General features: G+C 40.7%; 1 protein-coding gene and 1 pseudogene across 1 annotated transcript; one reads left to right on the top strand and one right to left on the bottom strand.

Moving 5' to 3' along the window:
- Nucleotides 1–31685: 31685 nt before the first annotated feature.
- Nucleotides 31686–92483, top strand: LOC149219198 (UDP-glucuronic acid decarboxylase 2 pseudogene; annotated as a pseudogene).
- A 3311-nt stretch (nucleotides 92484–95794) lies between these two features.
- Nucleotides 95795–96412, bottom strand: LOC149219197 (uncharacterized). Its single transcript, XM_089386737.1, has one exon. The coding sequence runs from the start codon at nucleotides 96410–96412 to the stop codon at nucleotides 95795–95797; it is 618 nt and encodes a 205-aa protein (XP_089242863.1).
- Nucleotides 96413–144179: the final 47767 nt, after the last annotated feature.

Here is a 144179-nt window from a genome sequence, read left to right as displayed (position 1 = left end):
TTTTGTGTTTTGTGTTTTGTAGGGAAAAAGAGCTTTCTCAAGGCAAGCACGCAAACCAAGGCCCCCCCCCCCCCCCCCCCCCCCCTCTCTCTCTCTCTCTCTCTCTCTCTCTCTAATTTTTTGTATAGATCAATTGGTTCAAAGCTATTTTAAGAGAGTAGAGGTCTTGGGTTCAAGTCTCCATTTTGTGGGGGCGGATTTTTTTCATTCCCGCACATTCGCGCACTTTGCCGGCAACTTCAACAATTTTTTTTCAAAAAGCCATAACTTCTTCATCCGGAAGCCTTTTTCAGAGCCGTTTTTTTTAAAACCGCCTATTTTTTCGAGATCTATCCATTGGAACACTTACTTTCAGCATCTTCAGCTTCAGTTTTTTTCAAAAATGGAAAGTCCATGCCAAGTCATTCTTGACAGCACTAACTACTTCCAATGGGTAGCCTACATGGAAGATTTACTTAGAAGTAAAGGTCTCTTCAGAATAGCCACAGACCAAGAGAAGAAACCGAAAGATGAAGACAAGGCGGCAAAATGGGAAAATAGACAAGATCAAGCACGTGGTTTGATAGGGATGTCTATTTCTCCTGATCTTAGATTCCACATTGCAGACCTTGAGACTCCTCATGAAGCATTAGAAAAACTTGCTAAAGTTTTTGGAATTAAAAATGAAATTAGAGCCCATCAACTTGAAAATGAGCTGCTTACTTTGGATCCTAATAATTTTTCTTGCATTGAAGATTTCTTGTCCAAATTCAAGACCCTTAGATATCTCTTGGAAGGTGTTAAAGTTAAGAAAGAAGATGGTAACCTTATTTATTCCATCCTTACTAAGTTGGGACCAGCCTACTCTGTATTTGTTTCCACTTTCCATTCTACAAGGGAAGCTTTCATTTGTCAAGGACAAGACTACAAGGCCCCTTCCTTTGACTCCTTTTGTGATTCCTTAATAAGAGAACAAGAAAAACTCTTACACCTTGGTCTTCTTAATCTTGGAAACTCTTCCACGAAAGCGTTAGCCGCCCAGCAGCAACCAAATTCAAAGAATCCTAAGAAGTCATATCCTCAAAAGAATGGTCCTAAACCATCTCAGCCTCAAAATGAAAGATCATTTCAGCAAAATGATAAGACCAATAAAAACAAATGGAAGAAGACTGATAGACATTGTAACTTTTGTAATCGAGATGGCCACTTAGAATCTAAATGCTTTAAGAAGATGGAAGCCTTGGAAGCCGCAATGAAGAAACATAACATCCATGTGGAGCCTACTTCAACTTCAACTTCCGGAATGGCACTTTTTGCATGTCATTGTCAATCATCTCAGTCTGGTTATGCATTAAATGTATCTTCTTCTTCTCATTCTCATGAGTGGCTCATTGATTCTGGAGCCTCTTGTCACATGGCCAAAAACCAAGCCATGTTTTCTTCTTTAAATGATTGTAACACCAAAAATATATATATTGGTGATGATAGATCTCTTAATGTTGTAGGGACTGGAACTGTTCATCTAGACAATGGTCAGTTTAATGATGTATTATGTGTTCCAACCTTATCCTGCAACCTTCTATCTGTCTATCAGATAACTCATTCAGGTGAAGGTAAAATTGTTGAATTTTCACCTCATGATGTTGTAATCAAGGATCTAAAAGATCCTAAACAGATTCTAGCTACTGGTCTTGCTGATGATTCCAAAAGGTTGTATAAGTTTCACAACTTTGGGTCATCAAATCTTCCCTCAGTATTTGTTGCTCATAATGATGAAGTGAGCAAACTTTGGCATGAGCGATTTGGTCACTTAAACTATCGCTCCCTTCAGCATCTATGTAAAGAAAATATGGTGACAGGTCTTCCTATGGTATCTTGCAGAGATGGTGTTTGTTCCGGATGTGTACTCGGAAAACATCATCGGGACAGTTTTGACAAACGTGCCTCTTGGCACGCCTCAGCCCCTTTACAGCTTGTGCACAGTGATTTATGTGGTCCTCTTCCTGTTGCTTCATTCTCTGGCTGCAAGTACTTCTTAACTTTCATTGATGATTTCTCCAGACGCACTTGGGTATACTTCTTAAAACTCAAGAGCGAAGTATTTAACACCTTTTTGGCCTTCAAAGCCTTTGTTGAAAAACAATCTGGACATCAAATTCTTAAGCTAAGAACTGATAATGGTGGAGAATATGTTAAAAACACATTCATCAACTTTTGCACCGAAAATGGAATTCAAATGCAACATACTGTTCCATACACTCCACAACAAAATGGTGTAGCTGAAAGGAAAAATCGCACCTTAAAGGAAATGGCTAATTGTATGCTGCAATCTAAAGGACTCAGTCTTAGTTTTTGGGCCGAAGCAATTAATTGTGCAAATTATATAATCAATCGCACTCCTACTAAGGTTCTAGAGAATATCACTCCAGAAGAAGCTTGGAGTTCCATTAAACCAGATGTAAGTCACTTTCGTGTGTTTGGAAGTGAAGCATGGGCCCATATTCCAGATGAAAAGCATAAAGCTTTAGAACCTAAGAGTGAGAAATGTACTTTTGTTGGATATTCTGAAGATGTAAAAGGTTATAGACTTATTCCATTTAAGTCCAAAAATGTTATCATTAGAAGAGATGTAAATTTGATGAAAATAAATCGGCCTGCGAGCCTAGTCCGGCGGATGTGCCACCTCTTCCTATCTCTTCTATCTTTGAAAACATTTCTTCTTAGATGATGAAAGCGAGGATGATAATCCTCCCCCACCTTCTCAGGATCCTCAACTTCCAAGATGGGTCCGTGCTACTCGGGATGCAGCAGGTGATCTTGCCGGTGATCCTACAGATCAGCGACGTACACGTTCTCAGTTTGAAAGAGCCTCTTCTTTACTGGCTCAAGCTCCAGTAAATCATGATCCTGACACTTTTGCAGAAGCTTCAGGCCATCCACATTGGGAAGCAGCTATGAATGAAGAATATCATTCATTGATGACAAATGATACATGGGATCTTGTTCCTCTACCAAAGGGACGCAAACTTGTTAGATGTAAATGGGTTTACAGAACCAAGTATGGACCAGATGGGAAAGTTGATAAACATAAAGCTCGTCTCGTTGCTAAGGGCTTTTCACAGGTTGAAGGCATTGACTACACTGAAACCTTCTCCCATGTTGCCAAAATGAACTCTATCCGCCTTGTTCTTTCCCTTGCTGCCTCTTTAAAATGGGAAGTCCATCAGATGGATGTTAAATCTGCCTTCTTGCATGGGGACTTGCAGGAAGAAATCTATATGGAACAACCCATTGGCTTCATACAAACAGACTCCAGCCTTGTTTGTCGACTTAAGAAATCCCTTTATGGCCTCAAGCAAGCTCCTCGGGCTTGGTATGCCAAAATGGATAGCTTTCTTTTAGAATCTGGCTTTTCTAGGTGTCATTCTGACAATACTGTCTACACCAAGAAAGTGGGCAACTCTCTTATCATCCTTGTTCTTTATGTTGATGATCTTATTCTTACTGGTAGTGATCCCAACCTTATAAACCATGTGAAGTCAATCCTTAAAAAGAAATTTGAAATGACAGACTTAGGACACTTACACTATTTTCTCGGTCTTCAAGTCTTGCAATCCCAGGAGGGTATTTTCCTTTCCCAGTCCAAGTATGCTTGTGATATTCTTCGTCATTTTCACATGGAAGACTGTAAGCCAGCCCCTTCTCCCTTTCAGTCTGGAGTCAAACTTTCAGTCTCTTGTACTTCTCCTGAAGTTGATGCTACCTTATACCGTCAACTTGTTGGAAAACTCTTGTATTTAACCCATACTCGTCCTGATCTTTCCTTTGCTGTTGGCCTTGTTGCTCGTTTTATGCAAAACCCCCGTGAAAGTCATTGGAAAGCAGCTAAAAGAATACTTCGTTATGTTCGAGGTACAGTACAGTTTGGGATTCATTACAGTGCCAAAGCAGCTCCTCTGTTAGTTGGTTTCACTGATTCTGATTGGGCTGGTGACCCTGATGATCGGAAGTCTACTGCCGGTTATGTCTTCACTCTTGGTTCAGGACCTATTACATGGGCTTGTAAGAAACAGGCTGCCATTTCTCTTTCGTCAGCAGAAGCAGAGTATCGTGGTGCCATGGAAGCTAGTAAGGAAGCCTTGTGGCTTCGTCAGATCCTATCAGAGTTTGGCTTTGAGCAGCAGCATCCAACCACACTTTGGTGTGATAATCAAAGTGCCATTCAGCTATGCAAAGATCCAGTCCAGCATCAGCGCAGCAAACACATTGAACTACACATGCACTTCATCAGAAAGCTCATTCATGACCATGTTCTTGAAGTGCAATATTGTCCAACAGATGATCAGGTTGCAGACATCTTCACAAAGGCTCTCACAGAGGCGAAGTTCACTAAACTTCGATATATGCTTGGAGTTCAGGAAGTTGTCACTAAGGGGGGATAGGCTCTAGTGCCTCCTTCCTTCTCCTATTGTGTCATATTTGTAAATCCTTCAATCCTATCCCAAGTTGTTCTTAAGGGGGGATGTTAGGATATTCCGACACATAGGATATAGTTAAGTTCAACTTGGTCTAGTATAGAGTTAGGTTAGAGTTAGGTAAAGTGTGTTTCTTTACCGTTGTACATTTTGTAACTTACAATCCGACGGTCACGATATGTAGTGATCCGACGGTTCACTCTCACCTCGGTATTACTGACACTTGATCCGTGGCTTGACACCCGATTGGTCCATGAGTTCTATTTAAAGCGCATGGAGGGTCATTGTTCGGGTAATCCGTGCATGAGAGAAGCTTATGTAAATTTTCATTCTTTGATTAATAAATTGCCTGTAGTACCCACGTTGGGACAGGCCGTGGACTGTTTCCCTCCTTGAACTTTGAGGGTTTTAACCACGTCAAAAATACTGGTGTATTGATTTGAGATCTGGTTGTGAGCAGTGTCCTTTTGGTGTTCTTTCTGAGGAACTTACCCTATAAATTCCTACAACACACTGTTCATATACACCCTTTGAGGGAACCTAATGCATTGGTGTGCCACATTGCCTGAAAAATATATTCATTCTCTTGCTCATTTGGTCGCAAAGATAGACCGTGATTTCAATCACTTTAACTATAAAGCACTCAAGAAAGGAATTCTGGAATTATGAAAAGCACCCAATTAATCCGTTGAACAATTTCACACACGCTTTTGTAATATTGCATACTGATTTCCTGAAGATGATATTGATTGGGAATTTCTTGATGGAAGATTTGAGTATCTTCTTCACATATCCAAACCCCACTCGGCACACTTTGGTGATGGATCTGTGCAATCATAGGTAGGCACAGTCCCTGTCACAAGTGTTTGTTTGCCTTTACCTCATCAAACATCTCCACCACTGTGGAGTGATGTGGGAGATCATGTACATGCCTCTGTTGAACTGTCACACTCTCCTACCCCACCCTCTCTTGAGATTTGCATAGATTTGGCTTGCAAGCCTATTGGTTGTCACGTGGACTCATTCCCTCGACCTCCATCCTCACGTTCTGTTGATCCTTTGGATTGTACTGTCTTTTGTTATTCCATTCTGGACTCCTCACTTGTTGTGAACGAGGATCAAGCTGTTGACGGAGTTGGTGTTATGCAACCAAACTGTGCCATCATTCATGATGAGTGTCTACGGGAATCTAAATAAGAGCTTGCGGTGAAGGATGAATCCTTTCCAGTCATGCCTCATTCCCTTCATCCTGACATCCCTTATGATTCTGCCACTACTGATTTTCCCTGTGCAAACCCATTTCTAGATGTTTCTATTTCTGATCATTCACAGGACACATCAGATGTCAGTTTGCCATTACAGTGCGGAGAGGACACATCTTCCTTAGAAAATCCATCCAATCTATCATCTACCTTTCTTGAAAACACAGAGGGTGGACATCTTTTCTTCCCATCTACTAGTCTACCCGATTCATCAAATCATGAAGATCCCGACGAAAATCTCGAATTTTTTGATCTTGGTTGTTGTGATCTATTCACTTCCTCATCTGATCACGATGTTAATTCAATCATTGTTAACCCGTCCAAGACACTAGTCTACGATGATCTATTTGTCAATGAAGTCGAAACCCTCCAGACTGTCGAGGCACTTCAACCCGAGCTGATGGTTATGTCAGGCCCTTGCTGTCCTGAGGTTGGTTTCACTTTCGGTCAGGAAATTGTTGAAACACTGAAGGCTCCTCATCATTCTCTGCTTTGCATAGAAGATCAGCCAAACACCCATATTTCACTTCCTCCACTCAAACTACATGATCCCATCGCTCATGCGTTGCAGGAATATTACACAGCAAGCACACATGCACAACACAAGTGGTCTACCTTTCTCACGTTTTCTTGCATGTCACAGTCAAGAGAATGCATACACTCAACATCTGCACGCAGTGTAACACAACATCATGGCAACACCACATAATGCATGTCATGCACTTTCACTCATCTTTGTTTTGTGGTCACTTGTAAGCTTAGAGTGTGTTTGTCTTCACTGTTACATCTTTCTTGTTTGCTGGTTTGCACAACTGTCTTGTTCGTGAACCATGCCTTCACCAACATGCATCAACCAATGTGCCGGTGGCTGCATTGGATGTATCACTTCACGTGAGATGACCCATGCACTCTTATCTTAGGAGTAGGAGTAGTGTTTGACTTTGAGTTGTTTTCTTGCATGCTTGTTTGCTTACTTGCTTTGTTTGTTTTTTTGTCTGCTTGCTTGTTTTATTACTTGCTTTGCTTTTGCTTTTGCTTCTTCTCTTGCTTTGATTTGTTGTTTTTTAGTTCACTTGTTTCGTTTCGTAGGATAGTTTCGCATGAAACCATGTATGACTCTCGAAGCAAGCTGGGTAAAGTATAAGAGGCCTTGTGCTGCTATCACTACCTGGTTATCTGTTATCCTGCCTCTGTATGAAGAACTTGTTACTTTTAATCCATGACATGTCGAAGGAAAATACGTATTGTTTGAAGTGAACCTTGGTGAAAACACAACGCTTGTGCGCTTACTAGTGTCACCTACTCTAGTCGATTGTCTTTGGGTTAACCCTTGTCATCTCAGTCAAGTAGAGTAAGGTGAGGGGGAAAACCTCAAAAGGCATGTTAGAGGTATAATAAACTACTTATATGCTAGAACAACCTCTTCTGCTCTCAATAAGTTGAGATCCCTCTTCTGCCTCTGAAATAAATAAGTGCTATGCACAATTACAAAAATGGAAAAAATTGAAAAAGTTTGAAAAAACAAAAAATGAATAAGGCGAAAGAAGAGAAAGGCTTCTTGCGCAAAGAGGTGATGCAAGTAACTTCGCTGGGGTACTAACCAGGCTCGCTAGTAGTAGAGCCATGCTTATGTTCCTTTGTGACTCCACTGGGGTACTGTCCAAGCCCACTGGTAGTGGAGAAACACCAGAGATGAAACTAAGACTTTGATGACTATACTAGTTGTGCACCAATATACTCCTCAACCCCAATCGAAACAACTGTGTTGCCTTGGCTTGGAATGTGTGTCAATCGACCAAGAGCTTGGAAGATGTTACATCTTACAATCAAGCTAGTGTGAAATCGGGACAAGATGAGAAATGAACAATACTTCCAGAGGTGTTAGACTTGATTTTCATGAACAAGATCCATTCAAAGAGCTAGAGTTCTACCAGTGTGTCTCCAAGTGTTGTAGTGGCTACAACCACCCTCCAAAATTTTTCCTTAGCTTCGTTTTGGAGCCTCCCTTCCAAATTTTCACATTAGCTTGCCTTGCTTCATCAAGTTCACAACCTTCAGTGTTTTGCTTGCACAAAGGCAACTTATCGATCACAGCTCGATGCATTCCCCTCACAGGCTGATCACCCGGACTTGGTCCAGCTATAAGCTGAGCTGCTCCCCCAAGAAATTGCACAATTCTATAGGGAAACTATTCTTTCCCTCCAAAAATTGCGTAATCCTATCTGGCATCCTACTGGGCTCCAAAATTGCACAATTCTGCTAGTCAACCCTCACAGAGAAGATTACACAATTTCCCTAGCAAGGCTGCTCAGCCCAGAATTTGTACAAATCTGGGCAGCAGTCAGCTGCTTTGCCCAAAAATTATGCAAATCTCCTGGGCAACTAGCCTAGCTTCCAGCCAGAAATGCGCATTTCCTCCCAACAATTGAGTAGCCTCTTGCATGTGTAGTTGAGTTGACCGGTTCCCTCCGAGACTGAGCCAAGCTCACTTGCATGCATGAGCTACTTCTCTCAAGGTAGCATGCAAGGCATCCCTTGACTCAAGCATCTATTTTTAGTAGTTGGAGGTTACATGTAAGGATCATTTCAGAAACCTCCCACCAAGTGTTGCTTTCCCTAGAATTGTGGCATACAAGTCACAACTTCGATGTTATCAAAACTCATCAATCAGACGTTGTAGAGATCATTCCTCACATAAACCTTGTAGCTCTGATATCCCACATCACATCTAGGAGCAGTTGGCACATTCAGCTCAATTGTTTTGGGGTAAGCCCGATTTCCATGCCTTGTGTTTCATTTATGTTGCTTTTTGTGTTTTTGCTTGTGTGAGTATTGTTTGCTTGATTTCTTTGAACGCTTGCTGTCATTTTGATACATACTAGTTTGTACTAGCACAGTTTTAGTTTTTGTTGACATCTCACTTGTTAGAAAATTATATATTATAGAGAAATGGAACACATAATATATATTGCAGAAAGATAAACATAGAAAACGCATAAAACAAGAGAGACACAAATATACGTGGTTCACCCAATTTGGGCTATGTCCACGGAGAAACAACTAATCCTTCCTTTTATATTATCCAACAAAATGAAGAGATACAACTTACAACAGATCCACTGTAATTCCCTCTTCACTCTCACACAATCTCCTCTCTCTTTCTCACTTAGAATACAGATCTACATAGACGCAATACAATTCCCTCATATATAGCGAGGGGTTGCCTTCTACGGAAAAAACCCTAAATTAAACATAAATTCTACCGCCATATCCTCGCCTAATGAATGGACCAGATTGACTACGAAATTACAACATTTTACAAGGCAATTTTACATCTATTTTTAGCTTCGGGAGCGCTGCCCCCGATCCCCTGCCAGGGGGGGGCTCCCAAATATCGCAACCCCCACCCCCCCTGACCCCCCTTGCAACAAAAATATTATGGGCGATGGCATTACGAACTGGGGTCCAATGCGGTGATACCTTTGAATAAAGAAGATAATTAGGCTCCACACCCAACAATCTCCCACTTGGGGACTGATTATAGCAACTCCACTGCTACTTCATTTCTTAAACAATGACTCCACTTTGGACTTGGTTGTTTCTCATCTTCTTCATCATAATTTAAGACCAATTGAAACTGAGCAGAATCTCAGTTTCTCCCTGGTTACAACTTTTGTTAACATATCTGTAGGATTCTAGCTAGTGTGTATCTTTTCTAGCTTTAACTGTCCATCTTCCAACACTGACCGTATGAAATGGTACTTGAGTTGTATATGTTTAGTCTTGGAATGAAATGTAGAGTTCTTTGCAATATATATGGCACTCTAAATGTCACTGTATAACCTGCCCAACTCCTGCTTCTTACCCAATTCATCCAGAAACCTTTGTAACCAAATAATTTCTTTACTAGCCTCTGTAGCAGCAACATACTCTGCTTCTGTTGTTGATAGTGCAACAACACTTTGTAGTTTTCAAACCCAACTGACAGTTGTTCCACCTATAATAAACACATAATCTGTGGTGCTCCTCTTGTTATCTCTATCACCCGCCATGTTTGCATCAACATATCCTTGTAGAGCAATATTTGAACCACCAAAGCATAATGACTGATTTGTGGTACCTCTCAAATACCTAAGAATCCACTTCACCTCCATCCAATGTTCTTTTCCTGGATTGTTCATGTACTTACTTACAACTCCCATTGCATGTGCAATATCAGGCCTTGTGCAGACCATTTCATACATTGAGCTTCCAACTGCTGATGCATATGGAAATTTAGACATATAAGCCATTTCTTCACGAGTCTTGGGACACACCTCCTTACTTAGTTTGAAATGGCTAGCCAAAGGTATACTAACTGGTTTTGCATTTTTCATATTAGATATTTTCAACACATTTTCTATGTACTCACTATGAGACTGTTAATTTTCAATTCTTCATGTCTCTAGTTATTCTCATACCAAGGATTTGTTTTACAACACCCAAATCCTTCATTTCAAATAAGTCTCCCAATTTTCTTTTGAGCACATTTATTTCCTGCATGTTAGAACCTGCAACAAGCATGTCATCTACATACAATAACAATATAATATAGCTGCCATCATTTTTCCTTTTGAGATAAACACAATAATTAGAGTGACATCTAGTATAACCTTGTTCAGACATAAACCTGTCAAATTTTAGATATCACTACCTTGGAGTTTGTTTTATGCCATACAAGCTCTTCTTTAACCTGCACACTTGTTTCTCTTTCCCTTTTACCTCATATCCTTGTGGATGCTGCATATATATCTCTTCCTCCAAATCGCCATGGAGAAAGGTTTGCTTTACATCTAACTTCTCACGACGCAAATCTTCAGCTTCTACTAGACTTAAAATAGTTCTGATTGAAGTCATTTTAACAATAGGATAAAATATCTCATCAAAGTCTGTACCCTTTTTCTGTGCAAACCCCTTCACCACAAGTCTAGATTTATACATTTTTCTACCTCCATCCTCTTCCTTCAACCTATAAACCCATTTATTATGCAATGTTGTTTTACCTGTAGGAAACTTGACTAAGTACCAAGTCTGGTTATGTGCTAAGGAGTCCATCTCTTCTTTCATGGCTTTCTCCCACTTCCTCCTGGTTTCTACCTGCACTGCTTCTTCATAACATTCTGGTTCACCAGAATCAATCAACAATACATAATATAATGAAGGAGAGTATCGTTCAAGGGGTCTACTTATCCTGGTAGATCTTCTAACACCACTTTCAGGTGTTTGAGGTGCTTGTTGTTGTTGTTGTTATGGTTGTTGATCATTATGATTTTCAAGCACCGTCACTTTCTCTGTGATCTCATCAAGCACTATGTATTCTCTGTTTTATTTTTCATGTTTCTTTTCCTGCAACTGATCCTTATAAAAAAACTTTTCATTGAATATGACATATCTGCTTCTAATGATTTTGTTTTTTCATAATCATAAAAGCGATAACCAAAATCGTTAACACCGTATCCAATAAAGGTATATTTCTTTGATTTTTCCTCAAGCTTTGTTCTGTTTTCTTTATTAATGTGGACAAAGGCTTCACAACCAAAAGTCTTTAAAAATGAGTAGTTTACCTTTTTACCTGTCCATGCCTCCTCCAGAATACCACCATCGAAGGAAATTGAAGGCCCTTTGCTTATTAGATAAACAACAGTATCTACAACATCTTCCCAAAATTATAAAGGCAATCTTGCATGCAATCTCATGCACCTTGCATTCTCCATGATTGTCCTGTTCATCCTTTCTGACTCACCATTTTCTTGTGGTGTTCCTGGAACTGTCTTCTCTCTACGAATTCCATTCTCTGAATAGTACCTATCAAACTCTTTGCTACAATATTCACCTTGATTTTCTGATCTGAGACACTTTAACTTTTTTCCTGTCTCATTTTCAACCAAAGCTTTCCATTTCTTGAAAGTATCAAATACATTAGATTTATTTCGAATACAATAAATCCAGGTTTTTTTGGTTGCATCATCAATAAAAGTAATATAATAATGAGAGCCACCGAGAGATGATACCTGAGAAGGTCCCCATATATATGTATGCACAAGCTCTAATTTTTCACTCCGCTTTTCTTTCCCAACTTTGAGGAATCTGACTCTCTTCTATTTTCCATAAACACAATTCTCACAGAATTTTAAATAAAGATTCTCCAAACCTGGAAACAAATTTCTTGAGTGAAGAATCTGCATCCCCTTCTCACTCATGTGCCCAAGCCTATGATGCCACAACACCGTATCTTCTCTTGTAGAGGTTAAACCATTAACAAAATTAGGAATACCATTGCATAAATACAATGTACCAACCTTTTCTCCTTTTGCTATTACCAAGGATCCTTTAGTGACCTTCCAGGTTTTATCTGTAAAAGTAGTCACAAAGCCTTCACCTCCCAACTACCCTATTGAAATTAGATTTTTCCTTAGATCTGGAACATGCCTTACCTCCTTCAATAGCCATTGATTTCCATTCGACCGTTTTACAAAAGCTGTACCCATTCCAATGATTTTACAGGGTTTATCATCACCCAATTGAACCTTTCCAAAATCTCCTTGAACATAATCATGAAAATGTTTCCTATCAGGTATGCAATGGAATGAGGTCCCTAAATCTACCACCTAGGCATCAATAATATTTTCTAATGAAATAATCAAAGCATCTTGCAACACATCACCTGTCACATTCGCTTCATGATTGTTTTCTTGCTGCACGTCTCCTTCTTTTCCCTTCTGAGACTTGCAGTCTTTCTTCAAGTGTCCTTTCTTCCTGCATTTCCAACACACTATCCTTGATCTGGACTTTGATCTGCCTTTCCTTGACTCATTGTGATATCCTGGGCTCTTTCCTCTTTCCATTTTTCTTCCCCTAGTCTCTGCAGTCAAAGAATTACCTGATGTCTCACTAGAGCTTTTCTGTCGCATTTCCTCACTAAGGATTGCACTAACAAAATCATCAAACTTTAAAGTACCAGATCCAGAGACAGAGTTACTAATGGCCATAACTAAACCAATCAAAATTTCTTGCAATGATCATAGAAATAACAGAGCCCTAACTTCATCATCAAAAGTTACCCCTACAGAACTTAACTAATTGGTAACTATATTAAATTCATTTAAATGATCAACAACAGATCCACCTTTTGACATCTTCATATTAAATAAACGCTTCATAAGAAATACCTTATTTGAGGCCGATGGTTTTTCATATAGTTTGGCCAATGACGACATTAAACCCTCTGTTGTCATTTCCTTTGAAATATTAAAGGCTACCGACACTGCTAGGCACAACCGTATTGTTCCAAGTGCCTTTCTTTCGAGAATATCCCATTCGGTGTCTGTCATACTCATCAACTTCTTTGCCTTTCTACTTAATGGTTGGTACAAATCTTTCTGGTACAAATAATCTTCCATTTTCATCTTCCATAGCTGATAGTTTTGGCCGTTAAATTTTTTGACCCTAAACCTACCATCTTCTACCATTACTCCCACTCGAACCAGGAACCCTTTCTCCTACATGTTTATTAGCCAAATAGACCTTTAGCTCTGATACCATTTGTTAGAAAATTATATATTATAGAGAAATGGAACACATAAAATATATTGAAGAAATATAAACACAGAAAACACATAAAACAAGAGAGACATAGATATACATGGTTCACCCAATTTGGGCTACGTCCACGGAGAAACAGCTAGTCCTTCCTTATATATTATCTAGCAAAATGAAGAGATGCAACCTACATCAGATCCGCTGTAATTTCCTCTTCGCTCTCACAAAATCTCCTCTCTCTTTCTCACTTAGAATACAGATCTACATAGACGCAATACAATTCCCTCATATATAGTGAGGGGTTGCCTTCTAGGGAAAAAAACCTAAATTAAACATAACTTCTACCATCAGCTATTTTCCTAATGAGTGGCCTAGTGTGACTATGAAATTACAACATTTTACAAGGCAATTTGACATATATTTTTAGCTTTGGGGGCACTTCCCCCGATCCCTCGCCAAGGTGGGGCTCTCAAAGATCATAGCCACCCCCCTTGGACCCCCCTTGTAGCACAAATATTACAAGCGGCGTTGCCGCCACATTACGAACTGGGGTACAATGCAGTGATACCTCTGAATAAAGAAGATAATCAGGCTCCACACCCAACATCACTGTTGTCGCATGCATGAAACTATTTTTCATGAATGGTCACTTACTCAGTGACTTGTTTCAACCACATGCATGTTGATCTATTTACTAAATCTTTCATTCATGTATGCATGCACTGTCAATCACTTCTACTTTCACTAAGTGTTGTCATGCATCCACTGTCATATTTGCTTTTAGTTTCCCATCAGCGAGTCAGACCAACCTTGGTATGAACTCTGCCTTCACTGAGACAACATTGTGTAATCTAGGGAAGGGAGGCTCTGTATTCCTCTCTAGAAATGCATATTTCTGCCCAGGCACTGTCCTCCAATACTGTTTTTCACATTTCCGAGGGACAATGACTGTTGGCCCAGAAAAGTGCACAATGTAGTCATTGAGCCTGTAGCCATTGCCAGCTGAGATTGTGCATCGCGCAATTCCAGCAGTCAGTAGCCAGATTGAACCATGCATTGCGTAGTTCCAGTAGTCATCCAGTCTCCCAGCAGCCCAAAGTGTGCCTTTCACAGTCTTGGTAGTCACTCTCTCGACCTATCAGCTGAAATTGCACAACCCTCATGATTAGTCACACAGGTATGTTGAAAGTCAGTTCTCAAGTTCATTTTTGTTTTCAACTGACAAATTGCTTGGCATGAGTGTTTCCATGTCTCCAAGTATTGCAGGTGTTCATCTACCTCTCAGCAGTGCAGGTACAATGGTTTCCAAGAGGGCAGAGTCGAAGACACCGTTCAGAGCACACCTAGAGATGCAGTCGATCAAATGTCTATGAGCTTGCCTACTCACGAAGATATCAAGTTGTTCGTAGACAAGAACATCAAAATATCACAACGAGCATCATCATGAACAATAGTTGAAGGAAACATACCGAATGCAACGAATGCATCGAACGCAACGAATGCAACGAACGTAGCAAATGCATCGAACACAGCTAATGTAGCGACCGTAGCAAATGCATCGAACATAGTCAATGCAATGAATACAATGAACACAATGAATGCAAGAGGAAGGTTGTTGACAACACAAAGGCAGAACAAAGTTGCAAGATCAAGCAAATCCACCAATGATGAAAGTAACTTTGGAGACTCATTCTATGAGGTGATGGTGCAACATGAAGATCGCACGAAGATAGAGAATGGAACAAAGAAGAAGTTGCATGTGTTGAAGCAGCAACTCAAGGAAGAACATGAAGTTGCATAGATAGACGAATGAGTTGCAGCAGGAACAGGAACAACAGTGGGCGCAACATGCACTCATGGATGAAACTGCGCTCGTACAAGTTAAAGATCCATCCCAGCAGCTGGCACGGAGTAGACATGGTGAGTAGTGTTGTTGATCGCATGCAAGGGATTCAACAACATGCATGTCATTGTGCGCACGCATGCGATCCAACCCATTCAACACACTCACCAAGGTGAAGACAAGAAGCAAGTCCAACTGGAGCTGAACATGTACTTCGGCAAGTTGATGTGCATGACCACCAACACACACTTGAAGATCAACACAGACACTATGCATCAGTGTGTTGTCGGATCAGCCGCACCCAAGAAGAGCATGCGCGCGTTAGCAGACGAGTTGGATGAAGGAGCCGAACCAATGAACCAGTTACAACAGAGGCAAGAGTTCGCTTCAACAAAATGTCACCATGGGGTGCATGCACACCATCACAGATGACCAAGCTTGGCATCAAATCACCACCTTCGACATCACAAGCATGTCAAAGAGTTGGTCTCATCACAACAGACCGAGTGTCAGTGATGTCTTGCATGGCTTGCTCAAGCCATGTTGTCTCACATGAATACATGTGCATTGTAATGTAACATCATGTCAAGTGTAAGTCAAGTTCCAATAATTGGATGTAACAATCATAGAGTAAGTGAAGAGTCATGAGGGTAGTTGAACTGTTGCAAAGGGGAATGTCAAGGGTCACCCCACCCTTTGCTATAAATAGTCCCTTATAACTCATTGTATAGGGTTTTGGTTAGTTAAGCTTTCGATAAGACTATCTTGGAGAGAGCTGGGATAGTATTGTAACATGCCTTGGCTTCTCCACTGCATGGAGCTAGTACATTTCTTTGGAGGAGCAGGTGGATGCGACTGTAATGTTCCACTGTTGGGGCTAGCGGTTTACATGGATGTATTGTATGATTGGAACTTACAATTCTTTATATAATAAGATATAACATGTTTTCATGCATATGTTGTTATTGTAGTTGTACTATTCCGATTGCTATAGAAATGTATGTTGTTTAACCTACATAGTTGTGTATGAACTATTTTGTATGTGATTATATGAATCTTGTTGCAGATGTGCTGTTGGTTTAACTATCACTTTGGATTGCTGTCTGACCTGCTTTTCAGCTTGTGATGCATCTTCGCTCGTGTGTTCCCTTCCCAGATGAGTATTGTTACAGGTTGCCAAGGGGCATACTCATCTCCACCCCCATGTGTTAGAACCTATCATACACCTTCCTTGACTCATTGCAACGGTCACACCCTTGCTACTGACAGAGTTATCTTACTCGCCTCTCTGCAACATCGCGATCAAGGCATTGCTTTACAACCCACTGCTGGGACTCCTACGCCAAATGATCTGAGGTCTAATTGGGACTTCTTACCGAGGAGATCCCCTTGACATGTTTGCGGGTCCAGCACCATCAAAACAACCTTTGTTTCACTTTATTTTCTTCTTATAGCAGTCCCCTTAGTTCAACATTCTCTGCCTGAATGGTTGGGTTGATTTCTTCGAGTTCTTGGAGCCATGCCACATTTGGTGCCCTTTCATTTTTGGACAACATCTGTTGAAATCTTTGTCTCATCGCCCAAATCAAAACCCAAGTCAATGGGTCCATCTTTTGCAATCCCGAGAGAGGCAATATTAATTTCTTCACCTAAGTCTGATCCTAGGTCAATTGGTCCAATGCCTTCAAATCTTGCAGTTGTGATCCTCTCATCATCCTCTGATTCTGATTCTTTCTCTTGCTTTACAATTGTAAATGTCTTCTGCTTCTCTTTTCTATCATTTCTCTTAGGGCTTAATTCTAGATGCAATTTCCAACAATTCTCCTCATCATGCCCTTCTTTCTCACAATGAGTGAAAGAGGGCCTTGCTTCTCTTCTCTTGGTTGTTGCTACCCTCTGCTCATGCTTCTCCCTGCTTTCAAGATGTACAACCTCCACACTAGCTTCATCAAGAGACTTAGGTTCAAATAATAACAATGAATGACACAAATAACTATGCAAAGATCTAATATTTTTCATTAACGTCTCAGAAGTGTCTAGTGGAACTTTCAATGCTAATGCTTGTTTTCTAAACTCCTCTGTAAAATTTTGAACAGTTTGACCTTTTCTTTGTTTCAAATTTTTTCATTCCATCATGGCCTTATGTCTGTAACCCAATGGGTAAAGTTGTCTTCTTAAATTAGAAATGAACTCAGACCAAGTTGAAAGAAGTTTACAACTATTCTTACCACTTTGTTGCAACTTTCCTTCCGACCAGATGAGAGTGGTGCCAGTCAATCGAAAGGATGCTAGCTAGATCTTGGATATATCCTCTTTGATTTGTTGTATATGGCAATACACTTCAACCTATCTTATCCAATTATCTAGTTTTTCTGCATTAGATTCTCCACTAAATACAAGTAATCAAACTTGAAATCCAACTTGAAAAAGGGATTTTTAGATGCATTCCTCTGATTCCTAATGGAATCACGAGAAGAGGAATAAGAGGAACTCTCAATGGAGGACGGAGAGGGAGGAGGCTCTTCTCCTCCACTTTCATGATTCACCGATGCATGATCATCTGGCTCTTTCTTATCTGGCTTTATGGTATTCTCATATTTTGCAAACAACTTGTCAACTTTATCTGCCATGCTAAAGAAGATCTTGCGATTAATTTTCTCTTCCTCCAATTGAGCTTCCTCATCTGCCATGTTTTGTCTTCGTGGTGCACGCCCCGCTTCAGGATCAAAGGATATAAGTTTTCCTTCACATCTTTGGAGCTTGTTCCTAGTTAGCATTGACTCATGCAACCTGAATCAAGAAGACATGGTTTGATACCAAACTTGATCCAAGATCTTTTTTTTAAGGATGCATTTAGAATTACATATAATAGAGCATGTTAACCTGGTAAATTAAACCACATGAAAATGAAGCGAAAAAACATAAGCAATCATGAGATCAAAGACACAAAGATTGATTACGAAGTTCACCCAATGTGGGTTACATCTTCGGTCCCTCCTCAAGAGTGGGGAGGCCTTATTTTATTAAGTGGTTTCAAAGAAATCAAGTACAATCAACTTTACAAAATGACCCTTAGACCTCCTGTTAGTGTCAGTATATGCATACTTCCATCAGGGACCAAATATACTCTTTGCATTTTCATTGTAGGTGTCTCATACTGAAATTTTTGATCATTTCACTAGGTCATGCCAAAAATGATCCACTGATGGTTGTTTTCTTCTTCTCAAAACATCTAATTTTCCCACATCAGGTATATTTGCTGACCCTTCTTCATGTTTCATTCAGTTATGGTATTAGTTATATTATTTTTAGAGTCAAGGTAGTTATGTCTCCATTAGGTCTTAGGGCTCATTTCCAAAGGTAAAAAGCTTTGCTTTATTGTAAATAAAAGGCATCAAAGGTATGAGGAAGACCAATAAACAAGAATTGTTGGTAGTTAGTCATGGTTACTGTACAAAATCCTTATTTCACTAATGTAATTTTCATCTCAAAAACATTGTTTTTTCTAATGAAAACAAAGTATTTTAGTTTGTTCATATCCTTGATGTAATTCAAGTCGTTTTATGTAATAATTGTTCCCATAAGCTTCCCAAGGCACTTCTCCTTGCTGTAAGAGAGGAATAATTGAGGAATCAACTCAATAAAAGCATCATCCACTTGAAAAGAGACAAAGAAAGAAAAGCATCAGACTGAGATTTGACGACAAAGTAAAAAGTTCCAAACAAACATTATAAAGTGGGTTTTTCTAAGGAAAAATCCAACTCATCCTCTATATAAAATTTCAAAAGCATCTTTCAAACTTCATCAACTCTTTTGCACCCTAAGCTCTCCTTAGAAAAGAGAAAATTGAGTGAAAATTTGAACAGGAAGGTGCTGCGCGTTTCAATTGGATGCGGCGCGCTGGGTAGAGTCACTGCATGCCTGAGCGCAGCACCTGTGCAATGAAGGGTGCATTTTCCTTACCGATCTAGAGAAAATTTCAACGGCGCTACATGATTGTACATTGAAGGGCCCGTTTTTCAAGGACGTTGCGAGTTGGAACTTGGTGCTGCGCATTTGGCCAGTAAATCTTGGCAAGCCCTAGGAGTGCCAAAACACCACTTCTCTTCATTTGCTCAAGCTACAAAGGCTTCTATTACCTGCATACAACGAGTAAGTGGCCCAGTATCTCTTTTTCTCCATCAATTAAGCAAGTTGGCACCCTAAATTTTAAAACCCTAGCAAAGCTTTCTTGTATGTTTCCAAAATCATCTATTTGTTCAGAATTACAACACTTCATAGATTTTGTCACCCTCAAATCATCCTTGTCTGTACTTCATTCAATATCCCTCACTATTTCACTCACCTTGACCCACATATCAGTCCCTCAAGTTTCCACCTTAAGAACATGGTAGAAGAGGGTCACACTAGTTCAGAAGAAGGGGAAAGACACTCAAGGAGGCAAACCAAGAAGGGAGGGAGAATTATCAGATTTGAACCCACTAATACCTTAGAATTTATGGCATCACCACTTTCAGTATCATGTTTCAAGTACATGGGTTGTTTTTAGTTTTTCCAAAGGGTTGAAAGGGTGAATTTTCATCAGCAGTTAACCAAGCAGTTCATCCTCAATTTGAAAAACAACCAGGTCACTTTAGCCAAGGTCACATTCACTATATCTCCTGCCATCATATCATAGGAAACTGGAATTCCAAATGCAGGAGAGAAATGGTTCAAGCAAAGAAATCTGCATCACAATTTTTATGAGCCATATCTTAAAACAAGGTTTAAAAATGATAAGAAAAGAATTTCCCCTTTCTCTTATCTCTTAGACAAGTATGCACCATTAATGAAGATAATCACGAGGTACTTCACATGTTAGGGTAGGTTTTCCAGACTCTACTCATATCATATTAGGCTTCTCATGCACTTTACCAGGGTAAGAATGCTCAGTTTGCCATATTACCTTTTCAGAAGTATTGACAAGATGACATATATTGCTCAGAAAAGGGATCCAACTCATCAGATGCATAGTATTTTCCATCATTCTCTTATCAAAATGATAGTCCTCCATCACTTAGATCAACTAGGCATTGCTTGGGAGACCTTCATAGCTAATGAAATATTCAATGAACCACCTACTCAGCCAGCTCCCCACATTCCTCCATCATCCTCCACTCTTCCATATACTTCTTCTCATCCACCACAGCTTATCACTCATCCTTAACAGATCATTCTTCACCAGCCACCTCCACACCATCTACATCACCATTTCATGTAGCCATTAATTCACCCAATAGAGATGATGATAGTGATGAGGAACATGATGAACATGATGGCAGTGAGGGACATGATGTACATGCTGAGCATGATGGCAGTGAGGGATATGATGTACACGCTGAGCATGATCAAAGTAGTATACCATAGAGGAACAATTTGCAGCCATTTTCTTTCACCTATCAGAGGGGAAAGAGGTATATTTTTACCCCATGGAAAGTGGGAGGGGCCTTGCCTTCATCATCAACATTATAGGTTAAAGGAAAGAGAAAATGGTGGAGGAAGCATAGGTTAAACAACAACATAAAAAACATGACATTGAAAAGGAGTTTCTCCTTGTGAACTCAAGTGATGAGGAGGAAGAAAAAATCACTCAGGCTGCCTCGAAAGAAAAGGATACCAAAATCAAGGAGCTTAAGACTAGTTTACAAAGGGCCAAATATATCATCTCCTTTTATGAGGAAGATAACAAGCAACTAGACGTCAAGCAGGAATTGATGCAAACCAAGTACATCAAGGCAAAGAGGGAGGTTGAGAAGGCCAAGTTTAAGCTTGATGAGGCTTATGGAGATTATGGAGAGCCAAATGATGAACATGGATAGAGAAAAAGACCAAGAACAAGAGGATTAAAGAGAGCCTTAGAGCTTGAAAGGCAAAAGGAGGCAGAATTGGAGGAGCAACTCACTTTAAATGAGCAATTGGTCAAGGACATAGCTGAGAACAGAGAGTCTTGGCTTGAGAAGGTGAACACACACTTGGAGACCCTCTTGGAAAAAGCAAACAAATATGTTGAGATACAAAGGAAGATGACCAAGTATTATGCACGGAGGAACCAAGTGGCAAGGAGCAAGCTCAAAAGAGCTCATGAGAAAATTGACAAATTGACCAAGAAAGAGGAGAGGAGGAGACTTGACATACTTGCTGAGGCATCCCTACATGCCTCTAACCTTTGATCAATTATAAAAATACATTTTTGGGCATGTTGAACCATTTTTGAGCTTGAAGGAAATTGTTGTGTTTTTCAGTCCAGTTTTTGCACAGTCATGGAGGGAAAACGCGCAATGTCCTCTTTTTTGAGACATCCAATCAATAAGAAGTCAACATTTTTGGGTTTCTAGTGATGAGTACATACATCTGTACATTTTCTAAGCATTTGGAGGAAAATGGTTGGTCAAAAGGTCAAAAAACACCCAAAAAATGACCTTTCTGCCCTCTTTTTGGCTTGGGCGCTGCGCGTTGAGCAGTGTTGGGAGATTTAGTTTTTGACTGGGCAAATGACATCCAAATTGAGAAATTCAATTTGTTCTGGAAAGTAGATAGGTAGAGATTTACAACAAGCTATTTTGGGCCCAATTTTGACATCGAGAAAGCCTCCAAAAGTGCACATGAAGTTGAAGGGCGCGCCTGCACTTGGTGCCGCGCGCTGGCACTTGGCGCTGTGCATTTGACACTTTGCCCAAAATTTTGCAGGTTCGACCCAGTTTTCACTTCTACCATGACAAATGATGTTTTTACCCTCATAATTGATAATTTGAATGTAATTATGATGCTTATGGAGCTTACCAGGGTAGATTCATTAGGTAAAACAAATTTACGAGGTGTAATGTATCAGTTTGTTTGGATTAGGGAGGAGTCACTTTGACCACCCTATTTTCTTATTAGCAGTTCAGATTTTGTTAGAAACAACTCCTCCTCTCATGGATTCGACTCCCAAAGCTTAGGATGGGTTGTTTGGGGTCTATATGATGCTTTCCCTCAGTCATTGTAGGGGTTGGACTCAGTGGGATGCTTATGTTTTGATTAGATATCATTTTGTATCAATTACGGCAAGAGATTAATGAAAAATTGTAGCTATTTCTTTGGTATCCATGTGGTATGATGCTTAGTTCAGTTTTTCTTTTGTATTCATGTGTTATAATGTATTGTTGACTCCATTTCATCATTTCATTGCCTTTATGTGAATGTATACAAGTCCGAGACGCTGAATCCATATCCTTTATGCTCTGTTTTGGGTAGACATTTCACATTGTGTGTTTTATTCAGTTTAGGAAGAATCCATGTGGTTTACATGCTCTTTCTAGCTCCTCACCTGTCTTTCACCTCATCCATCAAACCTTAATGTTTTTATCATTGTGCCTACCTTGCCCCATCGAACACCCTGCAATTTTGACCTAATTTCCTTGCCCTAACTGTTTGGCTCTTTTTGATCTAGCAAAACCCTTCAAAAAATCAAATCAAAACCTGTGCTACTATACCTATCCTAATATCAGTTTCTTGATCCAGTCATTTTGGCTGAGATCATTATGGAGAGAGCCCTCTCTTGGCCTACTAGGGCTAGCTACTTGGCTAAGTGTGGTTTGTGGTTACCCCAGAATTGCCTTATTTAGCCTGAGGTTCAATCCAGCTGCTAACACCTCCAATTCGGATGATGGTTTGAAAATGGAGAGATTAGCTGGAGAAATGGACATCACCACTGAATTCTTGGAGCAAAAACATGTAAACTCGACTATAGACTTTCCCAATTCTAATAATGTCACCTCTGGCCCTCTAAGGGAATCTTCAAGGAATCTTGTTGATGCCCTCTGTTGGTGTCTAGGTATGAACAAATTCGTCAATCCTTTTCCTACATTAATTCATCAATCCGAGTGCATACTCTTTTCAAGGTAACACACAAGGTATATGCAGGGGCAATATTACACTCTACACCAGCCAAGGGTTCGTGGTTAAGAAATCAAAACATAGCTGTAACAATAACATAAATAATTGCAGAACTTAAAAAGGAATTCACAACAATCTATGTAATATGCAACAATAATAAAGAAATAAATGCAGCAAGTAAAACAACACGCAACACCTAATCAGAACAACGGGCCCAACTCTCTAATCAGGGCTGCATTTACTCACAACCGAAGATTGAACAACAAAGCGTTATATTTTATTAATCTGAAGAAAACAGTTACAATGCATCCCCTGGTATGGCTAACCCCCCACAAAGGAATGATCCATATTTTATACAATACAGGGGGTGATAACATCTTCCCCCAAAACCCATCAACTACATGCCCAGAAATATACATCGGTTCAAAATAGCATTAGTGCCAAGAGAGCGAGAATAGAAATGATCCAAAATGGATTGGGAATAGCTGCAAGCTGGTTATGTTGTTTTAGCGCTGTTGAACGACTACTGTGAATCGCAGAACTGCCGCTATATGCTGGAAGATCAACATGTGTTCTCTAGAAACTGCGGACATAACACATTTTAGTGGCTCACATAGGTAAAACCCTCATGACTTTACTTCATTAATTAAATATTCCAAGAGATAGAGAAAGGAGGGTCACCTCATAGATTTATCACAATAGATACATGTTAATGGGTGTAAAAAGGATGAGAAGATGAGTGGAAATGCAAGGAAAAGGTAGGCAGATTTAGTGCCCAACATCTCCCCCTAACTAGCCTTTTGCATGCCATCATGCAACTTGCCACCTCCACAGGTCTAGATTGGATAGACTGTGGGCTTTGTGAATCTAGGCGAGATCATATTCCTCTACCATGTTTGTTATTGGAACCTTATACCCTTCTGAAAGAAGAACTTCCTTCCACCAATTGTTTGGTACATTGTATGCTAGGGTATAGTGTTCTGCCGACAACCAAATGACAGGGAACTAGAACTAGATTCCCATCCACCAGACCCCACATGTTTGGATACATGCCACGTATCTTGGCACCCTGCTTAGTGATCGTGCAAAATTTAGTGCTCCAAACGGTTCCCTATTTCGGACAGACGTTGGTGACATCATCCACCTTTTTTGGTAACTATCAAGGGCCTCATCTTGAAACATGACTATTTTTTTGACACAAAGATCAATGCACCACTTTTGTGTCCTCAACATCCATTCTCTGTTTCCCCTAGTTTCTAAAAAGGTGTTGTGCTTATTGTACATAGTCACTGGCTACTTGTGCTCCCCTCTCATCATAAAAGGCTTCATGGTCTGATTTGACTCAAGCATATTAGAATTCTTCTGCCAGCTTATCTAGTTGAGAGTATAAGATGTGAGAGCCCTTAAATGACTGTGCCCCATATATGGTACCGAATTAAACTCTTTGTCTACATGCAGAAGATATCCATGCATATCAAGCTCATGCATCAAATGTTGAGTTGCCAAACCATGAGCTTTTAATATCCGAAGGAATTGTACACCGTCCTCGATCTCGTGACTAATTTCCTTCTTAATTCTCCCCAAACAGAAGAAAAGAAATCACTCATGCAAGAACAAAGCATAGCTAGAAGCAGGAGGGCGACATGCCATTACCTCTTGTGCTAGGCTGAACATCTATTATTTGTCAGCCTTCAATTTTGTCACTTGACCCTCCAGCTGCTCCACCTTGAGCTACTACTTTGCGTGCCTCAATCGCAATATATCTATGTGCTCTGCATATTCGAAGATAGCCTTGGATGCTTGTTCCTAGGTTCTCCTTAATTCATTATGATATCGAGCCGTAGTGGATTTCCAGGTTTGAACTTTGGTTATCAAGGAAAACTCACGAACTTTGAACAAATACTCGATAGGGTTTGCTTGAGAGGAAACAAAGGTTTTCGCCACTTTGTCCACCTGTGTTTCCGCTTCAGCCACCGTGGCTTTGGGCTTCTTAGCCCGCCGCTTATATTTATTCACCTGTTTATTTAGCTGATGCACCTGTCTTCTTAGCCTCCTAACCTCTGTTTTTAGCCGCATTGCATCCCTGAATTGTAGTTGATATTTCTTCTTAATGGGCAACCTCCATTGTTCACATAACTCTATCCATTCCTGCTTGACCACCACCTCATCTAGTATTGCAGCTGGTTCAATAGGTGGTGGATTACTCGAGGGAGTATCCACAGATTCAATTAACAGGGCTGCCCTACTTGGTCCCTCTTCCTCGGAAGCAACAACTTCCTTCTTGACCACTACCTCGCCCCGCTGTGAAGTTGTCTCGGTAGGTGGTGGACTCAATAGATGGGTATCCATTGGTGTTTCAGCCAACATCTCCCCTCCTGGTTCCCTTGCTTCAGAAACACCTGTCTCTTCCTCTCTTTTGGGTTCCTGGGAAAGGTCTCTTTGGAAGTTTGCGGCCAGCAGACCTATGACAGTTGATTCCTTGACCGACCCATCAAACTTCAAAATAGGCGGAACGACAACATCCTCCTCTGCAAGACACTGTCGCCCCTCTTGGAATGGAGAAATAAGAGGGGAATTGAAAGAAGTTTTCTACCTGGTCTATCCCGGCTCCTGTTGTGACCTCAAGCTCTTTTCCTTGATTTGCAATAGCTCCACTCTGGATCGAGACTTCTTCCTGTCCCATGGTTCGTTCAGCCTTTAGCTCCTCTTGTCCTAGTCCATCTTCCTCCATTGGCGCTATGGTCGAGGCTGGTTCTTGTGGGAAAGCCTCGGCCGTAATGTCGACAATTTCTTTTACCTCAGCCTGCTGTGGTACCTCTTCTCCCATTATGATGCTGCCGATTTGCTCTTTTGGCTCCACAGTCGAGGTTGGTTCTTGTGGGACAACCTTAGCCATGATGCTAATGGCTTCTTCTATATCAACCCTTTTTTGTTGCAACCCTTCCTCTTCCATTGGTTCCACAGTTAAGGCTGGTTCATGTGTAATAGCCTCGACTGTCCTTTCCACTTCAAGTTATCTATTTTGTTCTGACTCTTCGGTCTCCATCTCCATTTCCTCCGATTTGTCTTGATCTATGTACTCATCTTCTACTACCGGCCCTTCCTCCATGGCTTCCAGCTCTTCCTCTCTAGTGGTTGTAATAGTTGCTATTTCTTCCTCTGTAGATTCTTGGAATGTTTCCCATGGGATTTGAAACTGGGCAATTGCATGCATGACCAATAGCTGAACCAGCCCATGGTTAGTGATAACTGCTGCAACTTGTCATGAATGTTGAGTAGATTATGCCATCGGTTGGAGGCTTTCTAGCAGGAAGAAAGGCATGTTTAATGAAAAGGCTTCTGATCGCGGAAACCGGAGGTGAGACAACACTCTGAAATGGTATTTGAATACAGTGGTATACCTCCCTTCGCAGGTTATGTACGTCATTACAAAACCCGCTACATCACCCCATGGGTGTGGTAATGAATTCTGGTCATATCCTCTCCTTTTTTGGACGACATTCTCACCAGCTTGCAGAAATGCTTCGGGGAACTTCGGGAGGGAGGTTCTTCATGAAAACCATCTCTGTCCTTGCCGTGGTAGCTCACTGAGCTCTACGATGGTTTCCTCCATGACAGGGATTTCTATTCCTTGAACCCGAGAGATCTCTTCACCTAAATTAAGTGCAAATTCAAGTGTAACTGCTTCGTTGAACCCCTGCAACCTGTCAAGGTAGACGTCCCAAATTGCATTTACAAAAATTTGCCATACTTCCCTGTTGTTTCGGGCCACTATTGTATCCTCTGGCTCATGGCACACAGCCAACCCATCCATCACTATAGGATGGAAACAACATGGTGGATACAGTCGGCAGGTAGGGGAAGAGTGGCTGCAATCTGCACTACAAGGGTGATGATAACAACACATGGCCACGAGATACAAAGGTAGTGAAAATGACGGGTGAATTCTTGGAAAGCACAACAATGATGGCGAGTGATGACAGTGTAATTAAATGATTACCATAATTAAATTCATTGTACTGGAGAAAGAACTGATGAGGCTTTTGACGTACGAATTCAAATCCTAATGCGTCAGATCATAATTTGACTCCTGTTCACATTGGATTTGGTAATGATGTGGTATGAATATAATTAATAATACATCGTCATTTTCTTATGACGGGACCCCCCACAACATGAATGTGGACATCCATGCACGTAATAATCTCTTTAATGGAATATTTTAATCAAATCCATAAGAGTCAACGGGGCGTACCTGGCGACCTACCTGGTGGTGGAGTAATAGCAAAAATGACCAGCGGAGTAACAACAATGGTGGAGTAACAACACGGATGGAGTAACAACAATGGCAGAGTAACAACACTGACGGAGTAACAACACTGATAGAGTAATAACAATGGCAGAGTAACAACGCCGACGGAGTAACAACAACGGAGTAACAACACTGATGGAGTAACAACAATGGTGGAGTAGCAACACCAACGAAGTAACAACAACGATGGAGTAACAACAATGGTGGAGTAACAACACCGACGGAGTAATAGCAACGATGGAGTAACAACAACAGAGTAACAACACCGATGGAGTAACAACAACGGCGGAGTAATAGCACCGATGGAGTAACAACAACAGCGGAGTAACAACATGAAATTCCTTGGAAAATTTTCTTTCAGCTCCTTATCATAATTTGATCATTATCCCTGCAAAAGGAAAACAAGTAAGTAGTAACAACACACACACACACACACACACACACACATACACACACAACACATATATATTTTTAACAGGCAGAGAAAGCATTCTCTGCACCAACAACCATCAAACTAGAGTTATTAGAGAGATGTTTGATTAAGTCATCCTTAGAATATGGATGATGGTATAATTTCAGACGATGTCCATTCACTAGGAAAGACGTGCGAGTTCTATATATTGTAATTAGTCTGATTGTTCCATTGTCAAATGCAGTGTCCACTTCATAGGGTCCCATCCAATGAGTGCGAAGCTCCCCTTTAAAATATTTGAATCGGGAGTCATAGAGCAATGCCCAATCTCCTGTATGAAACACCTTGTTCTTGATGAATTTATCGTGCCACTTCATTCTCTGCTGCTGAATAGTAGTAGTTTTTTGGACAGCTACTGAACGGATCTCATCTAACTCATTGAGCTATTCCAACTAGTGTTTCTGGGCTTTTGATAAGTCTAATCCCACTTCCAAGGCTGTTCTGAGCATGCTGATCTCAAATTCTACTGGGAACAAGGGGGATTTACCATATACTAACTCAAAAGGTGAAAACCCGGTTGTATTCCTCCATGTTGTCCTATATGCCCAAAGAGCTTCTGGAAGTTTCTGAGGCCAATCCTGACTATGACTCGCTACAGTTTTTGTCAAGATATTTGCCTGAGGATGGTAGGGAGTTGTCACTTTGTGTTTAACCCCATATTTCTGCATAAGCCTTCCTATCATGTGGGATGTGAACTGTGCTCCTCCATTTGAAATAATCTCCCTTGGAGTACCATATTGAGCAAAAATCTCTTCAAAAAGAAAATCTACAACCACTTGTTTTGTTGCTTTCGCCATAGCTCCGGCTTCCACCCACTTAGTTACATAATCAGTGCAGACCAGAATGTAAACCTTCTAGTGAGATGGTGGGTTGAAAGGTCCAATGAAGTCAATGGCCCACTTTTCAAAAGGTTCTAGGACTATCTAAGGTTGTAGTGGCATCTCATCTGATTTCCTAGGCTATCCCATCCATTGACAACTGTCACATCTTCGGACATAATCTCGGGCATCACGAAAGATAGAAGGCTAGTATTATCCCATTTGCAACACCTTGTGGTCTGTTCTTTTATCTGCGAAATGTCCTCCATAAGGGCCATCATGGGCAACTTTCAGTATTTCATAGATGTCATCCTCTGATACGCAGCGCCGAATCTGTTGATCAACCCCTGTATGAAAGAGGTACCCTGCCATCCACGAATATTAGGTACTTTGATGAATAATTTTCTGCTGATCCCTATTTGAAAAATGACGAGGTAACTTCCCTATAGTAAGATAGTTAGCAATATCTGCATACCATGGAGTGTTAGTAGAAATTGAAAAAATATGATCATCTAGAAAACTATCTTCGATGGGTGTACCTTTAGCATTATCTTCTAGTCTAGACAGAAAATCAACAACCACATTATCCTTACCTAGTTTATCTACTATGGTAATGTCAAACTTTTGAAGTAACAAAAGCCATCTTGTAATACGATTAGGAGTAATGGTTTTATTCATTAGATACGTGATTGCTGCATGATCAATATGTATAAAGGTGGGGTACCCGATAATATAATGCTAGAACTTGTTGATGGCGTAGATGACAATGAGTAATTCTTTTTCAGTCACTATGTAGTTCAACTCAGCTGGAGCCAAGTTCTTACTAACATAGTATAATGCATATGGTACCTTGTCCACTTGTTGTCCCAAAATTGCCCCAACTATTGTCTGAGAAGCATTTGCACGGATATGGAATGGTAATGTCCAGTCCAGCCCTCGAAGGACTAGAGCGCTATAAACAAGTTCCTTGATCTTCACAAAGGCTACTTCACAGTCATTTGTCCACACAAAATCTGCATCTTTTGTCAGCAATTGAAAAAGTGGATGGGCTACTTTAGCAAAGTTTTCTGTAAAGCACCTGTAGTAACCAACACAACCAATAAAGCTACGTACCTGTGTGGGTGTTTTAGGTATTGGGAAGTGCAATATTACCTTTATCTTAGTTGGATCCATTTGAATTCCAGTAGCTGAAAGTAAATGTCCCAAAACTATTCCTTCCTCCATCATCATGTGGCATTTTATCGTACTCAAAAAGACACGCACCTGTTTACATCTTTCAAGTACTTTTCTTAGATTTTCCAACCCCTCCTTGAATGAATCCCTGTATGGAGTGAAATCATCCATATAAATCTCAACACTGTCATCTACCAAATCAGAGAAAATACCCAAAATTTCCCTTTGGAATGTTGCAGGAGCATTACAGAGACCAAATGGGAGGACCCGGTATGCGAAAGTTCCCCAAGGACATGTAAAAGTGGTTTTATCCTCATCTTCGGGGGCTATCTAGATCTAGTTATACCCGCTAAATTCATCCTGGAAGGAGAAGAACTTATTCCCAGCTAGAGTATCTAAGACTTAGTCAACGAATGGTAACAAAAAATGGTCTTTCTGCATTGCCTTATTTAATTCTATGTAATCCACGCATATCCGCCATTTACCATTTTTCTTAGGAACCATCACCAATGGAGAAACCCATTGACTATTCGAAATGGGGTAGAGAAATCCCACATCCAGTAGCGTTGAAAATAATTAATATTATTTTGTATTAATGGAGAAATGGTTACGCAAGTTGTAACGTATCTCCTTAGTTTAGGATTTGTTCCTAGAGTTTAGGAGTTTGGTTGCAACTTCCTGATATCTAGTAATGTACTTAATGATGTAATTGCTCATTTGATGTAAGTAGAGTGTACGGAGAGAGTTCTCTTTGTTTGAGTGCAGTCTCCAGGTGCAGTACTCACCTGTGAGTTGTAACTTCTTCTTTTTCAATTCAAGTCTGATTTTTATCTTGGTATCAGAGCACGGAGTAGGGATAGCCTTAATCATTTTTTTTAGATGCATCATTGATTACAGAACTGTAGTGGTGGTGGAGTGTACAGAAGCATTCGTAGAATCAGGTGGATTGCAGTAACACCTGAAGACAGGTCTTAGATGACTGATCATCTCTGAGCGGAAAATAGGGTTGGCGCGGTTTCGTCATGAACAATCGCGCCATTTTTGAGTGGAAGAAAGGGTTGGCGCTGTTTATTAAGGAACAGTCGCACCATTTGGCGCTGTTTTGATAGTGATAATCGTGCCAGCGTGCTAGAAAGTCCTACTGGCTTGGAAAATCAAGCCTTAATCACGCTAATTTTGTAAGACACGTCGATTTTGTTTTCAGCGCGGGTATTTCGCTGTCGAGAAGCGCCAGCCTCTTTCTCTTTGGAAGATCTGCAATTTTTTGCAAATCAGCCTTGCCCGGTGGTGGCACTTTGAAATTTCGGATCTGTTCAGTGGCAACAGATCGGAGTTGCCCAGTGGTGGCGCATTGGAGTTCCTGATCTACTCAGTGGCAGCAGATCGGACTTGCCCGGTGGTGGCGCATTGGAGTTCCTGATCTGTTCGGTGGTAGCAGATCAGATTTGCCCGGTGGTGGCGCATTGGAGTTCCTGATCTGTTCGGTGGTAGCAGATCGGATTTGCCCGGTGGTGGCGCATTGGAGTTCCTGATCTGTTTGGTGGCAGCAGATCAGACTTGCCTGGTGGTGCTCATTGAAGACTTATTCATCAAAGGATCAGAAATTTTATCAGTCCAGTATGAATAACAGTGATGAGTACTCTCTTAAGCCAGAAAAGACGTGGTCTATTATCAGGCCAGTAGATTATTTTCTCAGGGAGTAGCAGCTACTGTTTATTTTGATAGGAATCGCCATCGCATCGACTTTCTTTATCCTTCAACCTGGTTTTTTGGCTTCTAATGTTAATGAAAATGGAAGGTTTGTGCTCGACAAACCTCATCAGGTTGTTTATGAGACTCCTGTTTCTCAGTTTGCTCAGTATCATTCGGGTTCGATGGTGAATTCGGGGGCTAAAGAGCCCCTACGTTTGAAGAGAAAGTCCCTGCGAGTTGTCGTGACGGGTGGAGTTGGCTTTGTTGGCAGTCATCTACTTGACAGGCTCATGGCAAGAGGCGACATTGTTATTGTTGTCGACAATTTCTTCACAGGAAGGAAGGAGAATGTTTTGCATCATTTTGGCAATCCGAGGTTTGAACAGATAAGGCATGATGTTGTGGAACCCTTATTGTTGGAGGTTGATCAGATCTACCATTTGGCTTGCCCCGCTTCCCCTGTGCATTACAAACACAATCCTGTGAAGACTATCAAAACTAATGATGTGGGAATCTTGAACATACTCAGACTTGCCAAGCGTGTTGGGGCACGTTTTTTGCTTACAAGTACTAGTGAGGTTTATGGAGATCCTCTTGAACATCCTCAAACTGAAGCTTACTGGGGCAATGTTAATCCCATCGGAGTCCGCAGTTGCTATGATGAGGGTAAGAGAACAGCCGAAACTCTGACTATGGGAGAAAATGTTGAGGTTTGGATTGCTCGAATTTTCAATACATACGGTCCGCGAATGTGCCGTGATGATGGTCGGGTTGTAAGTAATTTTGTTGCTCAGGCTTTGCGCAAGGAACCTTTGACAGTCTATGGAAATGGGGAATAGACAAAGAGCTTCCAGTTCGTTTCTGGTTGAAGGTCTTATGCGACTTATGGAGGGCGAACATGTTGGTCCTTTCAATCTTGGGAATCCTAGGGAATTTACAATGTTAGAACTAGAACAGGTTGAAGAAGGAAAGGATGACTCTAACAGTGATTGGGACATTCCATTGCTAATGGAAGAAAACAGTGAGGAAGATGAAGAGCAGGAGCAGAAACAAGAAGAAGGAGTAACAGGAAATGTAATCAATATTGCAAGCCCAGAAAAGGCTGAAATAGACAGATTTGAGGTAAGTTCCCTACCAAGGAGATCAAGTAGGAATACTCGATTACCTTCTAAATTAAAATACTATGCATTAATGTCAAAGTTCTTAAACATTGTAGAACCTGCAAATTATGAGGAAGCAAGTAAATCTGATGCATGGAGGGCTGCAATGTATGAGGAAATAGAATCAATAAACAAAAACCATACTTGGGATTTGGTTGAATTTCCTGAATGTAAAACCCCCATAGGATGCAAATGGTTGTATAAACCAAAAATAAATGCAGACGGGAGTATAGAGAAACTTAAAGCTAGACTGGTAGCAAAGGGTTACTCACAGAAAGAGGGAATAGATTTCGATGACACCTTTGCTCCTGTAGCCAAATTAAACACCATTAGAATGCTAATTTCCTTAGCAACAAAACACAGATGGCAGCTACACTAGCTAGATGTCAAGTCTGCATTTTTGAATGGTGACTTGAAGGAAGAAATTTATTTAGTACAGCCTGAAGGTTTTGTGAAAAAGGGGCAGGAACATCTTGTGTGTAAATTGAAAAAGGTACTTTATGATTTAAAACAGGCACCTAGGTCATGGTATGAGAAAATTGACTCATTTTTTGTAAAACATGGCTTTCATAGGAGCTTGAATGATCCAAATCTGTATACCAAGTTTAATAAATAGAGGCAAATTATTTTGATTTCTTTGTATGTAGATGATATGATCATAATAGGGAATGCTAACAATCTGATCAAAGAAATCAGATGTCACAAGTGTATGAGATGGAAAGATCTTGGAAACCTTCATTATTGCTTGGGATTGGAGGTATGGAAAGACTCTGGACAAACTTTTCTCACTCAAGGGAAGTATGCCAGAAGCTTGCTGGAAAGGTTTAGAATGGAGCAGTGCAGATCAGCAGCAACACCATTACAGCAGAACTTAAAGTTGAGCAGTGACGATGGTACTAAAGAGGTGGATGCAACCATGTACAGACAGCTAGTTGGAAGTTTGATATATCTAACTACAACTAGACCAGATTTGGCATATTCTGTTAGTGTGTTGAGCCAGTTCATGTCAAAACCACTCGAAAGTCACTGGGTCGCAGCAAAAAGTGTGTTGAGGTATCTTAGTGGTACTAGTAATTATGGCATTTTGTACACTGACACTTCTGATGTTATTCTAGCAGGTTTTTCAAATTCCGATTGGGCAGGTAACTTGGATGATTGAAGATCTATCACAGGTTATGAATTCAGCATTGGATCCGGGGTCATAGCATGGAGTAGCAAAAAGTAGAGCACTATAGCTCTGCTTCATTGAGAGAAACTACTGTCAAAAGAGATATGTGTTGAATATTGTAAAACTTGTGATAACAGGGTTGATATTTTTACTAAGCCTCTTGGGCGTGTAAAGTTTGAATTGTTTAGAGGGATGCTAGGAGTTCAGGATAATCCTTTCTCCATTAAGGGGGGCAAGTTGAAAATAATTAATATTATTTTGTATTAATGGAGAAATGGTTACACAAGTTGTAACGTATCTCCTTAGTTTAGGATTTGTTCCTAGAGTTTAGGAGTTTGGTTGCAACTTCTTGATCTCTAGTAATGTACTTAATGATGTAATTGCTAATTTGATGTAAGTAGAGTGTACGAAGAGAGTTCTCTTTGTTTGAGTGTAGTCTCCAGGTGCAGTACTCACCTGTGAGCTATAACTCCTTCTTTTCCAATTCAAGTCTGATTTTTATCTTTTTGAAGTTCTTCCTTGACAATGTTTTCCAGATCAGGGTTCATCCTTCTCTGAGGCTGTCTCATAGGATGACAGTCCTCTTTGATGTATATATGATGGGTGCATCAATTGGTAGGAGCCCCTTTCATGTCTCTATAGTCCCAGGAAAATGCTTCCTTGTGTTCTTGAAGAACATCCAAGAGCTATTTTGTCTGGGATTCTGATAGATCTGGATTGATATTTAGGGTCTCCCCTGGCTCTGTTTCCACTGAAATGCTATCATGGTGTTATAGACATTTTTGTGCCTTACAGCTCTAAGCATGAAATGTCCATAAACCAATGGATCCTAAGTCCCTAAAAGTGTTGTTCCGGCCCCTAAAGGAACAAGGTCAACAAATTACAACTTCTCCCAGAAGTTCTCCACCAGAAACTGCTCAGAATCAGTCAAATCAGGATCATTTCAGCTGCTCCACTAGCTAGCTGCGTTGCATAGCACCCAAGTACACTAGCTAGGTGCGTTGCAAAGCACCTAAATGCACTACCAGGGTGCGTTGAGCGGGAAATGACAAATGGCAGTGTCATTCCGCGAGGTGGACAGACAATGGAAGCTTCCAGAATTTTCCCCAATGGCACTTGCCTCACTGAGTTCGACCAAGGATGAATAAGAGGCTCTCAGTCTCCAAGTGGAAGCAAGAACTGATAGAGAAAAGCCACAAGTCAAATCATAAGCTGACTCATCCTCTTTGCATACATCTATATATGGATCCCTCATCCTAGAGATCCGGAGGCTGGAATTTTGTACATTGCAGAGAATTGTTGTTGGTTTTGAGATAGAGATCAGAGTATTGGGTGATTTATGCTTTGTTGGAGGTGAAGAGGGGATTCCTTTGCTGGGGGGTTGATGCTGGATCAGGAATCATCGGTTGTAACTCCTCCTGGACCTTCTTGTTATATCAATAAAACTATTTGAGTTTCTCCTACATGCTTGTGTATCAATGATGTTTTGTTATATTTGAATGTTTAGCTTAAATCTGATCCTAAGCTATTTATGAATATAAATCCATGTCTTTGTGTAGTTTTCTTCTTCTGTGATCTTGCAGGAACTTGGTGAAGCTGGGCAAGTAAGGAAGCAGGTAGCTGGAAGCTGTCAAAGAGGAGAGAGATTGGATCAAAGGACTAGCGCAAGACACAGGTTGGTTCATCCTATTCCTCTTCATTTATAGTTCATAAAGAAGAATACGAGAGTAGTTTTCCTTGTTTGTTTCTAAGGTATTGTCACACCTTAGTGGGATAGGGGTGTTCTGAGTAGACAATTTTCCCGTTAACAAAATGGCGACTCCGCTGGGGAGCGTGTCTAGTTAGTTAGTTTGTGTTTCTCTTGTTGTTTGTTTCATAAACACAGAAGTAGCAATCGAACTGCATTTGCCATTATCAAATGCAAAGTAGACACCTGCTACTTCAATCCATTCACTGGATTTGTTTATGATTTGAACAACTGATTCACAAATGATCTGATTACCCTTTGTGATAGCTCTTAGACCTCCTTTAAATCCACCCTCTGATTGTGCATTACTGATTGCTTTCACTCGGCCAAAAACCATAGATTAAACTAAAAACCGTGACCCAGAACCCGGATAGAATTCTCGTTTCTGCCGCAGCGCAGGCTCTGTGAAGAGATTCTGCATTTCAACGCAGTTCTCGAGAGGTCTACCTGCGCTGCAATTCAGTTTCTCTGTGTAACAGGTGCGCTGATCAGCCTAGCCCTATGCAGCTGAGGTTCTTTGCTTCATTCTTTCAGTTTTGTCTCTGATTTTTGCAGCCTGTGATCAATGTGTGTCTGTTTAAAAACCACTTTTCTTTGCCTTAATTCCGCCTCCTTTGTACAAAAAGACTGTAGATGTTCTTTGTGTGTTTGTTACATCATTTACAGTTTTCCATTGAAAAAGTAGAATAGTCATACTGTCGTCCTTTGATTTAGATCTGTCGTAAGTTTCGATTTTGATCTTAGGAGAAAGTTCATTTGTTGTTGACAGTCGATTATGCTTTTACTTTTGCCTTTGGTTTGAAATTGTGACTTTCTAGTGTCGAAACGAGTGTTTATTTCAAAATCATAAAGTGTCGTAATCTTCTCTACCTTTTGATTTCGAAAAGAAGCTTGTTTGTATTTGTCACTTGAAAGCAAATTCAGATTTGTACATCAAATTTCTTTTTAGGCATCAATATTAAGAAAGTGAAAACAAATACATGCATATGTGCATTTGCATATTGATAGTCTGTTTGGCTTGATTTAGGAAAAGTGCATTTACAGTGTGCTCTTTGCTCTTTGAGAAAAGATTGTGTATTTCTTTTCCCCTTGTAGCTAGGATTTTCATTGTTGAAAAGAGATAAAAGTTTGCTTATCATCTTTAGATTGCATTTTAGGAATTACATCTACATCTCGTGGTGATCCTAAAAGGCAAACTTCTAAGAAAGATCAACTTAAAATAAATTGAATGAACCTAACAACGCTTTGGAACTTAACGCACAACATTTATAGGTCTAGGCTAGAGACGTATTCCGGCGTCGTAAAGCCTGGTAACTGTTGTCCTCACTGATGGTTGGGTGATTCCTCCACTTTGAGACGATAAGTGCCAGTACGGACTTGTGCTCCCACATACCGTCGAGTATATATTGGGAGACCCCTATAGGCTTAAAACCTTTTATCCATATGAAGCCGTGTCGGCCGCCCTACTGATCGCAATGCACCGAACACAACATTCGGGAAGATTGACTGCCGTACCGTAAAAAGTATTCTGCAGTTTTGCGATTGGTTTGGTACTCCCTCTACCTAGATCTCCAGAGCAGTCCCTTTCGTTCCTTTTCAGACTCCTTAACGGAAAAGGTCCATCAGAGCACTTGTCACTTCAGGCACATTAAAAATCGAAGGAGACTAGAGTCATCTTTTGTTTTTTCTCGTCTCTTTAAAATTGAAAAAACAAGTTGTGTCAAAGCGCCTAAAAATTTATTTTAAACGGAATATTCATACCCTTTTCCTACGTTGATCTTAGGTTGAGAAAATGGAGTCTACCAACCAAGGAATTCCCCTTGGTGGAAATCCTAGTCCCTTCTCCTCTTGGGGAGATGTTGGTGCACCCCATATGGCCACATTGTCACTTCCAAGACTGACAATTGGCCTGCCAGTATGGCTCTTCTCAACCAATGTCGTTCAGAACACCACTATTCCTGAACAATCGAATCAGCAATTAGACGAGTCTAGAGTTGCCCACCAACCTTCTACTTCCTCTAATTCTTCCTCTCCTCCTTCCTCTTCGCTTGATGGGGCTGGCAAAGCCAAAAGTCAAGTTCCTAAGGAGAAGAAAGAGAAGAAGAAGAAGGAGCCAAAGGCGAATGGGGGAAAACGAGTGTCGTCTAACGAAAATCCACACACTGCACCGACCAAGCCTAAATCGCCATTTGTCATTTGCAAAGGAGACCACTTTCACAGAGATTGTCCTTGCATCCCTCGGATACTAAGGGACTGGTCTCCTCGTTTGCACAATCCGGTGTCATCAACCTCTGATGATCATGTTGAAAGCAAACCGTCAACTAGCGAAAGTGAAGCCCCAGGACAAAAAGGGAAAGCTAGATTTCCCTGTAAACTGTGCGAAGGCAATCATGCCGTCCACCGTTGTCCCTTCTTAGACGAAGCGAAAAGAGTTTTGGATGATCGTCCGGTTTCACCGTTACGACTTCCTCCTGGATATAAAAATCTCTTGCCAAGTCCGTCACTAGTTGAGAATCCAGCTGGCCCGCTCAAGTGGTCAGCTGAAGCGCCTATCATCGAAGATAAACCATCTGAATCCATACCAGACGAAAGTCAAAAGGTCGAGGCGGCAGTTGACCCGGTCTTGCCTTCAGAGGTTTTATCTTCGGATGATACAGTCACTGAAGAGAACAAGGATGACACCGTCCAAATTCTCTTCATCAACACAGACTCCGACAAACACGGGGGCAGTCTACCCATTCCCTTACCGCAGGAGGGAAGTTCGTTAGAGCCATACCCGGCCGTCTACTCGATCCCACCTCCAAGCAACCTAGTTGTTTCCTTCGACTGGAATCAACTAGGCAGACCCCGTTTACCAACAAGTATACCATTCCGAATTATCGTTCAAATATATAGAATGGTTATTGCTGGTACCATCATAGATGAGGGGGCATCTGTGAGTATCCTTTCCTCGACTAGTTGGAAAGCGCTTGGTTTGCCATCGCTTTTGCCTGAGATGAGAAATCTGACAGGCTTTGATAAAGGAACCAGTCGACCTTTAGGGATCCTTCCCGATTGTTGTTGGGAAAAGTATCCAATACGGAATGACCCTATCCCACTCTAAGGGTGATAGTTCCTTAGCAACAATCAAAGCAAAGCTACCTGAGATTACTTCTTTATGAGATGTAAAAGAGGGGAGAAAGAGATCCACTAACCGATGTCTTTCGCTAATGGTTGATCCAATCTTCTCTCCTTGCTGCTTGCCCCCAGCTCCTTGCTCTTTCACTGGCCCAGCTACACCAAGATCCTGCAAAATGGCAAGAGAGGGAAACTACAAGAAGCATACATTCATAATTGATTCAAGGATTAGAATAAATCAAATACACAAGTATAACAATACACCATTGAGACACATGCATATAGAAGAACCTTAAATGCTTTATTAATGGAAGAAGTAAGGTTCAGGAAGTGATACAACCATAAGAGGCCCAATCCAGCATCACCTTCCCAGCAGAAAGAAATCTCCTCTTCACCTCCTTCAAAGCAAATCACCCAATAGTTCTAAACTCAAACCAACAACAATTCTTTACATTCACAAGATTCCAGCCTCTGGATCTCATGGGAGAGAGATCCATATATAGGAGTTTGGAGAGAGGATGAGTCAGCCTGAGATGTGACTAGTGTCCTCTCCCACTCCAGTTCTTCTTCAGTTCTTGAGTCCACTTGGAGGTTCTTGCTTCCACTTGGAGATCTAGAACCTCTTACTCCTCACCAGTCGAATTCTCTGATCCAAGTGTCATTTTAGAAGCTTCCTGGGCATTGACACCTTGAGGAATGACTGTGCCACATGTCCAAACTCGCTCAACACAGGTAGCCTTCTTTGCAGTTGACATTCAACGCAGGTAGACAGTGGAGCAGTTGACATTCAGCGCAGATGCTCAGTGGAGCAGTTGACATGATCCAGAATTGCCTTGTTTTTGAGTGTTTTCAGGTGGAGAACTTTTATTAAGTGCTGTGGTTTGCTGGCCTTGTTCCTCTAGGGGTAGGAACAACATGTTTAGGGACTTTGGATCCCTTAGATTATGGACATTTCATGCTTCATGCTGTAAGGCACAAAAATGTCTATAACAGTTGCCCCCTAAAGTATGAGGTCGTTTATCGGGTGAAATTCTTTATCAGGAGGATCCAAAGTTCATTCAATCGCTGAGAGGTGACCTGTAATAAGATACAATACAATACATTATTTTTCATATTGCTTTCATGATCTAGCTGAGGCGAGCATTCCCATGCTCAGCTTTATAAATACATTTTTCTGTACATAGAACAGACAATCGTCTGATGGTAGACTGATAATTCTCTGTTGAAATTATCATCCTTTGAGTAGGATGATCATCTGCTGCACATGTCAATGTCTTTATTTCCTGAATATATATCGCAGCCCGGATGGATGAAACTAGATCCGGGGTCTTCAAACTCGTCCGATCTTCACTCTAAGTACAAGTCGATCCATGTGAGAATTTCTTGGAGTCGAACATGGAAAGACATCGCTTGATTACCAATCAATGATGTAAACTGTTAACAAGCGCGAGAGGAATCACCGATAATGATGATGACCCTCAAGGTACGACAGTAAAATCCACGTGGTGTGAATAAAGGACTTGGCGTCGAACACCACGCAGAATCTTTCGGTTGAAGGTCATTGATGTATACCTGTCGCCGGAAGTGAGAAACTTGCCATTGAGGCATGCAAGCTTCAAAGTACTGAGGGGGGTGTTCCTAGATCAACTTCTTGGATAATGAGCTGAAGTCGACAAGAAGCGATCCATCAAAGGAGGGCCTTAATGAATCCCACATCAGTGACACGGAACGGAGCTAATGATTGTGATAGAGGTGAAAACGATCTGTGAAATATGATTCAGGGTGGCGGTCATGAAAGGATGAAAGATGATGTATGGCAGTGGATGGGACACGGTTGACTCTTTCTGAACAACATCTCTTGAACATATAACGACACTGATGCGATGGATCGGTAGCATTACCCCAAATGTGGATGGTTTGGCGAGACCATGGTGATGAGACCGGTGAATGAAACAACCCAACCCGATGTGGTACGGAGGAAAAGTGTCATGTTCAAGAGCGACCTGCTACCATTAAAGCTTTGAGGTTCTCCCAATTTTTCCCCAGTCATTTCTGACCAGTACCTCTTTATTTTTGTCAAGCTTGAGGAGGATAACATATGCTTGTTCTATAACCTGCCCTTCGGGCAAGCCCATCGCTATGTTTTAACGAGCCTAGCGATAGGGAAACTCGTTCTCGTCTAAAGACAAGTTTGTCGCTATTTAATCATTTTAACGAGTCTAACGACAAGGAAAACTCGGTCCTTTTCATTTTTAGAGAGTCTGAAAAGGTACATAAAGTCAACTCGAAAATTCCTTTTTTGTCATCTAATCCCTTAAGTTCGAAAAAGTATAAAACAATACAAAAGGGATGAGTTTTCGATATCTTTAACGAGCCGAACAAAACAAGCGCTCGACCTTTTTGTGCAATAATCCCTCCGGTCCAAAAAGATTAAAATCTAGAGGAGGGATAGCTCTTCCGGTCCTTTTAACGAGCTGGAAGGCCAAAACTCGGCAATCTTTTCATATTTTACGAGTCAGTTGAAAAGAGCTTAAAGAAGACTCGTCTTTTGAGGAACGAGTGATAAACAGGGATAGCAACTGATTCCAGGTACAGGTTGGAATTTTCCAATCACGGTAGTGTTACAAGGATGGCTAGGTGAAATCACTCTTCGCAGCTGTTCCTCAAAATGGGTAAACAATCATATGGAGGTGAACGATCGGCCAAATGAAAGTGGAGGTGGCAGGTGCAAACACGACCAAGGCTTTTTATGGCTGATAAATTTACGATCATAGTGGTTATTTACCGGGATAGGTTCATTTTTTATTTAAAAATGAGCTTAAACTCTGGAGGAAACATTGCTCACTGCTTATATTTATTTTTTAACGAGCATGAAGACCGCGTTAAAACTGCTCGGATCTTGCGTTTATTTTTTAACGAGCATGAACTTTATGCTAAAACTGCTCGATTATATGGTCAAATTTTGATTTTTTACCATTACTAGCTTTTCTCTTTTCAAGGATAGTACTGCATTCTCAATTGCTGCAACAAACTTTGTTAGAAATGAATAATATTTGCATGAAAATGAGATTATAACCCTAATATTTCGCTTTGAACTACGTAAAAAGCCATTAAAAGGTGTTTTTACCTCTCATTTTACCATTTCATTTGCATTTGGTTTGTTGGAGCTTTGGAGGTGCCTCTTCCCCCTTGATTTTCACTAGCTGATTCCGGGAGATTCTGCGGACGATTTTCAGCGCTGTCTGGACCAGGTAGGAGCTAAACCCTAGCTCTTTCTTTTCATGGTTTCCTTTTTCAGTTCTATGCCCGTTTTTCAGCTTTTCTGAGCCTCAGGGGTTTTGCCAGGGCGCCCTAACTTCAGCGTAGGTTCCCCATTCGAAACCTGCATTGAATGTCAAGCTGCCTTAAGGCAGCCTGACCTTCAACACAGGTGGGACACTCTTTGCCTGCGTTGGGCTCAGAAAACTGAGTTTTTAGCACATTTTTTGATGAATTTTCGCCAGTTTCTCATCAAACTCAGGAACTTACTCCTTCTCTTGTTTGTTTTGCAGGAACCTTTGGTCAAAATGTCCCTTACATGGCGAGAACGAGAATATGAAGAGGAAGATATGATTTCTCTCCATGACCCTGTCACGGTGAACGCGCTGCGGAACTGTGGCCTGCTGAAGTTTTTCCGTATCTCTAGCATGAGAGCACAGATCACTTTGCTACAGTATATGCTTGATGCTTGGGATCCCATTAACCAAGTATTCCAGATTAGGGGAAAATCCATCCCCTTGACCATAGAGGACATTTGCTTCTTGACTGGATTGTCAAGGCGAGGTGCCCCCATTTCTTTGTCAGGTTCGGCCCGGGGGACTAACTCCGTGAGAGATTATGTCCGCCAGTATTGCAGGGAAGGTTCCCAGCTGAGCAGAGACGACAAGGTTGTTATCCGTGAGATTACTGACAGGTCTCTCAGGTCCATTCTGTATACCATTGGTAGGATGGCCGGTAGCGCAGCTCTACATGTTGCCAACAGATCTTACGTGCAGCACGCCTTGGAGTGTCTCCAACCGAAAGTATTCAACTGGTGTGATGCAGTACTTGTTCAGATGAAAAGTCAGTTGACCAAGGTGAAGGACGGGAAGCTGAAGAACTTTGGATTTGGTTCTATTCTGACTGCCTTCGCCTTGGAGAAAATCCCACTGATGCAGCCTCAATATATTATACTCGACTTGCCTTCTCCGACCGAGCCACGCATGTAGAGGTGGGTCGATCACATGTCTAGGCATGCTGGTCAACCTCAGATTACTTTTACTGATGCCTTCTTCAGGTGGTTCGAGCGCCAGGAGATGGTCTTTTCTGAGTATCCATATGTGGGTATGGATTTCCGAGGTGATCCAGATTTGGTGCTACAGGATGGCGAATAGTGGGGCGCTATTGGTAAACTCTTTGACCATATCACTGTTTACTGTTTTTATTCATAATGTTTCTGTGCTTTATCCTATCAAGACTTTTAATCATACTCTTGGATGCATGCAGATGTTGGTCCTGTCCGTCCAACAGTTCGTCCGAGATCGCTAGTTGCTGCCCCGACAGTGGAGCCTGCTGGGAGAGTTATTCTCCGCGACCTCGACGATGCTGAGACCCTTACAGCTGTGCAGGAGCAGGTTGAGAGCCTTACTCTCGGCATTCCCGATGTGAGGATTGATGAGTTACCTTTACAGCTGCAGCGACACACTACTGGTGTGCCTAGACGATGGACTCGTCTCTTGCACATGATTGCACAGGCCGTGACGTGCTATCATGAGCACCACTAGGCTAGGGTGACCCCTAGCACTTTTGAGTTTTTGGGTCATATGACCGATTTTGTCTTGGTTACAGAACATTATGTATGAACGATAAACAGCTTATATATATTTTGATTTTCGAGTTTTATTCTGGTTGAGTTATATGATCCATATGTACAATCATTGATGATGTGTCTCTTTTATAAATGTCGCAAATGTCTATCTAACACATAATTTTCTAATGAGTTGGTTAATGTGTTTAAGTTTCTGGAAATATGTTGATATTGAATTGAATCAAATTGTCTTTCCAAAATCTTAACCCTTAGGAACATGTGATAAATAGCTGGATTACGAACGGAATATATACCATTGAGTTGTAGTATTACGAGCTGTGCGTCTAGCCTGACAATTAGTCGGCATATGCCATGTGTGATGGCATCAAAGAGTAGTTCTATCAACGTGCTATACTCAGCGATGTTATTCGTTGATCGCCCAATACACACACCTCTGAAACTTACTAACTCGCCGCTTGGATCAAAAATGGCCCAGGCTGCGGAGGATAGGTTCCACGAACTACGACTCGCTCCGTCGGCATATCCAACACATGTCTCCAGAAGGTTCGACATCTGCCACAAATGAAAAAGGTGGATCATTCGACCAGAACAAATACTTTAGCGAAAACAAAATACAACAAAAGCATGCAGGTTACTATTTAAGCATAGTAACGCTTGAGGTACAACCCGTTGCGGGGCTGCGCCAGTGGAATTCCGTCATAATCCATTAACTCGTAGGCTCCTTTTGCTAACACCCTTTTAACAATATAGGGGCCCATCCACAAGGAATTAAATTTACCTGCTCCCAATTTATCGGATTCTTGGTCATAAAGCAAGACCAAATCACCTTCTGAGAAGACACGGGGTTTGACATTTTTGTCGAACTGTGCTTTGACTCGTTTCTTATGGGCTTCATTAGCCAAAGCGGCATCACGACGGGTTTCATCCAACTGGATTAATTCCAAGAAACGAGCCTCTTCCTCTGAAGTTCCGGGGAGGAGATCAATTGCGAGTTTAAGCGACGAAATTTCGCACTGGATTGGCAAGACTGCTTCCAGGCCATACACCAGTTGAAAAGGTGTGAACCCGGTTGCGTTCTTTACCGACGTTCGGTAGGCCCACAAGGCTGAATACAGGATTAGGTGCAACCTTATTTTATGAACCCCGATCATCCTTTGCAACATACGCTTCAGGACCTTGTTGATTGCTTCAACTTGTCCGTTGGCTTGCGGATAATACGGGGTAGAGCTGTCGTGAGATAGCCCTAGCTTGGCAGCTAATTCGACCATCATGTGATTGCGAAAATGCGACCCATGATCTGTAACTATAGCCTGTGGTACGCCGAACCTGGCGACTACATGATTGAAAAAGAAAAGGGCAGCTGTTTCACCAGTGTTATCCAATGTAGGCATCGCCTCGGCCCATTTGGTAAAATAGTCTACAGCGACTATAATATACCCATGCCCCCCGGTCGAGGTGGGGTTACATTGCATGAAATCGATGCCCCATTTGGCGAAAGGCCCAACAGCAACTATTGGCTGTAAAGGTGCGGGTGGTCTTCTGGTTTTGCTATCAAAAATTTGACAAGCATGGCAACTTTTGACTGCGATTATGCAATCTTTGAACATGGTTGGCCAGAAGTATCCTGCTCATAAGATTTTTTGTGCTGTTGCATATCCAGATTGATGCCCCCCACACGCGCCTGAATGACATTCATTCAAGGCTTTTTCGGCCTCTTCATGGGTAAGGCACCTCCTCAGAACTGTATCGATACCACGATGGTAAAGTGTATCACCGACGATCATGTAGTCTTTTGCTTGGTATCATATACGTTTCTGTTCAGAGTGAGAGGTGTTAGGCCTGAATTTTTGGGTTTGGAGATAAACTATGATATCTCCATACCACTCATCGCTTGTAGATATCAGAAACAAACTTTTGTCTACGATTGACTCTTCTGATGTTTCATCGTTGGACGACGATGGGAGATCGCACAATAATTCCGCGAAAACTAGAACTTTCTTTGATTTGGATTTTACAAATTCCAGATCAAACTCTTGAAGGATCGCTATCCATTTTGAATATTTTCCCTGATCCAGGTGGATGTTGGTGGCCACCCACCAACCCATTTGGACCCCCACAACTGTCTCTTTCAGTCTTTTCAGTTTCCTAAATTGTAGCACAGTTTACTATTTTTAGCAGTTTTTTCGGGTCCCGAACTTCCGGAGCCGTTTTGAGGCCCTAAACGACGTTTTTTTGGGATTCTGGGGCAACATGGGTCGTAGACCCATGTTGCCTCCCAAAGTGGTAGTACTCGGATAGATCTTTCTAACGAGCTATCGTACGCGTCAAACGGAGATCGTATGCCAAAGTTACGACCCCGGGAAATTGATGTACCAATTTACCCAAACGGGGCCCACAATTTGGCATTTCATCTTCTAGGGTTAGGTTTCAGGATGTGAAGGGTTTTCCATTGTTTCTCAACAATAAATAGGCCTTCGAGCCTCATTGTAACACAGTTCGGAACAGTTCAGAGGCATGTAGCCGCACATCTCTTCTCAGAGATAAGCTACCATCGCCCTAGCTGGTTTCTTTCCATTTCTGTTTGTAAGCATATTTCAGCATTTTACAGTAATGAAATGAAGTATTATTTACGCTGCATCTCTGTATTTATGGTTATCGCATCTATGTATTTATGGTTATCTCTGTAATCTATTGCGTTCCTGTTAAATCCGGATCAGTGGTATCAGAGCGGTCTGTTTTTTCTCTGTTTTTCTTTGCATGTCCCCAACGAGGTCGGGATATAAGGAGTTAGGGCTTGAACTGGTCGAACCTTTGCAAGACCAGCCTCGTAAATCCCGACAGCCTCCCATGGCGGGTGAGAAGAAAGACGAGGGGGCAGGAGATCCTATCAAAATCTTGCTCGAAGAAGCCCTCGAGCGACAACGGAACGCGATGATGGATAGCTTTGCGCAGATCCTTCAGCGGCTACCCAGAGGCGACGCATCGGCTTCCAACAGCGACTCTGGAAACGCCACACCATTTAAGGTACAAGTTAATTTTGAAATCCCCATCTTTGAGGGTCAAATAGACGCAGATGCCGTAGATAAATGGTTAAATCTGCTAGATGGGTATTTTTCTGTTCACGAATTTTCAAGTCGGGAAAAGATCGTTTTCGCTCTTCTCAAAGCAGCCCCCCACGTCAAGGACTGGTGGGAAACCTACTGCGAGCAGAAGGATGAAAGTACAGGCTCACTATTTTCAGCCGCACCCACTTGGAATGACTTCCGAGATGCCATCAAGGAGCAGTATTACCCTGTCGGAACCTATGAGGACAAATACATCAAATGGACCACACTGCGGCAGGGGCGAGACCAAGATGTGCCGGAGTTCACAAACATTTTTCATACCCTTCGCACACAGTTGGGTATCAAAGATTCTGAGCTACATCTGGTACTCAAATACCGTGGCTGCCTGCACAAATACATCCAGGAAGAGATGGTGTTCTTGAACATCTCCTCACTCGGCACAGCATACCGATACACTGTCAAAATCGAGCAAAAGTTCAAACAGAAGAAGCGAGACTTTGGATCTGCAAATCCGAAGCCCAAAGGACAAAGCCAAGGCGGGGTGACCCAAGACAACCCGTCGAAGCCGCAAGAAAAGAACAACACCACGAAGCCGAAGAAGGACACAGGAAAGTGGTGTGAGTTCCACAAGTGTCCCACTCATAACACAAGTGAGTGTCGGACCAAGCAGTCGCTCGTGGCGGAGTTGAAGGCTTCCGAATCAGATGCATGTTCCGACCCTGAGCCAGAACTCGACAAAGGGAATGGCAAAGGGAAGCAGATCATTGATGCGGATCCCAGCGCCATTGTTGCCACCGCCAAGATCCAGAAATATGAGCCCGAAAATCCAGAGGAAGGCGAGCGTCTTTTCCACTCACAGATGTGGGTGAAGGGTTCACCACTGCGATTCATTGTCGACAGTGATAGCCAAAAGAACCTGGTTTTAGCAGAGGTCGTGAAGCAGTTGGGCCTACCGACTACACCGCACCCGCAGCCGTACAGTATAGGGTGGCTTCACGAAGGACGAGATCTGAAAGTTCGCCAGCAGTGCCGCCTTCCCTACAGCATCAAGCCCTTCACAGACGAGGTATTGTGTGATGTTACACCTCTGGATGTTTGTGATGTATTGTTAGGCCAGCCATACTTGTGGAGGCGACATGCTGTGTATGAGTCAAGGCCTCGTGCTGTCATTATTTCTTTGAATAATTCATTATACAGGATACCGGAGGTAGCCCCACCTACCGCCACATCTTTGATTACTACCAAGAAAGGCAGCAAGCTCATATCACAGACCAGGAAATTCATTTGTCTGGTTCACTCCCAAAGTAAGGGGAAGATCGTTGCTACATCCATGACCCCCGCAAAGGGTTCCTCTACGCAGCAGCAGCAGCAAAGGAATACAGTCATGACAGAACACAGGAACAACTTCTCCTCACCCACAGGAGTACCACACAAGCTTCAAGTGGGCAACAGAGTTTGGTTACATCTGCAGAAAGAATGCATTACAAGAGCCCATCAGAAGCTCCGACCACTCCGACATGGTCCTCACAACAGTACCAAGGCTATGGGCAACAATGCTTTGAAGCACAGCATTCCTCCATTCCTTCGCTTGCACCGAGTATTCAATGTGGACCATCGTCGACCATGCTTTCCACCATCACTGGACACATCACAGATTGCAGGACAAGTTCAGCAGATGGAGGAACTCAACGCAATGGGGACCATTGCTTCCTAAGGGGGGAGGAATGATCCAGGTGGATGTTGGTGGCCACCCACCAACCCATTTGGACCCCCACAACTGTCTCTTTCAGTCTTTTCAGTTTCCTAAATTGTAGCACAGTTTACTATTTTTAGCAGTTTTTTCGGGTCCCGAACTTCCGGAGCCGTTTTGAGGCCCTAAACGACGTTTTTTTGGGATTCTGGGGCAACATGGGCCGTAGACCCATGTTGCCTCCCAAAGTGGTAGTACTCGGATAGATCTTTCTAACGAGCTATCGTACGCGTCAAACGGAGATCGTATGCCAAAGTTACGACCCCGGGAAATTGATGTACCAATTTACCCAAACGGGGCCCACAATTTGGCGTTTCATCTTCTAGGGTTAGGTTTCAGGATGTGAAGGGTTTTCCATTGTTTCTCAACAATAAATAGGCCTTCGAGCCTCATTGTAACACAGTTCGGAACAGTTCAGAGGCATGTAGCCGCACATCTCTTCTCAGAGATAAGCTACCATCGCCCTAGCTGGTTTCTTTCCATTTCTGTTTGTAAGCATATTTCAGCATTTTACAGTAATGAAATGAAGTATTATTTCCGCTGCATCTCTGTATTTATGGTTATCGCATCTATGTATTTATGGTTATCTCTGTAATCTATTGCGTTCCTGTTTAAATCCGGATCATTCCCCCCAGCAACTGTCGCGACAGTATATAAGTCATGGGGTTGCAATCTGACAAGATGGTGGTTTTCCGAAAGAGGACATAATGTCGAAACCTTTGAATCGCTTGAAAAGCTGCAAGCGCTAGTTTTTCAACATAAGAATATTTACTTTCTGTATCATTTAAGTTTTTACTCAAATAATATATAGGATGTTCAATTCCATCGACTTCTTGAACTAAAACCATCGCAATGGTCGTATCCGCTGCAGCCAGATACAGGTTAAAATCTCTTTGATAGTCCGGGGCGTATATTAATGATGCTTTTACTAGACAATCTTTCAGAGCATCAAAGGAAGCTTGCGCCACCTGGTCCCAGACGAAAGGTACATCCTTTTTCAAAAGACGAGTATAACCTTTAGCAAGTTCTGCGTAATTTGGAATGAACCTCCTCAGAAAGTTTTCTTTCCCTTGGAGTTTCTGAATCTGAAGCAAATTTGAAGGTGGAGGCAGATTAATGATTGCCTGAACCTTGCAAGGGTCGAGACGAATCCCATCCTTAGAGACTACAAAGCCAAGTAAACGACCAGAACCGACGCAAAACACACATTTGTGTGGATTGAGTCTTATCTTGTAGTGTCGGCAACGTAGAAATATCGCTCTTAAATGTTGCGGATGATCAGTCCGCTTTCGCGAATGAGCCGGAAGGTCGTCGAGATAAGGTTGAACGATGTTCTTGATGTCATGGAAGGCATAATTCATTGCCCTCTAAAATGTCGCCCCTGCGTTCTTCAAACCAAAGGGTAATTTTCGATAAGCGAATGTGCCCCACGGACAAATAAATGCAGTCTTTGACTGGTCCTGTGGGCGGATATTTATTTGATTATACCCAGAAAATCCATCCATAAATGAAAAGATTTCACATCCGGCACATTCATCAATTATCTGGTCGATGAAGGGTGTAGGGTAGTTGTCCTTCGGACAAGCTTGGTTTACATCCCTATAATCGACACACACTCTAATCGTCCCTTGTTTCTTCATAACAGGGACAATATTCGATACCCAATCGATTAGAGGAACCGGGTAGATGAATCCAGCATGGAGAAGTTTTTCAACTTCTGCCTTAATGGTAGCGGCTTTCTTGGGGTGCACCTGCCAAAGCCGTTGTCTTACTGGTTTGACATCAGGATACATTTTAATTTCATGTTCAACGATACTCGAGTCAATGCCTGGCATTTCATCATATGACCAAGCAAAGACATCTCTAAATTCGCGAAAAAGAGCGTTATATATTTCCAGTTCTGAAGGGGAACAACCTTTGCCGACATAAATATTCTCTACAACATCTGTTTTAGTCGAGATATTTATGGCTATAGTCTCTTCAATATTGGATAAGTTTCGCTCGAAATCCACCGTATTTACAGTATTTGTTAGGAATTCAAAAACTGAAGGGTGATAAAGGTCACTTTGAGTATCTTCTTCATATTCCGGAAGAAGGGAACGATGGTGGTGATCATTCCATGGTGCCCCTTCAATCAACATTGATTGTAAGATTCCTTCGTCAGTCCCATGTATTTTCGACCAAGGATCTAATGAGGTACCATATTCTCTAGACCTATCTACCCAAGTGCTTGACGAGCGTTGATTTGGGTTCGCCTCCCATGCTTGAAACATTGATTGCTACAATATTTCTAAAGTGCTTGGGGGCAAAACAATTTCATGATCCATGTCGACCTTGTCTTTTGCGACCTTCGTGGAAGATATCATGTTGCAGGTTGCTACAAACGGTATATTTCCTATGTAAATAGGAGGCGGTAGCGCGAAAGTTCCCATCATTGTGGGGTCTTTCAATAATCCCACTCCGATATCTTGAAGTGAATGGTTGCTTTCATGGATCATGGGAATGCTTCCTGTAACTTGTGAACCATTAGGGAGGAAGTTCTGTTGGTCGACGACCGTAATCCCTCCTTCAAACGGGAATGCGATCTTCCTAAAATAAGTCGACACAACAGCTGCCATGGCATAAATCCATGGTCTACCCAGTAGGATGTTGTAGTCAAGATTTCCATCGATGACCTCAACATCAATTTCTACTGTTTTTCCTCCCAGTTCAACTTTCAAGTTATTAAGGATACCGTATGGGGTATAAGTCCTTCCGTCGAAAGCTTTTAATGTCGTCGAAGATCACGACAAGGTTGGAGATCCTAAAGTTTTCCAGCAACTCATCGACATAATACATGTTGATGCTCCTTCATCAATAATTGTTTTGTGAATAGTTTTGTTGAGGGCTTTCACTTGAATAAGGAAAGCTAGTTGAGCTGGTAACTGAGGATCGTATCCTTTGTGATCAAAGGATACAAGATTGGAACCCTTAGGATCAACCCCACCAATTGCTGATAACAATGCCTGCCTTTAGGTTGGACAATTTTGTAGTACCTCAAGAGTCGACATAGCGGATGGCGATTGTGCCAAATCTTCCACTATGTTATAATGCTGCGCCGCTCTGGCGTGAGGATTAAATGTCGACTTGTGTACTACACCCTTTGGCGGTTTGATCGTTAATTCAGGAATTATGGGTGGGACAACTTCGGTTGAAGTTGTTGTCGAACTACTTGGTTGATCTTTACCTTTGTCGTTCGACAGCTGAGGATTCCCGTAATCTTTGTTCCTTGTCGAAATCAAAGCATCATTTGGCTATTTTGAAACCGACAACATAAGCACTTGAGACGGGGAAGCATTTCCACTATCAACCATATTTTGACCTGGGTTGGGGAATGGATCAGTCAACACAGCTGAGGTTTGGGAACTTTTAAAGAACCTCTTTAACTCAGCTTTGAATGGACAATTCTTTGTGTAATGATCCTCTTCATCACATATTTGACATGGATAATTTGGTTTCCCTTGCCCAGGAGGGTTTGAAGAATTTTTTCGAGGAGATGATTCACCCTGTTTCTTCTTCTTCCCTTTGTTTTGCTTCTTCTTGCTTCCTGGTTGATTGGTTTCTTTGCCCTTATCTGCTGATACGGCATTTACTTCCGAAGCAAGAATTTCTTCTTTTGCATTTTGATCCGAATTCTTACGGGCTTTCTTTGACGAAGCCTTTATCGATTTCGCATTTGCCGTGCCAATCACGCCATCACCGGCATGAGAGTCACTATTGGATTTAGGAGGAGGAGGAATTGAAAATTCCGGTCTAGGAGCGTCAGGTATTTTGTCGTAGAGCGTGCCGGACTGAGTATAAACTAAGTCCAAATATTGTGCACGAGCGATAACTTGCTCCTCTGTTACGACTCCCCCCTTTGCCACATCTTCCGTTATAGCAGGAAGTAACGACTTTATAAACCATTCAGCTAACAGCTGATCGGGAACGTATGTTTTCACCATCCTACGACGACGACGCCACTCATATATATGATCAGATATATGGGTGGCAGTTGTCTGCTTGAAGTTGGTTAATATTTCTGTTCCTGTTTCATACCTTATCGGTAATTGAAAATGGGTTAAGAAAGTCGTGGCTAGGGAACTAAAATTGTCAAACGAGGCTCTAGGTAATTCAATATACCATTTAGCCGCTGGACCTGTCAATGTCCTCTGAAAAAGGCGAAGTCTTATCGAATCGTCGTTTAGGGTGTTCGACGAACACCACAGATGAAAAGTCATCACGTGATTCGATGGGTCTTCACCTGGATTTCCATTGAATTTAGGAATGTCAGATGGAAGTTTATGAGGAATCGCTGGCCACCAAGGGGCATAAGCAATCGGATCGTTGGTTAACCGGTGTAAATCTGGTAACTCTAAAGTCGCCATGAATGGTAACTGTAGATTCAGGTTAGGCGAAGCATAACCAGGGTACGATGGGATCACTTGAGCAGTGGGCCTTTGCATACCATCATAATGTAATTGATGTTGGTATGACTGGTACAGTTGGTGGACTTGACCACTGTAAAGTGGTTGGTTTTGACCGTTTTCGAGATATGGTTGTCCACTGTTCGCAAAGATCTGCTGCTCAGAACCTTGGTACACCTGCTGGAATTGTGGTTGTTGGTATTGCACTAGCCATGGTTGTGAAGCCATGTTCTGTTGTGCTACGCTAACCGTTGGACCGAGGTGTGGGGTAATTGTACCCGTTTGGACCTGTGTCGCCCCAACAGTTGGCGATTGTGGTTGTGACCCATGGTCAAGTGGCTGTTGCATTACAACCTGAGAAATCTGAGGTTAACATGCAACAGGTATCGCTTGAACTTGTGACACTGTTACAATAGCCGGTGTGGTTGGGATGTTCGTCATAGGTACACACTGTTGCATAGAATATACAACCCTTGGTTGTTGAGGTAGCATAGGTACCCAACTACTTGATGCAATTCTAGTATAACCTGAATACTGTTGTGAACTCGCGTATGGGTACCCTCCCGGAGGGGGTAAGGAAAGGGCATACTGCCCCCCATACGGTAGCAATCCGGAACTCAAGGGGATTGATTGTCCTTGGGGACTGGATTGCCCAAATTGACCTCCAAATGGATCAATTTGGCGAGTCTCAACATAAGAGTTGCCGGATATTACTCCGGATGAACAAACTGGAACAGACCACACTGTCGAAATAGTCCCTTGGTGGACTCCTTCTAGCTGTTGTGAGCTAGTCGGGACAGCTGGTATGCCGGCAAACATTGTCGGAGTGACGGCAGGGGCTTCTGCTGTCACTGTGTCGTTTGACACAGTCCTAGATGATGACGGTTGTTCAGACATTTTAAGTCTATCCAATAGATTGCCTAGCGATTCTACAGGAACCTCCACTTGTGGTGGATTAACTTCTGATGAAGGAAATAGAGTGACCCCGACTCCAAAATGGGTTGGAGTACTTGCTTGCGGATCCTCTGCAATTTCCTCTATCGCAATCAAACCCGGTGGAAGAGGAAGACCGTCAGGTCCGTAAAATATTTCTGGTGCCGAAGAAGTGGTTGTTTCGACAGTGACAGTTGTTTGAGGAACAAAACTCTCTGGACCGGTTACAGATGGAACTGGTTTAGTTATACAAGTATTTACCCCCATACTAGGATCAATATTACTGTCCTTCTGTGGTTGTTGAACTTCTTCTATAGAGGCAGGGTTTCCAGAAATGTTTGGAGTAACCGGAACCTCAGATGTAGTTGGAACACTTGTTCTAACTTTTATAGGAGATTTTGAACCGGTTAAACGAGTTCGCTTTGTCCGTACTGTTTTCGATTCCGGAGACAAAGACGGTTGACTCGTAAGCCTCCGCGAACGACGGGGTTTCAATTGACTTTCTTCCACGATTGCAGATTACTCGATCAACCAAAATATTAAAAGGGGAAATTTGTGTTTCCGAATTGAATGAATTTTATTAGACGCTTTTAGACACAACTTGCTTTTTCAGTTTTAAAGAGTCGAGAAAAAGCTAAAGATGACTCTAGTCTCCTTCGATGTTTTAACGAGTCCGAAGTGAAAAATGCTCGGGTGGACTTTTTCTGTTATAGAGTCTGAAAAAGGCCAAAAGAAACTACTCTGGAGATCTAGGCAGAGGGTGTGCCAAACCTTTCGCAAAACCACAGAATACATTTTACGGTACGGGTGGTCGATCTTCGTGAATGCTGTGTTCACTGCATTGCGATCAGTAGGGCGGCCGACACGGCTTCCTATGGATAAAGGCTTTTGTTCCTATAGGGGTCTCCCAATATATACGCGACGGTACGTGGGAGCACAATCCGTATTAGTGCCACCGACTCTCAGGAGGAATCACCCACCTTCTTCGAGATCGACAGTCACTATGTTTAACGACGCCGGAACACGTCTCTACCTAGACCTCTACGATGAGCGTTATGTTGCAAAGCGTTGTTAGGTTCATTCAATATATTTTAAGTTGATATTTTTTAAAGTTTGCCTTTCAAGGTTCACCACGAGATGTATGATACAAATTGCTAAATGCAGTCTAAAGATGAGAAGCAAGCTTTTTCAATCTTTTCAATCTTAACTACTGAGAGAAAAGAAAGACATCATCTTTTCACACAGATCATAGAGCACACACTAATGCACTTTTCCTAAATCAACAGCATGCAAACTTATCAAATGCAAAATGCACAATGCAGGTATTTCTTTTCTCTTTCTTAATGTTGATGTACTACAAAAAGAAAGTTGTTGTATAACTTTGAATTCAATTTCAAGTGAAAGCAAACAAGATTTTTTTTTTAAATCAAAAGACACCTTAAGATTTACTTGTTTCAACACTAGAAATACATAAATTCAAACCATATGACGAAAGCAAAAGCTCAATCAGCTATGAACAGCAAACAAACTAACTCTTAAGATCAGAACGACACTTATCACAGGTCTAGATCTAAGAGGCCACAGCAAGACTAGTTCACTTTCGTTATGGGAAACTGCAAATGATGTAAGAAATACACAAAGAACAAATACAGTTTCTTTATACAACCGAGGTGGAATAGTGGCAAAGAAAGGTGGTTTCAGATAGGTACATTGACTGATAACAGGCTGCAAAAACAGGGCAACAGACAGCAGAGAACCCCAGTTTGCACAAGGCCACACTGGTTCAGCGCAGGTAGAACACTGTCAGTTTCACATTCAGCGCAGGTAGCCCCTTCGGGACCTGCGATGAAATGCAGACTGCCTTCACAGTGCCTGCAATGAAGAGAGAAACTCTCGTTTCTCTCGGTTTCCGGGTCATAAAATGCTCAAAAATACACTGTTTCAGGCCAAATCAAAGCTACCAATCAAGTACACACTAAAGGATGATTCAAAGGAGGATGAAAAGCTATCACTAAGAGCTGTTCAAAGTCCTTGTGGATCAGCTCTTCAAATCATAAACATGCCCAGAAACTGAGCTAGAGTAGCTGCCCTCTACTTTGCATTTGAAAGATCCAAATGCAGTTCGATTCGGTACTCCCTGTGTTTAGGAAATGAATAGCAAAAACACAAACAACCAACAAGATACGATTCCCCAGTGGAGTCGCCAATTTGTTGTTGGGAAAAGTATCCAATACGGAATGACCCTATCCCACTCTAAGGGTGATAGTTCCTTAGCAACAATCAAAGCAAAGCTATCTGAGATTACTTCTTTATGAGATGTAAAAGAGGGGAGAAAGAGATCCACTAACCGATGTCTTTCGCTAATGGTTGATCCAATCTTCTCTCCTTGCTGCTTGCCCCCAGCTCCTTGCTCTTTCACTGGCCCAGCTACACCAAGATCCTGCAAAATGGCAAGAGAGGGAAACTACAAGAAGCATACATTCATAATTGATTCAAGGATTAGAATAAATCAAATACACAAGTATAACAATACACCATTGAGACACATGCATATAGAAGAACCTCAAATGCTTTATTAATGGAAGAAGTAAGGTTCAGGAAGTGATACAACCATAAGAGGCCCAATCCAGCATCACCTTCTCAGCAGAAAGAAATCTCCTCTTCACCTCCTTCAAAGCAAATCACCCAATAGTTCTAAACTCAAACCAACAACAATTCTTTACATTCACAAGATTCCAGCCTCTGGATCTCATGGGAGAGAGATCCATATATAGGAGTTTGGAGAGAGGATGAGTCAGCCTGAGATGTGACTAGTGTTCTCTCCCACTCCAGTTCTTCTTCAGTTCTTGAGTCCACTTGGAGGTTCTTGCTTCCACTTGGAGATCTAGAACCTCTTACTCATCACTAGTCGAATTCCCTGATCCAAGTGTCATTTTAGAAGCTTCCCGGGCATTGACACCTTGAGGAATGACTGTGCCACATGTCCAAACTCGCCCAGCGCAGGTAGCTTTCTTTGCAGTTGACATTCAACGCAGGTAGACAGTGGAGCAGTTGACATTCAGCGCAGATGCTCAGTGGAGCAGTTGACATGATCCAGAATTGCCTTGTTTTTGAGTGTTTTCAGGTGGAGAACTTTTATTAAGTGCTGTGGTTTGCTGGCCTTGTTCCTCTAGGGGTAGGAACAACATGTTTAGGGACTTTGGATCCCTTAGATTATGGACATTTCATGCTTCATGCTGTAAGGCACAAAAATGTCTATAACACCGATGTGCCCATAACATTGAGAAGGAAGACAGTTCAAATGAACGTAATGGTTGTTCAAGGACCCTTGGATTATAACCTACTCCTTGGACGAGACTATATTTATTGCATGGGAGCCATCGTCTCCTCACTCTTTAGAGTAATGTGTTTCCCGCACGAAGGAAGAGTGGTCAAGCTTGTGGACCAGCTTTCATTTCCCGGATCACGCATAACAAATAGTCATATACCATCCCTAAATGGTCTCTTCACGCAAGAAATGTCTCAATCTCCAGTCCATCCTCCCGATGAGCGCGAGTAATTCGGAGGGATATGACTGAAACCTAGGGGGCATGCATCCTGGTCTGCTTCGGCAGGAAAACTTCGGGTATAGGGTAGGTTTCCGCGGGAGAATATGACTAGTATGTACCCCATCCGTCAGTGGAAGAGGGGTTATTCTAGAATAAGATTCTCTTGTCAAAGTTATGTGAGTTGACAGAACTGAGTCACTCACCCTTGTTTATCTCGGTAGACATCGCCGAAGAAGTGTTTTGTTTGCATCGCGAATAGAACAATCTTTGGGTAACCTGTAAGAGGTAGGCCTTTCCTGATAGAACAAATGTTTTGTCTGCAAATTGAGGGGTAACCTTGAAACCATATTTTATAGCTGGGGGCATGCAAACCTTTTGGAGTGCAAGCGAGGGGCGGCTATTTATTTTTTAAATTTTTAGGACCTCTAACCCTTTAAACTCATAGGATTAGTCATCACCTAACTTGCATAAAGAAAGGATGTGGGGCGAAAATCTAAAAATTGCCATTTTTATATGAGACTTTCTTATCATATGACTGGATTAATCGAGCAGTTTTAGCACATAGTTCAAGCTCGTTAAAAAATAAACATAAGACATGAGAAAATGTTTCCACCCGCGTTTAAGCTCGTTAAAAAATGAACTATTCTCCGGTAAATAACCACCGTGAATGAAGCATTTCAACCATTAAAGCCTTGGTCGTGTTTGCACCGTCACCTCCACATTTCATTTGGCCGATCATTCACCTCCATTTGATTGTTTAACCATTTTTAGGAAAAGCTGCGAAGAGTGATTTCACTAGCCATCCTTGTGACACTGCCATGATTGGAAAATTCCAACCCTTACCTGGAATCAGATGTTACCCATTTTATCACTCTTTCCTCAAAAGACGAGTCTTCTTTAAGCTCTTTTCAACTGACTCGTAAAATATGAAAAGATTGCCGAGTTTTGGCCTTCCAGCTCGTTAAAGCGACCGGAAGTGCTATCCCTCCTCTAGATTTTAATCTTTTTGGACCTAAGGGATTATTGCACAAAAAGATCGAGCGCTTGTTTTGTTCGGCTCGTTAAAACTATCGAAAAATCATCCCTTCTGTATTGTTTTATACTTTTTAGAACTTAAGGGATTAGATGACGAAAAAGGAATTTTGGAGTTACCTTTACGTACCTTTTCAGACTCTCTAAAAATGAAAAGGACCGAGTTATCTTTGTCGTTAAACTCGTTAAAAAGATTAATAGCGACAAACTTGTCTTTAGACGAGAACGAGTTTCACTATCGCTAGGCTCGTTAAAACATAGCGATGGGTTTGCCCGAAGGGAAAATTATAGAACAAGCATATGTTATCCTCCTCAAGCTTGACAAAAATAAAGAGGTACTGGTCAGCAATGACTGGGGAAAAATTGGGAAGAAACTCAAAGAATCTTTATTGGTAGCAAGTCGCTCTTGAACATGATACTTCCACTTCGTGCCTGAGTTGGGTTGGGTTGTTTCATTCACCGGTCACATCGCCATGGTCATGCCATACCATCCACATTTGGGGTAAATGCTACCAATCCATCACATAAGTGTCGCCGACATGTTCAAGAGGAGTCATCCAGAGAAGTCATCCATGTCCCATCCACTACCATACATTATACTTCATTCTTTCATGACCGCCATCCTGAACCATATATCATCAGATCGTTTTCACCTCCATCAAAATCATTTGCTCCGTTCCATGTCATTGATGTGGGATTCATCAAGGCCCTCCTTTGATGGATCGCTTCTTGTCGACATCAACTCATTATCCAAGAGGTTGATCTAGGAACACCCCATTCAGTACTTTGAAGCTTGCATGCCTCAATGGCAAGTTTCTCACTTCCGGCGACAGGTATACATCAATGACCTTCGATCGAAAGATTTTGCGTGGTGTTCGACGCCAATTCCTTTATTCACACCACGTGAATTGTACTGTGTTAGCCTCCTATACCAATAGGTTCTCATCTCTCATGATTGACAGTGGAAGTGCCAAAAATGTCTACCTTCCATGCTGCTAAGGTTCCATTTTTGCGAAAGAAACAGACAGTTTAAAAAATGTAAAGAGGGTATGCCTTAAAAGAAAAATCAAAGGGCAAGAAAAGGAATTGGTCAATGAAAAAATAAAAGAAAATGAACCCCAAACAAAGACCATGAGAGTGGCTAGTCCAAATTGCCATTACTGTTTTGATGGGTGGTCCAACAGCTCAAGCTGGGCCTCACCATAGTTTAAATTGCATGTTGTAGACTAGAAAGGAAGTACCTGTTCAAACAGCTCAAGCTTGGCAGATGACTAGGTGGATAGAGAAAGAAAGGAGCCCAACTACTTAATATGGGCCCTTGGAAGGCATAAGGGTAGACTTAGATAGGAGGGCAGCAAAAAGAAAAGAAAATTATCAGGGTTTGCAAGACCAAGTGCACCCATACAAAATGAAGAAAAAATGTTAGGCATAATAGGCAGGGTAGGCAGTTGAAGGTTGCAGAAAGCAAAATCCAAGCACATCACTTGGAGTAAATCAAAGTGGCCATCAGCAGGAAAGGCAAGAGCAGTGGCCTAGGTGGCAAAGTGCTAAGTCATCACTAACTTCCCTCATTCCCTTCAAAGTTTCTTACTAACCTCCCATGAGGACTGCATGATCTGCCTGACCAGTCCTCCAGATGCTCTTCATTTGTACAAATTTGATGTCATAAATGACTTCTTTCTTTGAAAAGAAGCCACATTTCTTGTGTAAAAATTCTTTTCATTTTGATCTACTTCCTAACTAAGTTTGATTCCTGCAAAGCTTAGTAACTACCACTTCTCATTCTCATTCCCCCCCAGTACTAACTACTAACTGTATTTACATTAAATCCCCTATGTTTCCCTCTCCCCTACTAGTATAACACCATGGTGTATAAACCCCAAGCAATGTATAAATATCCCCCCCTTTTAGCACTATAGCTAAAATAAGTTTGTCTAAGGGAGACATTAGTCCACCAGGGACTATGGTCAACCCTGCTTTGGGATTTCTCTAACCTCTGGTTAGACTAATAGCCCACCCAAAACCCTCATTTTCCCTTTTTCCTAAAAAAATTCATGAAAAACCCCTTTGCCCTTTACTCAAACCTAACTCTAGCCCTTTATCCCTCCCGACAGATTAATTCAAAACCCATAAAAACCCACCAAAACCTAAAGTTCTAAACCCGCGCTATTTAAATGAATATTTTATTATCGGGCGGGACCCAACACCAAGTTGCGCGTCGATCAACAGCGCTCGCCAACCGTCGATCAACCGCCGCCCACGATCCAACGGTGGGCGGTCTTTTTTAAACCCCGACATGCCTCCCTTTAACGTCCAGGGAGAGGGCAGTATTGGAGGCCGTACCCGGGATGCGTGGCAAGCGGCGGGGTTGTTCGGAGCCCCCGTCCCCGATACCGCCTTTGCCCAAAGGTGGTGCGGGGAGACCGTTTACCACCTCCTCGATACCACCGCCCCTCTGGCACCACGTCACCCACACGTCAGCATGACGTCGTGTCGCCCACGCCCGCCCCCGCGCCTCGTGGCCCTCCACGTAATCCTGCCGCCGCTCACGCCTGCCACCGTGTCCAGCCACGCTGGCCTCCAGCTCAACGTCCACGTCACCCTCCGTAGCCCGAGCCCGCCATGACGTCATGCTGACGTCATCGGCGGAAAGGCGCCAATCACCCTTTTTGTCCGAATTGGTTGTTAAAACGCGCGTTTTTGGCCGTTTTGTGTCATTTTCAAGCGAAACTGACCGAGCCATTGCAAGCATCCGCATCGCGACATTGCCTCCGAACCTCCAAATTCGAAATTGCGACCACCAGAGCTCGTCAATTCAGCTGCGTTTGAGCCCCCACAGTTCTACCCGAAGTTTTTCCGGCTGTTCGTCCAGGTATTCACCATAATTCTCTTGTTTTGCCCCATGCATACCATTTCTTTGCAAGTTCACCATTAAAGCACCTGTCAAATCCCAAATTAAACACTGTCTACATATTAATTTGGAATTAAATCAACCCACATTGCCCCAGCTCCATAAATTTGATATTAAGCGATAAGCTCACAGCCTAAAAATTACAAATTCATTTTCGAGCTACCCGACATTGTTCCCTTTTGCCGTGTGCAGGCCCAAAGCTGTATTTCTCTAATTTGAATCCTACATACCCTCTGCAATTCATCCTCATTAATTCACAATCTCTGTGAAATTACCCAAGAAAAGCAGAGACAGTCCTTCATAGCCTGCCTATTCCATTTGAAGAGAATTTCTAGCATTTTCCACATTGAGTCTGTCACTGAACTTTGGAGGATCCTTCCTAGCTATTACACTTACCTTGTTCAATTCAGACTACATAATGGCTGCTCCTGCTCCCACAACCCTCAGTGTTGCTCCAATAAATGCACCAAATAAAGACCTGGAGTCCTTGCCTCTTGCTGACAGGGACTACCTCATCCAAGACTTTGCGGGTAACAGGGACCATTTGCAGACCTTCAGGCAATTGAGAGATGACTACCTGAATGGCAAGGATACATATGGGATATGGGAGTCAAATCTGCTATACTACTGTCTCCCCTCTGTCAACATTTTTCCAGAGGTTATTCGCCTATGTGCTGAAAATTATGATATGCAGCATAGAGCTATTAAGTCTCAATCTGGGAGCATCCTCTTTCACATTAATGCTGAATCCATCAACCAGATGCTTAACTTCAATCAAACTGAGCTGCTGTTCCCTTTCTCCATGAACTATCTGCTGGACACAGGTGCCAAGATGTCCAGTGAAGACATTCAGAAAATCACCAAGATATTTATGAGGCCTGAATGCCAGCCCACAGGGCCACCTCCCTACTTGGATGTCTATTTTACTGATATAGGCAGGCTTCTGTTGGACATGATTGCTTATGTGCTGGGATACAGAACCAGTGAGCATGTGGATGAAACAATGCTGGTATTTTTGGCTGCTTATAGCCCAGTCCAACCCCCTGCCCGCAAATATAATTTTGCCAAGTTCATAGCTAACAAGATTCATGAACAGCTGTGCAAAGTAGACAGAGAGGGCATCTTCAAATATTCATCTTATATCTACCACCTTCTCATGTACTATCAGTCCGAGGCTTTTCCATGCTACATCAAAAAGCTGGACTCTAAAGGGGAAAGAAGATCTGTTATCTTCTGGACATCTGTCTATCATCAAGTGAAAAAGTCACCATATTCATATTGTGAATTCATTGATCAGTTTGTTTATCCCGTCTCTTGTTTATTAATGAGGTCCCCTCCTCCCAGAATATCATTTGATATACAGAAGGTCCTGCAGCTCTCCAAGAATTACAAAATAGGTGATTGGTACCTATATGAAGATCATACAGTCATCAGAGTCTATGGCTGTGAGCTCTGTCCATACAGGCTCCCAAAATATGTGCCCATGAGGCTATTTGCCTTGGAGTATTATAGGCAGCTAATTCACTCCGACCTCACTCACTTTCACAGCTCCAAAAAGAAAGCCCATCTCAAGTTCAAGCACCACCTGGGCCCATTCATAATGAATAAAAAAGAGGGATGGAAAGATGCTGAGCTAATCCTTAAAGATAAGTACATGCTCTCTAAAAGCTTCCGTTGGGTCCCCTATGACCTTGAAGGCTTCATCACTGCTAGGAGAGTTAAGTACACGCTGCTAGGCTATGAGCATTGCAAGTACCCACATATTGAAAAGTATGCCAATAAGCAAGAGTGGCTGCAAGACACCTTAATTGAAAAATTAACTGAAGAAGAGATAATGCTAAAGAATGTCAAGGATTTGGAAAAGACTCTTGACTTGGATTGTGTGCAGCAGGTACCCTTCAAACAACCGCAGCCAGTAGGAGAAGGTACCTCGGCCTCAGCAGCTGCACCAACCACACAGATATCTTCCACAGCAGCACCAGGTACAGACAAGGGTAAAGGAATAATGGGTGCTGAAGAGCAAACAGTGAAATAACAGCCTGCCTCCTCAATAGGGCAGCAACAAGAGCACACCCCTCCTCCACAAACTGAGCCACCAGTAGCACCAACTTTGCAGACCCCAGCACATGAGGAGAGGGGTATGAAAAGAGATAGAGAAGAGTCCACTCCTGCTAGTGGATCCTCCCAACAACCCTAGGCCAAGAGACAAAGGGTAGATTCTCCAGAGATAGAAGAAATCAGTGAAGAAGTCCTTGACAGTTCAAGGAAAGATGGAGAAGGCAGCCAACATACAGGTACAAGCTCCTTTCAGCAGGAGCAGGGATTACAAGTTGGTTTGGAGGTGTCCTCCTCCTCTCAGCAGAGCAAGAAGCCCAAAAGCACTAAGGCTTCTTTCAAGCAAATAAAGGCACAAAATGACTTGCTGAGGGTAGAAGTCTATAAACAGTTTCTAAATGCAACACCAGCCCAGAAAGAAAGGCTAATGTCTGTATATGACATTCAAGAGGAGAAAATGATCCTCAGTCATTTCAAGCCTAAAGTGCCGCAGCCTAAATCAGCTGCGGATTATGTGAAGACAAGGGTGGAAGTCATGGCAAAAGACATTCACCCCATGGACCAAATAGAACTCCACAAGCAGACTGGAGAGATGGTCTATGCCACCTTGGTGGACAGGGCATCCATGGCCCATGAATTAAAAGAATCATTGAAAAATACCAACATTCAGTTGGATTTTGAGAGAATGTCCTCCATGGCCAAGGACAACAGAATAAAATCGCTGGAGGACATCATCATTGACTTGGGACATGATCCTAAGGATCCAAAGGGCGTAAGGGCCCTCCTCAAGAAAAAAGAAGATGACCTCAATGCACTGAAAAAGAGGTTAAAGCTGCTGCCCACAGAGCACCCTCAAACAACAGAGTTACAAAAGGAAAAGGAGGCCGATGAGCAACTGGACCTCATAATGCAGCTCAACCAGAAGGTCCTCGATTTGGAGAAAGAACTTGAAGGGGCATTACAAGATAGGTAGGGAGAGTCTGCATCCCAAGTTCCTCCAACCACATCAACCACAGCAACGACAACAGAGGCAGCAGTAGCCCCTGTCACAACCACAACAGCAACAACAACAGCTCCAGACTCCAGTACAAGCATGGAAGACTTGACCAAGGCTATTAAAGAAATGGAGCTCCAGGCAAATGAGATAAAGCAGGCCAAGGAAAAGTTGGCAGAACTAGATGCCAAATATGATAAATCAAAAATAACTGTGGCAGAACAAGGCAGAGAAATAAAGGTCTTGAAAGAAAAAATAAACACTTTGGAGAAGGAGCTCAAGCTAGAGACTGCTATGGCAGAAATCAAAAGAATTTTGTGGGCCCGCATTGACCAATCCATCACCAAGAAATGGAAATCAATTAAGACTGTGCATGAGCAGATGGATTTGATTGGCCAAGCACAGACAGAGATTCAAAGGGCCAGAATAGTGCTGGGGAACAGGCCGGAGCTGGCCAATAGATTGATAGATTTTTTGAACAGGCAGACAAAGGAAGAACCGGCAGCCATCAATATTGTCAACAAAACAGAGGCTGTCCTTACAGTTAAAAAGGTACTCACTCTCAGAAATTATGTACAAACTGTGGAGAGGAAGTGCTATGAAATCCAGGCTAAGGTGGATGAGTACAAGGCCAAAATGGGAGCACTACAAGCCAAAGGACTGCCTAGCCTACTAAACAGCACGGGAAGACTGCTCCCCGTGAGCAATATGCAAACAGGATGACCACCTTTGTGGAAAATCAAATTACTGCATCAGGCAGTACTTCGGAGGAGGCAGGGCCTCCAACAGGGCAGAGTCTTCTACAAAAACTTGAGAATATATTTTTCATTGAAAATGAAATCCACCACCTTTTTGAGACTCCTCCTAATTTTTACAGATATACTGAAGCAGATGAGACTTTGGTGAAGATCCGAAGACACCAAATGCCCAAGGAGGATTGGTGGCAAGCAATGCTTCAAATTTTGCCACATTAACTTCAGATGTTCCATCCCAGTCAGCTACAGCTCAGCAAAAGTCAAACATCATTAAAGGCAGCTGAAAGATGACTCAGCACAAGACAGCGGCAGCAAGCAAAGAATAAGATATACGCACGTTTTTGGACAGCGTATTCTCAATCGACTCCAACAAGCCACAAAGTCAATATCTTCTGACCATTTTGGACAGCTAAGGCACTGAAGAGTTACTACAGCATTTACTCCCTCAGCTACAACACTCCAGGAGTTGGCATGACATTAATGAAACATTTACTCTTCAGCTAGATATTTTCTTATGTAAATTATGTATATATACCTCCCTTAGCAACGTATGAGGGGTTGGTGATTTTCACTCTGAGGCAAATGTATTGTATACTTTCAGATTATCTAATGCAAAGGGCTGGACCAGCTCAGTGATTTCCTGAATGTTTGATGTCTTGCTGATACCATGCGTGCTGTTACAGAATTCTTGTGCTGTTTGATGGAATAATAAGTTTTTCTCAATCTCTGTTTTGTCTTCTTATGTTATTAAATCATGCTCATGTTTCACTGATCTAGCAGTAGAGAAAAGGGATAGTGCAGGATATGTTTGGTTACACCTTGTGCTCAATCTTTTATTGCTGTAAATGTTTTCTTCAGAATTAATTATGGACATGAATTCTTAATTGCTCAGGTTTTCATTAATTCTATAAAAATGAATGTTATCTAGAAATTCTTCACTGCTTCTAAATAATATTCTCACTTTTTCTCCATATCAGTTTGTTGGAAGATTCTTAATTGCCTTTCATAAACTGGATACATCACATTCAATCACAATTTCAAAGCATTGTTTCTCAGACACTTATCTAGCTCTGCAACATCACTACTGTATCAACACAGCACACCAAACAACTAAAGGACCACTGACTCCATGCCCAATGGCCTAGAACACTCTGGTGAGCACATATATATCTTGACTGAAATCATCATCCAACAAATTCCAAAAACAAACCTTGAGCATCATAGCTAGCCTAAAATACTACACAAACAAAGCTAAAACATAAAGAGAGAGCCCTCTCTGGCCATAGGTAGGCTAGAACCTGTGACCCAAAGATTGGTTAGTGGTTACGTCGACCGTATTCCCTTGGGAGTCAAAGGGAACAACCTGAGTGATAACATAATTGGCGACTCCGCTGGGGAAAGAGCGTATTTTTCAACTGCTGTCTATCTCTAGACAGTGGTTCCAAAAGCTTGAGCAGTCCCTCAAAATAAGTTCCAAAAATATCTTCAAAAATACCAAAAAGAAGTTCTGAAGCTGGCTCCTAAGAAGAAAACTAGGCATACCAGGTCAAATCCTGACCCAAATCCTCTTCCTGTTTTCGAAAACCCCAATTTGATCCATAAAACTCATAAGAGCAAAAAGGAACCAGAGCAATCTCCTGAATCTAGCCCTGAGGCAGTTCAGCATAGTTTTATTCCCACCCCTTCTAAGCCTACCTTTCACCTTCATACAACTCATTCTTCCCCCTCTTCATCATCCACTTCACAAAACGTATTGTCAACACCTAACACACAAACTGCTATTGTTGTCCCTGTTGTTCCCATTGTTGTAGTTGTCCCACCAAATATGGCTAATCGTTATGCACCCCTTCAGTTGCCTAACAATCCTGGGGCTATGCCTCAGGATTACCAAGGCAAAATAACTTATTTTGATGGAACCAGTACATACACTGCCTTACAGCATACTAAGAAAATGCAAGACTACTTCGAGAACTATGAGATAGATGATGATGATGTGAGGATGAAAATCTTTGTCCAAAGTCTGACAGGTGAAGTGAGAACATGGTTCCGGGGCCTGACCCCAAATTCAATAGCTGATTCGGGTGCCCTTTATCAGTCCTTTTTAAACCGATGGGAAAAGAAAAAGGACCCCCTGCACATTCTATCTGAATATGACACCATCAGAAGAGGCCCACAAGAAACTGTCCTAGACTATTGTACCAGATTTAACACCATTTACAATGCCATTCCTCAAAATCTTAGACCCCCACCTGATTTAGCGTTGATTAAATTCCCTGATGGCTTTGATGCTGATATGGCATATCAGCTAAGAGAAAGAGCCCCTGCAACTCTAGCAGACATGCAAAACATAGCTGTGAGTGTAGAGGCAAATCTGATTGCAAAAAGAAACCGGGCAAGAACTGAACGGAGAACTACTTTCAAAGAAGAACCCTCATCATTTGAGCAAAAGCTAGATGCAATCATTAAGGGAATGGATAGACTTGGAGATAGGGTGGAAACCATAGAAAGAAAATCATCATGGGAAACCCAAACAAGCAATATTAGAAACCCAAACTTTAGAAAGAATCAAAATCCTAATGTTGGTAGGACTGATCCTGACCAACATGTCAGACCTCCTTTTCAAGAGAATTATGCTGAGGCTTCAACATCTAGTGAACCTAGTGAGGATCCTCACATCAATCTAATGGGTTTGGATGGTGAAAATCAAGTCTTTTTGACACAAGAAGACCAAGAGGTTTACAATGAAAATCAATTCCATACTAAGTCAGGAGAATATTTCGACTTTAAAGAAGGATATGATGCAGCTGTGTATGAGGTGCACAAACAGTACAAACTAAGGAGTAGAACAATAGAGGTACCTACACCCCCCAAACCAAAGGATAATAAACAATCAAAAAGGATCAATGAAATTACTACTCCCCCCGAATCAACTGACAACTTAAAATCACCGGCCACAGAAGTAACTATGGAGGACATTTCAGAACAACAGTCCTCTCAAAATCAGCCAAGTCTGCCCCATCAATCAAAGATAAAGGCAGATACTCCCATAGGAAACAAACAGGGCACCAGTCTTATTCAAAATGCGCCCAATGACGAACACAGGACCCCTGATAATACAGCTGAAAAGGAAAAAACTGCAGCACTAAATGCCAAAATTCAAATAGAAAAACCTTTCAACTTGGAAACAAAAATTAGTAAGCTAAAAATATCAGTGCCTCTTTCAGAATTAGCCAAACATGACATTTATAGACAGCAGATCAATAGATCACTCCAAATATCAGACAATAAAGATGCTGTGAACGTTCTAGATGACCAACCAGAGTTGCTGTTCGGACCTGAGGTTAATGGAAAAACAGAGAATGGAGGGATACCACCCTTTTATGTCAGCCTGAATATTCATGACAAGGTCCTACACAATGCAATGTTTGACTCTGGGGCCTCACACAACTTAATGCCCAAATCTGTAATGGAAAAACTTGACTTAGACATCACAAGACCCTACAAGGATCTATTTTCATTCGATTCAAGCCAAGTCAGATGTTTAGGCCTGATCAAAGACTTATGTGTCTCCCTAGTCCAATATCCAACCAAAACTATCTTGATGGATGTAGTGGTAGCTGACATACCCCCTAAGTATGGCATGCTCCTGTCCAGATCCTGGGGGGCCAAACTTCAAGGATCTCTGCAATTGGACATGTCTTATGCAACTATTTCAGTCTTTGGTCAGCCAAAGAGATTGTACCGGGAAACTCTGATGAAATATGTGGTAAGCAGTCAAGATAAGCCCCAAAACTTTCCAATCTATTCCATACACTCAGACATGGATTCATTCATTCTCTACAATGCTGACATATGTCACAAAGCTTATTCTGAACTTTTAATGACAGTAGAGACCAAGGAATCAGATGAACAATCTACCTGCAAAGACCAAGGGACCATGGTGATGGCTGTTAACAAGATAGAAGGAAATGATGTGCCCAACAACTTGCAAAAAACAAATCTGCCCATCATCCAAGTCACTAAAAATTTTAATCCGGATCTTGATCATGAAACTTTATGGTATCTAGAATTTGATGGCTCTGTAAACAAGCTGGGGGCTGGGGCAGGAGTATGGATCCACAATATGCATAATGACCAAGCTGAGGGCCATGCATATAGACTAAACTTCCGATGCACAAACAACATGGCTGAATATGAAGCCCTTCTGTTAGGACTGAAACTCCTAAAAAATCTAGGTGCAACCAAAATCTCAATTTTAGGAGATTCAGACTTGGTCATACAGCAAATGAAGGGAAATTTCACCACAAATGATCTAAGGTTGAGATCATACAAGGGGGCAGCTATTCAAATACTTGACAGCTTCTCACAAGCACAATTGACTAAGATTTCCAGAGAACTTAACCTACATGCTCACAGCCTAGCAACCTTTGCCAGCACTTGTAAGTTACCTTTCAAAACCAATCATACATTCACAGCTGAAATCAAACACAGACCTTCAGTCCCGGATAACATCAAGAATTGGCAAGTCTTTGACAATAACAAACAGATAAAAAACTTTCTCACTTTAAAGGAAGAATTTTCGGGCATGAACATTGACACTAGTACTGGAGAGGATCAACCACAAATATGCACAGTTACACAGAACATATCAGCTGAAGCAGCTGATCTGGTTTTACATCCGACCACCTTTGACAGTGAAACTATACGGGAGTTGAAACAATCAGAAAACGCGGAGGAAATGGCTGAAGCAGAAGATGAGGTAATTGAGCTAAAGGATAATTTTCTGCCCATAGGTTTAACCCCTTTGGAGGATCTGTTTGACTCAAATGATATCTCAAGAAAACCAAAAATCCAACCACTGAATGCTGAAATAGAGGATTGTAACATTGGGACACCTGAACATCCCAAAATGGTCAAATTATCCAAAGCATTACCTCCTGAACAAAAGCTGAAATACATTGAGTTATTTAGAGAATTTCAAGATGTCTTTGCCTGGAGCTATGAGGACCTTAAGTCTTATGATACATCAGTTATACAACACACAATACCGTTAAAAGAAAATCAGAAGCCTTTTAAGCAGAAACTCAGGAGAATCAATCCAGTCCTCCTTCCCCTCATTGAAAAAGAAGTCAAACGTATGTATGAAGCAGGGATCATTGCCCCAATCAGATTCTCAGAATGGATTTCAAACCTAGTACCTACTAGGAAAAAGACAGGAGAAATCAGATTGTGTGTTGACCTTAGGAATCTCAACAAAGTGTCTCTCAAGGACCATTATCCTTTACCAAAAATGGATCATATCTTGCAAAGGGTGGTGGGAGCATCAAGGATCTCCTTACTAGATGGCTTCTCAGGATTCAATCAGATTCTAGTACACCCGGATGACCAAGATAAAACTGCCTTCACAACACCTTGGGGAACATTCAAATATGTTAAGATGCCTTTTGGGCTTAAAAATGCAGGGGCTACATTCCAAAGAGCAATGGATATTGCCTTTGCCAAGGAACTCCATGATTTCCTAGTTGTCTACCTTGATGATCTCACTGCTTTTTCAAAATCAGATCAAGAACACTTAGAACACTTGAGGCAGGTTTTCACAATTTGTAGAAAATATGGCATATCTTTGAACCCTAAGAAATCATTGTTTGGATTGGAGGAAGGCAAACTCCTGGGGCATATAATCTCAAAAGATGGTATTAGGATTGATCCTGACAGAATTCAAGCTATCCTACAAGTACCACATCCAAGAAACACCAAAGAATTACAAAGTTTCCTAGGGAAGATCAATTTCTTGAGGAGATTCATTCCCAATCTGGCTGAACTCATTAGACTGCTAAACAATATGCTGAAAAAGGATTCCAAGGTCAAATGGACTATGGAAGCCAAACAAGCCTTTGAAGATATCAAAAGAGCATTGACAAACACACCAGTTCTAACAAGCCCTAGATTTGATCAAGATTTCATCATTTTCTCTTTTGCTTCTGAGCATACAATTGCTGCTGTTTTGCTACAAAAAGATGACCAAGGCTGTGAGAAGCCCATTGCATTTTTCAGCAGAGCACTTAGGGATGCTCCCCTGAAATATCAGATTATGGAAAAACAAGCCTATGCCTTGGTAAAAGCCATCAAGGAATTCAGAATCTACATTTTGTACTCTCATATAATTGCCTATGTTCCTAATGCAGTGGTCAAAGACATTCTCACCCAAGAGGGCCTTGAAAGCAAGAGAGGCAAGTGGATTGCTAATATCCTAGAATATGACATTGAGATCAAACCGACCAAACTGATAAAAGGACAAGGCCTAGCCAAATTAATGACTGAAACCAATTTCCAAGCCCTTGACATTAATGAACTGGACGACGAACAGGAGATGGCGACTCCACAGATCAAGCAAGCCTTTATACAATCCCCATGGTATGCTGATATATGTTTTGTATTACTAAACCTGCAGGCTCCTCCAGGGTTGTCCAGAACTAAGAAAAGATTCTTGAAAATGAAAGCATCAAAGTTTTGTGTTATTGACAATGTTTTGTTTTGGAGAAATCATGAGGGAATATTACTCAATTGCTTAACCTTAGAAGAAACTGACAATGTCCTCAAAGAATTTCATGCAGGTGACTGTGGAGGACATTTGTACTGGAAGTCCACAGCTGATAAAATCCTAAGGGCTGGATTTTATTGGCCCTCCTTGTTTACTGATGTAAGGAAATTTGTAATGTCCTGCCATAAATGTCAAATTTTTGAGGGCAAGAGGAAGCTGCTGCCTTTACCACTCAAACCAATTTCAACTGAGAGACCATTTCAGCAATGGGGTTTAGACTTCATTGGTGAAATTCACCCTTCATCCTCTGGCCAACATAGGTGGATTCTCACTGCTACAGACTATTTTACCAAATGGATAGAGGCCATCCCTTGCAGGCAAGCCAATGACTCCATTATTATACAATTTCTAGAAACCAATATCTTATCCAGGTTTGGCTGTCCAGAAAAAATCATCACAGACAATGCTGCAGCTTTCAAGTCCAAGAAAATGATCAATTTTTGTCACAAGTATCACATGACCCTAGGTCATTCCACTACCTATTATCCTCAAGGTAATGGCCTAGCTGAATCTTCCAATAAAAGTCTCATCAACATCATTAAAAAAGTTTTGGAAGAAAACAAAAAGAACTGGCATAAGAAGCTGGTAAATGCACTGTGGGCAGATAGATTGACCACCAAGAGATCAATTGGCATGAGTCCATATGAACTGGTTTATGGGTTAGAAGCAAAGTTTCCTACATCTCTAGGAATTCCTGTGATTAAGTTGCTGCAAGAAATACAAGCTGAGCCCAATGACATCCAAAGAAGGATTAATCAAACAATTCATTTACAACAAACAAGAGAAGAAGTCTATCAAAGAACTCAGGTTCTACAAGAAAAGATCAAAAGAATATTTGACAAGAGAACCAAAGCTGAAGATTTCTTTATTGGAAATAAAGTGTTAAGATGGGATTCCAGAAGAGAGGACAAGGGCAAACACGGTAAGTTTGATTTTCTATGGAAGGGACCCTATGTCATTTATGCCATACAAGGAAATAATACTTATTTTTTGAGAAGTATGGATGGTTCAGACACTGAGGAAGGCCCAGTTAATGGGAGAATGCTCAAGCATTATTTTGACTCCTTTGATTAAACACCAAACAGGCATGTATTGTACATAGATATTTGTATTTTCCAGTATTTCCAATTACAACAGATAAATAAAACAGCAAGTGCATCACATTTTTGAGAAGACCAAGATGATATACTATGATATTATTAGGAAATATGGATCCTGGCATTTGAGCAGCAATGTAAGCACAGGGAAATTATCAAATCATGAAGAGAAGGCTTGAGAAACAAATGAAAAACAGATCTGAAAATTTCACAGTAAATCAGCTCAGTGGGTGCTGCCTGCAAACCTTCAAGATCCTAAGTATTGATCCCCAACAAACACGGAAATTCAGCCAGCAACAAGGAAGCAAATTCAGGCAATCTGACCTGCTGTTCTTGGCTTTTCACCTGGAAAAGCCATCCCCAAGTGGAGCCACTGTTAGCCTCCTATACCAATAGGTTCTCATCTCTCATGATTGACAGTGGAAGTGCCAAAAATGTCTACCTTCCATGCTGCTAAGGTTCCATTTTTGTGAAAGAAACAGACAGTTTAAAAAATGTAAAGAGGGTATGCCTTAAAAGAAAAATCAAAGGGCAAGAAAAGGAATTGGTCAATGAAAAAATAAAAGAAATGAACCCCAAACAAAGACCATGAGAGTGGCTAGTCCAAATTGCCATTACTGTTTTGATGGGTGGTCCAACAGCTCAAGCTGGGCCTCACCATATTTTAAATTGCATGTTGTAGACTAGAAAGGAAGTACCTGTTCAAACAGCTCAAGCTTGACAGATGACTAGGTGGATAGAGAAAGAAAGGAGCCCAACTGCTTAATCTGGGCCCTTGGAAGGCATAAGGGTAGACTTAGATAGGAGGGCAGCAAAAAGAAAAGAAAATTATCAGGGTTTGCAAGACCAAGTGCACCCATACAAAATGAAGAAAAAATGTTAGGCATAATAGGCAGGGTAGGCAGTTGAAGGTTGCAGAAAGCAAAATCCAAGCACATCACTTGGAGTAAATCAAAGTGGCCATCAGCAGGAAAGGCAAGAGCAGTGGCCTAGGTGGCAAAGTGCTAAGTCATCACTAACTTCCCTCATTCCCTTCAAAGTTTCTTACTAACCTCCCATGAGGACTGCAGGATCTGCCTGACCAGTCCTCCTTATGCTCTTCATTTGTACAAATTTGATGTCATAAATGACTTCTTTCTTTGAAAAGAAGCCACATTTCTTGTGTAAAAATTCTTTTCATTTTGATCTACTTCCTAACTAAGTTTGATTCCTGCAAAGCTTAGTAACTACCACTTCTCATTCTCATTCCCCCCCAGTACTAACTACTAACTGTATTTACATTAAATCCCCTATGTTTCCCTTTCCCCTACTATTATAACACCATGGTGTATAAACCCCAAGCAATGTATAAATATCCCCCCTTTTAGCACTATAGCTAAAATAAGTTTGTCTAAGGGAGACATTAGTCCACCAGGGACTATGGTCAACCCTGCTTTGGGATTTCTCTAACCTCTGGTTAGACTAATAGCCCACCCTAAACCCTCATTTCCCCTTTTTCCTAAAAAATTTCATGAAAAACCCCTTTCCCTCTGCTTGAACCTAACTCTAACCCTTTGTTCCCCCGACAGATTAATTCAAAACCCATAAAAACCCACCAAAACCTAAAGTTCTAAACCCGCGCAATTTAAATGAATATTTTATTATCGGGCGGGACCCAACCCAAAGTTGCGCGTCGATCAACAGCGCCCGCCAACCGTCGATCATCCGCCGCCCCCGATCCAACGGTGGGCGGTCTTTTTTAAACCCCGACATGCCTCCCTTTAACGTCCGGGGAGAGGGCGGTATTGGAGGCCATACCCGGGACGCGTGGCAAGCGGCGGGGTTGTTCGGAGCCCCCCTCCCTGATACCGCCTTTGCCCAAAGGTGGTGCGGGGAGACCGCTTACCACCTCCCCGATACCGCCCCTCTGGCACCACGTCACCCACACGTCAGCATGACGTCGTGTCGCCCACGCCCGCCCCCGCGCCTCGTGGCCCTCCACGTAGCCCTGCCGCCGCCCACGCCCGCCACCGTGTCCAGCCACGCTGGCCTCCAGCTCAGCGTCCACGTCACCCTCCGTACCCCGGGCCCGCCATGACGTCATGCTGACGTCATCGGCGGAAAGGTGCCAATCACCCTTTTTGTCCGAATTGGTTGTTAAAACGCGCGTTTTTGGCCGTTTTGTGTCATTTTCAAGCGAAACTGACCGAGCCGTTGCAAGCATCCGCATCGCGACATTGCCTCCGAACCTCCAAATTCGAAATTGCGACCACCAGAGCTCGTCAATTCAGCTACGTTTGAGCCCCCACAGTTCGACCCGAAGTTTTTCCAGCTGTTCATCCAGGTATTCACCATAATTCTCTTGTTTTGCCCCATGCATACCATTTCTCTGCAAGTTCACCATTAAAGCACCTGTCAAATCCCAAATTAAACACTGTCTACATATTAATTTGGAATTAAATCAACCCACATTGCCCCAGCTCCATAAATTTGATATTAAGCGATAAGCTCACAGCCTAAAAATTACAAATTCATTTTCGAGCTGCCCGGCATTGTTCCCTTTTGCCGTGTGCAGGCCCAAAGCTGTATTTCTCCAATTTGAATCCTACATACCCTCTGCAATTCATCCTCATTAATTCACAATCTCTGTGAAATTACCCAAGCAAAGCAGAGACAGTCCTGCATAGCCTGCCTATTCCATTTGAAGAGAATTTCCAGCATTTTCCACATTGAGTCTGTCACTGAACTTTGGAGGATCCTTCCTAGCTATTACACTTACCTTGTTCAATTCAGACTACATAATGGCTGCTCCTGCTCCCACAGCCCTCAGTGTTGCTCCAATAAATGCACCAAATAAAGACCTGGAGTCCTTGCCTCTTGCTGACAGGGACTACCTCATCCAAGACTTTGCGGGTAACAGGGACCATTTGCAGACCTTCAGGCAATTGAGAGATGACTACCTGAATGGCAAGGATACATATGGGATATGGGAGTCAAATCTGCCATACTACTGTCTCCCCTCTGTCAACATTTTTCCAGAGGTTATTCGCCTATGTGCTGAAAATTATGATGTGCAGCACAGAGCTATTAAGTCTCCATCTGGGAGCATCCTCTTTCACATTAATGCTGAATCCATCAACCAGATGCTTAACTTCAATCAAACTGAGCTGCTGTTCCCTTTCTCCATGAACTATCTGCTGGACACAGGTGCCAAGATGTCCAGTGAAGACATTCAGAAAATCACCAAGATATTTATGAGGCCTGAATGCCAGCCCACAGGGCCACCTCCCTACTTGGATGTCTATTTTACTGATGTAGGCAGGCTTCTGTTGGACATGATTGCTTATGTGCTGGGATACAGAACCAGTGAGCATGTGGATGAAACAATGCTGGTATTTTTGGCTGCTTATAGCCCAGGCCAACCCCCTGCCCGCAAATATAATTTTGCCAATTTCATAGCTAACAAGATTCATGAACAGCTGTGCAAAGTAGACAGAGAGGGCATCTTCAAATATTCATCTTATATCTACCACCTTCTCATGTACTATCAGTCCGAGGCTTTTCCATGCTACATCAAAAAGCTGGACTCTAAAGGGGAAAGAAGATCTGTTATCTTCTGGACATCTGTCTATCATCAAGTGCAAAAGTCACCATATTCATATTGTGAATTCATTGATCAGTTTGTTTATCCCGTCTCTTGTTTATTAATGAGGTCCCCTCCTCCCAGAATATCATTTGATATACAGAAGGTCCTGCAGCTCTCCAAGAATTACAAAATAGGTGATTGGTACCTATATGAAGATCATACAGTCATCAGAGTCTATGGCTGTGAGCTCTGTCCATACAGGCTCCCAAAATATGTGCCCATGAGGCTATTTGCCTTGGAGTATTATAGGCAGCTAATTCACTCTGACCTCACTCACTTTCACAGCTCCAAAAAGAAAGCCCATCTCAAGTTCAAGCACCACCTGGGCCCATTCATAATGAATAAAAAAGAGGGATGGCAAGATGCTGAGCTAATCCTTAAAGATAAGTACATGCTCTCTAAAAGCTTCCGTTGGGTCCCCTATGACCCTGAAGGCTTCATCACTGCTAGGAGAGTTAAGTACAGGCTGCTAGGCTATGAGCATTGCAAGTACCCACATATTGAAAAGTATGCCAATCAGCAAGAGTGGCTGCAAGACACCTTAATTGAAAAATTAACTGAAGAAGAGATAATGCTAAAGAATGTCAAGGATTTGGAAAAGACTCTTGACTTGGATTGTGTGCAGCAGGTACCCTTCAAACGACCGCAGCCAGTAGGAGAAGGTACCTCGGCCTCAGCAGCTGCACCAACCACACAGATATCTTCCACAGCAGCACCAGGTACAGACAAGGGTAAAGGAATAATGGGTGCTGAAGAGCAAACAGTGAAAGAACAACCTGCCTCCTCAATAGGGCAGCAACAAGAGCACACCCCTCCTCCACAAACTGAGCCACCAGTAGCACCAATTTTGCAGACCCCAGCACATGAGGAGAGGGGTATGAAAAGAGATAGAGAAGAGTCCACTCCTGCTAGTGGATCCTCCCAACAACCCCAGGCCAAGAGACAAAGGGTAGATTCTCCAGAGATAGAAGAAATCAGTGAAGAAGTCCTTGACAGTTCAAGGAAAGATGGAGAAGGCAGCCAACATACAGGTACAAGCTCCTTTCAGCAGGAGCAGGGATTACAAGTTGGTTTGGAGGTGTCCTCCTCCACTCAGCAGAGCAAGAAGCCCAAAAGCACTAAGGCTTCTTTCAAGCAAATAAAGGCACAAAATGACTTGCTGAGGGTAGAAGTCTATAAACAATTTCTAAATGCAACACCAGCCCAGAAAGAAAGGCTAATGTCTGTATATGACATTCAAGAGGAGAAAATGATCCTCAGTCATTTCAAGCCTAAAGTGCCGCAGCCTAAATCAGCTGCGGATTATGTGAAGACAAGGGTGGAAGTCATGGCAAAAGACATTCACCCCATGGACCAAATAGAACTCCACAAGCAGACTGGAGAGATGGTCTATGCCACCTTGGTGGACAGGGCATCCATGGCCCATGAATTAAAAGAATCATTGAAAAATACCAACATTCAGTTGGATTTTGAGAGAATGTCCTCCATGGCCAAGGACAACAGAATAAAATCACTGGAGGACATCATCATTGACTTGGGACATGATCCTAAGGATCCAAAGGGCGTAAGGGCCCTCCTCAAGAAAAAAGAAGATGACCTCAATGCACTGAAAAAGAGGTTAAAGCTGCTGCCCACAGAGCACCCTCAAACAGCAGAGTTACAAAAGGAAAAGGAGGCCGATGAGCAACTGGACCTCATAATGCAGCTCAACCAGAAGGTCCTCGATTTGGAGAAAGAACTTGAAGGGGAATTACAAGATAGGCAGGGAGAGTCTACATCCCAAGTTCCTCCAACCACATCAACCACAACAGCGACAACAGAGGTAGCAGTAGCCCCTGTCACAACCACAGCAGCAACAACAACAGCTCCAGACTCCAGTACAAGCATGGAAGACTTGACCAAGGCTATTAAAGAAATGGAGCTCCAGGCAAATGAGATAAAGCAGGCCAAGGAAAAGTTGGCAGAACTAGATGCCAAATATGATAAATCAAAAATAACTGTGGCAGAACAAGGCAGAGAAATAAAGGCCTTGAAAGAAAAAATAAAGACTTTGGAGAAGGAGCTCAAGCTAGAGACTGCTATGGCAGAAATCAAAAGAATTTTGTGGGCCCGCATTGACCAATCCATCACCAAGCAATGGAAATCAATTAAGACTGTGCATGAGCAGATGGATTTGATTGGCCAAGCACAGACAGAGATTCAAAGGGCCAGAATAGTGCTGGGAAACAGGCCGGAGCTGGCCAATAGATTGATAGATTTTTTGAACAGGCAGACAAAGGAAGAACTGGCAGCCATCAATATTGTCAACAGAACAGAGGTTGTCCTTACAGTTAAAAAGGTACTCACTCTCAGAAATTATGTACAAACTGTGGAGAGGAAGTGCTATGAAATCCAGGCTGAGGTGGATGAGTACAAGGCCAAAATGGGAGCACTACAAGCCAAAGGACTGCCTAGCCTACTAAACAGCACGGGAAGACTGCTCCCCCGTGAGCAATATGCAAACAGGATGACCACCTTTGTGGAAAATCAAATTACTGCATCAGGCAGTACTTCGGAGGAGGCAGGGCCTCCAACAGGGCAGAGTCTTCTACAGAAACTCGAGAATATATTTTTCATTGAAAATGAAATCCACCACCTTTTTGAGACTCCTCCTAATTTTTACAGATATACTGAAGCAGATGAGACTTTGGTGAAGATCCGAAGACACCAAATGCCCAAGGAGGATTGGTGGCAAGCAATGCTTCAAATTTTGCCACATTAACTTCAGATGTTCCATCCCAGTCAGCTACAGCTCAGCAAAAGTCAAACATCATTAAAGGCAGCTGAAAGATGACTCAGCACAAGACAGCGGCAGCAAGCAAAGAATAAGATATACGCGCTTTTTTGGACAGCGTATCCTCAACCGACTCCAACAGGCCACAAAGTCAATATCTTCTGACCATTTTGGACAGCTAAGGCACTGAAGAGTTACTACAGCATTTACTCCCTCAGCTACAACACTCCAGGAGTTGGCATGACATTAATGAAACATTTACTCTTCAGCTAGATATTTTCTTATGTAAATTATGTATATATACCTCCCTTAGCAACGTATGAGGGGTTGGTGATTTTCACTCTGAGGCAAATGTATTGTATACTTTCAGATTATCTAATGCAAAGGGCTGGACCAGCTCAGTGATTTCCTGAATGTTTGATGTCTTGCTGATACCATGCGTGCTGTTACAGAATTCTTGTGCTGTCTGATGGAATAATAAGTTTTTCTCAATCTCTGTTTTGTCTTCTTATGTTATTAAATCATGCTCATGTTTCACTGATCTAGCAGTAGAGAAAAGGGATAGTGCAGGATATGTTTGGTTACACCTTGTGCTCAATCTTTTATTGCTGTAAATGTTTTCTTCAGAATTAATTATGGACATGAATTCTTAATTGCTCATGTTTTCATTAATTCTATAAAAATGAATGTTATCTAGAAATTCTTCACTGCTTCTAAATAATATTCTCACTTTTTCTCCATATCAGTTTATTGGAAGATTCTTAATTGCCTTTCATAAACTGGATACATCACATTCAATCACAATTTCAAAGCATTGTTTCTCAGACACTTATCTAGCTCTGCAGCATCACTACTGTATCAACACAGCACACCAAACAACTAAAGGACCACTGACTCCATGCCCAATGGCCTAGAACACTCTAGTGAGCACATATATATCTTGACTGAAATCATCATCCAACAAATTCCAAAAACAAACCTTGAGCATCATAGCTAGCCTAAAATACTACACAAACAAAGCTAAAACATAAAGAGAGAGCCCTCTCTGGTCATAGGTAGGCTAGAACCTGTGACCCAAAGATTGGTTAGTGGTTACCTCGGCCGTATTCCCTTGGGAGTCAAAGGGAACAACCTGAGTGATAACATAATTGGCGACTCCGCTGGGGAAAGAGCGTATTTTTCAACTGCTGTCTATCTCTAGACAGTGGTTCCAAAAGCTTGAGCAGTCCCTTAAAATAAGTTCCAAAAATATCTTCAAAAATACCAAAAAGAAGTTCTGAAGCTGGCTCCTAAGAAGAAAACTAGGCATACCAGGTCAAATCCTGACCCAAATCCTCCTCCTGTTTTCGAAAACCCCAATTTGATCCATAAAACTCATAAGAGCCAAAAGGAACCAGAGCAATCTCCTGAATCTAGCCCTGAGGCAGTTCAGCATAGTTTTATTCCCACCCCTTCTAAGCCTACCTTTCACCTTCATACAACTCATTCTTCCCCCTCTTCATCATCCACTTCACAAAACGTATTGTCAACACCTAACACACAAACTGCTATTGTTGTCCCTGTTGTTCCCGTTGTTCTAGTTGTCCCACCAAATATGGCTAATCGTTATGCACCCCTTCAGTTGCCTAACAATCCTGGGGCTATGCCTCAGGATTACCAAGGCAAAATAACTTATTTTGATGGAACCAGTACATACACTGCCTTACAGCATACTAAGAAAATGCAAGACTACTTTGAGAACTATGAGATAGATGATGATGATGTGAGGATGAAAATATTTGTCCAAAGTCTGACAGGTGAAGTGAGAACATGGTTCCGGGGCCTGACCCCAAATTCAATAGCTGATTCAGGTGCCCTTTATCAGTCCTTTTTAAACCGATGGGAAAAGAAAAAGGACCCCCTGCACATTCTATCTGAATATGACACCATCAGAAGAAGCCCACAAGAAACTGTTCTAGACTATTGTACCAGATTTAACACCATTTACAATGCCATTCCTCAAAATCTTAGACCCCCACCTGATTTAGCGTTGATTAAATTCCCTGATGGCTTTGATGCTGATATGGCATATCAGCTAAGAGAAAGAGCCCCTGCAACTCTAGCAGACATGCAAAACATAGCTGTGAGTGTAGAGGCAAATCTGATTGCAAAAAGAAACCGGGCAAGAACTGAACGGAGAACTACTTTCAAAGAAGAACCCTCATCATTTGAGCAAAAGCTAGATGCAATCATTAAGGGAATGGATAGACTTGGAGATAGGGTGGAAACCATAGAAAGAAAATCATCATGGGAAACCCAAACAAGCAATATTAGAAACCCAAACTTTAGAAAGAATCAAAATCCTAATGTTGGTAGGACTGATCCTGACCAGCATGTCAGACCTCCTTTTCAAGAGAATTATGCTGAGGCTTCAACATCTAGTGAACCTAGTGAGGATCCTCACATCAATCTAATGGGTTTGGATGGTGAAAATCAAGTCTTTTTGACACAAGAAGACCAAGAGGTTTACAATGAAAATCAATTCCATACTAAGTCAGGAGAATCTTTCGACTTTAAAGAAGGATATGATGCAGCTGTGTATGAGGTGCACAAACAGTACAAACTAAGGAGTAGAACAATAGAGGTACCTACACCCCCCAAACCAAAGGATAATAAACAATCAAAAAGGATCAATGAAATTACTACTCCCCCCGAATCAGTTGACAACTTAAAATCACCGGCCACAGAAGTAACTGTGGAGGACATTTCAGAACAACAGTCCTCTCAAAATCAGCCAAGTTTGCCCCATCAATCAAAGATAAAGGCAGATACTCCCATAGGAAACAAACATGGCACCAGTCTTCTTCAAAATGCGCCCAATGATGAAAACAAGACCCCTGATAATACAGCTAAAAAGGAAAAAACTACAGCACTAAATGCCAAAATTCAAATAAAAAAACCTTTCAACTTGGAAACAGAAATTAGTAAGCTAAAAATATCAGTGCCTCTTTCAGAATTAGCCAAACATGACATTTATAGACATCAGATCAATAGATCACTCCAAATATCAGACAATAAAGATGCTGTGAACGTTCTAGATGACCAACCAGAGTTGCTGTTCGGACCTGAGGTTAATGGAAAAACAAAGAATGGAGGGATACCACCCTTTTATGTCAGCCTGAATATTCATGACAAGGTCCTACACAATGCAATGTTTGACTCTAGGGCCTCACACAACTTAATGCCCAAATCTGTAATGGAAAAACTTGACTTAGACATCACAAGACCCTACAAGGATCTATTTTCATTCGATTCAAGCCAAGTCAGATGTTTAGGCCTGATCAAAGACTTATGTGTCTCCCTAGTCCAATATCCAACCAAAACTATCTTGATGGATGTAGTGGTAGCTGACATACCCCCTAAGTATGGCATGCTCCTGTCCAGATCCTGGGGGGCCAAACTTCAAGGATCTCTGCAATTGGACATGTCTTATGCAACTATTTCAGTCTTTGGTCAGCCAAAGAGATTGTACCGGGAAACTCTGATGAAATATGTGGTAAGCAGTCAAGATAAGCCCCAAAACTTTCCAATCTATTCCATACACTCAGACATGGATTCATTCATTCTCTACAATGCTGACATATGTCACAAAGCTTATTCTGAACTTTTAATGACAGTAGAGACCAAGGAATCAGATCAACAATCTACCTGCAAAGACCAAGGGACCATGGTGATGGTTGTTAACAAGATAGAAGGAAATGATGTGCCCAACAACTTGCAAAAAACAAATTTGCCCATCATCCAAGTCACTAAAAATTTTAATCTGGATCTTGATCATGAAACTTTATGGTATCTAGAATTTGATGGCTCTATAAACAAGCTGGGGGCTGGGGCAGGAGTATGGATCCACAATATGCATAATGACCAAGCTGAGGGCCATGCATATAGACTAAACTTCCGATGCACAAACAACATGGCTGAATATGAAGCCCTTCTGTTCAGACTGAAACTCCTAAAAAATCTAGGTGCAACCAAAATCTCAATTTTAGGAGATTTAGACTTGGTCATACAGCAAATGAAGGGAAATTTCACCACAAATGATCTAAGGTTAAGATCATACAAGGGGGCAGCTATTCAAATACTTGACAGCTTCTCACAAGCACAATTGACTAAGATTTCCAGAGAACTTAACCTACATGCTCACAGCCTAGCAACCTTTGCCAGCACTTGTAAGTTACCTTTCAAAACCAATCATACATTCACAACTGAAATCAAACACAGACCTTCAGTCCCAGATAACATCAAGAATTGGCAAGTCTTTGACAATAACAAACAGATAAAAAACTTTCTCACTTTAAAGGAAGAATTTTCGGGCATGAACATTGACACTAGTACTGGAGAGGATCAACCACAAATATGCACAGTTACACAGAACATATCAGCTGAAGCAGCTGATCTGGTTTTACATCCGACCACCTTTGACAGTGAAACTATACGGGAGTTGAAACAATCAAAAAACGCGGAGGAAATGGCTGAAGCAGAAGATGAGGTAATTGAGCTAAAGGATAATTTTTTGCCCATAGGTTTAACCCCTTTGGAGGATCTGTTTGACTCAAATGATATCTCAAGAAAACCAAAAATCCAACCACTGAATGCTGAAATAGAGGATTGTAACATTGGGACACCTGAACATCCCAAAATGGTCAAATTATCCAAAGCATTACCTCCTGAACAGAAGCTGAAATACATTGAGTTATTTAGAGAATTTCAAGATGTCTTTGCCTGGAGCTATGAGGACCTTAAGTCTTATGATACATCAGTTATACAGCACACAATACCATTAAAAGAAAATCAGAAGCCTTTTAAGCAGAAAATCAGGAGAATCAATCCAGTCCTCCTTCCCCTCATTGAAAAAGAAGTCAAACGTATGTATGAAGCAGGGATCATTGCCCCAATCAGATTCTCAGAATGGATTTCAAACCTAGTACCTACTAGGAAAAAGACAGGAGAAATCAGATTGTGTGTTGACCTTAGGAATCTCAACAAAGTGTCTCTCAAGGACCATTATCCTTTACCAAAAATGGATCATATCTTGCAAAGGGTGGTGGGAGCATCAAGGATCTCCTTACTAGATGGCTTCTCAGGATTCAATCAGATTCTAGTACACCGGATGACCAAGATAAAAATGCCTTCACAACACCTTGGGGAACATTCAAATATGTTAAGATGCCTTTTGGGCTTAAAAATGCAGGGGCTACATTCCAAAGAGCAATGGATATTGCCTTTGCCAAGGAACTCCATGATTTCCTAGTTGTCTACCTTGATGATCTCACTGCTTTTTCAAAATCAGATCAAGAACACTTAGAACACTTGAGGCAGGTTTTCACAATTTGTAGAAAATATGGCATATCTTTGAACCCTAAGAAATCATTGTTTGGATTGGAGGAAGGCAAACTTCTGGGGCATATAATCTCAAAAGATGGTATTAGGATTGATCTTGACAGAATTCAAGCTATCCTACAAGTACCACATCCAAGAAATACCAAAGAATTACAAAGTTTCCTAGGGAAGATCAATTTCTTGAGGAGATTCATTACCAATCTGGCTGAACTTATTAGACTGCTAAACAATATGCTGAAAAAGGAATCCAAGGTCAAATGGACTATGGAAGCCAAACAAGCCTTTGAAGATATCAAAAGAGCATTGAAAAACACACCAGTTCTAACAAGCCCTAGATTTGATCAAGATTTCATCATTTTCTCTTTTGCTTCTGAGCATACAATTGCTGTTGTTTTTCTACAAAAAGATGACCAAGGCTGTGAGAAGCCCATTGCATTTTTCAGCAGAGCACTTAGGGATGCTCCCTTGAAATATCAGATTATGGAAAAACAAGCCTATGCCTTGGTAAAAGCCATCAAGGAATTCAGAATCTACATTTTGTACTCCCATATAATTGCCTATGTTCCTAATGCAGTGGTCAAAGACATTCTCACCCAAGAGGGCCTTGAAAGCAAGAGAGGCAAGTGGATTGCTAATATCCTAGAATATGACATTGAGATCAAACCGACCAAACTGATAAAAGGACAAGGCCTAGCCAAATTAATGACTGAAACCAATTTCCAAGCCCTTGATATTAATGAACTGGACGACGAACAGGAGATGGCGACTCCACAGATCAAGCAAGCCTTTATACAATCCCCATGGTATGCTGATATATGTTTTGTATTACTGAACCTGCAGGCTCCTCCAGGGTTGTCCAGAACTAAGAAAAGATTCTTGAAAATGAAAGCATCAAAGTTTTGTGTTATTGACAATGTTTTGGTTTGGAGAAATCATGAAGGAATATTACTCAATTGCTTAACCTTAGAAGAAACTAACAATGTCCTCAAAGAATTTCATGCAGGTGACTGTGGAGGACATTTGTACTGGAAGTCCACAGTTATAAAATCCTAAGGGCTGGATTTTATTGGCCCTCCTTGATTACTGATGTAAGGAAATTTGCAATGTCCTGCCATAAATGTCAAATTTTTGAGGGCAAGAGGAAGCTGCTGCCTTTACCACTCAAACCAATTTCAACTGAGAGACCATTTCAGCAATGGGGTTTAGACTTCATTGGTGAAATTCACCCTTCATCCTCTGGCCAACATAGGTGGATTCTCACTGCTACAGACTATTTTACCAAATGGATAGAGGCCATCCCTTGCAGGCAAGCCAATGACTCCATTATTATACAATTTCTAGAAACCAATATCTTATCCAGGTTTGGCTGTCCAGAAAAAATCATCACAGACAATGCTGCAGCTTTCAAGTCCAAGAAAATGATCAATTTTTGTCACAAGTATCACATGACCCTAGGTCATTCCACTACCTATTATCCTCAAGGTAATGGCCTAGCTGAATCTTCCAATAAAAGTCTCATCAACATCATTAAAAAAGTTTTGGAAGAAAACAAAAAGAACTGCCATAAGAAGCTGGTAAATGCACTGTGGGCAGATAGATTGACCACCAAGAGATCAATTGGCATGAGTCCATATGAACTGGTTTATGGGTTAGAAGCAAAGTTTCCTACATCTCTAGGAATTCCTGTGATTAAGTTGCTGCAAGAAATACAAGTTGAGCCCAATGACATCCAAAGAAGGATTAATCAAACAATTCATTTACAACAAACAAGAGAAGAAGTCTATCAAAGAACTCAGGTTCTACAAGAAAAGATCAAAAGAATATTTGACAAGAGAACCAAAGCTGAAGATTTCTTTATTGGAAATAAAGTGTTAAGATGGGATTCCAGAAGAGAGGACAAGGGCAAACACGGTAAGTTTGATTTTCTATGGAAGGGACCCTATGTCATTTATGCCATACAAGGAAATAATACTTATTTTTTGAGAAGTATGGATGGTTCAGACACTGAGGAAGGCCCAGTTAATGGGAGAATGCTCAAGCATTATTTTGACTCCTTTGATTAAACACCAAATAGGCATGTATTGTACATAGATATTTGTATTTTCCAGTATTTCCAATTACAGCAGATAAATAAAACAGCAAGTGCATCACATTTTTGAGAAGACCAAGATGATATACTATGATATTATTAGGAGATATGGATCCTGGCATCTGAGCAGCAATGTAAGCACAGGGCAGTTATCAAATCATGAAGAAAAGGCTTGAGAAACAAATGAAAAACAGATCTGAAAATTTCACAATAAATCAGCTCAGTGGGTGCTGCCTGCAAACCTCCAAGATCCTAAGTATTGATCCCCAACAAACACGGAAATTCAGCCAGCAACAAGGAAGCAAATTCAGGCAATCTGACCTGCTGTTCTTGGCTTTTCACCTGGAAAAGCCATCCCCAAGTGGAGCCACTGTTAGCCTCCTATACCAATAGGTTCTCATCTCTCATGATTGACAGTGGAAGTGCCAAAAATGTCTACCTTCCATGCTGCTAAGGTTCCATTTTTGTGAAAGAAACAGACAGTTTAAAAAATGTAAAGAGGGTATGCCTTAAAAGAAAAATCAAAGGGCAAGAAAAGGAATTGGTCAATGAAAAAATAAAAGAAATGAACCCCAAACAAAGACCATGAGAGTGGCTAGTCCAAATTGCCATTACTGTTTTGATGGGTGGTCCAACAGCTCAAGCTGGGCCTCACCATAGTTTAAATTGCATGTTGTAGACTAGAAAGGAAGTACCTGTTCAAACAGCTCAAGTTTGGCAGATGACTAGGTGGATAGAGAAAGAAAGGAGCCCAATTGCTTAATCTGGGCCCTTGGAAGGCATAAGGGTAGACTTAGATAGGAGGGCAGCAAAAAGAAAAGAAAATTATCAGGGTTTGCAAGACCAAGTGCACCCATACAAAATGAAGAAAAAATGTTAGGCATAATAGGCAGGGTAGGCAGTTGAAGGTTGCAGAAAGAAAAATCCAAGCACATCACTTGGAGTAAATCAAAGTGGCCATCAGCAGGAAAGGCAAGAGCAGTGGCCTAGGTGGCAAAGTGCTAAGTCATCACTAACTTCCCTCATTCCCTTCAAAGTTTCTTACTAACCTCCCATGAGGACTGCAGGATCTGCCTGACCAGTCCTCCTTATGCTCTTCATTTGTACAAATTTGATGTCATAAATGACTTCTTTCTTTGAAAAGAAGCCACATTTCTTGTGTAAAAATTATTTTCATTTTGATCTACTTCCTAACTAAGTTTGATTCCTGCAAAGCTTAGTAACTACCACTTCTCATTCTCATTCCCCCCCAGTACTAATTACTAACTGTATTTACATTAAATCCCCTATGTTTCCCTCTCCCCTACTAGTATAACACCATGGTGTATAAACCCCAAGCAATGTATAAATATCCCCCCCTTTTAGCACTATAGCTAAAATAAGTTTGTCTAAGGGAGACATTAGTCCACCAGGGACTATGGTCAACCCTGCTTTGGGATTTCTCTAACCTCTGGTTAGACTAATAGCCCACCCAAAACCCTCATTTTCCATTTTTCCTAAAAAAATTCATGAAAAACCCCTTTTCCCTTTACTCAAACCTAACTCTAGCCCTTTATCCCTCCCGACAGATTAATTCAAAACCCATAAAAACCCACCAAAACCTAAAGTTCTAAACCCGCGCTATTTAAATGAATATTTTATTATCGGACGGGACCCAACCCCAAGTTGCGCGTCGATCAACAGCGCCCGCCAACCGTCAATCAACCGCCGCCCGCGATCTAACGATGGGCGGTCTTTTTTAAACCCCGACATGCCTCCCTTTAACGTCCGGGGAGAGGGCGGTATTGGAGGCCGTACCCGGGACGCGTGGCAAGCGGCGGGGTCGTTCTGAGCCCCCCTCCCTGATATCGCCTTTGCCCAAAGGTGGTGCGGGGAGACCGCTTACCACCTCCCCGATACCACCGCCCCTCTGGCACCACGTCACCCACACGTCAGCATGACGTCGTGTTGCCCACGCCCGCCCCCGCGCCTCGTGGCCCTCCACGTAGCCCTGTCGCCGCCCACGCCCGCCACCGTGTCCAACCACGCTAGCCTCCAGCTCAGCGTCCACGTCACCCTCCGTACCCCGGGCCCGCCATGACGTCATGCTGACGTCATCGGCGGAAAGGTGCCAATCACCCTTTTTGTCCGAATTGGTTGTTAAAACACGCGTTTTTGGCCGTTTTGTGTCATTTTCAAGCGAAATTGACTGAGCCGTTGCAAGCATCCGCATCGCGACATTGCCTCCGAACCTCCAAATTCGAAATTGCGACCACCAGAGCTCGTCAATTCAGTTGCATTTGAGCCCCCACAGTTCGACCCGAAGTTTTTCCAGCTGTTCATCCAGGTATTCACCATAATTCTCTTGTTTTGCCCCATGCATACCATTTCTCTACAAGTTCACCATTAAAGCACCTGTCAAATCCCAAATTAAACACTGTCTACATATTAATTTAAAATTAAATCAACCCACATTGCCCCAGCTCCATAAATTTGATATTAAGTGATAAGCTCACAGCCTAAAAATTACAAATTCATTTTCGAGCTGCCCGGCATTGTTCCCTTTTGCCGTGTGCAGGCCCAAAGCTGTATTTCTCCAATTTGAATCCTACATACCCTCTGCAATTCATCCTCATTAATTCACAATCTCTGTGAAATTACCCAAGCAAAGTAGAGACAGTCCTGCATAGCCTGCCTATTCCATTTGAAGAGAATTTCCAGCATTTTCCACATTGAGTCTGTCACTGAACTTTGGAGGATCCTTCCTAGCTATTACACTTACCTTGTTCAATTCAGACTACATAATGGCTGCTCCTGCTCCCACAGCCCTCAGTGTTGCTCCAATAAATGCACCAAATAAAGACCTGGAGTCCTTGCCTCTTGCTGACAGGGACTACCTCATCCAAGACTTTGCGGGTAACAGGGACCATTTGCAGACCTTCAGGCAATTGAGAGATGACTACCTGAATGGCAAGGATACGTATGGGATATGGGAGTCAAATCTACCATACTACTGTCTCCCCTCTGTCAACATTTTTCCAGAGGTTATTCGCCTATGTGCTGAAAATTATGATGTGCAGCACAAAGCTATTAAGTCTCCATCTGGGAGCATCCTCTTTCACATTAATGCTGAATCCATCAAACAGATGCTTAACTTCAATCAAACTGAGCTGCTGTTCCCTTTCTCCATGAACTATATGCTGGACACAGGTGCCAAGATGTCCAGTGAAGACATTCAGAAAATCACCAAGATATTTATGAGGCCTGAATGCCAGCCCACAGGGCCACCTCCCTACTTGGATGTCTATTTTACTGATATAGGCAGGCTTCTGTTGGACATGATTGCTTATGTGCTGGGATACAGAACCAGTGAGCATGTGGATGAAACAATGCTGGTATTTTTGGCTGCTTATAGCCCAGGTCAACCCCCTGCCCGCAAATATAATTTTGCCAATTTCATAGCTAACAAGATTCATGAACAGCTGTGCAAAGTAGACAGAGAGGGCATCTTCAAATATTCATCTTATATCTACCACCTTCTCATGTACTATCAGTCCGATGCTTTTCCATGCTACATCAAAAAGCTGGACTCTAAAGGGGAAAGAAGATCTGTTATCATCTGGACATCTGTCTATCATCAAGTGCAAAAGTCACCATATTCATATTGTGAATTCATTGATCAGTTTGTTTATCCCGTCTCTTGTTTATTAATGAGGTCCCCTCCTCCCAGAATATCATTTGATATACAGAAGGTCCTGCAGCTCTCCAAGAATTACAAAATAGGTGATTGGTACCTATATGAAGATCATACAGTCATCAGAGTCTATGGCTGTGAGCTCTGTCCATACAGGCTCCCAAAATATGTGCCCATGAGGCTATTTGCCTTGGAGTATTATAGGCAGCTAATTCACTCTGACCTCACTCACTTTCACAGCTCCAAAAAGAAAGCCCATCTCAAGTTCAAGCACCACCTGGGCCCATTCATAATGAATAAAAAAGAGGGATGGCAAGATGCTGAGCTAATCCTGAAAGATAAGTACATGCTCTCTAAAAGCTTCCATTGGGTCCCCTATGACCCTGAAGGCTTCATCACTGCTAGGAGAGTTAAGTACAGGCTACTAGGCTATGAGCATTGCAAGTACCCACATATTGAAAAGTATGCCAATAAGCAAGAGTGGCTTCAAGACACCTTAATTGAAAAATTAACTGAAGAAGAGATAATGCTAAAGAATGTCAAGGATTTGGAAAAGACTCTTGACTTGGATTGTGTGCAGCAGGTACCCTTCAGACGACCGCAGCCAGTAGGAGAAGGTACCTCGACCTCAGCAGCTGCACCAACCACACAGATATCTTCCACAGCAACGCCAGGTACAGACAAGGGTAAAGGAATAATGGGTGCTGAAGAGCAAACAGTGAAAGAACAGCCTGCCTCCTCAATAGGGCAGCAACAAGAGCACACCCCTCCTCCACAAACTGAGCCACCAGTAGCACCAACTTTGCAGACCCCAGCACATGAGGAGATGGGTATGAAAAGAGATAGAGAAGAGTCCACTCCTGCTAGTGGATCCTCCCAACAACCCCAGGCCAAGAGACAAAGGGTAGATTCTCCAAAGATAGAAGAAATCAGTGAAGAAGTCCTTGACAGTTCAAGGAAAGATGGAGAAGGCAGCCAACATACAGGTACAAGCTCCTTTCAGCAGGAGCAGGGATTACAAGTTGGTTTGGAGGTGTCCTCCTCCTCTCAGCAGAGCAAGAAGCCCAAAAGTACTAAGGCTTCTTTCAAGCAAATAAAGGCACAAAATGACTTGCTAAGGGTAGAAGTCTATAAACAATTTCTAAATGCAACACCAGCCCAGAAAGAAAGGCTAATGTCTGTATATGACATTCAAGAGGAGAAAATGATCCTCAGTCATTTCAAGCGTAAAGTGCCGCAGCCTAAATCAGCTGCGGATTATGTGAAGACAAGGGTGGAAGTCATGGCAAAAGACATTCACCCCATGGACCAAATAGAACTCCACAAGCAGACTGGAGAGATGGTCTATGCCACCTTGGTGGATAGGGCATCCATGGCCCATGAATTAAAAGAATCATTGAAAAATACCAACATTCAGTTGGATTTTGAGAGAATGTCCTCCATGGCCAAGGACAACAGAATAAAATCGCTGGAGGACATCATCATTGACTTGGGACATGATCCTAAGGATCCAAAGGGCGTAAGGGCCCTCCTCAAGAAAAAAGAAGATGAACTCAATGCACTGAAAAAGAGGTTGAAGCTGCTGCCCACAGAGCACCCTCAAACAACAGAGTTACAAAAGGAAAAGGAGGCCGATGAGCAACTGGACCTCATAATGCAGCTCAACCAGAAGGTCCTCGATTTGGAGAAAGAACTTGAAGGGGCATTACAAGATAGGCAGGGAGAGTCTGCATCCCAAGTTCCTCCAACCACATCAACCACAGCAGTGACAACAGAGGCAACAGTAGCCCCTGTCACAACCACAGCAGCAACAACAACAGCTCCAGACTCCAGTACAAGCATGGAAGACTTGACCAAGGCTATTAAAGAAATGGAGCTCCAGGCAAATGAGATAAAGCAGGCCAAGGAAAAGTTGGCAGAACTAGATGCCAAATATGATAAATCAAAAATAATTGTGGCAGAACAAGGCAGAGAAATAAAGGCCTTGAAAGAAAAAATAACGACTTTGGAGAAGGAGCTCAAGCTAGAGACTGCTATGGCAGAAATCAAAAGAATTTTGTGGGCCCGCATTGACCAATCCATCACCAAGAAATGGATATCAATTAAGACTATGCATGAGCAGATGGATTTGATTGGCCAAGCACAGACATAGATTCAAAGGGCCAGAATAGTGCTGGGGAACAGGCTGGAGCTGGCCAATAGATTGATAGATTTTTTGAAGAGGCAGACAAAGGAAGAACTGGCAGCCATCAACATTGTCAACAGAACAGAGGCTGTCCTTACAGTTAAAAAGGTACTCACTCTCAGAAATTATGTGCAAACTGTGGAGAGGAAGTGCTATGAAATCTAGGCTAAGGTGGATGAGTACAAGGCCAAAATGGGAGCACTACAAGCCAAAGGACTGCCTAGCCTACTAAACAGCACGGGAAGATTGCTCCCCCGAGAGCAATATGCAAACAGGATGACCACCTTTGTGGAAAATCAAATTACTGCATCAGGGAGTACTTCGGAGGAGGCAGGGCCTCCAACAGGGCAGAGTCTTCTACAGAAACTCGAGAATATATTTTTCATTGAAAATGAAATCCACCACCTTTTTGAGACTCCTCCTAATTTTTACAGATATACTGAAGCAGATGAGACTTTGGTGAAGATCCGAAGGCACCAAATGCCCAAGGAGGATTGGTGGCAAGCAATGCTTCAAATTTTACCACATTAACTTCAAATGTTCCATCCCAGTCAGCTACAGCTCAGCAAAAGTCAAACATCATTAAAGGCAGCTGAAAGATGACTCAGCACAAGACTGCGGCAGCAAGCAAAGAATAAGATATACGCGCGTTTTTGGACAGCGTATCCTCAATCGACTCCAACAGGCCACAAAGTCAATATCTTTTGACCATTTTGGATAGCTAAGGCACTGAAGAGTTACTACAGCATTTACTCCCTCAGCTACAACACTCCAGGAGTTGGCATGACATTAATGAAACATTTACTCTTCAGCTAGATATTTTCTTATGTAAATTATGTATATATACCTCCCTTAGCAACGTATGAGGGGTTGGTGATTTTCACTCTGAGGCAAATGTATTGTATACTTTCAGATTATCTAATGCAAAGGGCTGGACCAGCTCAGTGATTTCCTGAATGTTTGATGTCTTGCTGATACCATGCGTGCTGTTACAGAATTCTTGTGCTGTTTGATGGAATAATAAGTTTTTCTCAATCTCTGTTTTGTCTTCTTATGTTATTAAATCATGCTCATGTTTCACTGATCTAGCAGTAGAGAAAAGGGATAGTGCAGGATATGTTTGGTTACACCTTGTGCTCAATCTTTTATTGCTGTAAATGTTTTCTTCAGAATTAATTATGGACATGAATTCTTAATTTCTTAGGTTTTCATTAATTCTATAAAAATGAATGTTATCTAGAAATTCTTCACTGCTTCTAAATAATATTCTCACTTTTTCTCCATATCAGTTTGTTGGAAGATTCTTAATTGCCTTTCATAAACTGGATACATCACATTCAATCACAATTTCAAAGCATTGTTTCTCAGACACTTATCTAGCTCTGCAACATCACTACTGTATCAGCACAGCACACCAAACAACTAAAGGACCACTGACTCCATGCCCAATGGCCTAGAACACTCTGGTGAGCACATATATATCTTGACTGAAATCATCATCCAACAAATTCCAAAAACAAACCTTGAGCATCATAGCTAGCCTAAAATACTACACAAACAAAGCTAAAACATAAAGAGAAAGCCCTCTCTGGCCATAGGTAGGCTAGAACCTGTGACCCAAAGATTGGTTAGTGGTTACCTCGGCCGTATTCCCTTGGGAGTCAAAGGGAACAACCTGAGTGATAACATACTGTAGTACCTTGAGGGTCATCATCATTAACGGTGATTCCTCTCGCGCTTGTTAACAGTTTACATCATTGACTGGTAATCAAGCGATGTCTTTCCATGTTCGACTTCAAAACATTTCTCACATGGATCGACTTGTACTTCGAGTGAAGATCAGACGAGATTGAAGACCCCAGATCTAGTTTCATCCATCCGGGCTGCGATATATATTCAGGAGAATAAAGACATTGAAATGTACAGCATTGCAGCACAGATAATCATCCTACCAAAAGGATGATGGCTCTATCAGAATCATCAGTCTACCATCAGACGATTGTCTGTCCTATGTACATGAAAGTGAATTTATAAAGCTGAGCATGGGAATGCCCGCCTCACCTAGATCATGAAAACAGTATGAAGATAATGTATTGTATTGTATCTTATTATAGGTCTCCTCCCAGCATTGAAAGAACTTCGGATCCTCCTAATAAAGCATTTCACCCGATAAACGGCCTCATACTTTAGGGGGCAACTGTTATAGACATTTTTGTGCATTACAGCTCTAAGCATGAAATGTCCATAAACCAAGGGATCCTAAGTCCCTAAAAGTGTTGTTCCGGCCCCTAAAGGAACAAGGTCAACAAATTACAGCTTCTCCCAGAAGTTCTCCACCAGAAACTGCTCAGAATCAGTCAAATCAGGATCATTTCAACTACTCCACTAGCTAGCTGCGTTGCATAGCACCCAAGTACACTAGCTAGGTGCGTTGCAACGCACCTAAATGCACTACCAGGGTGCGCTGAGCGGGAAATGACAAATGGCAGTGTCATTCCGCGAGGTGGACAGATAATGGAAGCTTCCAGAATTTTCCCCAATGACACTTGCCTCACTGAGTTCGACCAAGGATGAATAAGAGGCTTTCAGTCTCCAAGTGGAAGCAAGAACTGACAGAGAAAAGCCACAAGTCAAATCATAAGCTGACTCATCCTCTTTGCATACATCTATATATGGATCCCTCATCCTAGAGATCCGGAGGCTGGAATTTTGTACATTGCAGAGAATTGCTGTTGGTTTTGAGATAGAGATCAGAGTATTGGGTGACTTATGCTTTGTTGGAGGTGAAGAGGGGATTCCTTTGCTGGGGGGTTGATGCTGGATCAGGAATCATCGGTTGTAACTCCTCCTGGACCTTCTTGTTATATCAATAAAACTATTTGAGTTTCTCCTACATGCTTGTGTATCAATGATGTTTTGTTATATTTGCATGTTTAGCTTAAATCTGATCCTAAGCTATTTATGAATATAAATGCATGTCTTTGTGTAGTTTTCGTCTTCTGTGATCTTGCAGGAACTTGGTGAATCTGGGCAAGTAAGGAAGCAGGTAGCTAGAAGTTGTCAAAGAGGAGAGAGATTGGATCAAAGGACTAGCGCAAGACATAGGTTGGTTCATCCTATTCCTCTTCATTTATAGTTCATAAAGAAGAATACGAGAGTAGTTTTCCTTGTTTGTTTCTAAGGTACTGTCACACCTTAGTGGGATAGGGGCATTCTGAGTAGACACTTTTCCCGTTAACACATGGGACGCAGCTGTAAGTATCTCATCGAATCCATCGGCTGTTCCGATACTTTCCTGCATTTCACAGCTCAAGACGGACTCTAGAATTCACGGATTTGAGTCTGAAATAGAACATGGATCGCTAATAAAAGTGGTAACTATATCATCTTCTGTTTCTGTTTTCAATTGAAGGGCTTGTCCAATAGTAAGGATTGGCCTTAATTCCTCATTTTCAGATTCATACTCTTCCCTTGGTAAAGGTTTCTTGTGGCCCGATGGTTTTGCTGATGGACTAGGTTCTGCAAGAGGATATAACATTAAATTATTAGTACTATGTCCATTCGAGATAACCATATGTCCTGATCGACACCCAATATAAGCATTTGTAGTTGCCATCCATGGTCTTCCTAGAATCAGGGGATGGCCATCAGCTGGGGCTTGCGTTTGCAGCACTAGGAAGTCCATAGGGTAGTGCCATGAGTCAACTGAAATTGTAATATCTTCTAACTTTCCTACCGGTTTAACCATGGATCGATCTATCAGCTCTAACACAGTGGGTGTAGGTTTCAAGTTCCGAAGACCCAATCCCTGCATAGTCTCAGTAGTAATGACATTTATGGAAGCGCCCAAATATACCAGCACGTTTGGAATTTCTATTCCATTAATTTGCACGGTTAAAATTGGGTTCCCCAGTTCCCCATATTTCACAGGCATGATTTTCCCCATCATAAAATCAGATAGCTTTCCCACCACATGAATGGTGAGTGGGTCCCTCCATTCTTTTCAGGCTTCTTAGCACAATATTGTCTGAGAGTTTTTGCATATATAGGTACGTTCCTCATAGCTTGCAGTAGGGGAATCTTAACAAACAAATTTTGTAGCTCCCCTAACAAATCGAACTTAGATTGAGGGATCTGTTTACTCAAAGTCAACCTTTCTAGATAGGGCAGTTTAGCTTGGTGTTTTTGAGTAACTAGCGGTTGAGGAGGTGTATAATTTTTGGTGACTTGGTTTGATTCCTCTTCAACCATTTCTGGTTCCTTTACCTCATCGCCAACTTGTTCAGTGATATCAAGTGAGGGTTGAGCATCTACTACCTGCCCAGATCTTAAATTCATCTCATACAATTTTGCGATGGAGATGTTGTATGAAGGTAGGTTGAGGGTGTTAGCTTGTTGAGCCCCTTTATTGTTAGGATTTGGATTGGGTTGGATGGGAAGTTGAGGATGAATAGGCTGATTACCAGGGGGTACATTAGAGGGAAACTGGAGTTGCTGTTGTGGTATTGACTGGGGAAACTTCCCAGGAGGAGAAGGTCCTCGCCAATTGGAAGCCCACGAGGAACTTGAATTGGCTTGAGGATCCCATTGCTGCCAAGGTGGAAACTGGGGCCACATAGGTGGATAAGGCATGGACTGGGGACCCATATTAAAATTACTAAAATATTGAGATGGATCCAGAAACATACCTTGATTTCCCATTGATGGCCAAGGTTTCCATCGCTTTTTAGGTCCCATAAAGTACAACTGCTCCATCTCTTCGCCTGTCCCTTGAAAAACTGCTTTCAATCCCGGCAAGGATGGGCATGAACTTGTCGCATGATTCAACTCACAGATTACACACTCCTCTACAGAGTTTAATGGGAATTCCCTCTGTGGATGTTTCTTCCCGCATTTGAGGAAAAATATAGCCATAGTTCTTTCCAATTCTAGTTATTTCTGTTTTACCTGCAGCGTGTCTATTTGTTCATATAAGGTACTTAAGATATCAGTCCTCAAGCTGTCCAACATATTTCCAATTTATGCTTTTGTGACACCTCCACCAGATAATTTTGTTGACCGAATCCCTTGTTTATTCGTTGCAACTCCCCTTGAGCATTGAATGCACAACTCACAGATGGTGTCAAAGTTCTCCTTTGATATATCTCCCTTTCCGACTATATTTAACAATTCCAAAGAGTCTTCTCGAAATGCCCAGAGAAGGATAATTTTCAAAATTTCCTTATCCAAATCAGAGTGACCTGACCTCTGCAATGTGTATTTGAAGTGTTCCACATAGTCTTCCATATTTTCGTCCTCTTTCTGTGTAAACTTGAAAAGTTATTCCTTAATGTCCCGTGATTTACAGTAATCCTGGTACTTCTCTAGGAAGGTAGTTTTCATTTCCTCCCATGTTGTAATAGTCCTTCCCCCAAGACCCATAAACCATAACAGGTCTGTCCCTTTTAGTGTAGCAGGGAAGATTTTAAATTTCTGAGCATCCGTTATATAATTGTATCCCCGACACAGAATGTCAAATTCAAACAAAAATGTATCAGGATCTTTTGAAGTAAGCCCATGAAAGCTAGGTAAAGTTGTTAAAGGAATGGGCTTTGTTGGTGTGCCAGTCCCGAGATCCCGAATTGTGAAGTCAATAGTAGAGGTTGTAGGTGCCATGAATATCCTCCAATACTCTCTGGGGATTTTGACAAGCTCTGCACGAAATGATGGAAGGGCTCTTATCACTGGGGTTTGAGTTGCCTTAACAACACTCCCTATATCCTTTGGTGATAGAAATATCCCTACAATTTCTTCCCTTCTATCACAGTGGTTTGACCCTTCAAACCTCCTCTCTGTAACCCCTTCTTCCCTACTGGAATGGGCTGGTTCTTCGGATGTTCTACTTGCAACTTCTTCTTCTGCTATGAGCAACAGTACCCGTTTATAAAATGTACTGCTGCTTGTCTCTTTGGCTGCTAGAAGGGTCTACTATATCGAACCGGCTAGGGGTGCTATGAACAGTGCTGGTTGATCTACAATTTGTCCTTCTGATCTTGTCCGTATACTCGGCCTTACAACAGCACGAGAAGATGCCTCTGATTCAGCTTTTGCGATGATTTATTGGATATAAGTGTTCCTTCCCAAATCTTGTCCTCCCTTATTTGGGGCTCTTCCTCTGCCCCTTTTATTCAAATCTCTATTCATAAAAGTGGATGTGATGAAAATGTCGATATCATCACAATGCTCAGGGCCTAGAGCAAGGTGTCAAAAGACCATTCCCTCCCCAGGACGAGAGATCAAGCGGAAAGGAAAACAACTTAAAGGAAAAAAAACCAGGGTTCAAGACCTGAAGCAGGGCATCAAAAGACCCTTCCCTCCCTAGGACAAGAACCCAAACAAAAGAAAAGAATACACACAAGGGAATCCGACACTCGGAACCTGAAGCAGGGCGTCAAAGGACCACTCCCTCCCTAGGACAAGAGATTGGGTTTTCACAAAATCAAAAGAAACAAGAATGAAAAAAAATAATAATTTAAACTCAGGGCTTGGAGGAGGGCATCAAAAGACCACTCCCTCCCCAGGACAAGAGATTGGGCCTAAAATGGGTACAAGAAAACAAAAACAACAAAACAAAGAAATAATTATGCTCAGGACCTGGAGCAGAGTGAGAGAACTCGTTCTCTCCCTAGGATGAGAGATTGACCCTCTGGTCGATACAGATTGTGTCTTGCACCTTGTTAGCCTTCCCCGACAATGGCGCCAAAATGTTGGTGTTCAGGTATGAACAAATGCATCAACCCTTTTCCTACATTAATTCATCAATTCAGGTGCGTACTCTTTTCAAGGTAGCACACAAGGTATATGCAGGGTCAAGATTACACTCTACATCAACCAAGGGTTCATGGTTAAGAAATCAAAAGATCGCTATAATAGTAACATAAATAATTGCAGAACTTAAAAGGGCATTCACAACAATCTATGTAATATGCAACAATAATAAAGAAACAAATGCAGCAAGTAAAACAACACACAAAAAGGAAACACACAACACCTGATCAGAAGAGCAGGCCCAACTCTTTGATTAGGGTTGCGTTTACTCACAACTGAAGATCGAACAACAAAGCACTATATTTTATTAATCTAAAGAAAACTGTTACAATGCATCCCTTGGTATGGTTAACCCCCCACATAGGAATGCTCCATGTTTTATACAATACAGGGGGTGATAACATCTTCCCCCGAAACCCGACAACTACATGCCTAGAAATATACATCAGTTCAAAACAACACTAGTGCCAAGAGAGTGAGAACATAAATGATCCAAAATGGATTGGGAACAACTGCAAGTTGGTTATGCTGTTTTAGCGCTGTTGAACGACTGTTGTGAATCACAGAACTACCGCTATATGCTGGAAGATCAACACCTGTTCTTTAGAATCTGCAGAAATAACACATTTTAGTGGCTCGCATAGGTAAAACCCTCGTGACTTTACTTCATTAATTAAATATTCCAAGAGATAGAGAAAGGAGGGTCACCTCATAGATTTAGCACAATAGATACATGTTAATGGGTGTAAAAAGGATGAAAAGATGAGTGGAAATGCAAGGAAAAGGTAGGCAGATTTAGCACCCAACACCCTCGATCAGGGTTCCAACCCATGGACCTACTTAGAGTTCCACCACTCTCCAATCTGCCTTCGCTCCCCGGTCGAATAATTTTGAGGGTTTTTATATCACATTTCTGGGTGAATAAAATAAGAGGGCCATTTGGCTTGTTGGTAAAAGAGTTAATGCCCAAGTTGGAGCTTGTTTTACCACGTCACATAAATTTGAATTGTCAGTTGAATAAAATATAATATTTTTGGTGAGGGCTCACGGGAGGCGGGCCAACCTAGATGGTTGGGTAGGTTTGAGCCTTGCCACCCTCAGATTATGCAACATATGATAGGGTGGGGACCAAGTCCACGAGCAAGCGTCCTGTACGATATATATTATATATTATATATGGTCCAAGGGTGGTAGGGTTTGGCCACCTGCCACCCCATTTCAATACATTATAGTAATACGATCGGTGGGGCTGGGTGGGTCTGATGGGCCCGACTTGCCCTCCTATTTTTTAATATTTTTGTTTTTAAAAACAGATTGTTATTTTTTTACTTTGCTGAAATAAGGGTTATTGGAAAAATTAACTATTCAACAAATTCGTCAATTTCTGGTGGTCGGGTTCCTATCAATTTGTTGCCACCTTATCGCTTCCACTTGGCCAAGTTTGACCAAAATTTTGACCAGCTATAACCTACCCATACGAACTTAGATTTGAGTTTCATTCACACCGTTGGAACCAGGGTGAAGAACACTACGATCTGGTCCTAGTTTCGCTTCCATCTAACAACTTTTATTTTTGAGCTATTTTCAAGGCCACGTTTTCTTGTGGATCGTCGTAGATCATTCAATGACAATATTTAGATTACCTTGATAAACCTGCCTTTGGAAGGCTAGGTCACAATTTTGAAAAAGAAAGGAAAGAAAGGTCTCTCAAAGGACCGACCCAAATTTAGATGATTCTCTTATATAATTGTTTCTTTTATTCCTTTATGTCTCCTTTTCTATTCTTAGTATTATGCATCTCAACGATGTTCCTTTCAGTATATGGCACATTGTGCCAAGAAAATAGTCATGATTGTATATGATGTATTTCATTTCCGATTGATCAATAGAATTCACCTTACACAAAAAAAAACTTATATATTGATATTTTTTTTTTTTTTATCATTAATAATAATAATAACAATGATAATAACAATAATAAAATGGTTTGCAGATTTCTGTGGTGTGGTTTTTGAGATTCTGAAATCGGATATTCCAGAGTCTTCATTTTCAAGTTGTCTACGTTTCGAGTCTAGAACAAGACTCATCCTAAGGATTAATTTACAAAGAAGAGAACGGGAGCTATAAATATGACCAGGTTTGTTTTTTAGCTAATTTAGCTAATTTTTATGATTTTTTATATTTTTAACAAAATGTATAATGAAGTAAGTTTTCTAATGCTTATTATGGATGGAGTTGTTTACTAACCATTTAATTTATATAACCGTGCTAGTAATAATAATTTAATAAAAATTCATCCTTTAATCAATATTTTTTTATTATCATAATTCAATTGTTAAATTAGTAATAGGACAATTATTATTAATTACTATCCACAAATATAGATTGACTAATCATTATTATTTTAAAAAACTACATAAAATAACACTATTCTAAAGAGAAAACACTTTCACTCTTACAAAATACTTTGAGATGTTGATCATTAACATGTTTCTTCTACATTAATAAGAAAACTCTTAACCTAAAAAACAATTTTAAATTATAATCCAAAATCAACCATTCTTATAACACCATATAATATTTCTTTAGTTAATAATTTATTTATAATTATATAATTAAATTATTTTAAAGAAATAAAAACCTCTCATCTTTTAACAAAATGCGAATATCATATTGTGATATCTAACTGCGAACTTAACTCTAACTTTATGCCATTCTTATGGACAAATGATTATGCTTAATCTAATTGCAATCTTCGATAGATTACCCTTTTATCCATTTATAAAGGTTGCATATTCATATATGAAATAAGTATCCAAATGATATAATGTTTTGTTAAAGAATTTAACAATAAATTTTTTTTTTTGGAATTTTTACAATTATAATTTTTTTTGAAATTTTAATTAATATAGATTTATCTTAATTTTGGATCTATTAAAAGAAGAGGGGATTAAATTTCTTGAATTTTAATCCTCATTTAAAATAAAACTTAAAATTTATGTTTAAAAATATTAGATTCTTTTTGATAATTGATTTACGGTTTATATATATATATATATATATATATATATATATATATATATAGATATATATAATTTTTCCACAAAAAACTAAAAAACTATTTTAACTAAAAAAATTAAAAAATTTTAATTGTTTTATATATATACAAAACAATAAAAAATTATTTTAATGGTTGATATGCAAATGTAATTGTTTTATATAATATATACATAGTTGATATTCAAAAATTTACTTAACATGGGCATTGAAATAATTTGTTTGTGGTCCACATTGTTTACATTAAAAATATTTACATTTATGTAAAAAGACCTCTTTCTCTCGATCTATAGATGGGGTGGCGTCACACCCCATGCTCAGACACTTCGTTCACTGTGGGTGCTCGTGTGGCACTGACCCAATTTCACTTTGAAATTACTCTTGCCTAGAATACGCCTACTCCAACACTTAGTTTATTTTTGTTAAGTGTTGATTCGGATTTAAACAAGAATGCAACAAATTATAGATATAACCATAAATACAGAGATGCAGCAAAAATAACACTTCATTTCATTAATAGCAAATACTGAAACATGCTTACAAACAGAATGAAAATAAGACTAGCTTGGGCGATGGTAGCTTATCTATGAGAAGAGATGTGGCAACTACTTGCCTCTGAACTAAGTTACAATGAGGCTCAAGGGCCTTTTTATTATTGAACAATAATAGAAAACCCTAAACAACCAAAACCCTAACCCGAGGAGATGTAACACCAAGAGTTTATGGGCTCCGTTGGGGTTAGTTGGGCAACCAACTTCCCGGGGTCGTAACATGGTCATATTATCTCTGTTTGATACGTATGATACCTCGTTGGAAAGATATTTATGAGGAATACAACAAAATTCATGATACCATTGAAATTACCCATCGAATTTTGCCAAAAAAACGTCGTTTAAGACCTCAAAAGGGCTCCGGAAGTTCAGGACCTGAAAAGCTGCCAAAAATAGTAAAATGTGCTACAATTAAGGACACTAAAAAAAATTGAAATATCAATGGTGAGGGTCCAAGTGGAAAAGGCGAGTGGTCACCAATATCCACCTGGATCATTCCTCCCCCCCTTAGGAAACAATGGTCCCCATTGTGTTGAGTTCCCCATGAGATGAGGAAACTTCTGCTGAACTTGGTCTTTGGTGAGCCATTTGCCTTGGTGCAGGAGTTGGCTAGCTTTGATAACTTGATATAGTTGGATCTTCTACTAGAGAGTTTTCTTGATCTGCGTGTCCATGATCCGATCAGTCGTAACTTGTTCCATGCAGCCTGGATTTAACTATGTTGGTGTGAGCTATTCTGCAATGTCAGATGTGTCTAGTAATGGTGGAAAGTATGGTCGAAGGCGATTCACATTGCACATTGGGTGCAGACCAAGGAATGGGGGAATGCTGAGCTCAAAAGCATTACCTCCCACAACCTTGGTGATGGTGTATGACCCATATCGAAGCGGGGGAATCTTGCGGTGGGGCCCAACGAGGCGCTCCTTCTACAAATGTAACCAAACTTTGTCGCCCACTTGGAACTTGTGTTGCACCCGATGCTGATCATGTCGTTTCTTGTACTTAGAATTGGTTTTGTCCAATATGTCATGGACCAGTTGGCGGATGTGTTGAATGTGCTTAATGAAGCTATTTGCCTTGTCGGCTTTAGATTGGACATGAGCCGAATTTTCCTAAGTCGCTGCAAATGGTATGACCACATCAATGGGACATAGTGGCTAGAATCCCAAGCCCACCTGAAAAGGTTTGTGGCTAGTCAAGTTGTGGAGAGCTCGGTTATCACTGTGCTAGACATAGGGGAGGCTCTCATCCCATGTGTGTGGATTATTTGAGTTGTACATGCGTGGAATGTGTATGAGCATCCTACTGACGACCTTTGTCTAGCCATCAGTTTGGGGATGGAAAGATGTGGACTTAGTGAGCTTGGTGTCTAGCATCGACCAGAGACTGCACCAAAATGTACTGAGGAACCTATTGTCCTGATATGAGATGATAAACTATGGGATCCTATAGTGTATCCACACTCATTCAAAGAAGAGTTTAGCACTGGCTTCTGTTGTGATATTCTTCTTGCAGGTTGCCATAATGGACATCTTCGAGAATCTGTCGACGACCACAAAAACAAAGTCATTGCCATTCTTAGTAGAAGGAATGCCCAACATGTAATCCATGGATATGGATTCCCAAGGTCAACTAGGGGTAGGCAGCAGAGTATAGAGGCCTTGCTTCTTGATAGTCGGTTTGGCAATGAAGTAGGCAATGCAGGATCTGATGTACCTCCTGACATCCTATCGAAGATTCATCTAATAGAAATACTTCTATAGTATTGCCACCATTTTCTCGACCTCGAAATGCCTAGCAACCCGAGTGTAGTGCGTTTACCAAATCATCTTGGCCTGCTTGCTTGGAGGAACACAAAGGTGTCCTAGGTGGCATAACAGATCATCTTAGAGGTGAAAATTTGGAACTTGCTGACCCTCCAAGAGCGTATGGCATGTGTGGCCAAATTCTAGGTCAATTTTGTAGAGAAGTGGCCAATTAGAAGTCTCGTGCCCACAAGAGTTGAGCACAGTGCTTAACGCCATGATCAGTGGTCGGTTGAGGTAGTTTGTGACATTATTGGTGCTTCCCTTCTTGTACTTGATATTCAAATGGAACTATTGTAGGTATGTGGACCACTTCTGATGGTGATAATTCTACAACTTCCCTTGCATCTGTATGAACTGCAGGGGTTGGTGGTCTATGTGGATGACCATTTCCTTCCCCAAAATTTAATGCTTCCATTGTCGGCAGGCCTGCACAATGGAATACATATCTTTTTCATAAGTGGGATACTTTCGGACTATGTCTAAAAGTGTCTCACTTTGATATGCCGCTAGATGCTCCTATTGAGTAAGGACTGCCCCAATAGCATATTTAGAGGCATCTATCTTGATCTCAAATGGTTGTTGCAAGTATGGTAATATGAGCACTAGTGTAGAGCAGAGGTGATGTTTCAACTCTATGAATGCCTTTTATTGAGATTCAGACCAAAATAATTCTTCTTTCGCTCCTCCCTTGGTGACTTCACTCAAGAGCCAAGTGATATGAGAGAACCCCAACACGAACCTACAATAGAAATTGGCAAAACCCAGAAAGCTGCGGAGCTCTGTCAGAGTGGTTGGGGCTGGCCAATCCTGAATGACTTGGATCTTGGATGGATCCACATGCATCCCTCGTTCATCAATAATGTATCCCAAATACTAACCCTGGGTCATGCCAAAAGAGCATTTCTCCAAATTGGCACAAACCTTGTTGTCGCAGTGTTTGGAGAACCTGTTGGATGTGGTGGAGGTGCTCTTCCCAACTCTGGCTGAAGATTAGGATGTCATCCAGGTATACCACTACAAGTGAGTTGGTGAATGGATGTAAGATGTCATCCATCAGCCTCATGAAGATTGCAGGAGCATTCGTCAACCCAAAAGGCATAACCAACCATTCGAACATGCCCTCCTTGGCTTTGAAGGCAGTCTTCCACACATTAAGGGGTTCGATTGGTACCTAGTGATATCCAGACTTCAAGTCGATCTTGCTGAAATATTTTTCCCCCTTGAGTTGGTCCAGAAGGTCATCAATCCGTGGGATCAAGTACCTATTCCAGACAGTAATCTTGTTTAACACCCGATAGTCAATAGAGAGTCTCCAAGTCCCATCCTTTTTCTATACCAACACGATCGGGCTCCCATAGGGCGATGAACTCAACTGGATGTGACCTCTCTGCACTAGATCCTAAATCTACCTCTTTATTTCATCATTCTCCAGAATGGATCACCGATAGATTGGTCCATTGGGCAATGATGCACTTGGGGACAGAGCAATGGAGTGCTTGACCTACCCGTGCAGAGGCACCCTTGCAGGGGATGTGAAGATATCCTCGTACTCCTGCATGACCTTTTCCATCGATTGTTTTTGTGCAGAGGGGCCCTGTCTATAGGTCGTGGCCACCATCTTATTCTTTCCTTGAGGGCATATCACCAAGAAAACAAATTTCCCAATTTTGGAAATGATCTTACTGCACTATTTTGCAGTAACCAGAGAGATGGAGATAGGCAGTGCTACCTCCAGTATCCTGTACAACTTATTTCCCAAGGTAACAATAATAGCATGAGGCCTTGACTCATACACAACATGTCACTTCCACAAGTATGGTTGGCCTAATGATACATCATAAACATCAAGGGGAGCAACGTCACATAATACCTCATCTGTGAAGGTCTTGATGCTGTATGGAAGGCGGCACTATTAGACCACGCGAAGATCCCGTCCTTGGTGAAGCCACTCAATGGTGTATGGTTGTGGGTGTATTATGGTCGGTAAGCCCAACTGCTTCATGAACTTTGCTGCAATGAGGTTCTTTTGGCTCCCATTGTCGACAATGAACTGTAGCGGGGAACCCTTTACACACATCTGGGAGTGGAAGAGATGCTCCTCCTCCTCTGGATCTTCAGGTTCCTCCTTCTGGATCTTCGTGGTGGTAATGGTGGCGTTGGGCTCTATATCGATAATATGTGTTGAAAATGGCAACAAGAAATGCCAAAAATAGAAATGTTATAAATAGAATTTCAGGTACAAGTGTTGTAAATAGCAACAAGGAATGACAAAATAGAAATCCTAAAAATAGCATTGCTATAAATAGCATTTCGGGATACATTTCAATTTTAGTTAGTCCCTGAACTAAAATTGAGAATTAAAATTCGAATTTGATCTCAGCAGCTATTTGAAAAATAATTAATCAATTCATCTTGAGTTAATTAGTTGGAGAAAATCAAACATGAAGTCTATGTGAAGACATGCAACAGTTTTCCCTTTGATTGAGGAAGTTATCCCTTAGTTAAGGAGATAAGGATGAGTTGTATTTGAGTTGTAATTAGTTAGCTCAGTTAACTGAGTTAAGTCCAGTTAGATTAGTTCCAATAGTTTGTGGAACTGATTGTGAGTTCAGTTAGTTAATTCATGCATGCATGTAACTACTGTACTTTAGGTAACTGAATATTCTCTCATAAATAACTCATGCATGTCAGTTCAGACAGAGACCTAGTTGAGGTTAAAGGAAGGGAAAATGTACTATCAGTTGGAGGAATTTTCCTATATAGGAAACTCAACCATGTAGAAGGAATTATCTCCTTCAGGCTTGCGCAGTTATTTCAGAGGTCAGTGTTGTGTGTGAGGTGAGAATCACACAGGTTGCATCTGGAGGATCCAGGAGAAACTGCGCAAGGAAATAGGAGGCTTGGAGGACTGAAGGAATGCATATGTGTTGTCCATTCTATCTATGATTAGTAGTTGGATTGCAGAGAGCAGGATAGCTCGTGAGCTGATTCTTTTTGTAATTTGAACATATTTCCACTTGTATGATAATACAGAGATTGGGGTTTTAGGTTGAGGCTTTCCTTGGGTTATTCTTCTGTGTTCATGTGTGATTGATTTCTCATTCTCATTTATATGTGTTCCATTTGATCTTGCTCATATTCAATTAAGCTTCCGCAAAGTTTTTTGTAGAAGTAGATCTTGTATTTTTCTTTAGTATATTGCATAATCTGTTGATCTACAGTGGGAACTTCTACATGGTATCAGAGCACAGGTGATTAAAGCAGAGAAAAATATACTAGAGGAGATTTCAAAGTTTTGAGTTTTGGGCCGCGAGTTTTCAGAGCATATCTGAAAATTTTTGTGTAAAATTTTCAGAAAATGGTAACAAGAAATGCTAAAAATAGCATTTTTATAGATAGCAGTTCGAGTACCAGTGTTGGATATAGCAACAAGGAATGAAAAATGGAAGTGCTAAAAATAACATTGCTATAAATATCATTTCAGGATGGATTCCAATTTTAGTTATTCCCTGAACTAAGATTGAGAAGTAAAATTCGAATTTGATCTTAGCAGCGATTTGTAAAATAATTAATTAATTCATCTTGAGTTAATTAGTTGTAGAAAATCAAACATGAAGTCTATGTGAAGACATGCAACAGTTTCTCCATTGTTGAGGAATTTATCCCTTAGTTAAAGAGATAAGGATGAGTTGTAATAATGAGTTTTAATTAGTTAGCTCAGTTAACTGAGTTAAGTCCAGTTAGATTAGTTCAAATAGTTTGTTGAACTAATTGTGAGTTCAGTTAGTTAATGCATGCATGCATGTAACTGCTGCAATTCAGATAACTGAATATTCTCTCATGAATAACTCATGTATGTCAGTTCAGTTAGATACCCAGTTGAGATCAGAGGAAGGGACAATGTACTATCACTTGAAGGATTTTTCCTATATAGGAAACTCATCGATGAAGAAGGAATTATCTCCTTCAGGATTGCGCAGTTAGATCAGATGTTAGTGAGTGTGTGAAGAAGCCAATTCACACTGGTGGTAGCACTGGACCCCAAGGAAAACTGCGCAAGGAAATAGGAGGCTTGGAGGGCAGAGGAGAAGGTTTGTGAGAAGCCTTTTATTGTCTATGAGCAGCAGTTGGATTGCAAAAAGAGTAGGATAGCTTGTGAGCTGATTCTTTTTGTAATTTGAACATATTTCCACTTGTATGATAATACATAGATTGGGGTTTTAGGCTAAGGATTTCCCCGGGTTATTCTTCTGTGTTCATGTGTGATTGATTTCTCATTCTCAGTTATATGCGTTCTATTTGATCTTGCTCATATTCGATTAAGCTTCCACAAATTTTGTTGTAGAAGTAGATCTTGTATTTTTCTTTAGTATATTGCATAATCTATTGATCTACAGTGGTAATTTATACATGGTATTGGAGCTAAGGTGATCAAAGTGAAGAACAGTATACAATAAGGGAGAAGCTCAAAGTTTAAGGTTCCTAAATATAGAAATCGAGTTCTTATCACATCTCAATTTAACCAATGGCATTCAACTGTTTAATACTCGAGTATGCCCTTGATGGCAGCTCAAATTATATAGCCTAGAAGGATTGCATGGAAGCAGTATTAGAGGATAATGGTCTAAAGGAATTCATTGATCAAGAAGTCCCCAAGCCAACAACATTTGATGCTACAGAATTAGCGAAATGGAAGAAATGTTTGGCTAGAGCAAGGAGAATCCTCCTGGAGGGAGTTTGAGACCACATTGTCTCGAGCCTCCATGGGAAGGAGACACCATTTTCGATGTGGAAAACATTGAAAGATCTATATCAGAACAACAATGATCAGAGGAAGTTGGCGCTGAAAGAAAAGCTTTGGAAAATCAATTGTGAAAAGGGCGACACGATCTTTACATATCTGAACAAGCTCACCACCTGCAAGGATGATCTTGGAAGTGTAGGGATCACGACAGTCGATGGTGACATGGTGAGTCTTGCACTCCTTAGTCTTCCTAAGAGCTGGAATAGGTACCAAGGCTCGGTTAATGGAAGAGAAAAACTGCTAGATTGGGAACGACTTTGGTCAGATTTGATGCAGGCGGAGATAAGAAGAAGCACTAGAGATGGTTCTTCATCCAAGGAGGATGAAGAAAATTGCACCTTTGAAAGTAAGGTGAAGAAAGGGAAGGAGAAGGATTCTCATCCCAAATCGAGTTCTTCCCATGGTGGGAAGAAGTTTGACAAATCAAAAGTGCGATGCTTTCATTATCACGAGGTGGGCCATTTTGCAACAAATTGTCCACTGAAGAAATCCAAGATGGGATCCAAGGAAGGATCTGAAGGTTGGGCATTGGCCTCACAGTTTGAGTTGGATTTCACCCTCTTCGCATGCATGGTTTCATCCATGGTGGGATGTGGTTGGTTTCTTGATAGTGGAGCTTCTTTCCATGTGACCGCTGATAAGAGGTTGAGTACCTTGGAGGAGAAACATCTCTAGATACTCATAGCGATGGGTAATGATGAAAAGTATAGTGTCTCAGGTGTAGGCACAGTTGATTTTCAGAGGGAGCATGGAGCTCGCATTACCTTGACCGATGTCAAGTATGTACCAGGACTGAGGAAAAATTTGGTGTCGATCGCAATGCTGAAAGACAAAGGCTATGATGTAGTCTTTAGTAAGGGAAAGGTTTTCCTTCGATACATCACCATGAGATAGGTGAAGCAGATCGATTCACGAGTTAAGAACCTGTATGCTCTTGAGGTTCAAGATGCATGCAAAGCCTTGAGGAGCAAGGCAGCTAATGGAGACTTGGTGGTTGAGAGGGAAAGTAAATTACCTCTCAACATGCAGTGCCAGAAGAAGTTTCAGACAATTGTGAAGGAGCCACAATTGGTGAAGCAGCTTCAAGAGGTTGTGGAGCAGCCACAACTGGAGAAGTCGAGAGGAGATTGAGTGGAGGCATCCACTCATGCAGAGACCTCCACTAGGGGGGAATTTCGAGCCAAGTGGGCAGAGAGTTCACATGCATCCATACCTCCAGGTTGGAGGTGGGGCAATGTGGAGTGATTGTCCCAAGAAGGCTGGAATAGGGGCAAGATCATTGAGGTAACCAACATCTTTGATTAGACCTTGCTATGGGAGCCCCGATGAGGAGTAGAAGGAATAGCTGAATGGGTAGAGGCAGATGTGGATGGAGCGGCAAAGAGAGCTGCAGTGCAGGAATCCCAAGACAGTGCAGAGCTAGTAGGCTGCAACAATACGAGAGGCACAGGAGTGTTGCACCAGTGTAGGATGGCACAGAGAGGTGTGCAATGGTGCAAGATGCATGGAGTGTTACAGCAGCTCAGAGGTCATAGAGGGAGCACTTGTCAGCGGCAGAGGAAGCTTCAACATCAGAGGATGTTTCTAGCCCAACAAGGAGGTCAGTTGGGAGATTTTTTGTTTCTAGAGTTGCTGGAGCAACAACACTTGGGAGAAGTGTTGCATGTAGAACATTCCAAAGGTTTAGGATCATGTTCGAGTTGAATGCCTTTCTTGTTGAGAGGGAGTGTTGGAAATGGCAACAAGAAATGCTAAAAATAGAAATGCTAAAAATAGCAGTTCAGGTACAAGTGTTGGAAATAGCAACAAGGAATGAAAAATGGAAGTGCTAAAAATAGCATTGCTATAAATATAATTTTGGGATAGATTCCAATTTTAGTTAGTCCTTGAACTAAAATTGAGAAGTAAAAATTGAATTTGATCTTAGCAGCTGTTTGTAAAATAATTAATTAATTCATCTTGAGTTAATTAGTTGTAGAAAATCAATCATGAAATCTATGTGAAGACATGCAATAGTTTCTCCATTGATTGAGGAATTTATCCCTTAGTTAAAGAGATAAAGATGAGTTGTAATTAGTTAGCTCAGTTAACTGAGTTAAGTCTAGTTAGATTAGTTCAAATAGTTTGTTGAACTAATTGCGAGTTCAGTTACTTTAATGCATGCATGCATGCAACTACTGCACTTTAGATAACTAAATATTGTCTCATAAATAACTCATGCATGTCAGTTCAGTCAGAGACCCAGTTGAGATCAGAGGAAGGGACAATGTACTATCCGTTAGAGGATTTTTCCTATATAGGAAAATCATCCATGAAGATGGAATTATCTCTTTCAGGATTGCGTAGTTAGATTAGAGTTTAGTGAGTGTGTGAAGAGGCCAACTCACACAGGAGGTAGAACTGGACCCCAAGGAAAACTGCACAAGGAAATAGGAGTCTTGGAGGGCAGAGGAGAAGGTTTTTGAGAGGCCTTTGACTGTCTATGAGTAGCAGTTGGATTGCAGAGAGAGTTGGATAGCTTGTGAGCTGATTCCTTTTGTAATCTAAACCTATTTCCACTTGTATGATTATACAAAGATTGGGGTTTTAGGCTGAGGCTTTCCCCGGGTTATTCTTCTGTGTTCATGTGTGATTGATTTCTCAATCTCAATTATATGTGTTCTATTTGATCTTGCTCATATTCGATTAAGGTTCCACATAGTTTGTTGTAGAAGTAGGTCATGTATTTTGCTTTAGTATATTGCATAATCTGTTGATCTACAGTGGGAATTTCTACATGGTATCAGAGCTAGCTGATCTATAGAGAAATTTCTACATGGTATTAGAGCAAAGGTGATCCAAGCGGAGAACAATATACTAGAGGAGATTTCGAAGTTTTGAGTTTTGGGCTGCGAGTTTTCAGAGCATATCTGAAAATTTTTGTGCAAAATTTTCAGAAACAAATAACATATATGGATTCCTTGCGGAAAAATACCCCCAAAAAAATAAAAATTTGGCTGAATCGAAGTTCGGATGAGGGAGATATCGCTGATTTAAAATCAACTCTTTTTCCAAAAAATATCGTGATGATGGGAAAGATGAAACAGATTGGTGTGCTAGCCAAGAACCTGTATGCACTTGAGGTACAAGATGCATGCAAAGCCTTGAGGAGCAAGGCAAAGGTTAGAGACTTGGTGGTTGAGAGGGAGAGTAAATTACCTCTCTACATGCAACCCCAGAAGTCTCAGACAATTGTGGAGGAGCCAGAATTGGAGATGCCGAGAGGAGATCAAGTGGAGGCATTCAGTCATGTAGAGACCTCTAGTAGGGGGACATTTCGAGCTATGTGGGCCGAGGGATCACATGTAGCCATACCTCCAGGTGTGAGGTGGGGCGATGTGAAGTGATAGTCCCAAGAAGGCTGAAATAGGGGCAGGATCCTTGAGGTACCCAGCCTCTTTGATTACTCCTTGCTACGGGAGCCCCAACGAGGAAAAGCAAGACTGGCTGAGTGGGTAGAGATGGATGTGGATGGAGTGACAGAGAAAGCTACAGTGTAGGAGTCCCAAGACAACATAGAGATAGCATGCTGCAACAATGCGAGAGGAACAAGAGTGTTGCACTAGTGCAGGATGTCACATAGAGGTGTGCAACGGTGCGAGATGCAGGGATTTGTTGTGGCAATACAGAGGTCAGAGAGGGAGCACTTGTCAGCGGCAGAGAGAGCTTCAGCATTAGAGGGTGTTTCTAGCCCAATAGGGAGGTTAGTTGGGAGATCAGTTACTTACTTCTCAGTAACTGAGCTGCAGTGCAGTAGTGGGCAACATAATGCAACATGATGAGAGTAGATGCAGTGTGGATGCAGTGCTGGGAGATAGGACCAGTAGCAGCACGGATGCAGCTGGAGGAATCAATGTGATTGATGCAGTCATAGATCAAAGTGACACAGGTTAGAGCAGTTAGATACTGAAGAGCACAAAGGTGCAGAATTTTTCAGTCGACAGAGGCAATAACAGTCAGAGACTTTGATGACAGAGGCATCATTCTGATTCAGGTTGGATATTTTTTTGTTTCTATAGTTGCTGGAGCAACAACACTAGGGAGAAGTGTTGCATGCATAACATTCCAAAGGTTCAGGATCAGGTTCGAGTTGAATGCCTTTCTTGTTGAGAGGGAGTGTTGAAAATGGCAAGAAGAAATGCTAAAAATAAAAATGCTATAAATAGCATTTCTATAAATAACATTTCAGGTACTAGTGTTGGAAATAGCAACATGGAATGATAAAATAGAAATTATAAAAATAGCAATGCTATAAATTGCATTTCAAGATACATTCCAATTTTAGTTAGTCCCTGAACTAAAATTGAGAATTAAAGTTCGAATTTGATCTGAGCAGCTGTTTGAAAAATAATTAATTAATTCATCTTGAGTTAATTAGTTGGAGAAAATCAAACATGAAGTCTATGTGAAGACATGCAACAATTTTCCCTTTGATTGAGGAAGTTATCCCTTAATTAAGGAGATAAGGATGATTTGTATTTGAGTTGTAATTAGCTAGCTCAGTTAACTAAGTTAAGTCCAGTTAGATTAGTTCCAATAGCTTGTGGAATTGCTTGTGAGTTCAGTTAGTTAATGCATGCATGCATGTAACTACTGTACTTCAGATAACTGAATATTCTCTCATAAATAACTCATGCATGTCAGTGTAGACAGAGACCCAGTTGAGATTAAACGAAGGGACAATGTACTATCGGTTGGAGGAATTTTCCTATATAGGAAACTCATCCATGCAGAAGGAATTATTTCCTTCAGGATTGTGCAGTTATTTCAGAGGTTAGTGTTGTGTGTGAGGTGAGAATCACACAGGTTGTAGCTGGAGGACCCATGAGAAACTGCGCAAGGAAATAGGAGGCTTGGAGGATTGAAGGAAGGCACATGTGCTGTCTATTCTGTCTATGAGCGGCAGTTGGATTGCAGAGAGAGCAGGATAGCTTGTGAGCTGATTCTTGTTGTAATATGAACATATTTCCACTTTTATGATAATACAGAGATTGGGGTTTTAGGCTGAGGCATTCCTCGGGTTATTCTTCTATTTTCATGTTTTATTGATTTCTCATTCTCAGTTATATGTGTTCTATTTGATCTTTCTCATATTCGATTAAGCTTATGCAAAGTTTGTTGTAGAAGTAGATATTGTATTTTGCTTTAGTATATTCCATAATTTGTTGATTTACAGTGGGAATTTCTAAAATATGCTTCCCTTTGTCATTCCCCTTGTCAAGTTTTGACTCAGATTCAGAACATGCATTTGATTCTAAAGCCTTCAACTCGACCACCCGTGACTGCTTGGCCCGACACTCACTTGTGTTGTGAGTGGAGCTCTTATGGAACTCACACCACTTTCCCGTGTCCTTCTTTAGCTTCACAGTGTTGTCCTTTGCTTGTGTTTTTGGCGGGTTGTCATGGGTCGTCTCGCCTTGGATTTGTCCTTTGTTCTATGGTTTGGGGGCACCTTTCCATTGCTTTGGATTCGCAAATCCAAAGTTTCACTTCTTTTGTTTAAACTTCTGCTTGATCTTGATGGCATATCGGTATGCTGTGCCAAGCGAGGTGATGTCTAGGAACTCCATCTCATCTTGGATGTATCTGTGTAGGTAGCCAATGTACTTGAGTACCAAATGTTTCTCTAAATCCTTGATACCCAACTTCGTGCGAAGGGTATGAAAAACATTGGTAAACTCTGGCACATCTTGGTCCCTTACCTACCGCAGTGTGGTCCACTTTATGTATTTGTCCTCATAGATCTTAACAGGGTAGTATTGCTCCTTGATGGCATCTCAGAACTTATTCCAAGTGGGAGCGGCTGAAAAAAGTGAGGTCATACTTTCGTCCTTCCACTCATAGTAGGTTTCCCACTAGTCCTTGACGTAGGGGGTGACTTTGATAAGAGCAAAAGTAATCCTTTCCCTCGCTAGAAAAATCATGAATAGGAAAATATCATTCTAGAAGATTTAACCATTTATCTACGGCATCAGCATCTATTTGGCCCTTAAATATGGGAATTTCAAATTTTACTTATACCTTAAAAGGTGTGGAGCCTCTAGAGTGGTTGTTGGATGTGGATGCATTGCTAATGGAAACAATTGAAGGATTTGGGAAAAGTTATCCATCACCACGTTCCTTTGTTTCTCAAGGGCCTCGTCGAGCAATATTTTGATAGGATCTCCTACTCCCTCGCCTTTCTTTTCTTCCCCAATGGGCGACCATTGGGGTTTGCGAGGTTGATCTTGCAAAGGTTCAACTAGATCGAGCCCTAAGTCCTTATCTCCCGACCTCGTTGGGGACATGCAAAGAAAAACAGAGAAAGCACAGAACGCTTTGGTACCACTGATCCAGATTTAAACAGAAATGCAAAAAATTATAGATATAACCGTAAATACAAAGATGCAACATCAATAACACTTCATTTCATTTATATCAAATACTGAAATATGCTTACAAATAGAATGGAAATAAGACTAGCTCGGGCGATGGTAGCTTATCTCCAAGAAGAGATGTGGCAGCTACTTGCCTCTAAACTAAGTTACAATGAGGCTCAAGGGCCTTTTTATTATTCAACAATAAGAGAAAACCCTAAGCAACCAAAACCCTAACCCGAGGAGATGTAACACCAAGAGTTTATGGGCACCCAACTTCCCAGGGTCGTAACTTAGTCATATCATCTCTGTTTGACGTGTATGATACTTCGTTGGAAAGATATCTCCAAGCAATACTACCAAAATCATGATTTTCTTTGAAATCACTAGATGAATTTTTCCAAAAAACGTCGTTTAGGGCCTAAAAATGGCTCCAAAAGTTCAGGACCTGAAAAATTGCCAAAAATAGTAAATTGTGCTACAATTAAAGACACTGAAAAAAATTGAAAGAACAATGGTGAGGGTCCAAGTGGAAAAGGCAAGTGGCCACCAATATCCACTTGGATCAAGTGTTTACTTCTTTCATTCATGTAGCAGAATTAACAGTACTTCAAATATCTTCTATAGCACATAAAACAACAGTGTACACAATTATAAAGGGAGAGGAAACCACCAAAAGTTTTCCCAATATAAAATCAAAATTTTGTAAATACTTTACAAAATTACAATTTTACAGTGTGGTTGCATTTTCCCAACAAATTGCCCACCGATTTGCGGGAAGCCTGTCGTGCAGGCCTGTGTAACCTCTGCCTATACCATGCAACATTCTACACTTCTTTCCTAAACTTGCACTACTCGTTGTGCAACAAAAACCCACCCTGCCATGCAAGAGTGGCCCATCCCACCGTGCAACAATGACCTAGGTCGTGCAATAATGACTCACCTTCATGCAACAACGACCCACCTGAAATTCCCACACTGCGGCCTCACAGGAAACCCCAAACTTCGGCTAGACTTAGTCATGTAGTCCTACAGCTCACTGAACAATCCTCACCCTGCCCTCACTCTTACTGTGCCTTGGTTCAGTTCTTCCTCGATCTCCCGTACCTTGTCCTTGCTCTGAACTACTTGGTCAAGTTGGATGATGCCTTGAACGAATCGTCATCACTCCAATATATACACTTCCTACATAACTAATATACCAACTTTCGCTCGCCTTCACGGTCAGTTGCTCCATGCTATTTTTCTCGCTCACCTTTCCTTTGTCGACACGTGATGCCTGCATTTTCTATGCTGCTTTCCCATCGCTTGCCTTGCCCCATTGCTACACATTGTATGCGCCTTCCGCACGTTGGGAGGGCGCCCACCATTTTGCCTCCACATATCGCATGTTTTTTGGTTGAACGCGCACTCTATGGGTGACCCTTCAATTTTATGCATTCAAGCGCCCCGTGTTCATGTGAGTGCATGCCCTCTCGACTAACCCTCCACATGAATTTGGTTAAAAACGCCCTTCACCCAACTTGCCTTCATTTTTTTGAGCCTCCTCATGTGTGTGTGGGTGGTCGTGGGCACTCACCAACTCGATGCCCTGACATCCTCACCCACTTCAAAATGGTTTTCACCCTTGATAGCACCATCCAGACAAACTCCATCACCAATATCGTCACCACGAAATCCAGATAGCTCTGCTTATGACTTGCTTCATGCCCATATCTCATCACAACACTACAAGAACATCATGTGCTAGATCCCCTCATGGTGGTGACTAATCGGGTAGCTTATCCAATGGTAACGTCTCCTCCATGAGAACACATGCATCTAGCATCATCATGGCTGTCATTGTATCCTAATGTCATAATATCCTCCTATCCATCTTGCCTCCATATCCTGCTCATCACTTCAAGAGGTTTTATTTCCTTGAGTAGATGAAAATGAACCCATTGTTAGAGTCCAACCCTAGCCCCTTTATTTATGTAATAAGCCCAATGGGCAAAGTCATAGTCATAGTTAGTTAGAGAGTAAATAAAGGCCACATTAATAATTGTAAGTGGTTGACCCACATTAGAGAAAAGGGACCACAGTTAGTTGTAAACAGGACATAGTTAATAAATAAAGTGGTTAACTTGTGTTATGCAAGGGACCACTAATAGTTAGGGTTTTGGATGTCATTTAGCTATAAATAGTCTCAATTAGTAAAGGAAGGATCAATGAGTCTTATTGTAATCGATCTTTTCTCTACTAGAGGTTGTCCCCTCGAAGAGCCAAGTGGACATTGAATCTATTTATGAATAACAAAATACTTGTTGTTTTTCTCATTTTATTGTGTTCAGGGATATATTTATTCACATTTATGGTATTCTGGAATTTCGCGCAGGTCAAGAGCGTAGCAAGTGGTATCAGAGCACTTTCCAGGGCTGGTTGTACCTCCAATTTTTACATTTTTTTTTTAGGTTAGAGACGTGTTCTAGCGTCTTTAAACCACGCGATCTATCATTGAGCACATAAACCTGCGGATTTGGGAAGGCATGCATGCAGGAACTACAAGAGGTGGTCACGCATGTTAGGTCCCTATACTACTATTGTTATTAGTACAACTGCCTTATTATATTGTTGTGCCCATGTAGTCCCCATATTGTTATTATTGTGCCCCATAGAAGCCCACTATTGTTATTATTATGCCCTTACATTATTATTGTTGTGTCAGCTTTGATTATATTATGAACCCTAAGACTCCTATCTATAGAAAGGGGGTCTTGTCATTTGTATCATCCAAGAATTGTTCATTTGTGTAATGTAAAGGAGGTTGCCCCCTTGAAGAGGCTTATTTAAAAGGCGTTCATCTATCTTTTCTATCTTTTTGTGAGCTGTTTTCATAACATTTGGTATCAGAGCTTTGGATTCTAGGGTTTTGCTGCTCCAAACAAGTCATCGTGAAATTTGCGCTATAACTTTTTTCTGCAATGTTTCAGGAGCGAAAAAAAACCCATTTGAGACAAAATCACACTAAACCTTAGGTCCAAATTTCAGATCTTGTCTCACTATATTTTTGGAGATATGATCTGAGGAAGTTAGGGTTTTGGCAAGCTGCCGAATTTCATCTAAAACAGGTCATCATGGAATTTTCACTATGAAGTTTCAGAAGCTAAAACAAAAACCCATTTGAGAAGACATCGGTCTAAACCTCGGATCCGAATTTCAGATCTTGTCTCCCTATATTTTCAGAGATATGATCTGAGGAAGTTAGAGATTTTGCAGACTCCCGAATTACATTCCAAATAGGCAACCTAGGGAAAATCATCATAACTTTTATTTTGAGAATCAGATTGAAATTTCGTAAGAATTTTTAGAAAGAGGACTTCCTGTAGTTTTATGTATATCAGTTTTAGGTACTAAGGTTGAAACAATGACACATGTAACTTCATACAAGTTCACTCTCCTGAACTAGTCTATAATAAGGTCATCGTGGGATATTTGACATAACACTTCCTTGCAGAATCCAATATTGATCAGACTTGCGGCGTTAGAAAGAGAACACAGAGTGCTACCATAGAAAGAAATTTCAGAACTTGGAGATTTGAAATTACAGAGTTACAGTCGTTTCAATATTGAGCGCCTAAAATCAAGAAAAGTTGAAATGAGGAAGTTTGATGGCAAGGATCCAATAAATAGGATACTATAGATGGAACAATATTTTGATCTAAATGGTGTACCACTATTACAAAAGGTATGTATTGCATTGTCATATTTAGAACTAGGTCAATTTTTATGGTATAAAGGGCTTTGTTCTCATAAACAACTTGTTACATGGTCAATTTTCACAAAGGAAATGATAGCACATTATGAGGATACAAAGAGCAACACCACAACAATTGGAAGAAGAAAAAGCAAAAGGGATTTGTTACAAAGTGGAAAGAAAAATTATCTCAATAAGGAAGTCTACCCCTGACAACTATAAAGATGAAAGTGTTGTTTCTCCTAGCCTTCCACAACCTACAAGGGTTACACCACAACAATTGGAAGAAAAAAGAGAAAAAGGGCTTTGTTACAATTGTGATAACAAATACATTAAAGGTCATAAGTGCGATAAGAAGAAATTATTTTACATTGATTGCGAAGAGGAGGAAGAAAAAGATCAAGAAATTTCAAAAGAAGAATATATACACCAGGAACCAACTCCAGAGAAAGAAGAAATGAATTCGACCATATCTTGTAATGCAATGGCCATAATTACCACTCCTCAAACTATCAAGATAGAAGGACACATCAAGAAGAAAAATGTTCAAGAAGTGAAAGATCACATAGAGCATCAAGAAATGAATCTGACCATATCTTTTAATGCAATGGAAGAAATTACCACTCTTCAAACTCTCAAGATAGAAGGACATATCAAGAAGAAAAAGATTCAAGTAGTGAAAGATCACATCAAGCATCAACAACAAGTTCTCCAACTTTTAAAGGATAATGAAACAACAGGCAGATCAACATTGCAATGAAAGAAGTTTTGATATAGGTGATTGGGTATTTTTATGGTTACATACAGACAAACAAATGTCCCTCAAGAAAGCTATTTATGAGAAGGAAACGTTGGCAATACTACACGCACTTAAGAAATGGTGACCTTACCTAATGGGAAGAAACTTCAAGGTAAAAACGGATCATGATGGTATTAAATACTTTTTAGAAAAAAGATTATCCTCTGAAGAGCAAAAGAAATGGGTCACAAAGATGTTGGGTTATGACTTTGAAATCATCTACAAAAAAGGGAAGGAAAATGTTGTGGCAAATGCACTCTCAAGAAAGGATGAGGACGTGGAAGCATTGTTGTGCACCATTTATACTATCCATCTAGACTGGATAAACGAAGCAAGGTATGAATGGAAGAAGGATGAAGAAGTGTGGCCACTCATTCAAAAGTTGTAGAATATCCCATTTCAAACAATATTGCCAAAACTTGACGAGGAAGGAAAAATCATACTGGAGCTTACAGTAGTCACAGAAAAAAGAACCCTACAGCTACGAAATTGATCAATTTCAGAGTATCTCATCAAGTGGAAGAACTTACCCGCTGAAAATTCCAGATGGGAGAACAAGAATTTTATACAGAAGCATCAAGAACTACTCAAGTGTTGAGGACAACACTTTTTGAAGGAGAGCGACATGTTAGGTCCCTATACTACTAGTGTAACCCCTTATTATTATTAGTACAACCACCTTATTATATTGTTGTGCCCATATAATCCCCATATTATTATTATTATTGTGCCCCATAGAAGCCCACTATTGTTATTATTATGCCCTTACATTATTATTGTTATGTCGGCTCTGATTATATTATGACCCCTAAGACTCCTATATATAGAAAGGAGGTCTTGTCATTTGTATCATCCAAGAATTGTTCACTTGTGTAATGTAAAGGAGGTTGCCTCCTCGAAGAGGCTTATTTCTAAGGCATTCATCTATCTTTTCTATCTTTTTGTGAGCTTGTTTCATAACATTATTGGACTCCCATGTAAACCCTGTGGGTACCACTTCGAGTAATAGAGCATTAGAAATAACTGCACATAGACTGCACTTCCATGTAACCTTGGGTATATTGGAAGCCCCCTAGGCTCACCTGGAACCTAGCCTTAGATAAGCCATCAATGATCTTGCTGCTACAGTACACTGAGAGCAACACTCGAGGAGATTACTCGGACGTACGATAGGTTAGTCGGGTAGTATGGCTAAGGGTATGATAGATCCTCCTTAGTTAGCACCCTGAAGATTGGGCCGAGTACTATTGTTGGATCCCTATGTATATTACGATATGTATCCCCTGACACTCCTTTGTAACCATAATTCCAGGGAAAATTTTAAGAACCCCCCTAAATTTATATATATAATAAATGGGCGAATCCCCATGATACATAGGAAAAATGGAAGGCGATTTTATCAATAATATAATATGCATATATAATTTTTTTGGCGAATCTCCTACCAAATTATATTATCTTGTAAAATCATGGCGAATCTTTCATTGGATTATAAAATCTTGTAAGATCTTGGTGAATATTTCACTGAATAATAAAGGCTTTGTAAAGGGCTAACAAAGTTCATAATGAGTATTTCTTGTAATGGCTTGAAGCCTTGCTAATCAATCCATAAAGAACCAAAACAAGTATATTCCTTATATGGAATATAAAGATATTTGTCATGGAAATTCAATTAGGTTTAGTGCAGGTGGTAGGGAGAAATCCTACATGTGACAATGTGTTGGACTCATAATGAGTATTTCTTGTAATGACTATGAGCCTTGTTTTCTAAGCAATCCCTCGAGGACTGAAATATGTGTATTACTCATATGGAATATAAATATATTTCTCATGTATTGGAATATAAATATATGAGTGAGGAGTGGCAAATGAGCCAAATAAGTCCTTAGAAAATTGACATGAAGAAGATAAGTGCAAAAAAACAAAAAGGTGAAAATGGAAAAATTGAGAACAAATACAAGGGAAAAATGGTGAAACAACAAATTAATAATCCATGGGATGAGCAATGATTAGAGATAGTGAGGGAAGATGTTCCCTCAGCCTAGGGGTAACAAAGGTAGACATTAGAACTCTCACTTATGCAAGTGTAGCTAAACAAACATTAAGCTCTATGCCAATCATGAGAGGGAAGAAATCTGGGAAAGAAATGTGAGAACAAGAATTTAAATGGAACAAAGCATTGGGATTACAATCCTTGCTCATTGAGTTTGGGTACTTCCTGTGAGGCCTATTGAAAAATTAGGAATGATCTATCTATGTATCTTGTTATATAATTAGTTAGTAAAATAGTTGCCAAGTAGCTATTTTAGAGCATGGATTTTGTGAAATGTTTTTTACTCATCCTACCTATCTTTAGATGGAGATGAACAAATATGAGTATTGGAGATAGAATTCTCCCATTTTTTTGTTGTAACAAATTGTATAGGTATAGCCATGTCCATCATTAATTATGCCCCAATTGTATCGACAATATTCCCAAACCAAAAACTTTTTAGTACTAAAAAGCATAAAAAGTCCAACATTACATACTAAAAAAACATATTAATAAAATCTGCATGGTGAAAATCAGCACGAAAGGTTATAGCGCATAAAGGTTTGCAATAGAAATTAGCCTTAAAACTCTTGCGTCCAAGAAAAACAATGATAATAAGGCCGTGTCTCCCTTGGAATTTTATGTATCAAGATGAAACCCCAAAACACAAAGCATTGGCTGAAAATAAGTGAGAACCCCTCACATCAGTCAAAGAAGAGGTTTCTGCCTTGCAAAAATGCTCAACATTTCAAAGAGATGTCCTTAAAATGTAGAGCCCTACATATATTTGCAAGAGCTAAGAAGGAAGATGAGATTTTACTATTTGCGAGAAGGTAAATAGCCTGATCATGATTTAAGTAATGTTTTGTTAAATTTCGAGGGTTGCGGCTTGCAATTCAACTAAAAAATATTAACTTATTTATCTTACAGTATTTTTTGAATTGCCAATTTTTACATCTTAGTATCATCCTCCTAGCAATCTGAGTGCAAAGAAGCCTATCATGTGGCAAGGAATCTTTTTTTCTACTAGGGTTTTGGATTTTAGACCATCATTGGAAAACTTGGCTCGGTGTGAATAAAAATAAGTTTTGAATATTTAGTTTTTAAATATGTACTAATTAAAAAATATTTTATATAACATTTGAAACTAAGGAGAGATTTAGTTTTCAGTTTTGAATATTTATTTTTTAAATGTATATTAATTACAAAAGTCTAGGGAGAGATGTAGTTTTGAGAGAGATTAGTAGATAAGTGTTGTTATGATTTTTCTTAGTGAATTTTAGTTTTAAAATTGTCTATATTGACAAAAATTATTACAAAATATTTAAATTTTAAAATGAATATACATGGTCACCTTATGTACTATGATTGTTTCCTTAGCATGATAAAAAATGAACTAGCTAGAATCTAACAACACTTTAGGATACCTCTAAGGACACATATAAAATAATAATTATAGTTATCATATTAAAATAATAATTTATGTTTTAATTTAACGGAGTCAACATAATATTATATTGCATGATGGTTAATTTTCATATATACATATACATACATATACATATACATATACATATATATATACATATACATATACATATACATATATATACATATACATATACATATACATATACATATACATATATATATATATATACATATACATATACATATACATATACATATACATATACATATACATATATATATATATATACATATATATATACATATACATATACATATACATATACATATACATATACATATAAATTAGACAAACCCTTGTAACTTGAAATGACCTCTTTAGTTTTGGAATTAAATAATATATATATTTTTTATTATGTTTTGTGAGTGACCTCCTTGTGGAAAAATATCATGTTTGAGTGATGATTATATAAATAAACCATTACAAATTTAATTATATCTCAATTCAGAAATTGAAAGTGAAGATAATCATTCACTCACAAATTTGGACAACTTGTAATTATAATTATCAAATCACTTTCCCTTTATATAATATTGTCTCATGAATAATTTTTATATAAAGTTAATTAATTATAATTTAAATGAATTTTAAAAAATTAACCATTAAGATAGAAAGTGATTAAGTCAGATATCATTTTGGATTCAACTGCGTTAAGTAAGATCATTCACGTATGACCATTTACATGAGAGGTAGTCGTAACTGACTAATTTCTCATGATTTTTGAATAGTTCACTTAGCACTCATTGCATCGGTGATGCTCACATGAAGAAGTGGGATTGAAACTAGTGAAATGTGGAGAACGAATCACATAGCATCAATCATCACTTCCGGGCTTGCACCCGGTAACCAGGACTTCCCAGGAGGTCACCCATCCCAGAACTCCTCTGGCTCAAGCGCGCTTAACTGTGGAGATTTTCCCCACAATCAAGCCCACTTAGCTTGCTAGTGATTAAGTCGTTAATATACCATATTTTACTGTACACAAACTATAAAATATAAAGCAACAAAAAAACATTTTTCTCATGATATTAGAAAACTTGAAATTTCCCAATAACTACTAGTGCTTCTAGCTTTTTTTCAGCCCCATACTTGCTATTTTTCATATTATTGATTTTTATTTTAATTTAAAATGAAAAAAAAAAGATTAATTAAGTGGATAGATGTCCTCGTTTTGGAATAGGGTTTCACAATCATGATCAACCTATGCAAACCTCCCAAGTGATATGTAGAATATGGGCACTTAATAGGCGAGGGTCATAGATACTTCACCTGATCAAAACCATAATCAAAAGTAAACCATATCCTTATATAAAAAAACCTTACATTTTCAAATCCAATAAACTATATGCCTATGTAAAAAAACCTTTCATTTTGCAATTCAGAGTATACTACTTTAGGAATTCACAATATACCTCTATTTTGATACACACCAGCCTAGATCCATCCTTAGTTAAGATGAATGGGAAATGAGAATCAAAACCTAGTGAGTGGGAAATGAGAATCAAAACCGAGGGTTTCGAGGGATCCCCAGAGGAAGAGGGAGAAGATGGATCTAGGCTAGTTTATGAGAATCAAAACCTAGCGAGTGGGAAATGAGAATCAAAACTGATGGTTTCGATGCATAGGAAGAGGGATAAGATGGATCTAGGCTAGTTTAATTCGCCCTTTAAAAAGACTATATTCCACATGAATATCATGGGAAATACCATGGGTTCTCATTAACTTAGATCTCAAAAACCACTGGTAACCTCACAGAACAAGACAACATCCTTGGATGCAATAAAAAAACCTCCCAAATGATAGCTAGAATATGGGCACTTAATAGACAAGGATCATAGACGCTTCACCTGATCAAAACTAGAATATAGACACTTAATAAGAAATGGTCATAGACGTTGTACCTGATCAAAACCATAATCAATACTCATCAAAACCAGAATATGGGCACTTAATAGGCAAGACCATAATCAAAAGTAAATGATATCCCTATGTAAAAAAATATTACATTTTGAAAATCCAAGTATACTATAAGATATCCCTATGTAAAAAAAATCTTACATTTTGCAAATCCAAGTATACTACTTTAAGAATTCATAGCGTACCTCTCTTTAGATATACACGAGCCAAGATTCATCCCTCTCTAAGCTTGATAGATCGACAAATCTTGAGAGATCGACAGTTAAGGCTAATGCGAAATGTGAATCAAAACTGAGGGAGAGAGAGAGAGGGAGAATGAGAAGATGGATTTAGGATGGTATAATTCCCCCCTTTAAATAGACTATATTCCACATGAATACCATGGGTTCTTATAAACCTTGAGTTCAAAAACCAGTAATGGACAAAACAATATCTCTTGATATAATAATAAAATAATAATGTAGAATTTTCATTTTTACATAGAGTTATTTTTATTTTTATTTCAAATTTACCTTTACTCAACAAAAATTGATTAAAAAAATAATAACCTAAATTTTTTACATAAAATAATAACGTAGACTTTTCATTTTAACATAGGGTTATTAATTATCAAATCTCTAGATAGATCCAAAGTTAAAATATTTTAAGTCAAAATATTTTAATTTTTAAATAATTAATTAATCAATTTTTTAATTTGATTGAGTCATAATGTTTAGATAACATAACATGACATTACAATATCTTTTCCATACCAAAAATGTAATAACATTAAATTAAAAAAAAACTATAAAAAATTTTGATTGTAAAATGAGAGATGGTTTTTGGGCATGTGGTATTGATAAGTCACGGTATTGGCCCATGGTATTTTAACAAAGCATGTTCACAACTTAATAATGTCCATGGTAAAGTGGGGGTGAATATCCATGGTTAAAAAAATTGTTATATTATAAGTATTAAATTTTTATGTGCTTATTAATAAAGTTTAAATATGGTTACAAAATTATTAGACTAACTTATATGGTAAAATGGATCTTAATTTATAATTATTATTTATATCTCATATATTTTAGTGTGATAAGGGATTTAGATATATCTTAAAATTAATTATAAGATTTAATTAAAAAATGTTATAAAATTAAATTCAAATAAAATATTTATAAATATTTTGATTGTGAAATGAGAGATGGTTTTTGGGCATGTGGTATTGGCCCGTGGTATTAAAAAATTGGCCCAATGTAAGGTATTAAATCATTTTAATCTCCCAAACCAAGGACACATATCAAAATTCGGCGATTTTAAGGGAATATGATTTCCCAAAACCAACGAATTGGGCCAAATGAAGGTTCGGTTAGTTTATCCACCCATTTTTTATTTCGAGTTAAAATAAAAAAATTAATTATTTTTTAAGTAAAACTGGGGCTAACTATATGAAAATGGTTTTTAATAAAAAATTCGCCCTCTTAAAATGTAAAAACCCTCAAATTTCGCCTTTGGGCTATAATTCGCCCCTAAAATTTACCATGCATAATTCCCTCTGCTATCTGAAGATTGGCCATTATCTTATCTTCCAGATCAGATCTAGTAGTTGGGGTTCTGCCACCATAGTGCAAATAAATCCAACAATTGGTGTTTTGCAAGAGACTTAGCCCATAAGCTTAAGGGCAACAAGCTGATCGTAGTGGTACCATTCACTTTTCAACCTCAATTTTTCGGCGGTCCCAATTTTTTTCGAAGTGACTTCAAGTGACCCCTGCCAATAGATTCCTGAGCTCGCTCTCTTTCCAAGAAGACTATTCTTAAGTAATTGACCGGGGTTTGTTTATGGTAGGTACCAGATATCAAGTCATGGCCTATGAGAAGATTGAGAGCCTTGAAAAAAGGTTGGATGAGTTCTAAGGCAATATGGATCGAATTACCACCACACTTTCACAACTCACCAATATGATGCAGAGGTATCATCGGGAGAAGCATAGTGTTGATTAACAGCTTGAAGGAGAATCTAGCCATCACATTCACTTCCATGGAAATTACCAACATTCCCACCCTCGGACACCCAAGTTGGACATGTACAAATTTGATGGCTCTAATCCTGCAGTATGGGTAGCACAAATGGAACAATATTTCTCCTTTAATGATATCTACGAAGATCAAGCTAAACTACGTGTGGGAGCCCTTTACTTGGACCAAGAGAGATGGCAATGGTGGCAGTGGCATTAGAAGTGTTATCCCAACAACATAACTTGGCACATGTTCTCAAAATCCCTATGTGATCGCTTTGACAGGGAATATATTTTTTGGGTCGTCTCACTAAGCTTCGACAGATAGGCACAGTAAAAGACTACATTTCAGCCTTTGAGACATTGGCCATCAAAACCGATGGTCTAGGAGATGACTTCTACTTGGAGTGTTTCATTAGTGGTCTCAAAGAAGCCATCTAAGCCCATGTATGGATGCACCACCCATCTACGTGAATGGATGCCTGCAAAAAGGTTTGTGAAGTGGAACTCGCCTTAACTTCCCAATCCACTTGTCTAAATTTCGTAGCCAAGGGGCGTCCCACCCAAGCTCAGGGCCCTACCCAAACACTTAAGGTTCAAAAGGTGTCTTCAACAGAAATTGTTGAAAGAAGAAAACAAGGATTATGCTACTACTGTGATGAAAAATACGCTCTGGGGCATAAATGCAAGGAACCAAAATTCTTTCAAATTGATGCTACTGATAACAGCTCTTCTAAGGAAGCCCCACCCCTTGGGGGGCATGAGGATGAAGTTGAGGAAACCCAACCAGACAATGATCTCACAGCTACACGAGATGAACCAATTATCTCACTACATGCTTTGGCGGGCATTTCTTCACCTCAAACTCTCAAAATCTGAGGCTTTCTTAAACATCGACCAGTACTGGTATTGATTGATAGTGGAACCACGCATAACTTTATCCATAAGTGATTCGCCGAAGATGTTCATTGTTTTGTATGGGAAATCTCTAATTTCCAAGTCATTATCACTGATGGGGAGACCATGAAATGTGAAGGCCGCTGTGAAAATATTAAACTTTAGATGGGAGACTACCACCTAAAGACCCACATGTTTGCTATTGAAATGGGTGGTTGTGACATTGTCTTGAGTGCTGAATGGCTTCGTACACTAGGCTTGATCACAATGGATTTCTAGGAGTTATATATGAGCTTTAAGTAGAACGACCACATTCATACATTACATGGACTCCAGGCAAGTGCTCCTACTATCATCAGCTCGCATTGAAAGGAAAATATTTTGAAAAAGGGCCATCACAAAGTCATTGCCCAATTTAATGCCATCCAGGACATTGAATCCACTACTCCTTATATTCATCCTGAGATGCAACATGCCTTAGACCGCCGCCAATAGGTATTTGACAAACTTAAAGAGCTTCCTCCCTTTAGGGGTGAACATGATCATAGCATCCCTTTGGCCCCAGGGGCCCAACTAGCTAATGTTTTCCCCTACCAATATCCTTTCTCCCAAAAGAATGAAATTGAAAAAGCCATCAAGGAACTCCTCGAAGATGGTGTTATTCGTCCCAATATCAGTCCTTATTCATCACCACTGGTCATGGTGCTAAAGAAAGATGGAGAATGGAGCATGTGTCTGGAATTTTTGGCCCTCAACAAGATCATTGTCAAAGACAAATTTCCTATTTAGGTTGTTGATGATCTTCTTGATGAACATGGTGCTCAATTCTTTACCAAGCTAGATCTTTGCTCTAGCTGTCACAAAATACACATGAAGGAAGTAGACATTCCCAAGACTGGCTTTCGAACTAATGAAGGCAATTATGAATTCTTGGCCATGAAATTTGGTCTCTTTAATGCTCCATCTACTTTTCAAAGCCTCATGAACCACCTGCTGAAACCATATCTTTGAAAATTTTTCATCGTCTTCTTTGATGACATTCTCATCTACAACCTCACCTGGGACAAACATATCTAGCGTGTAGACCTGATCTTGCAACTGCTCCGGAATAAAAAATTATTTTCCAAATGGTCCAAGTGCTCTTTTGGTGTGGAAGAAGTCAAATATTTGGGACACATTGTGGGTTGTAAAGGAGTGAGGGTTGATCCAAAAAATATACAGGAAATGCAAGATTGGTCCCAACCAAAAAACTTGAATAGTTTGAGGGGATTCTTGGGGCTCACTGGCTACTATCACAATTTTTTCCGCAATTATGGTCGCATTGCTAGACCCCTCACTAATCTTCTCAAGAAAAATTCATTTCTTTGGATTGATGTAGCTCAGTATGCGTTTGTGGCTCTCAAATAGGCCATGTTCTCCACTCCCATATTGGCCCTACTAGACTTCACCAAATATTTTGTGATTGAATGTGATGCTTTCGGTACTAGTATTGGTGTTATATTAATGTAGGAAGGTCGACCATTGGCCTTCACCAGCCAACAACTAAGTGGAAAAAAAAACTAGGTCAATCTACCTATGAGAAAGAAATGATGGCCATATTACATGCAGTAGACACCTAACAACCATACTTTCTGGGGCAACATTTCCAAATCCGCACGGACCATCAAAGCCTAAAATATTTTTTGGAGCAATGTCTATCATTACCACAACAAAATAAATGGCTGGCCAAAATGCTGGGATATGATTATGAGATAATTTAAAAGAAAGGGCATGACAATGTAGTAGTTGATGCTTTATCGCACCAATTTGAGGATGAAAGCACCCTGCTATGAATCTCTCTTGCCAGAGCAAATTGGAATGAAGAGGCCCACAAGGAATGGTTCTCACACCCCTCTCTCTCCCAACTTATTAATAACTTGAGAGAAGATCCTAATTCCTCAACCGACTACTCTTGGAAGGATGATATTCTTCGCTACAAGGATCAAGTAGTTATATCGCTGGCATCCACCCTGAGAACCTGCATTTTGGAATATTTACACTCATCTCCAACTGCAGGGCATTCACGATTTCAGAAGACTTATGCTTGCGCTCATCCTTCTTTCTTTTGGACTAGCATGAAAAACGACATTCTTACTTTTGTAACTGAATGTGTTGTGTGTCAACGCAACAAAGGAGAAACAACCAAGTCACCGGGAACCTTACAACCATTACCACTCTCTACCTCTATTTGGATGAATATTTGAATGGATTTCATCATTGGTCTCCCAAAGTCAGGCAACAAATCCGTCATCATGGTGGTTTTGGAAAGACTTACTACATTTTTGCACTCTACCCCACCCATTTACCTCCACTTGGTGGATCAAGCTTTCATGAACCAGATCTTCAAACTACATGGAATGTGGACTTCCATTATGTCTGATCATGATCCCACTTTCACCAACAAATTTAGGAAAGAAACTTTCAAGACAAGACACGCAACTCGAACTAAGTACTTCCTGTCATCCACAAATCGATTGTCAAATAGAAGTAGCCAACAAATGTTTGGAGACATATCTAAGGTGATTCCCTTCAGAAAAAGAACATCAATGGGTACAATGGCTACCTTTAGATGAATGGTGGTATAATACTAACTATCATGAAGGCATCAAGATGACTCCATACGTGGCAGTGTATGGCCAATTCCCACCTCCACCTATTTCTTATATCCCTGGATGTTCTAAGGTGCAGGCAGTTGATCAACTCCTACAAAATGTGCCGCTGTGATAGCTCATATCAAAGATAATCTACATCAAGATCAGAATCGAATGAAGTAATAGGCATACCAACATAGTTCCAAGCACACATTTCAAGAAGGGGGTGAAGTATTCTTGTGACTGCACCCATATAAGCAAACATCTCTAAAAAAAAATGGTTGCTAGAAACTAGCACCAAAATTCTATGGACCTTATCAGATACTTTAGCGCATTGGAGTAGTCACCTATAAACTAGATTTGCCACCAACTTCAAAAATCCATCCGGTCTTCCATGTATCATGCCACAAGAAATTAGTGGGGAACAATTGTAGAATTCAAACCAATCTACCCAAATTGGATGAGGAAGACTCACTTCTGGCTCTAACCAGAATAGGCCCTTGATACCCATGAAATACAATCTTCACGGCCGAATGATAAAGGAAGTCCTCTTCAAGTGGGAATACACCTCTCCAAAATATGTGACTTGGGAACCAACCACTATTCTTTATCAGTTTTGGCAACTTCAGCCTTGAGGACAAGGCTTCTTTTAATGGGGGAGGGCATGTTAGGGTCCAACCCTAACCCATTTATTTATGTAATAAGCCCAATGGGCCAAGTCATAGTCATAGTTAGTTAGAGAGTAAATAAAGCCCACATTAATAATTGTAAGTGGTTGAACCACATTAGAGAAAAGGGACCACAGTTAGTTGTAAATGGGACATTGTTAATAAATAATGTGATTAACTCGTGTTATGCAAGGGACCACTAGTAGTTAGCGTTTTGGATGTCATTTAGCTATAAATAGTCTCAATTAGTAAAGGAAAGATCATCAAGTCTTATTGTAATCGAGCTCTTCACCGCTGGAGGTTTCCCCCTCGAAGAGGCAAGTGAATCTATTTCTGAATAATAAAACACTTGTTGTTTTTCTCATTTTATTATGTGTTTTGGGTTATATTTCTTCACATTTCTAGTATTCTGGAATTTCTTGTGGGTCAAGAGCATAACATCCATCCTCCTTGTTAAGTTTAGAAATATGGTGGGGATGGTAAGGTTGATGACCTTACCTCCATCTTCATCTTGCTCCAACATCTCAATCCAAGTGTTAACATCCTCTTCTTCTAGTCTTTGCATGTATGCCTCTCAATCCTCCTTCCGTAAGTTCTCCGATTTCACATCCCTGCACCCCTCTACTTCCTTTAGTATGCCTCTCAAGTCTAGAACACTATCAAACAATGTTATTATGATCTCAGCCTCCTCCATGAGTTTTTCCTCCATATGGTTCAACTTCTCACAAACCTCTTTGTTTCCTTGATCTTCTTCCACACCCATCATTGTTATCTTACATTCGCCTTTCATGGCTACCATGGTTGGGACACTCAATGGTATATCTTCCCTTCCATCATAAATATACAACTTCCTAAAATGTGGCACGATCATTTCCTCAAACTTATTCATGAATTCCATGCCCAAAATTGCTTCATAATCATCCATTCACATGATTGTGAAGTTAAATTTGCGTAGCCATTCACCAATCTTTACTTCCACAACATTTGCCACTCCAATTACTTGGTTTGGTGGAGAGTTCACTGCCTTGAGATGAGCTTGAGTTGGAACAAACTTCGGTCCAATTTTCCTTGCTTCCTCCTCTGTCATGAAGTTATGGGTTGCACCGTTGTCCACCATGGTGAGAAATGTGCCCCGCCCAACCTTCATCTCATCATACTCCATTTTTTTCCTCTCAGGATCTCGCTTTGGGATAGCCTCCATTGCTGCTGCAACACTGAAAATATGCATCATTCCAACCACTGATTCCTCTTTCTTCTTTCCATTTGACTGCGTAAGAACTGCAATCTTTAGTCTTGAAGGAGAATTCTTCACTGTATGATCACCTTCACACAACCAACACTTCAAAGGTTTCTTTTCCTTCGATTCACCACATATTTGACCTAACCCTCCTTTGAAGCTTTCTCCTTTGGTTTATCAAACTTCTTCTTCTTTTCCTTAGTCCCTTTGTTTTAATGGTCCACCAACCTATCAACTGTAGTAAATACTTCCTCAAGTTTTTTTTTATTTTTATCTTTTTTCACTTCACCTCATTATGTGCCCAAGGTTTCAATCCAATGATGAAGTTGAAAACCTTGTCTTTCTCTTCCATGTTAGGTAACTCCAAGACAACACTCACAAATTCCCATTGATAAGATTGCAAACACTTGGTTTACTTGATGTACTTTATCTTTGTTTGTGCATCCCACATTTCATCTTTTGGGATGAAATGAGCCAATAATGATTCCTTCATTTCTTCCCAAGTTGATATGTCCTTAACATCGCCATGCGAAACCTCATCCACTCTCCATCTCCACCACAAATTGGCATCCTTTGTAAGGAATTGTGTAGCAAGATTCATCTTGGTCTCTTCCGATGTAAGCCCTAACCATTCAAGATATTGCTCCATATCCCATAGAAATTTTCCAAGTGTCTATGTGATCCTCATTCCATCATATGAATCTGGTTCTTTAACCTTGATGTGGGCATCTCCTCTAATCAAACCTTGCCCCACTGCTTTCTTCAAAATTGCAATCTTGTTTAGAGCTTCAGAAAGTCTCCTCTATAACTTTGCGGTCTCATCTATGCCTTGATTCTTCACAAATTCAAGTCCCTGGACTTCATTCATGGTTTGATCATGTCTCCATTCAAGATACTCATATCACACCTTGAGTTCGTCATGAATCTCCTTCTGCTTAGTGAACATCTCTCTAAGTTCAACATTTTCTGCTTCAAGTGCACTCATATTTGTGTTCAGCTCATTCATTCAATCCAACACCTTGTTCATGAAAAATTCCTAGGCATTCATGCTGGACTCACTGGTAACTTGTGGTTCCTCTCCATTTTTCACCATCAGTTTCCCTTGTGAACATGTCATGACCATAAATCTTTATTCAGCTCAGCCCCGATTTGCTTCCTTACCCCTGCCAAACGTTTCCTATGTCGCATTGCGACAAACTACTAAGCTCAGTCCTACCCAAACCAAGCTCTGATACCAAATGTTATGCCCCATGCTCATACACTTTGTTCACCATGGGAGCTTGTGCAACACTGGCCCAATTTCACTTTGAAATTACTCTTTCCTAGACTATGCCTACTCCAACACTTATTTTATTTTTGTTAAGTGTTTACTTCTTTCATTCATGCAATGGAATTAACATTACTTTAATTATGTTCTATAGCGTATAAAACAACAATTTACAAAATTATAAAGGGAGAGGCAACTCCCACCATTTAGTCCAAAATAAAATCAAACTTCTCTAAATACTTTACAAAATTACAATTTTACATTGATGTGGCAGTTTCCCAGCAACTCGTGCACCGATTTGCCAACTCGAGCATCTTTCCATGCAGGCCTGCCCAACCTCTGCCTATACCATGCCACACTCTACACTTATTTCCTGAACATGCAATCCCTATCATGTAACAATGGACTAGCTCGTGCAATAGAGACCCACCTTCGTGCAACAATAGCCCACCTAAACTACCTGCACTGTGGCCTCACAGGAAACCCTGAACTTCACCCAGACTTAACTCATGTAGTCTTGTGGCTTACTAAATGAGCCTCACCCTACCATTGATCTTACTGTTCCTTGGTTCGGTTCTTCTGTGATCTCCCTTACCTCATCCTTACTTTGAACGACTTGGTTGAGTTGGATGATTACTTGAATGGATGGTCATCAATCCAATATATACACTTCCTACATGACCAATTTACCAACCATCATGTTCTTTCATTGTTCAAGTCGACCTACCCGCTTGTACACCTGACCGAATTACCAATATGTGGTGAACGCACCCCTTGGGCCAACTCGACCCAAGTTGGGTGGGTGCCCCTCGATCGCAGGCATACCCTACCCATCACCGCTCACCTCCACGGTTGGTTGCTCCATGCTATTATGGTCGCTCACTTTTTCTTTGTCCGCAATTCATGCTCACATCTTCTATGCTGCTCGCCCATCGCTTACCTTTCCCAGATGCTACACATTGCATGCACCTTCCATATGTTGGGCAAGCACCCATCATTATGCCTTCACCCATCACACATCTTTCTGTTGAATGTGCTTGCTATGGGTGACTCTTCAGTTTTGTGCGTTCGGGTGCGCACCCTACCGACTCACACTCCACATTCATTCTATTAAATGCGCTCGTCACCCAACTCGCTCTCTATTTTTTGATTCTCCTCATGTGCGTGTAGGTGGTCACGGGCGCTTGCCAACTTGAGGCCCTAACAGGCAGGATGGCTTTGTGGTATGGTGTGACATGTCTTAGGCTACCAAAATGTATGGATAGATGTTGTTTCTCTATTTTTCTAAAGTTAGTTCGTGGCAACAAGAATATTTGGTGGAAGAAAGTGTGTTTGGGGGGCGGTTTTCCTGCCTTGGAATAAAATCTTTCTGGCACGGTTTGAGAAGGGTTTGGCTGGTTATCTCAGGTATCTTTTCAATAGTGGCAGGTTAATTTGAATTTTATCTGGATGACTAATGGCATTGAATTTTTCTATGGTGATTCCAAGCAAATAGGGCAGTCATATGTTGATATGGACGTTGAGCTTGTAGACTATTCATCAGACCCTTATGAGTTTGTGTTTATCTGAAAAGAGTCTCCACATCAACACTTCGAAATGGAGCAAGTATTGACACCTGGATAGCCAGATTTCATGGCTTGTATTTTTCATAGAATCAAAGCCCCATTATTGTCGGACCTTGTTCTAGGTTAGGGTATGCTTTCTTGGGTTTTTCTTAGATTTCAGGTGTGGCCTCGCAAGGATGGGAGGAAGTTCAGGATATGCAGGTAAGAATTGGAGGCTTTCGTTGGAGGCCTTAAATTTTGCATATAATTATTTAAACCCTAATGGGATTTCTATATCAAGAGAGAATTTGGCTGGTTTGTTGAGTTTGTCAGAGGTATGGTTTCTAGGCCACAACTCTTGGGAGCAACCTGTGGTGGATTTCTCTCAAGGACGCAGTGAGATGGAGTTAAGTGGGTCTGGTGCATATAAGTTTTATTGGTAATGTGAATAGAGGTGTAAAACCTATTGGGAGTGGAGGTATATCAATGTCTATGGAAATTATCTAGGTGAAGGCTTTATGGGATTACTTTTGGGCTCAGGGCCATATGTTGGGATGGACTCGACTAGTATTCTTCCTACTTTAGAGGGTTTCTATTCTGAATCTTTGAAAAACGGTAACAATGAAGGAAATGGGTCAAAGAAATTTGGAAAGAAAATTAAGTGTACAAAGGTAAAGGAAAACGGGAGGAAATTGGTTTTAGGGGAAGGTGTTAAATTTGATGTCATAAAGGAAACTGTCATCAAAGTATTGGTGGGGAGGGATCAAGGCAGGAACTATTTTTATCCTCATTTGAAAAAATGGTTATAGGAGGTATGGGAGTAGACTCTGGATGAATTATCAATGATAAGTACATTGACGTGGGGATGATTTTCCCTAAAATGTAAAAATGAAGAGCATGCAAGTTGGGTTCTTACAAGATTTTGGAACATCGAAATGGTTCCAATTCTGTTAGAAAGATTATCTCTGCTATTTGATCCTAAAAGAGAACAATTGGGTGTTGGTCCAATTTGGGTGAGGTTACCTGGGTTTTCATTACAATTATGGTCAGAGGACATACTCCCATAATCAGGGATGATTTGGGATCTTTTTGGACTATGACAAATCATATGTGGAATGTGGAAAGATGGTTTTCATGAGGATCTTAGTTCATTTGGATATGAGAGAAGGACTCATGGCAAGTTTAAACATTCATTACAGGGGTATGTTCACCATCAAAAGTTGGACTATGAGGGGGTTCCTTTTCTGTGTCAGAGGTGCCATGAGGTTGGGAATGTATTTAAGGACTATCTATTAGCTATTTCAAGGAAGAAAGGAAAATTGGTAGTGGGTGAAGGCACATAGTTAATCAAAGGATTGGCAGATGGGGACAATCCTAATATGCCACTCAAGAATGGCCAATATTATCCATGAAGTTTCAATGTTGAGATATGTTCCTCAGAGGAACAAAAGGAGAGTGGAGGTGATCTAGTCCTTAAGGATTCCTACTCAATACTTCCTTCGACTCCTTCATCTTCATATAGTATTTCCCCATATTCCTATGTTCCTTTCCTCAATGAGTCTATGTATTTTGTGGATTTTCATTCATCTTTACATATTTCTTCAGCAGGGTTTTGGGGTTCAAATCTTGCGATGGGGGTTGTATCATGTCCTATTAGCTATGTTCCTATTTATTATCTGACACACTCCCCTTCCTTTCCATATTTGGATGATGAATCCTCTTGTTCGAGTAGGATTCCTAGATATTATCTACGATCCTCGACTAGATCCCTTAGCAAGGCTTCATCCCTATCTAACACTATGTGAGGGCTTAGCCCTCTATCCCTTCGAAGATTCCTAAAATTCTTAGATGTTTTTGGTCACATACATCAAAAACTATCATTTAGGCCAGTCAGGACATTGCTATTGGCAAATAAATTTCTCTGGATGGTAATATTAGAGCAAGGCATGCTCCCACCTTTAGGCCTTTATGAAATGGTTATCATTTAATTGGAGAGGAATGGATAGCCCCTCTAAAAAGCTAGGATTGAAACGTTTAGTCCTATCAAAACAAATCCACATTATCTTTCTATAGGAAACTCTAGGCTCGAGTGATGATATTGTTAGGTCATTGGAAGGGATTTTCCAGGGATGGTCCTCCTCATCTATTGATGCTGGTGGAAGATCGGGGGTTTAGCTTTGGGAATAAACTATAAATATGAAAATATTAAATATATGGGGATGCGAAGGGGTTATTGCATTTGATATTTTCTCAAAATAATTTTGACTTGAATTACGTGTGGTTAATGTTTATGGGCCATGTCAAGAGAGAATTTATTTCTGGAACAAGTTAATGGATAAAGTTTTTATGAGGGTGGGCAATTTGATTTTAGATGGTGATATTAATTTTTATATGGGCATATCTGAGATATGGGGAAATCATGCTCATGTTGATACCCTGTCTGATTTTTTCCCTCAGTTGCTTGATTCTAATAATTTAATAGATGTAGATATGGCTAGAATCAAGCCCACCTGGCATAATCAGAGAGTTGGAGAAGCTATGGTGGCATGAATGTTAGATATATTCTTGATCAGAGATGCATTACTAGAAAGTACCTCTCTTTTCAGACAATGGGTTGTTATGGGGGGTATATCAAATCACCACCCTATTTTTCTGGAGATATTTGGCACCCATATGAGATTAGGGATGAAAGGTCTTTGATTGTTCAATTTGCAGATAGTTTAATTAGGTTAAAATGGGCTACTATTAATTGGGTTAAGGAAAAAGGAAAAGAGATGTAGAAGCATTGAAAAATATTGAGGCGGATGTGGAAAAATTGGAAGAACCAGGGAGTGGGGGTTACAAGTCAAATGATTCCAAACAACGCATCATTCATTTGGAGACAACTAGAAGAATGCTAAGAAGCAAAGTTGTATGGTTACAAGCAGGAGATGAAAATACAAAGTTTTTTCAACAATTCGCCAGGGGTAGATGAGCTATCAACACCATATAGTCTTTGGAGAATGGATTAGGATAAGGGGCTTCAAATTTTCGGGATTTGGCTAGAATGGGATCACAACACATTTGATCTCTTTTCTATGATCCTGGGGAAGCTTCTTTGACTAAAATTATTCAAATTGCATGATTGTTTCCAATATTTGTTGATGATGACAAAAATAGGGAATTAATAGCCCCGATGTCTTCAGGAGAGTTGGAAAAGGTTCCTCATTGGCTCAAGAAGGACGAAATTTCAAGTCGGGATGGATGGCCCGTAGAATTGTTTCTTGAATTCTATGAGCTTATAGGATCAAACGTGATAAAGGTGATCAAATAATGAGAAGATTAGGGCAAATGTATGATTCCTTCAATTCTACATTTATTGCTCTCATTCTGCAGGTTGATGATCCAAAATATTTTGATGATTTTAGACCCATTTTCTTTTGTAATTGCATTTATAAAATTATTGCAAAGATTATTGCAAACCGTATAAAGCATATATTATCTAAGCACATATCCAATGAACAATTTTCTTTTTTGGAGGATAGAAAAATCCAGTAAGCCACTAGAGTAGCATAGGAAAGGCTCCACAGTTCAAAAACAAAAAAAATGAAAGGTATGGTTCTTAAAATTGATCTACCAAAAGCCTACGATAGGTCCAGTTAGATTTATATCAAAATGTTATTAACTCAATTGGGATTTGACATTAGCTTTATCAATTGGATCATGTGTTGCATATCTTCTGTATCGTTTGTTTTTTTAATTAATGGTTCAACAAAAAATTTATTCCATTAGGAAAAGGGTCTTTGATAGGGATGATCTTGACTTATGCAAGAATGCAACTGTACAAAAATATAAACATACAAATAAGCACATATATGCAACAAAAATAAAACTTCATTTCATTAACATCAAAGAATTGAAATACGGTTACATATAGAATGAAAATAAACTAGCTCGGGTGATGGTAACTTATCTCTGAGAAAAGATGTGGTGACTAAATGCCTTTGAACTGTGTTAAAATGAGGCTCAAGGAATTTTTTATTATTTAACAACAAAGGGAAACCATAAACAACCAAAAACTAACCTTAGGAGATGGAACACTAAGGGTTTGTGGGCCTCGTTAGGGTTAGTTGGGCAACCAACTTCTCGGGGTTGTAACTTGGTCATATGATCTCCGTTTGGTAGGTACGATACCTCATTAGAAATATCTCTCTGATTACTACAGGATTTGCAGCATGCCCCTATTTATGGGTATTTTCTTGCAAAAAACCTTATAAAACATCATTTAGGGGGTAAAAACAACTTCGGAAGTTTAGGACCTGAAAAACTGCTAAAGATAGTAAATGCTGCTATAAGTAAGGAAACTAATGAAACTGATTGGAGGTCTAGGTGGAATAGGAAGGTGCCCACCAATATCCACCTGGATCAAGGAATTCCATCCCTCCCCTTTGTTATTCCTGCTCATTGTGGAAGCATTAAGAAGACTGATTAGGGAGGACAAAAGCAGGGGTAGGCTGTGGGGTGCACCAATGACTTGTGGTATAAATTCATCCCATTTATGGGCGATGTAATCTTATTCATTGATGAATCTTGAAGGGATGCAATCTTTATTAAAAATATTCTTAGTCTTTCTAAAAGGCCACTGCGATGGAGATTAATATTCATAAATCCATGTTATCAGTACTCAGATGCTCTAGGGATGAGATTGTGCTCACTCAAGGTCATTTCTCTTATCAATGTAACACCCTCCTCCCGCATCTACCCAAGTAACCAGAAAACCAAAGTAAACATGTGATGAGAAGTTACTAGGATATGATTTGACCTCTTAAGTCACATTAAGGAAGTGGAACTGATGGGAACACACCATACAAACTTTCCACATCAGCAACAAGACTCTCAGGAACCATTTCAACCTCTCTAGTAACCAGTCCTTGGGTCCCATTGAGTTTTAAAACCAATTAAGCCCTGGAATCTCCCATGCTATGGGCATTCCAGCATCCAGAGGGCTTTAGATGCTCCCACAACATGGCATGCCAACATCCAAGGACTATTTTTCTCACTGTTGTGCTAGCATCCGCAGGATTTGAGCCACTTTTTCAGGACCACAGCCGAGGTCACTACCCAGAATTGAATGAAACTTTCAAAACAAAAGGATAAATAGGGAATGATGATAAAAATTTAATCACTTAAACAAGCCCTTGACTGGAACCCTACTAGCCATGAATGGAATTTCGCCAAACATATCACAAATATGTAATCTACAGGTGTAAACAACAGATCTAAGAAAAGGGGTCTCATACTCATCTAATGATTTCTAAGAAGCATTGATGCCTCAACACATTAGTTATTTTTTCATCCATTAGGTCATCGATACATTGTTTATTTGTTTACAAGAAAAAAATGATGAGAGCCATACAAAGCTACTGCCATAATACATATTCATAATAAGCATAATAACAATAGAAATACCAAGGAAACAATAGTCATATGATCCACAAATAAACTAGTATAATACTCATAAAATAACAAGAAGAAATAACCTCATATTAATGATGTAAAGGCCAACTATTTGTGGGAATTCCATGAACCACCTAACTGTCGACATTGCTGAGCCAAAACTCTCTTTAGCCAGTCACCCCTGTGCCATATTCCAAGCATGAATGTGTGATCTCATAAAACACGTCAATCCAAAACAATCCAAGGCTTCCAGAAGCCAACTACATCAACCCATAAAATAGTGATTCCACCTCATGGTTGGACATCGCAAAACCATCATAAAATTGGTCTCTACCCAAACTTTCCAGGGCTCCAGAGCATTTGGTCCAAGTAAGGCTCTAGAACTAGTAACTCAACCCACAACTTATACATGGCTCCAGAGAATTTGTCCAACTAAGGCTCTAGGACTAGTAACTCAACCCACCAAGGGCTCCAGAGCATTTGTCCAACCAAGGCTCTAGGACTAGTAACTCAACCTAAGTTGTTACAGGGCTCCAGAGCATTTGTCCAACCAAGGCTCCAAGAACTAGTAACTCAACCCACGCTAAAGGAAACATGAGAACCAACCAAAACAAAACAAAGAAATAAACCCATAATTTCCATGACTATCTAGGAAATGGAAAGGCTAGGAAAATCCACTACCAATCCAGGCAATCCTCCATGCCAATGATAGATAACGGAAAATAAACCACATGAATATGCCATGCATGCAAAAATAGTGAGGAAAACATACATACAACTTGGTACTTGCAAACAAAATCCATTGTAGCTGCTGATCCTGATGTCCTCTTGTGATTTCCTACTCTTCCTTTGACTTCTTGCTCCAAAACTCCAAGTATACCACACTCTCCAAGAGTGCTCCAAGAAAAATCTAAGTGTCCAAGAGTATGAGAGAGAGAGAATAGAGAGATAGCTCCAAAACCGAACTAACAAAAGTCTGTGTATTGATCCTCATAAGCCTTTTTATTAATGAGGCCTTTGTTTTCTTCATTTTCCTCCTCACATGCAACCTATGACCTTTCACCTCCCTTTTCTCCTAATTTCCATTATTTTCATAAATAAATGTGCCAAAATTCCATTTTTCCTTTCTAAAGCCTCATCTATTTCCTTTGCCAATTTCCTTAGCCATTAATCAATCACAAGTGATCCCCATCACTATGATTTTGCCCAACATTCAGCTTGGAATAAGTCTCCCATCAATCGTGTTTATTATTTTGCCTTTATTAATTTTTATTACATGGAATTTTCACCAGGGTTATTACAGAGCCCCCCCCAGTGAACATCGTCCTCGGTGTTCAGCAACACCTACAACCAACAAGGCTACTATAAGAAAAACATACTGCCCATGGAGCTTTAGAACTTAGCTTGTTTTAGTATTTACAATGATCATCCTATTGAGAAGAAAACCAACATGACAACATAACAAGTATAACATCATAATGACATGACACCCATACCACTTATTGGAGTTTTATAACTTAGCTCATGGTGGTATTTACATCCATATACATATGTACATATATCAAACATCACCAAACATGTTCCAAAAACATACACCAAAGACATATACAAAAACATATACCAAAACATCCACTCAACCAATGAATAAGGAAGGATACATAGCTCACATCTGATCCACCATCTCCCATGTAGCTTCATCAGGCCCAAAGTGCTTCCACTACACTTTAACTTTCTCGATTGCTTAGTTCCGGAGCATGGGCACCTTTTTCTGCAATATACATTGAGGCTTCGGTGGAATTCTCCATCTGGCCCACTTGCAATACAGACCATTCAATCACATGATCAACATATTTAACATCCTTCTTAAGTAATGGCACATGGAAAACATCATGGACTTTCATTGTCGGAGGCAGTGCAAGTCAATAGGATACTGACCCAATCCTCTCAATAATACTGAAGGGTCCACAAAACTGGGGTGCCATATTGGCACATGACCTAATCTATAAGGAGATATTATTTGGTTTGATGTGCAAGTGCACCTATTCCCCAACCTTGAACTCATTGAACAACTTATTCTGATCTGCATATATCTTCTTCCTATCCTATGTCGCTTTCAAATCCTTCTTAATTACCTGGATTTCTAGTTCCATTTCTGCTAACATGTCTGGTCCAATCAACACCGTGTTCACCAGCTCACTCCAACTGATGGGAGTATTGAAAGTGTGCCCATATAATGCCTCAAATAGACTCATATTCAAATATTCTAATTCCCATTGTTTCAAGCAAACTCTACTAGTGGAAGATACTCTTCCCACTTTCATTGCTAGTGCATCACATACATCCTCAACATGTCCTCCAATATCTTGTTGACCCTCTCTACTAGTCTATCTATCTGTGGATGATAAGCTATACCGAAGGCCAGCTTGGTGCCAAAACCTGCAAATAACTTCTTCCAAAACTTGGAAGTGTACTTCGCATCCTTGTCTGACACAATCTTCTTTGGAATTCCATGCAATGACCACATCTTTAATGAATACTTGTGCTGCATCGCTAGCTGAGAATGTAGACTTCACTAGGATGAAGTGTGCTACCTTTATCAACCTGTCCACCACTACCATGATGGAATCATGTTGTCTCAC

Source organism: Pinus tabuliformis, chromosome Q (assembly GCF_031772625.1).
Source record: "Pinus tabuliformis cultivar Carrire ecotype Pingquan chromosome Q, CPIR1, whole genome shotgun sequence".
NCBI lineage: Eukaryota > Viridiplantae > Streptophyta > Pinopsida > Pinales > Pinaceae > Pinus > Pinus tabuliformis.
Note: the sequence above shows the minus strand (reverse complement) of the source record. Positions and strands in the feature narration are given on the sequence as shown.

Coding starts and splice junctions, on each gene's coding strand:
- LOC149219197 (XM_089386737.1), bottom strand. CDS start 96,412: ATGGGGAAAATCATGCCTGTGAAATATGGGGAACTGGGGAACCCAATT.